This window comes from Ciconia boyciana, chromosome 6 (genome assembly GCF_034638445.1).
Source record: "Ciconia boyciana chromosome 6, ASM3463844v1, whole genome shotgun sequence".
Classification (NCBI taxonomy): domain Eukaryota; kingdom Metazoa; phylum Chordata; class Aves; order Ciconiiformes; family Ciconiidae; genus Ciconia; species Ciconia boyciana.
Window position 1 is genome coordinate 29,116,749 of NC_132939.1, and position 125,450 is coordinate 29,242,198.

The following is a 125,450-nucleotide window of genomic DNA, read 5'->3' on the forward strand; positions in this document are numbered from 1 at the left end:
TCTGTTCCCTCTGCTTGCAAAGGAAAACCCTGGAGCTTTGTCACAGGCAATGAAGAGGCATTCAGGGTGTGTCCGGTGGCATGCCATTGCATTTACTGGGCAGCATCACGCTCTGCTGATCAGCACGTAGCTAGTTGCAGTCACGTGCCAAAAGCTAAATGTAGTTTAAAAAAATAATAGAAAGCAACATTCAGCCAACTACGTGTGAAATTTGCTGACTATTCCATTCTTAAAAACCCCAGCAACCTTCTGTAGGTTGAGTGAAATATGGGCAAGCGCTCTGTGCGCTGCCATTTAAGACTGACTGTGGGGAGGATAAGGGCTACCCAAGGTGACTGCTTCGAAGACGTCAGATCATTACGGACCAATGCATCCATGCTTCTGTGAGGAAGTTAGATGGGTTTTAGTGCTACTTTGATACAAGCTTAGGCTTGTCTATGGAGAAAAGTTATTTGTATTAGAGAATGATGTGAATTAGAGAACAGTTTTTCCCAATTAACCCTCAACGCAAATGCTCTTTTTCCACAAAGAGCCTACCTAGGAGGGGATTTATTCGGGAACATCGTTGTAGAGTAAGCATCATAAAACCGTTTGTCCAGTAGCTGTAAAATTCTGAAATGTACTCACTAGCCTGAATACAAACTCTACCATGATATCAGGGGAAAATTGTAACACCAGAATTAAAAGAAACCTGAAAGACAGACACCTTAAAGACAGATGACATCTTCTCATGGTACAGAGAGTGGGCTCCTGCCTGTGATTCCCAGAGGAGAGCCCAGATGGGAAGTTAAGATGTAGGGAGACATCAGAGGAACTATAAGAATAGATGAGAGGTGAGATAAACAGGAATGGCTTCTCCTAGTAGGATAACATTTGTTAAATACATCTTGAGAAGAAAGCCACTAGTTTCCTGTTATTAGTAAGAAAATTTGAATAAATTTAACAAATAGTCCGATCTACACATCAGTTTTGTGTGACAGTCCAAACCAGTAGTAAATTTCCAGATAGGTTCTTCTAATTTCTGAGCAACAATAACAGTCATTCTTGATTTTGAAAAAGTTGGTGAAGTATTCAGGGTAGCAGTGGCCACAAAATACAGATAACATTTAGCTTTATCTCAATTCACAGTTCTCATAACGCTGAGATGCAAGGCTACGAGGGTCATGCATTCAAAAATTAACACCTTTAAACAGAAACATCTCTCCTGCCAGCCAAAAGCCCTGAAGACAACGCATGGGCCTTGAGAAGAATTGGGTAAGGCTAAGGAGCAGGGAGGCAAAACCAGGTGCTTGCAAACAAATGTCACAGAGACAACAAGGGACCCTGTAATCCCTGGATGCTTGGAAGCTCACATCACACTTGGTTCCTATTAAGTACGGTGGACTTAACACAACCAGCAATGCTGTCGAAGAAGGAAGAGACAGAGAAACTCAAAAAGACACAAAAGTGGTGTTTCAATGTTTTCCTCCCCTGCCTCATTCTATCAGTGATGCTCATCAGCTAAGGAAGGAAGGAGTCATCGTTTCATACCTGAGCACCGAAACACTTCCTTGTGCCTGGGATGCAAACGAATTCCCTCATATGCCCCTAGAAGAACATTATGTAAATAGAGTTCGGTACAAAATGCTTGGAAGACCCATTAGCTTTGGAGTAACTTCACTTTTCTGAGGGAAGAGGCAGGAGCTAAGAGAAGGGTGAAGCTGCAGGAAACCCAACTCATCTTATCATGCATTTCTCCATTTCATAAGGCATTTGTTGCAGGCTTTTCAGAGGAGCAAATGCTAATCTAAGTGCTACAATAAAGACTTGTTTACAATACAGACCTGCTGGCTGAATCTGAGAGCTGGGCCATCTGTATCGTCCTAGTAACGATGCTCCTGAGAGGATGAATCGCCCCTTCCCCTCTCCCATTCACTGCTACGCACCTGGTGCAGGCTGCGATCAAAAAAATCCTTCACAATTCAGTGAGTGCTTACACCTAGGAGTGTAAGATGTGATTGCCTTTATTTTACTATATATGTCTCAGTTATACTTCACATGCAAGCAGCATCCCTTTGGGTAGTGAGCTACAAATTGTTTTTTCCAGCCACTCAAGCAGAAATTTCCAAAAGACAGCATGGAGCACATCACCACCCCTTCTGCAGGAAGGGGAGCACAAGACATGCCTGTGAGGCTCCTTCAGAATTAGAATGTGCATTTCAGACTGAATAGTCAACAAAAAGGAAAGACGGAGGCTGAAGTGAGAAGCTGAGGAGCCTGTAAGTATATCTGAGAGCAGAAGCAGGCCAGCTCGCTCCACAGAGAGTAGGAGATCAGGACTGACAGTGCAGTGGTCATAGGGCAGCATTTCCCAAATTACATTGATCCACATCCTGCCCCCAAGTGATTTTATCAGTTGTGCTCTTCCTCCTCCCAACTGCAACTGAGCTGTTCCTGAGCTACGACCAAAGTAGTGCAGATCCCTGTTCCTTCTGCACGGAGCTTTTCCCACTGAGCGTTGTGTGCCTCCCCCACTGGGGAATGCTGCTAAAGGAAATACCTTGGGAATATGGGAATAAAGCAAGATATAGCCCCTAGGCAGACAGAAGGCTTCCACAAACGGAACACGAGACAGCAAGGAGCAGATACACTGTGGTGGGGAAAACACGCAACAGAAAGGGGAGAAGGCATGGAAATAACACTACATTTGGACAGCGCAGTATTAATATCCTGAAGTTAAGAATTAAAGCAGTTCTAGGTGAAAACCCTCCTGCAGTAACCTGTTTAACCCTTTGCAAAAGAGGAAGAGGAGATCTAGTGGCGGATGACGACAGCAGACTTGACCCATGATAGAAAGAGAAAATGGCTTGCAGGCTAATCTAAATCAAGGGTAGATTAATTAAGTGGACTTTGATCACAAAATAACTAAAAACAGAAGTTAGAAGAATTCTGAAGACACCATGCAGTCAAGGAACCAAACAATTTTTAAGAAGCAGGAAGAGGTTGTTTGGAAGGGGCTGCACAATGACTGTACAGCTAAACAGGAGAATTCCTGAGGACAGTATGATGCAAGTCCCTGGCTAGCTGATATACATGATTTTGAAGAAGAATTGAAAGGATACTGGATTGCTCTATTTTTATAACTTAGTAATCCTACATGTTGGCTTTCACAACCTGTCTGTAGCGAGCAAGGAGTTCTCTCACTCCTTTGATACATCCTTTGGCTTCTGGTCTTTTTGTTTGTATTTTTTCCCCAGCTTTTTTGCTTGGTTTTGCCATCCTCTAGGGTGCTCACGATTAACCACATCCAGAGGGAAGATGTAAGGCAAATGCATCAGTGCTCATAATGTTGCATTTTATCAGTGGCCTGGCTGGTATGTCCTGGCCACACGCTTAAGGGTTAAATTCAGCATTAGAGGTCAGAATGAAATCCCTTTCTCCTGTCTCCAACTACCCTGCAATATTTTTTGAGAGAAGGTAATGTCAATCACTCCTGCTTTCTTCCAAAGGAATATTGCAGTTTTTGGACTTTAACTATAAGACTTAATTGTGTCACTGCTTGGGAAGACTTTGTTGACCACGTGTGGCAGTGGGAAGAACGGGTGTTCTGGGGACCCTTCTGAACTAGACATCCCTTGTAGGCTAAACTACAAAAATGTGTGTGAGGGTGGGACACAACAGCACCTTTTAGTCCTAACTTCCCAGAGGACCTAAGAAAATGACCACCTTTAAATGTCTTCAACAGTAGTATTAATCAGTGAACTGTATCTAACAGTTTTGTAGTAACTGGTGAGTAAAATGCTATAATCAAATTGCATGAGGAATACACAGCATTCCCTACAGCCCCCAAAACATACTGATGTCTATTTCACCATTCCAGCTTAAAACACAAACAGTTCATTCAATATTCTGTTTCTGCCACTAGCAAATACCTTGATCCCTCAAAGGAAAGTGACTTTCTCTGCCATTAACCCATAAGACAAGTGCACAACACACAGTCGGAGTGAAAAGATGCTCAGACAGAAATTTCAAGGAACAAAGCTTCAGTGTGCATGTCCATTTTACTCACTTCAATAGAAGCATTCCCCATAGCGTTGATCACAAAACTACCTCCACCTCCTTCAAAAAATTCCCAGTCTTTGTCTTTCTAGCACTACTTCCTTCCCCAAACCAAGAAATTAGAATAGAACAGCCATCACATTAATTCTTCCTAATGCCTTGATTAATGTCACAGAATTTCAGTTCTTCTATGATGCATAATACAAAGAATGCATCTGTTTAAATTTAACTTTTTATAGAAATTGAACTGGATATGATCTAGCAGTTCCTTTACTGCTACATTAGATCTTCCTGTTAGCCTGACCCAAGTTTTGCAAGCAGCTGGCCTACCACTACTTTTGCCACAACTTGTGATGTCATTTGGTATGTCTTTTGAAGATTAAATGACTTTAAATATAATTTTTATATTATCAGTTTTTAAAATATCAATAATTTCATCTTCCAAAAGTATAGCATTCTACTGGTTTTGGCTGGAATACAGTTAATTTTCCTTATAGCAGCTAGTATGGGGTGATGTTTTGGATTTGTGCTGGAAACAGTGTTGATAACACAGGGATGTTTTAGTTACTGCTGAGCAGCGCTTACACAGAGTCAAGGCCTCTTCTGCCTCTCACCCCACCCCACCAGCGAGGAGGCTGGGGGTGCACAAGGAGCTGGGAGGGGACACAGCTGGGACAGCTGACCCCAACTGACCAAAGGGATATCCCATACCATATGATGTCATGCTCAGCATATAAAGCTGGGGGAAGAAGGAGGAAGAGGGGGATGTCTGGAGTGATGGCGTTTGTCTTCCCAAGCAACCGTTATGCGTGACGGAGCCCTGCTTTCCTGGAGATGGCCGAACACCTGCCTGCCCATGGGAAGTAGTGAATGAATTCCTTGTTTCGCTTTGCTTGTGTGCGTGGCTTTTGCTTTCCCTATTAAACTGTCTTTATCTCAACCCACGAGTTTTCTCCCTTTTACTCTTCTGATTCTCTCCCCCATCCCCCCGGCAGGGAGTGAGTGAGCAGCTGTGTGGGGCTTAGTTGCTGGCTGGGGTTAAACCACCACAAGCATGCAACAGTACACATTACATTTTTGCAATCTTTTCAAGTTACAATTTTTTTTTTTCTCTCCACTTTGGATTACAAATTGATGCAACTGTCTAGCAGTTTGAAAATCAAGACTGCACACAAAAAAAGTCCTTTCAACTCCCACTGAAAATAAAAAAAATGAAAAGAAAGAAAAAACTGTAGAGAATGATGTCCCAAAATGATCAACTGTATTGAATTCAACCATCATAGTTCAGGTACTATGTAATTAAGCATATTATACTTGCTTCTGTTTTCTTGTGATCTGCTGCATACCTACTCCAAGACAGATTACGAGATAATCAGTGAATATAGACATGTGATAAGTGTACAGCTGTAACTGAAAAAGGTTACAAACGTGATACTCAGAAGAGTGCAGACACTCTAGAGCATTACATTGAGCAGCATGTGTCTCTAGATGCATTTCCAGGTGCACACCCTCCATGTTCTCTTCCCTAATCCTCTCATTCATACAGCTATATGCATAAAAAACACAGACACTGATTTACATAAAATTATCTCACTCCATTTTATTTAAGATTTTCTTCTCCAGTTAGTAAAAGAAAGATGTGTCTCTCTTTATACATATGTACAAGTTCAGTTATAAAAATAGACAGCACATTCAAAGAGAAAAAAAGGCTTGGCATTTGTCTGATTCCCTCTAAATATCATATATACATGTGAATAGGAGGGGAAGGGGGAAGTCTTCATGAGTTAATTAAACACCACCTCCCCCTCAATTATCCCCTGCTAATCTGTTTAAAAATCAATCTAACTAAGCTCAGTTCTGCTATTTTCAGGTGTGCAAATTAGAGGCAGAGCCAACAGGAAGCACTCGCTCCACACTGTAGGACGCCAGGCAAAGGATTTGGGGTTGGAAAAAAATTATAACAATAAAAAAAGTCATCTTCCACTGTCACAGCCCAGGCCTGCAACTCAACTTGCTTCTCTCTCAAGGGATGAAAGTGCCCCGGCAGAACAGCCTTTTAATTCAATGTGTCAGACAGAAGAACTGCCCCACACCTAAATTTCAGTGCAATGCAGACAACGCTTACAGCAAAGCAAGGGGCTATGGGGGGGGGTTGTGCATTGAGAACGGGGAAGGAGCAACCAGAGAATGAGAACACAGATGGGCACTGGCAGCACTGCCTTCTATCAGCCTTACGGGACACGGCTACTGGTACCTGCACACCGCAGTGAACTCAACCAAGCTAGTATGTGTGATGATCACAAAGATGAAGGGAAAACACACTGGAAGAACAGTCAATGGATGGCTGGGATACAAGACAGGTTTTTTCCCAGGATTTGGCTGGAAGGGGGAATGGCACAGTTCTCTCTCTCTCAGGACTGTTTTCCGTTGCTCCCCTCACAGCACCGCAAGCTGCAGAACCACGCTCTGCTATGGCACAGTGAGAGGAGCAGCAGCAGCAAAGCTTCCTCAGCACTTCAGCTTTGTACCTCTTCTTGAGATTTGTACAAATAGAGCCTTACTTTGTTTCTAAGCTTTTAAGAGATCTGCACACCTCAAAAGTGAGAGAAATCATTCTGAACACAGCAAGTGTTTGTGCTGATGAGAACTCTGAAATGCAAACCAAACCACTGGCTTGTGGTTTCTTCCACTGTACGAAGCAGAGGCAGTGCTGCTGCTCTCACTAGGCCTGTCAGTGCTCTCTGTATCCTGCAGCTCTGAACCTGTTCCTGACAGATGGTGCTGAAAAGAGTCCATTCTCTGGAAACCACCTGAGACACCTTCCTTTGCATTTCAAACCTTTAGAGAACCCAGAGGCCCACACTAGAAGAATGCAAGATTTTTTTTGATCACACAACATCTTTAGCTTAGCCCCCAATTACCCCTGCATGTACACTGACCGGCTGCCAGTACGGAAATGTCTTCTGACTCTACAGGATACTCCTGGGGTTCAGATACTCATTTCATAGGATAAAACTAACACTGGGTTCCACCTCAAGCTACAAGAGAGAAAGTATATTGGTGTGACTTCAAGCACACACAGCTGCAGGATATTGCATGGAGTAGCTGGATGCTTTCTTGGGAATCTTTGTCAGATATGTCAATAAAACACAGGCTGACACTCTCCCAGTTACCCCAGACTACCTTCCCTCCTTCTCGCAGTGTCTGCAAAGACAGTTTTTTTGGAATACACATAATCAAAGTGCTCACATAAACCACCCACTCCCATTGTGCTTTGATTTTCTTTTCACACACATGCTGGACAGCAACAAGGCATTCATTTGCATGCCTTCAACTGGCAGGGTGGTCTACTCTGAAAGCCAACACAGTTCAGACAAGCTTTGGGGGTTCAAAATTACTACCGACCACCTGAGGTGTGGGCACCTTTGCTTTGCTTCCGAATTGGAGTTTCTGATATGAGACTGCTGGTCAGGTTTAAGCTTTTGGGGGTCCCACAAACACTGTTTCCTTTGCTCAAAGGGGAGCTCAAGGGAGAAGAGGCGCTTGAAGGTCCAAAATCTGCAAGTCCGGAAGGCCGAATAATTGCTGTTTGTAGAGGGCTACTTGCAGACATGCCTAGCAATGGAAAAGAGAATCAAATGCCATGTGAGCATATTATTCCACTTGTGGCTCTCCAACAACAAACAATATACTAACAATGTCCTAAGACCACCCTGTATTCATGATTTATGAGAGTTTAATGAAGAGAGATGTCCTTAAGATACAAATCATCTTGTAGTTACACCCTGGGCCACCTTCAGCTGAAGCTCCATCACCATCAGTTTAGCAGATTTTGGAACCTGATGCTGTAACTTCAATGTGACAGCAATACAGGAAGGCCACAGCCATACCCATGAGATAAACAATGCTATCCAATTTGTCTGGACACCAAAATAAAAAACAAGAAAGAGGAAAAATATTTGGTATGAGATAATTCAAAGGGCAGACAAAACTTCTGCAGGACTAGCTTCTCAAGGTCACCTGCAGTGAAACTGGCTATCCTCTCACACCATTACCATGTCATATCGTGTATTGCTTGGGATCTCAGAACATAATGGACAAGCGATACCAACAATACAATGCTTTTTATCTATTTTTTGACAGGCTGTGAACAACAATCACCCAAACTCATGTGGTTGGTTCTACTCTGGGTAGTCTGCTGCCTCCCCTTCCCCACATACCTTTAGAGACATTGTACCCGTACGCTGCATATGCCGCTGCAGAGGCTGCCGCTGCCCCTGCTTTGGCACCTGCCATTGCAGCTGCGCTTCCCGCTATCGATTTCCGGCTTCTGCCTTTCCCAGTGCCGCCTTTTGACCCACTGCCCGAACCTTTAGGACGACCCCGGCTTCGACCTGACTGGCCTCTCCCAGTGAGAGGTGTATCTTGCATTGAAACACCTTAACAAAAAAAGAATGTTAAAACAATAACTGCTATAGCATTTCTGGTGACTCACACATTAATACATCATAGCTACCCACCATTTACATTAATACTGTTCCTATTAACTGATACTGTTCATTTACATTAATATGGACAGTTAGCAAGCAGTGATCCCATGAAAAGAAATTATGTATATAAACTTCACTCTTCATTAACCACATCTTACTAACTCCAACTACTTATTATTATTATGAACCCAATCCACAAATAGGTGGAGGATTCTGGTTTCTACTTCAGGATGAAGTATTTTCTTACCTGAAGACAGATATGAAGTTTCTTCCATTTGCTATCTCTAAAGAAACTCACCAAGAACTATGGCTCTACTTATTTCAGTGTAGAAAACTATGGTAGTTAAAAACATTCGCCATTATTTAAAATTACAGATGTTCCAATCACCCATTGGAAATAGAGAATTGATTATTAGCCCCACAGCAAATTCAGGGAAGAGCTTAGTGATTAATAGTTCTGTGGTTGTCTGTAATTTGGCAATATGCACATAATGGAAGGAGAGCCCTCTATAACACAGGAACAAAGGACAAAACTTTTAAGAGTAACTAACACAGAAAAGAGGAAAAGTGTGGTGAATGAAAGACTGTAAACAGATTTCCTACCAAATCAGAAGTAATTTCTCAATGAAAAGGCATTTTTTTTCCCCAAATCTTGCCAACCATACATATACTCTGGTTAAAATGCAGAAAATTTATCACTTAGCCATACAAAGTCAAAGCTTAATAAATGTTAGTAGTAAGTCAAGGCAAAAGTACTGACCATTCATGGTATCTGAAACTGAGCCAGTAATGGAAGCAGGAGAGTTTGTTGCCCTTGACTGAGGTGCGGAAGAAGCTGGATCATCCACAATCACAAGCATATCACTACTGCTCTCATCGGGAGGGATAGAGCCCATATGTAATTCACTGCTGATGGATATCTAAACATGACAGAACAAAGCTGTTAGCTTCTCAGGTTAGGAAAGGGAAGGGTACAAACATAATAAGATCTTTAAAAGACACACAATCACAAGTAATTAATTGGTACTTGTTCGGTTCTCTCTCATTTTCTCTATGTGAGACTAGCAGCATGATACATAATCTGCCTAATCACACCACACCCTCTATTTACATGCTGAGCAGCAGGAAAGACCTCCAGCGCTACTTAATTTCATTTCATGAAAATAGATGTTAAGTTAAGAAGCAGGAGACTAATGGGCTCAGCAGAGATTTAAGAAAACTGCTGTTCAACTGTGCATCTTCAACTGCAAGAGAGAAAACAATAGGATTCTTAACCTACTACTAATGCTAATAAAAATCTTTGTCAATAAGGGAACAATACAACATAGAAATCTATAGAACAGAATATATTTGTTGCCAAAACCAGTTTGCAATTCTTTACAAAAAGATGAAGGAAAATAAGATGTGTGCCACTGAGAATTTACAATTTAAATTCCAGAGGAGAAAAACACAGTAATTCAGAATCAGAAGCAAGGAAGGAAGCAGAGAAGGAAATGTAGATGAGACTAGTAAGGAGTACGTACAAAGAAACTGAATGTCAAGGAGCTATTTGAGGGATACTGTTTGGTTCAGGAGCAGAAAGAGACTGTTCTTGCTATGGAAGGTATTGGTATGGAAGAAGGCACACAGTTATAAATGTGAGAATGACAAAGGCAGGAAAAAGGGAGAAAAAGGTAGGAAGAAAGTAAGTGGGACTGCAGGCAGGAATAGAAAAATTTCAGGGGCTGAAAGGGAGGAGAGTCAGGGCATGAACTCGCCATAAGAAAACGGAGGCAGACAGCAAATGAAGAGGGGAATAATGGAATGTCAAATAACACGAGGAGCTGTAAGGCAGCTTATTAACAGCTGTTATATTTTCAATAAATTATTTTCATTTCCATGGTTCACCTTTAAGACATCTCACTTCCTCACATACTCAAAAGTTCTACACTAGCTAAAATAACAGAAAGCAAGAATCTTACAGGATGTAAAGCCACAACTGAAACAGTATACAGTTCAAAGCAACAGTGAGTCTTACCTCACTGAAAGGGCTGGGCATGGCAGAGTCTACACTAATGAAGGAGTCATCCCCATCAGCAGACAGGTTGGAGTTATCAGCTGAGGGAACAAATGGGATCACAAGGTTCATGCCCTCTTTCTTTCTCTTCCCATCCAATTCATCTTCCTTCTTCTTCTGAAATAAATAAAACAATACCACAAATGAAAAAGGCAATAAAACAGAAGAAAGGGAATAAGCAACCCAAAAATCTCAACATCTAATGCAGTATTATAACTCAAGGAATGCCATGTCCAGAATTTCCCAAAACAAGTTTCTGAAGGACACAGTAACAGATCCCTTAAAGGCTCCTTGTTTAGATTTAAGTAGGGTTGTTTTTTTTTTTCTTCCTAAAATGGCTGGAGTGATGGAGAATTACTCTTACAGAAATTACTTTGATTTCCACTACCTTTTGGAGTAAGCTTGAAATTCTTTACCATTACACAAAATTCCAATTAATTAATGCAAAGCCTCCCTGTCTCAAAAAATTCAGAATTTTCATAAACTAGTTTTAATTATCTTTTTTAAACAAACTGATCTTCCCTTGTTCCACAAAAGCCACATAGCTATATGGGTTTTATCTACGTTTGGTGTTTCATTCACATTCCCTTTTTGTCCGTGCAGGAAAAAATCTTGATTAAGTCACCATTTTATATGCCATACAATGATCAGTTGATCATTTTGTTTTTTCAAGCATGAGTCCTCAAATTGTTGTCTGTAAACTACTGGTGATCTACAGTGTTGTTTGGGTATGCAGTACTTCCTTATTTTTCAAGTTGCTAATGACATTAAAATACAGATAACTATGCATTACATATTTTGTAATATCCCTCTCCTGTATAAGGAAGTGCCACAGATTGATGTTTAATGGTGAAGGGAAGAAGGCTTTACTCATTAGACTGCCTTTGCATAAAATGTTTCCACACCACCTAATAGCGAGCCTGAAGCTCTTCCGGCTCTATCACTGACAGAGGCAACCTCTTTGCATCAAAGTACCTTTTCAGCGTATTTTTCCCTTTTACGTTTACGTTCCTTCACACGATTTGTTTCTTCTTGCTGTCGCTTCTCTTCTTGACGTTGACGCACTGTTGGAAAAGAAATACAGAGTTGTCACCACTGGAAAGATATTTCATATCCTTTTGTGAATCTTACAAGAAATTCTAGTTCTAATAGAACTGTGAAGAAAATTCAGCTGTATTAAAACTAAAACCCATTGAAAACACTACTGTATTAAAACTACTTGTATCCAAATTACTAAAAAGTCTTACACTGAAATTCTTCTTTCAAGCAAAATAAAAGCATATACCTCTAATACAGCTTCAAAAGTATAAGAAAATACAACATTTTTACTAATACTTTTCTTGTCATGACCTACATAATTCTTGTCAAAGCTCTGTCATTCAGGAACAATGTAATGATCCTGAGTGCCAATAAAAACTTTATCACATCATCATGACTCTCTTGCACAACTTCATCTTTCAGATCAGCAGTGATATGAAACCAGCTTGTACTAACAAGAGCTGGCAATACAAAAAGAGCCAGGAAACAGAAGTTGTTATCAGCAATACATGTGTTCGTAGAGATAAAAACACAGCTTTCATAAGGTAATGAAGTAGAAGATGGGGGAAATGCTGCAACATGGATTTCACATACATTTCTTTTCTAGTTCCTCATCATCCAGCAGAAGGCTGACCACCTCTTTTGGCTTCAAGGTGTCAGGTTTGAAATTGCCACCTGAAATCACCATTCGTTGGATCTAGAAGGAAAAAACAAGAGAGGAAAAAAAAAGGAAAAATTACTCAAAGCAGCCATGAGCCATTCTCACTACCTTTCACTGAAAGCCAGTCAAAAAACGATGCCAGCGCATCTAAGTCAGAATTGGCTCAACTTCTCTATCATACCAAAGATAGCATCAAAATTTCAAGGAAGATTTATTAAGAGTATAATTCAGAGTATAAAATATGAAAAGCAACCAAGCTAGAAAGCAGAAAATTGCCATCCCTTGTGCAAAGCTGTACTTCTTCTAAAGCACCATGTAATAAACAACAAATGGTAACAGTATTAATACACTGCTGAACAAAAAGAAAAAAATACAGCGGTACTCCTGTCAGGTATAAATTTCCAGTCCAATTTTTCAAGTAATCTGCACAGAGAATCATGCAGATCACATTCTTAAAGGGTACAATATTTTTAGTCTCCTTGACTGAAAACTAAATCTCCATATTAAGTCCGTGTCTCAGTTTAAGCAACCTGTATTACTGCAACTATATTTAAAAAAAACCAACCAAAACCAAATAACAAAGAAGAGTTGTAACTTAGCAAAAGAGAACAAGCTTTTGCATAAGCCAATTTTGCTAATTTGGATCACCAGCAAAAAGACTACACTTTATTTGCAGGTTGGTATCAGGTGACTCTAGAGCAATATCCTAGAGAAAATGGGTAAGTTTCAACAAGGGAAATGTGAATGCATTCAGCTGGAGATGCTTCAGTTGCTGCAGCACCACGATCAGCATCTAATTAAGACAAAAGCTAAAAGAAACCCTGAGTACACAAAACATCTGAATGTTGTGTATAGTATACCTACTGCTACCAAAGAAAGTGAATCCGCTTAATTTTTTCCTGCCAATAAAGTGTCATTAGGTCTAAAGTTTCTAATACACTTAGTGCTTGATGCTGCAGGACACTGAGCTCTTCTGGCAACCCTCACACCTCAAATAATTTTCACTTGATTACCTTCCAAATTTCTTTAGAAAAAAAATTCAGCTGTGGTATAACAGTATAATATGAGAGGAATCAGTAGCCCTGACACAGCAAAGACAGAAGCTCTAGTCTTAAAGCAGCCTGAGTAGTTTCATTGCATCATAAGAAATAGTTTTCATGAAGTCATAGTGTAAATAATTAGCTTCTTTCTAGTTCATATAATGCAGCTGTAATGCTGCTGTGTTAGGAACACAGATTTGTTTATTTGAACAAAGACATTCCCTTTTGGCTTCTCTTCTGCCTCCCTGCAGACACTTTTTCTGTTTCTTTACTTGTTTTGATACATGTTTTCTGACACCATTTCTGTAACTTCTTGTTCCAGATATTTCTTTATTCTTACCTCGCTCTTTTCCTTAGCCCTTTGTAAGATGCGCTCCTCAATGGTGCCTTTACATATCAACCGGTACACAGTGACTTGTTTTGTTTGACCCAGCCTGTGTGCCCGGTCCATGGCTTGCTGGTCTACTGTTGGGTTCCAATCACTGTCATAGAAAATTACCTGCAAAGGAACACCAGAGCAGAAAGGAGTAAATAAGACCACACATTTAGAGCACCTGGTGATTAAACAAACAAAAATCCAATATACTGATAAAAATAAAAGTTCTGCTACACACCCCACAGAATTACCGCCCCACTGCAGGCTGTATTAGCCTAGCCTTGCCCAGTCCTATGAAGTCTTTTCCACTGCATTTCAGATGAGTTCAAACTAATTGACACTGTGAATGTTTCAACTTCCACAGAATGTCTTTAATATCTTCTTCAACAAAGCTGCTTCAGAGGCACAGAATTCCTGAGTCTGTCACCACATTAAATCACAGTCATGTAATTAATTATAGGCTAACCACATCATGAACCCATTTTATTGTTACTTACCTTAAGAAGAAAAAGCCCAACAAATTAGAATTTCACATAAAAAGTAATACTCCAATTTTTTTTTTCTTTCAAACCTGGATAAAGTCTAGTCTAGTCTAACACTTCTAGTGCTTTTACTACAAAAAACTGAAATGCCACATTACATTCATACTGCCCTATCATTCCAAAAGTACATTCATACTGCCCTATCATTCCAAAAGTACTTTATGCACAGTAAGCATACAAAACAAAAACATTGAAAAAAATTTTAGACAGCAAAGTAAAGTATTCAGAAAGTTACAAAAACACAGAACTAAAAATGCTCGTGCAAGGAGCCTGCAGGAGCATGCCTGTGCTTCCATCTGTTTATTTCCTCTGTTGAAGCAACTTCAATCGAGAGAACTTTTCAACCCTGAAAATCCTACAGATACTTGCTTTCTTCCAATTTATTTTAAGTGACAGCAAGATATGATGGGGTACTTTTAAAAAATTATGTAATATTTTTGATTCAGAGATCTTTAGTTCTGTGTGGCTGAGGATTACAGTCTGTCTTGGGGTCAAATCTGCATGCACACAAGGTATTGGGTTAGAAGCACAAGAACAGCTGTTATTGAAGAGATAAATGGTTCATGTAGGTCAGTATTCCTTCCCTAGTGATTAGTGGCAGCTGTTCCAGAGTGCAAATCTTTGCAATTCACCTAAATCAGTATGCCTTTACACCTTGGGTGAGTAGAGGGGAAGCAATTTATCCTTCCTTACTAGCCGATATTCAACTACAAATGACTTTGTACTTTTAGAGGCATTGCTTCATTCTTCTGTGCACAGAAAAAAGGGTAACCGATACCTGTTCTACTGATTCCTTTGCAGCTGAACCTTAAGAGCAAACAGTCATACAAGAAACAGCATTCACTGTATGAAAGTGTCATTTGCATCTGTAGGCCCCTTCAGTTATCCAACTCCTTTCTAGACTCTGGTACTAAAGTATGTGGAGAGAAGGAAGGTATTTCGAACTGCAACCAAAAACTGTGTACCAAGTGTCCAATACTCTACAACTTTATCATCAAGATAATACTATATTGTAAATATGAGCAAAGTAAACAAGGTTGTGCAATTTCATTATGTGAACGGCAGTACTAAAAAATATTGATAAGCATGGCTAAGAGAGTGCCAACTTTCACACAGAAAGACCAATTTTCCTACATAAATTGTGAGGCTGGGAGGCAGGAGATGAGCAGCTTGGGGAAAATGGTGGTTGGAGGTATACAAGGCAGGAAAAGCAAATAAATATTTGTATGGAAAACTAAACACAGTAAGCCGATTTTTTATTCAGTATTACTTTACGAAACTTCACCTACCGTATCTGCAGCTGTAAGGTTAATGCCCAAGCCTCCAGCTCTCGTGCTTAACAGGAACACAAAAATATCATTCCTGTAGAGGAAAGATTAAAAAAACCCCTTATTTTGTGCATGATGAACAAGAAATAACACAGAAGTAAATTTTTTGACCCATATAAAGTGATCAGGGCTATTTCTATTACTCGAACACTTCAGAACATTTTGTGCTGTTCATTAATAGTCAAAAAAACCCCCACATGAATGAGTGAAAGAAGTTAATCTACAAATCAAGACTGTTGGAACATGCAAACATTCAGTTTGCAATAGCAGCTTATTAATCTCTATCAAAACAAACCAGGGCTTGTTTATCTTGCCCACATTGGAAATTAAGATTTCATATGGACAAAGAACAATTTATTGTTTCACAGAACTGACCGATGTTAAAAAAATCTTGCCTTAACAATGCTCAATTGATAAAGAAAGAAAAATAAATGTTGAAACTGTGTAGACGCAAGTTTAGTTCTAAATTTGGTGCTTTGAACAGAACAAACAAGGAGACAAGTCTATATGTAGGATGACCAAGTACTGATGAAAACTCAAGTGCTAACAGAGAAATCAGGATTTCTGCTAAGGTTGTGAACCTCACTAGTGCCACTGGGGGGTCAGCCATATTTAAAAGTGTTTAATACCATATGGATCTGTGAACAGGTTGACACAAACAAAGCAAGCAGTACTAGTAAGGACTCCAAAGAGGTTGACATGTTGTACTTCGACAGTTACAGAGCAAGGCCCTCTGCTTAAGAGAAGACATTGTGCAATGCCATGTTCTTTTGGTATCGCACTGTCCGTACACTAGCGCATGCAAAATTAGTAAAGCACCAGAAACTCTTGCTGAATGAGCAGCATGGGACGTTTCCTTCTTGACTAACTATGTGTAGGCAGTCTGTCCTTGAAAGCCCACTCATCAAATCTAAAGGGTCTTTCTTGCCGTTCCTGGAGGAAGTGTGGGTGTATTGCAGGCTATTACACATATGCTAGCACAACTCAACAAATGGAAAAAACTAAGGGTTTTGGAATCAATACTCTTGAAGGTCAAGTAGAACTGACTATTTTCTCAGGACTCAAACTTCAAGACATTCACAAGTAACTGGCAAGGCTGCATCATAAAAACCAAACTCTCAAAGAACCCATTCTGGTCCAAGGTAAGATTTCCCCTCTAAAGAAATTGACAACAGACAACAGAAATTATTATGAAAAGTATGAATTAACACACACAAAAAAAGCGCCAAGAACTCTAAAATTAGAAATAGAAGGTTTCCGGCAGTCCAAAATCTAAGAGCACAAAAATCCACCCTGAGCTATGCACAGCTGGGAGGAACTGAAGCCGAGCTGTCAATCTCTAGATTTTATCTTGCAGGTACAAAGCCAAAGAAGTCAGCAAGTGCCTGTTCGCAATGTAGGTAATCCTTGGCCAGGAAATCTTTTCACTCTTGTAACAATAGTGGAACGTGCATATAGACAGTCACCTGAACAGCCAGCTGTGAAATGCTTCTGGAAATGCCATATGGGAAGGAAAGAAAGTGGACAGTGCCACAGACTACAGGAACAAATTATCATTCCATAGCTATATATTTTCAGCACCCTGCTAGGATATCCTGCAGGATAGTTTAGTCTCAGTCAGGCTTTTTTTCCTGGAAATATTTCTCATAAGTAAATCATGTATAAGAGGAACTCAACTAACATTTTAATAGGAATTCTTGTTTAGACTGGCTGACCTACATTGCAAAGGGATTTCCTGCCGAAATGATTATTTTTCTTCAGTTGTTCTATTCATTAATAAAAACAAATTCTGTTCACGAATAAAAACAAATTTATTCACTTCTTTTGGTTAAAGGACCAGGAAGAAGGACAAGAAGAAGAGTCAGGATTCCAGGAGGACATCATAACCTGCAAGGAACCTGTTTCTGACACCTGGAAACAGGCAGAAAGGTACTGCATGGTCCTCTCACTTCCTTCAGGTATTTGGCACACATTCTTTTCAAGTTTTATTGCTCTGAGGAGTTCACTAGAAGACTCATCATTGCAACACAGTCCTTCAGGTCTTTAAGCCTCATGAACCAGTGGCCTGAAAGGCTGTATATGGCTTCTCCTCCTATCTTCAGCTATGATACCTTGGGACCACTAACGGAAGGACTATTCTCTAGTCTAGAATGTTGCTTTCACCCCGCAATAAACAACTATCTATGAACCTAACACCTCTGAAAAAGAAAAGTGACCTTCTTACAAACTCAGATCAACATCCAGGAAGGATAACCTTACTGTGAACTACCGTAACAAAGTGACAACATATCAAGCCATATCCCATGATTAAAATGAAACCTAAAAACCATAAACTCAATCATTATAAATAACGTGCCCTAGTGGAGACAAAGTTATACTAAAATATATTAACTTATAAGATGATGATTACATACTCTTCTTTCCTGATGTGCTTGTAAAAATTGCAAGAAACCATTTTTGGTTTACTAAATGAAAAGGGTTAGCATATCTTACTATCTAATAAAATCCCCATTTTATCACTTGTATATTTAAGGTTTCTTAAAACATGCTTAAATGGTTTGTTTTGCAGAAAACTAGGTCACTTTCAAAGCTCTAGCATATGCAAAATTTTCAATCTCATCTTCAGACTGTCAATTGTCAGAGCATATAATAACCAACAAACATTTGTTATCTTTCTACTGAGCTTCTTTATAAGCAATAGCATATTTGGAATGGCAAAAAGCCCAATAGGTGGGTACACTAAAATTGTTTCCAATACTGTTTCACAGATGACAAATTCCTAAATACAGCTAGGTTCAATATCAACACCAGTGACTCCTCATCAGCAAACCACCTAGAAACTGCTTCAGATAAATGAGGTCCATTTGATATCAGGGAAGATAATTGAAGTACAAATTTCATTTATTTCCATTACATCTTACACCAACTCTCTATGTACACAAGATTTAACACAGAAATACCTTGTAAAATACATTACCTGTTCTGAAAATCTGCTACCATGTCCCTTCGTTCAGAAATCTTTGAAGAACCATCCAATCTCATGTAGGTATGTTTCCTATAAACCATGTATTCCTGCAAAGAACACACACCAGAAAAATATAGTTGCTCTTGAAACTGTTCAGTCTTGATTCTTCCAGAAAAAACAATAAAAGCAGAATTGCTACTTACAAAAAAACCCCAAACAAACAAACCCCCTAAACTTCATCAACAAATATGCTATAAGCAATCTTATGTAAGCAATACTTTATAATAATAGAAATTCAGAAATTAAAGCTACTCAATCACATGTCAGTTTTTGCATTTCATGTAAGAGATAAATGATGATGTCAGTTCAGAGTTGGGGATGTATTTGCTGCACTGCAGACAATGTATGGTACATGCCTTTTTCTATAAATAAATAGGTAAATAAACCCACTAAAATAGGATGTTTGTTTTCACAGAGTCTAAATTTTTACTAAATCCTGAGCTTTCACTGTGTAAGCAAACCTTTCCGAACAAACCAACTGTATCTGCTCCCTGTTGATTTTAAACCATTTCACTAGTGGTTTTAAAGTTCACTAGTACTGTACACTAACATCTGTCCAAGCTTTATCTCGCTAGTAAAGAGCCTGTGAATCTCACTGCATACAAGAACACTTTGAACATTACATTAGTGTGATAGCCCAGAGCTCAAGCCAAGCAGCAGAACTGAAACCATTGCCTGGGACACAAATCAAATGGCATCAACTAGGAATGCTGTAGGCAAAGGCTTTTTCCAATGAGAGACATTTTTGATGCTCTAAGGTACTCAGCATCTTCTGATACCTGTGCAACTATCAATAAAATCTGAATTACATAGAAAACTCTTCAGGCTATACAAATATCCACAGAGTTTCTCTGGAAAGATACCCTCTGATATTTTAACAATGTGATCCTTGGCTGATGAGATGCAACTCCTACTGGTTACATTCATTAGATTTAACCCTACTGGTGCATGTGTCTTTTTGAGACGCTGTGACTGCAAATGAAGACAGAAAGAAAACAGGTGGCGCTTTAGCAGCAAGAACTATTGGATTCATCTTGCTCCAAACTGCAGTGTTCAGCAGCTACAGAACTGATTGCTGTGAGAAGACACAGCAGTGCTTGCACTCCAATGAACCTTCTGACGGTACCATGCTCAGTTCTCCTTTCCACCTATCCTTCAGGGCTCCTGGTCCTTTTTTGTTCTTCACTAGTGCAGAAGAGGTGAAAGAGCTGCCATACTATAAGGAACCTGGGAAAAAGACTGCTGTAGTGGAAAGAAGCTTCAATGTATGTCAGATGAATGAAAACAATAGGTAAATAAAATTAATGTGGAAATGGCCAAAGTCACACTTGGTCTACCTCTACAAAACAGAGCTCATAGTATGATTTCTGGAGTACAACAATAGAAGTTTAAAGCAGAGAACAGCTACTTCACCACACAGACAGTCAAGCCCTAATTTACTATTGATTTATTCCATTTCTATGACAGGTTCCTGTCACCAACTAAAACCAAAGAGATACAGTTGTCAATTAGGCACTATGTGACCTTTTCTCCAGATTTGATCAATCTTTTTTCTATAATTACAGGAGCTTTTTCCTTCCATTTCTTTGTTACTGTCTTTATCTGCCTTTATGATGATTCAACCTTTCATCATCTTGATTTAGTCTTCCCTCATCTCACTATTAACCATCTCTTCATTAGTGTCTTCTAAAAAAACTTCAGCACAAATAGAAAACAACTTCTTTCATTCCATCAAGTGCATTTATCCTTATCCCAGACCTTAGACATTTCCACTAAGGCACAAATTACAAAAGAATAAGCTATTCTACACCTGTAATACTGGCATGCATGGGTTGTTCCCCCACGCCCCGCAAACTAGCTTAGTACATTAGCCTTTACCTAAGCATCTATTCAATACTCTGCTTAACAGGTTCTGGTCTGCCTCCATTCACCTTCCTTTGATCAAGAAGGATACTTCACAGTAGTGTAACAGTGCTCACATGAAACAACCTTTTTTGTGAACTGTTTTTATCCAGTATTTTTCCAAATATTAACAGTACACTCTTTCAACAGCTTAGTGCTTTGATCACTTGCAGAAATGGCACGCTTTTAGCTAAAAAAAGAAAAAAAAGAAAAAAAGAAAAAAAGAAAAAAGAGCACTCTGATGGCAAAGAAACTATTTAAAACTATTTAAGTAGTAATATACCTGGTCTCTACTGTAATTGTGGAAGACACTTGATTGCTCATTTTTCTAGTTCACACGAGGAATGATGGGGTGGAGTAAGCCTCATGGAGAGGCTTTAATCTCATATAGAGATACTTATACTAGACCTGCTTGAAAAATCTACTTGCTGATCTTGTTTAGTGTAAGGGGTCACCAAGCCACCAGAAGTATCAATCTAGGAAAAAAAAATGAAAGTGGCCCTGGCAACACAGTACCTATACAGGAAATGAACAACACAGAATGACTTGAGTATGGTAAGAATGCAGTGCCATTAAAGCCAGTGCTCTTCTGGGCTTTGACGCTGATACTTTCTCAAAACCTATAAAATGTTTTCCTTTCATGTTATTTCATAGTCCAAATTGAGTAGTCTTATGTTTTAACACAACTAATAAACGTGGTAGTATATAACTAAGACATTTTACTTCATGCAGAATATAATCTGACCCCTCATCACATAAATGCAATGTGATTCCCACTGAAATCATGGACAATTACTCTTCCATATAGAAGAAAGCAATCACTTTGAGAAAAACAAACATGACAATCTTAAAAAGCATGAAATACACATCTGCATGAAATAACAGGACTGAAATTATATTTTATTCCCTCCTGTTGAAAGAAAATAATTTTCCTCTTTGTATTTATATCTGCCATTTTATAATGGCTGAATTAAGCAGCAGTACTTCAGCTGAAGCCAAATCAAACAAACATGGTTTTATAACTTTGTAAACAATGTGTTTTGTGCTCTCTGCCCTGCGTAGATTAGGTTAGTATGATATCATAGCAGTTACACTGACACAGTCAAAATACTGTTAAAAAAATAGGACATCTTATGTTCCTTCATATTCAAGTAGGCAGAGGGGATGTATTTTGATATCTCAGGTCAGGAAAAAAAAATATCTACTGCTACACAACTTTTGCAAGGATTTTCTTATAAACTGAGTCCTTACTTGACTTTAAGCTTGCTTAATTCCAGCTTCTGCTACATGGGTGGGGAGAAGGAAAAACAGAGGAATTGGTAGGTGGCTTATTTGGGTAATAAAACCCACGAGCAAAGTTGAACATTTAGGAGGTGGAATAGCAAAATGGTGTGCTCCCAAGCCTTTCAAATGGAATGCTAACAGAAAAGACAGAAGCACTGAACACTCAGCTTTATGAGGTTCATGGTGTAATGCAAGGTGTCAACAAACCTGCACCATGTCCAATGTTTGCCAAAAAAAGAGGCTTAGGAAGCGATGCTGGGCAAAGAGCCAAAATACAGAATTGCAACCATGCAAGTTCTGTTTTCCCTCACAGCAGCAAAACGAAAATTCAGCTTGTGATTTGTTATTGAACTATTAACTGCTGACCTTAAAACGCACTCGTGCTCATACAGGACTCATGATTTAGGCAGCTATTGATTCAGGCTTCTCACTTTTTCTCTTCACTTTATTGTGGAGAAGACAGTATCACATGTGAAACACTGCTGAGGGAGCCCATGTACACCTAGGACTAATGGCTGAAGGGTCACAGGATCTTGATGTTTTAGCAGTACTGAAATTATACTGCCAAATGCAAATATTTTCCCACGTACTATGTATTCACAGTCAGAAAACTTTATAAGGATTGCCTCTCTGAAACTAACATACATCAATTCTCCTATTTTCTTACTCAGAATTAGATAGTCATAAAAGTTATTACTATTAATCCTTCACTGATAAAGGACAGAGGCATTGTGACACAAGATATTCCTTTTTTCAGATCCATCTGAAAACTCAAACTTTGCTGTCTTCAACAGAGGCCCAGAGAAATAAAAGTATTTCTTTCTAAGCATTGTAAGTATTACCAATATGAAACCAAATTAATAGTTCTCCTACTAATGTCTCTTCAGTGGCACGGTTGCTAATCAAATACTGATTATTTTTTTTCTTCTGAGGCAGACTGACTGTATTTAAATAACAAGTAATGACTTAATTCCTAATTTCTTTCCCATCATATATGCCAGAGAACCTCTTATCATTAATGTCTACCAAACTTTTATACAGGAATAAGATGATAGAGGGAAACAGTAAAAGTCTGTGAAATTACAAGCAACATAAGCAACGTAAAATTAATCACTGTTCTCCCTCTTCCTTCCAATAGAAGGACATATGGGCATCAAATGAAAATAGAAGGAAGCAGTTCAAAACCAGCAAAAGAGGATATTTAAGCCATGCAACCCCTCACCACAGGGCAGCGCAAATGACAAAAATTTACAAAGATTCAAGATGCAACTGAACAATTTCACGGAAGAAGAATCCATTTAGGATTACTGAATATACAAAAGGCATATCTGGCTCAGGAAGCCCTTAAGCTGCAAACTGCTGGACACTGAGAGACTAATTGTGAAGTATCACTATTCTTGTACATTTTCCCTATACCATCTGCTGTTGTACACTGGTGGAAGCATGACACTAGGCTGGACCTTAGGTCTAACTTTGTAGGGCAGCTCTTACATTCTCATATTAATGCATTTACTGGGTATCCTTCAGTATAATAATTTTACATCAGGTTTGCTGCATCCAAATTATAGTATTTTCTCCAAAACATTGTGGCTAAATCTGTATCTTCAGAATTTGTCTCCTGAAGGCTATAGCTCTCCTACCTCCAGTAAGTCAATCATCCGCGTCATCTGGGAGTAGATGAGAACTCTGTGTCCTTGAGATTTTAGCCGTGTCAATAGAAGATCAAGAGCATGAAGTTTTCCACTGTCAGTGATCAGACTCTCTTTGTCTAAAAAGAAATGGAAGAAAAACAGGTAACTAATAAAGCCAGAACAGCTACATACAACAAGTTAACTTCTAAGTGTTCCTAGCACTTCACTGCATTATAATCCCTAAAGTAACAAGTTGAGATGGCAGAAACTGCAACATCCCTTCTGCCTGACACTTAGAATCACACTGCTAACAACTTTTTATTGTTGGGCTGGGTATGTATGAATATACCCCCCCGGCAAAATCTCACCACAGATTGATCTCCTTATGAGTATGGACTCAATCCTTTTTTGCACAGCCATTTCCCTCATCTAAGGATTCATTCTGACCAGATCAACAATCACAACATACCTTGACAGTTGAAGAAATTTTTCTCCACTTCACACATTAAAATGCTGTCCTTTGGAAATTTGCTGCTACCTGCTGCTGAGATTTAGACTTATCCTTCACAGATCTAGTTTCAAGATCAAACCCCTCACCAACATAGAAAGTGAAGAACAGTTCTTTAGGTCACTGTAAAATAACAGTCCCTTCACAGCACTGCCTGAACTTTGCTTTTTCTTCCCTGCCCTCCACTTTTTTTGGGTTGGGTTTTTTTTTCTTTAAGAAACTTTTCCAGATGGCAATCTTTTAAGTCACTTCAGATTTTATACTTCATGTCCTCTCTATTTCAGCACTGCTCATGAAGTATTTTTCAGGAAGGAGATCTTCCTGTTTGTACATTCTGTACATAAACTTCAGTAAACAATACATTACTGTTGAAAGAGGATGAAGAGAAATTTTCTTCCAAAAAAATTATCTGTTGGAAAGGCCACTGGTCATTCTTTATTCTTTGGGATGTCTGAATCTAGGTTTACAGCCAAAACGGAAAGTTGACAACTGCAGATGGTGCACACTAGTACAGAACCCAAATATTTTCGACATGTCTAGCAGGTACCATTTTCTAACATCTAGCAGGTAACACTTCTGCACACTTCTTGTTGCATAGAATGAATTAACTGATGGGCTGAAGAAAATCCAGCTTTCTGTAAGGCAGTTAACTGTCTTGCACAGTATTACGATTTAAAAAAAAGGTATACACAAAAATTAATTCATTCATCTGAGCACCATGCATTTTAATATAGATAAACACAAGTTCATACTAATGGAACAGAGGAGCACAGATCACACAACAGCGCTCTTAAACAGATCTTATGAGCACAGCAGGCAACACAGTCCATGAGTGTCCAAGTGCATGGATGTGGCACAGAGGGCTAAGTTTGATTCTTGCACGTGCAACCAGGAGTTTGCAGAGAAAAGCAGGAATGTAGTTGTTCTTCTATACTTAATTCAAAAGATCATTTTGAAATAACACGCCTAGGTTTAGTATGCCTTTCAGAAACGTTGTAAAAACCATAAAGTGTTCAGGAAAAATCTCCAATCTTCAGTGTGTTAAAAAACATTTCCTGCAGTGAGGGAGTTCAGAAACTTGATCCATTTCAATTTTTCAAAGAGCAATTGGCACTACTACTCAAGGTTCTTCTTTTGGACAAGGGTTTTTAACAACAGAAGAGAACTTTATACTAGCAAAGAAAGGCACAGTATCCAGTGACTTGTTAAAATAGTAAAACAAGGCATGCTTCCCTCTTTTCCTTCCAATAGTGAGGAAAAGCTAGTCAGCAACACTTTTAGCCAGAAACATTGTAGATTCCTCATCACTTTAGTATTTCAATCAAGATCTCTTTCAAAAATATCCTTTAGCTTAAGTATAAATAATGGACTTGATGCTGGAATTAGTGGGATCTACATTAGGACATAAGAAGATGCAGCCAACAGTCCTGCTTTCTGCAATTCAAAAAATTGTGAGTTGTCAATATCGCTTAAAATTATTAGCTATTATATTTGCACTATAAGCCAATGCTGTGAATGCTCTCTCCTTTGTTAAGTTTAGAGCCATGCTCCTGCAACTCCCTAGGTAAGAATCCTAGGCAAGAGAGCTCGGCTCTTTCTTGCTTGTCTGCCTATCTAGATAGTCACTGTTTTTCTCCAATTTGCTCTCCCTTTTGATGGTGATCTTGTTGCTTTGCCAGGAGCAAGTGCCACATCATTGCTTCAATAGTTCGCAACTACGTCAACTAGAATCCGTCAAAACCAGGAATCCGTCAACTAGAGAACCAAGCCAAGGAGATGCTGTAAGGAAAACGCAAGATCGCAGCTCAGGCTGGCATTTGTTCTAAGTGTATAATGACACACTCATCCCTAGAACAGAACTCGGTCTCAATTACATACGAATAGTTAATAGTTTCATGCATTCTGCTAAGGAAAACCAAACTTTGAACTTAGGCAATTAAGTAAAAATGGCAATGACTTATGGTTATTTGGTTGTAAAATACATCTATGTTAAGTCAAAAACTCTGCACAGTAGCAATGTTTAAGCTATACAAAATGTTATTTTTTCCTTAAATCCATACAGCCATGACATTTGCTTTTACTCTAATTGGTCAGCTTGCTATTTCAGATGAATGGAGTGAAGCAACATGAAAAGTCTAGATATACATGACGAACTAACATGATTGTTAACCAAAAGCCATCTGACTGGAAGGAAGCTGAGAGAACAAGCAGGGTATGTTCAAAAGTCAAATCTCGACTGACTCAGATTAACACATTAGCAAGTTTCCAAAAGCAAAATGCTACTGTTTTTCTCACACAGGCATGAATAGGTAGAATTAAGTTTTGGTAACTGGAAATGATGTGTGTCCTTTGCTGCTGGCTCCTTAGGTCTCCATTGTGTAAGTTACTATTTTTAAATAGCAATAAAATGCAAATTACAAGTAAAGAACTTATTTGGAGATGGTCTTACAGTCTGAAAAGTTAGCAACTTGTTAACAGTTCATAATTTATCCAATATCTCAGCATCAGAGCAGACCGCACTGCTGAGAAAGTTGGGTTTTATTAGGAAAGAAAAACAGAACTAACAAAAAAAGATTTATCATCTCTGGAAGAGAAAACCATTTTACTTTATCCTGGCATCTTTAAGCATGCTATCTTGATACCATTGTGTTTTCCAAGATCAAGTATTTTTGCATGCTTAAAGTCTGCCACCTAGTGCTTCAAAGGACAAATTCTGGAAAGCGATAACAGAAAACATACTTCTTGATTCATGCCATCTTCAAAAAACATCACAATTATACAAAAGAGGGGGGGAAAAAAAAGCGTCTTCCACCTCTAGTTTCTCTCACTTCTATTTCTCATTCACTTTTACCTTGGAGGAAGAAAAAGGCGGTTTGCTTCTTTTTTAAATAGGATTTCCAAAATTTGCAATTCTACATTTTCCATTTTCGGTGAAAACTTCCAATGACAACATAATGGGATTTTTATTTTTTTTTAAATTTTTTTTTAAATAGCATTAAAGGAACTTTTTTTAAGCCAGTCAGGAGATAGAAGTCCTGGACTGCACATCAAATAACTCTCCCTAGGACGAATTTTTGGGTTCTTCAGCACTGTATGAAATAAACAAGAAAAGAGAACCAGACCAAAAAGAAAGTAACTGTAAAATCATATTGTATGGCTTTCGGTCTGAAAAAAAAAAGTCCCTGCCTCCAGCCACGCAGGGATATGGACATAAATTATCTACAAGGGCATACAGTGGGATCCTATGGCCTGGGAAAAATAGTTACAAATGATTATGACTCAAAATAACCCCAGTCAGGAGCTCCGGCTGATGACTGTAGCTGGGCTCACCGCTCTCTGGAGAATGAGAAAAAGTGCCTCTGGACATGCAAAAGCAGAGGAAAGAGAGATAAAGTCTGGGTTCCAGTTGACACCCCTGGTTCCCCTCCCGACAGTCTGCACGGCACAATAGGGTCAGTGAGGAGCTAGCTGGCTCTCACAGTAAACAGCCAGTGAGGCCGGTGCTTTTTATCGATGCTGAAAGGACTCAGACACTTCCTGCCATTTAATCCAGGACCATTTTTCTTTCAAAGAACAGGAAAAGCCTCAAGAGATTCCCACAGTGATCGCAGCTGAGCCTGCTGCCAGGGTACTGGGAACGCCGAGTCTGGGAGAGGATAGATCAGGGTTAGGAGAGAGAGGTATCCCCTTTTCTTCTTGTCACCTATTTACCGCAGACCTTCACACTTCCATTCAATGCTTGCTAGACTTCAGCCTTGTAAATGGCTCCTTCAGTACATCAGTCACTTTCTGCAATGCACTGTGCCTGCTCCTGCACGTATAAACACAGCTGTCCTGTTGTGGTATGTGCCCTCTCCTCTTCGAATAACTTTAGGTTTGAATACTACTTTCCACCTAATTAAAACACAGCTGTATGAAACTACTTTTTTTCAAAATCCACTTTTAGCTCCAACACCTCCTAAATTAAGACAGCTTTATGTAACACGCTCATCCCAACCACCTTCTCAACCAAATTCTTTGTTGTGCTTTGACAATAATTTGCCTAACCTTGCACCTATTCACTCACTCTTGTAAGCTTCTTGTACCCCATCTTTACTGCTCTACAAATTTTTGCTGATGACAAAGTCATCAGCTTAAAATGGAAGTCTTTTCAAGAGAATGCAGCCCTCTCTCTATTCTACATTGGCTACTTTTCTTCATTTCACTATCCATGCCTTCTACCTTAATTTATTCCTTCACTATTTCCCTCCTTTCTGCTACAGCAATTCATTTTCTGTTTCCAAATAATTTATAAACAATTCAATGAATTCCCAAAGAAACTATAAAAATCATCAACTATCACTGAACATTAATCTAGTGCAAGCTGCTCATGAAAAATGGTTTCTCCATTACATAGGTACAAACGTGCATGTGCTTCAAATGACTCCAAGTACTTATGAGGTACCTTCTTAAACCGGACTGTAGCAAGCAAAAGGCCATTTTCCTTTTACTGTACTAACTTCCCCTGCCAAACATCCTTGACCCAAGAGGGTCTGGGAATAACTTAGCATCTGGCAGTGTAAGCTGTTTTTCCTCTTGGCTATCTCTCAGATCTCTAGTACTTTCTGCAGAACTCTGTTCACTGATCAGGACCATCTTCCGACAGCTAGAGTGTGTTTGGCCCATGAAAGTCACTGCAGTATTGGCAATCAAATTCTAGCAAATCTTTGATTACTTTAGTCTAATTCTAGGAAAAAATTAAGTGCATTTACTTTACTAGTACACTGGTACCTTTTTCCCACTTTACCAGGAAATACGAGTAAGTCTTCTTTATTCCAGTTGAAACTCAGTAAATCCCTCATGCCTTGTTTTCCAGGCCAATTTCCTCTGAACTTGGTCCCCAAACCCATCCTTCTCATGGTAGACTGCTACAAGTAATGTTTAACCTTTCACTAGGAAGACCAACAAAAGATCTCTTAGGTCAATACAAAGGTCTTCCAACACACTAGGAGGCAAGGTATGACTGTTACTTTTCCTGCACTCTTCCTATCTCCAACCTCAAAACAGTATTTGGTTGTGAGAGTAGACTGTGCTTTAGAGTAAGCAAATCTATCTCTTTACAGTCATTTGGAGGGCTGACATGTTAAGAGAGGTTTGTAAGCATTAGAAATGTCTGTATTAGACTTGTTCAGTATCCATCAACAGCTTTACTCCAGACAGAGGATGTGAAATCACAGTGTATTTTAAGATTCCAGGGTTAACTTTCACTCAGGAGGAAAAACACACACACAACCACCCCCAACCCCTCAAAAAGCCCATAACCAAGCATAATTATCACTGAAGAGCAGATATCCTTATTTATCTCATCTCTGTTCTATGACAACCTCCAAACCTACCTGGTATCCTGATAAAAGACCAGCCGTTCTGAGGCCTGATCCCTAACAGCCCTCCTGGATACTCTGGGAAGAACTGGGAGCATTGCTTCAGCCAGTCAGCTGCTAGCTCAGGGGCTCCATTGAGTACACACTGCTTTGCTTCAAGACTTCCTCCTTCCTTTAGTGCCCTGCGCTCATATTCTGCACTTCGGTCATTGCAGTAGAACTCCAGTGGCACAGCTGTTACCTACAAGTAAAATAATAATCAATATTCTTGTTCAGATTTCCCCTCATCCCCAAATCCCCAGTTTAGGTACCTTCCCACAGGACCAAATTTTAAAAGTCAAATCATTACTGGCATGTACAAATGGAAAACAATCTTAGGCTGAGCTTAAAATAAGCAAAGATGCAACATCTCCCCACACCACAAAAACAATCCTATGAACAACCAGGCACGGACTTTTGATAAACAATGCCTTGTGCCAATTGCTACGCAAATGATAGCAAAGCTGAGGGTAAAAGAATAATATCCTTGGCTGCACCTCTCATTTTGCCTAGATTTCTTTTTTTTTTATTTTTATTTTTGCCCTTCACAATCAAGTATTTACCTAGCAGAGGTGAGATTTACATATTGTCCTTAACAGAAATTAATGTGATAATTTAAAATTAGGAATACATAAACTAGATAAGGAAAAATACATAAAATACATAAATTACATAGATTAGATACATAAATTAGAAAGGAAAAAAATGAACAGGAAAACAGCCCCATTTTGGAACGGCACATTTCTTGGGCTTGACAGCTGATTTGAACAGAAGTGGGGCACAGAAACAGTGCAAGTGAGCACAGGATGATCATCTTTTTTTCCTGGCCATTCTATGAATCCCTTGCCCTATTACCTGCTTCAGTACATACAACACAGCTGGACAGACCAGTGTTGCAAACACAGGAACTCTGATTTCATGCCATGTGAGCTATTCTGGAATAGCTCCATCACTTCAATCCCCCCTGCTCTGCCCCGTCCACCCAAATCTGGACAGAGAGTGGAAGGTCCATGTTAGCCAAACAGCTGTATGCCCAGTGGCTGTAAGGTCCTCGAGTAAAGAGTTCATTCCAGCAGACAAGGCTGTTCTTGTATGAACAATCTATAGCTTTCTCTTATCTCTCCCTTACCAGGGTAAGGGACAACTTCAAGATACTGAAGTAATAAAACCCAAAAGCATGAACTGACCCGTGGTGCATACCAGGACAGCCTACTCTGCTGGGTTTTTCTTTAGATACTTCACCAAAAGTTAAACCACATGATCCAAAGCAAATAAAACAATTGCAACACTTTCACGCAAATATAAACACACAACAATTCACTATCTAGCACAAGAACCTTTCCAATCAAATGCATATTGCCAACTTCTTCCTATCTTTTCTGAATATAAGTCTGTTTTGGGCCAACATTCTGGGGTGTTTCCAAAAGCTATTTATAACCGAGTTTACAAAAGAAAGCTAGTAGAAACTTTCACATACTATCTAGAGACTTAATAACATGTTGTAAACTCACTTAAAAATGAAACTAAGATTTAGTATCAGACAACTAACCTTACAGTATGGGCTTATAACACAGAAAAGTTACAAATTTGCAATGCTTTGTAGGTTTCTTCACCAATATAGGAAGCAAATATATAATTACTCTAGAAGTCATTGTTGCTTTTATTTCAGAAGTACAATTAAAAAAAAGTCATCCGTGTAAATTCATGTAAAACATTAAAAACATTGTCATTAATCCTAACACTGTGCAAGATGTCATTACCTATGGGACTATTAAAAGCAATGTAACAAAGAAAAATGAACACAGAGGAAATCAAACTTGTGAAAGTTTTCACATTTAAAAAAAGAAGGCAGAACTGTGTAGGAAGAAACAGTATGGGAGTCTGTAGGGTTTGATGGTGAACAGTAAGCAGCGGAGTTTCTGGAGAATTGAGTAGGGGTGGGAATTAGTGTGATAACGGGACAATCGAAACATTACACACAGTAAAAGAACTATCTTTGTATTGCAGATGAAGAGCTTTTATGTATTTGAAGGGGTTTTAATTTTTTGTTCCAGCTTACTCTAGCATGACATAATTAACTGCTAGATATCGAGAATAATATATATAACATTATATCATGCAAATGAAAATATTTTAATGGCTTAACTAAATGATAAGCAATAAAATAGTTTAAATATCAACAGTTTTAAATATTGTACTTTAGAATTGTAAGGTGAAGGGCGCAATCCATACCTCAGGACAGACTGCCTGATATCTTAGATGCTGGCTGCTCCTCTCTGAACATTTACCAGCTAACTCAAAGTAAAAGGTATTAAGCAAGATCTTCTGGGTGGAAGCCTGTGGTCCACTCCTGTTTTACAGGAGCTCTTCTTATAGGAATAAATTCATCTCACAAACAGAGACTTCTCTTTGCAAGGGCCAAACAATTGCTTAAACAGATTCATGAGCACAATTATAGTACATATCTAAATAAAACCAAAAAAGCATACAAAATCTCAGCAATAATGGTAAAGCCATTGTTTTGCAGGATGCCAAGAGCTATTTTTAAACCAGACTGGCTTACAGGTCTATACACATAGCCACATGAAACACTGCAAAGTGAAAGGGACTGCGTTAAGACTTTGTACACATTTCCAGTACTGAAAAGATACTGTTAAGAGTTGATGCTATATTGTACTGCCATCTGCAGTCAAAGCATAGGACTGACTTCTGTGGGAGAGGGCAAAACCTCTCAATTCAAAATGCAAGCAAGTCTTGTTGCCTGAACACTGATGCACACTGCAAATGATGGTACAGACTGAGGTTGTTTAAGGGACACTATTAACCATCACATTTCAGTTCCTATTTCTACACACTGGATAGACTGGAACAAATACTCTTTCAAGCACAGACAACTTGTCATATTTATTTCCAGGACACCTAGGACAGGCAGCCACTACACACAAAACAGAGCAGACTAATTTCTGGACACAGAAACATGGCTTATCTACTGAAATTAATATGGAGATTCATACACTAGGATTTTTAAAAGAAAAACAAAGTCACATCATAAAATTCCACAAGCTACATTTCAGTAATACCTCACCTAAAGGAAGAGCTAGTAGGAGACAATCTTGAGATGAAGTCTGTGTGCGCCTCAGTGCAATTCCTACATTAACAAGAACTAATCTTCCCATGTAGCCTGTGTAACACTGACTGACATCTGAGGACATAAGACTTTCTTTACTGTCAGCTCTGCACTTTTTAAAATGCATATACACACTTCTAGGGTAGAGCTCTACATCTTTTACATGGCCTTACAAGAAAAACCAACACATTTCTGAGACAGATCAAAAGAATCTTCCATTCAAGCTTGTTCATGCTCCTCCTCTCTTTTTGTCATAGTGTAGTTTTTTAAGGTTTTTTTTTTTTCCAGGTTTGTTTTTGTGGTTTTACTTGTAACAAAAGGTAGGATACTCCTTAGCATTAAATCCTCCTATGTCAACACATTATTGTCAAACTGATTGAATGTAACAGTCATAGTTCAGAAATACATAAAAAAAAAAATAGTGATAGGGATATATGAATGCATTGCCACATTAAATTCAATAACTTAGTTTAGGTAGGGTAATTGTTAAATTTCTTCCTGCATTTATCTCCATGCAAAGTTAACCTTTCAGGCATTGTGAGATGCCCAAAACCACTTCTCACCACAATCCCTCTGACACACTGGGATCTATTGAAACTAAACCGAACAATATTACTCTAAACTGAATTAATCAGCTTCTTAATGAGAGCACAAGATTCGTCCTCCAAGCTACTTTTTTTGTGATTGAGACCTATCTATACTCAGGAAAATTGCCTGCGTAGAAAGAAAACTACGACACTAACCCCCACTCATCAACCCATAGCTGCTACATAAACTGCATAGCTGCTCCTATTTCTATCATTCACTCCATTAACTTCCCAAAATTCATCACAGGTCAAACAACAACAGAAGGCTATCGTTTCTGAGAACATATGTGCTCTTTCTGCTGTTTCAGGTCTTCTACACTCCTGCCAAAAGTTTCTAACAAGCGTAAAATTAAGTCTTTGTATTCCTAGAAACAAAAAGCTATGCCTCCACTTAATCATTTTTATACACCAGCCAAGTCAAAACAAGTAACTTTTATTCACTAGAATAAATGTCAGATACGATCTCTCCTTGCCTTTCCCTTCCCCTTCATATGTAGCCTTCTAAGCTCCTCTCCTCCCTTCCTGATGTAGGGGAAGTATTCAACATATTCTTCATCCGTAATGCAAATTTAGGTACAAAGAGTGACAAATCACAGGAATCTGAAGGAGAAGTGGTTTTCACAATTTACTCTCAGAATAAGTGCTTGTTCTTGAACCAGGTAATATGTTGTGACTGGGAGGGGATATGTGACTTTGAGAAGTTCAGTTGGATTCCTGGCCCCTAGAGCTGCAGGCACAGATGAATTCAGCTCAAGCAGCAGCATGTAGGTAATAAGCACAGAGTCCTACTTGCCATCCACCCTTCTCCAGATGCAAATCTATAATTGCACATGCGGCCCCATTTGATTAAGCCTACAGCAATAACATTAACAGTGACTAAAGAATATAACATCTGGATAGTCTGGTAATAAAAGTACATTTTGTCCAGCTTTGACAAGATCCAACAACACGGAATACAACAGCCACAGACTTATGAAGGTCTCTTGTGTCAGCCCAGGAAACTTCAGCTAAAGTAATTTCAAACTTCAGTTAATAGATAATGGACAATCCCAAGCAGTACGACTTAATATCCAAAAGATTTAGAAAATGCCAACTCGAGTAATCCTTATAGATTGCAATTTGGTGTTTCCTTTTTGAAGCATAAGCTGAGGCAATGAGAGAAAATGAACATCCTTTTCAAAAAAGCATTGCTCCTCAGCCCTCTTTTGTCAGAGAGTTGACCAAACAATCACCCCATTCTGTTCATATCATACCTACATCTCCCCCTTAGATTACTGGGGAATAATCTACTTGACAACCTCCTCTATAATTTCACTGCTTTTGGTATTAGGAGAGAAAGTGAAATCTACATATCTGAGAACAACTCCTGTTGGGTGCATCTTACCACTGCCCTTTTCCTTTCAGTACACATTACAGTCACTTCCCCTATGAAAAAACCCACTAATGAATACAGTAGCAAAAGGATATCCTCATAACAGTTTTACCCAACCAAAAGAAAGTAATAAATCATCCTGTTCCTAAAACACAATTCTAACAAGATTTAGAACACAATAGAAAATAAATAATTTACAACTTAACTTGGACTTACCCGTGGACTGGCTATGCACAGGAAGGACGGCAGCTCAGTCACCTGGCAGCACCGTACACATGAGGTAGCTGATCTCCTTCGGTGTATGACATGATCTGAATAGCCAGTAACTGCTTTACAGTGGCTACTGAACACAAGGTTCTGAAAACACAATTAAAATTAAAAAGTTACTATGTCTATAAAGAAAAACTCCTCTTAAATCTTGTCACCACCCATGAGAAAGACAAAGGACATTCACCAAATATTTCTCTTTGAAAAAGGAAACTCTACACATCTGCTGCAGTGACAATGTACAGGATCTCTGTGTAATTATCAGAACATTCAAATCCTGAAATGGTTGAAATCAGAATAGCTCATATCAATACCTGCCTTTATGCCTAGTTGGAACCAGAAACAAATTTTTCCTTCTTTGAACCTTTTGGCCTTAGCTTTTATAATGAAGGAAGTACGGGAATATTCTAATAGGTCAGACCCTCAAGCTGTTTTGTAGCTACTCCTTTATGTATTCTGAAGCATAGGTAAAATGAAATTTGGCAGAGAAAAAACTTAAGACTCTAAATGAGACCGAACTTGTATCTTTGGACTTTCATCTTTTCCAGCCTTTTCTTCCTTTCCTGTGCAAAATGGCTCTAAATTTTATCCTGAAGACTTTCAAGGTGCTAGCATGGTTACTCACACACTTACACCCATGTCTAAAACCTGGAATTTGCCACAAGTGTATCAATGTCCTTTTGATACAGAAAAATATACTGACTCAAAAGTGGGGGCACTGAGATGACACTGCAGTTTAAAGAAAGGAGAGCTCTTTGAAGATGGTCAACTCTATGCAGAAAAATAACAGAAAACTAACTTTTCTTTGCTTGCATCAGTTGTTATATTTCCTTTTTTATTGTAAATATCTGCATCAAACCATGAAATAAACTGCTTATAGACTAAGCCATTTTTGCTACTTAGTTTTTATTCTGACTCTTCTATATTCATAGCAACCAACTGTTATATATTGTCATGTATAATTGTTTCCTATAGTATGCAGAGCATTATTCTGTATACTACAGGAAACAAGAAACAAAAAAAGAAACATTAAGAGGTATACCTCTCACTGCCATAGGATCACAGGATGTGCCCTCCTGACAATTCTAGCAGTTCACTTAAGTAAAACGTAAACAGCATCTAAAGCTTTGGCATTGTTCTGCCCCAGTTTCTAATGCACCAAAATTAATTGCATGCTACTTTTATTTTACATAGCCTCCCAATTTTCTAAAATCTCAGTGTTTAAAGTTCTAAACATCAGGGTACATGATTGAAGCAGACACCTTGTATATCATGGCATACACTGGATATACACATTCCTATATATGTCAAAAAATGCTAGAAAACATCCACAGCAGTAGTCTATTATGGATCACGCATCCTGGGCCCTTTCTGTTTCCAGATGTAGATGCACTGGGCAAGATGCAGATGGCTAGCACGTATTATTTGGAACCTGCTGACAAGGGGGAAAAATAGTCTTACTGTACATACGTGCTAGCACCACCTAAGAAATACAATCAGTCAATGCTAGCATGCAAGTGGGTCTTTCAGCTGCTACCAGTGTGACTTGTGGTCTGGAGCTAGCATAAAGAAAGTTCATACTCTCTGACTGAACATCTGCTCCTCTACATAAAAGGTGAGAGCAGAAAGAGCTGACAAAAGCCTTTCATTGACACTCAGCAGGGCTAGAAAGCACAGGTCAAAGCTTGGGCCACAGTGGATAATGTGAAGTGATCCCAAAAACAGGCTCTTACTCAGCTGGCAATTCTTGATCAGTAATGCTAGCTTAAGCAACAACCGCTTCACATGTTCACTCCTGTCCCCGCAGAGCCCCTTCTTGTTGGCCTAGCTGTCTGTACTCATTAAAATGCTGATCAAGATGAAAACAAACCCTCCACTCCAACTTGGTTTTGTGATCTGTTTCACCACCTGGTAAAACAGGCCGTGTGCTGAAACAGCAGTGTGGGCAGTGCAAGGCTGGGAGTACATACGTGTCTGTGGACAACAGATGTGAACGCTGGCTTACTCATCTGAGGACCAGAAACGGTGGCAACAAAGCACCAGCACTGCTGCTGAAAAGGGGGAGTCCCTTCCCACGACACAGTTGTGGCTCTTCTTGTGCTAGTTTTATCACCCATCACACCCCTCCACAAGCATGTTTAGCTACACATCTCATCAGAGAGCAAATTCAACAGATATGAAAATAGAAAGTTTTCTGCAGTCAGCTCATGCAGGGATGAGACAGTGCAAGCCCACATCAGTGGAGGCAGGATTCAGCAGCTGGGAGTAATGAAAGGACAGCAAGGGTCAGAGAGGAAGAGTGACTTCTCTCAGCAACAGCAGGCTACTAGACGGACTCAAAACAACTGCTTTAGCTCAAAGCCCCTGTCTTCCCCGCCCCTGGCCCAGACACTGGGGGTACAGATGATTTTACAATGAGGAATGAGCATTGCATGCAGTCACAAGAGGTTTCCAGTAAGTCTTATGACAGCAAGCATTGGCATACTGATTGCAGCCTGGTCGTCAGAGGGGTTCATTAACTTTATTTCCTGGAAAGTGAGAGTACAAGAAGTGGACAGCAAGGAAGCTAACAAACTGTAATTCCAAACCTATGCAAGTTTGTTACTTAATTCTCTTTTGGAAGCCAATATCGAAGAGCTATCGAAGATGGCTTTAGCCCAATTAGAAGCAGCCAGGAAGAAACATAAAGGAAAACTTCCAAGAAGGTATCCAAAATAAGAGAAAAATATTATTTTTGTATACACACAGTATTGGAAGTAGGTCTTGTACACGGACATTAATCTGGTTATCAGCACCATGCTTCCTGTATGCAAGTTTTGAGCAGGTCACATAAGAAACATCCCCCTCTGAATTCCCTGACATACGCAGACATTAAGTATTCATGAACAGAGCAGACACCAGATATAACAAGGACAGTGGAAACCAGCTTCCCCAGTCACATACGTGGAAAAGACTGGGTAAGGTTACAGAACCGAACACAGCCACAGCTCTGAAATGGACCATATACCCTAGTACAACAAAGCCAAGAGCCGAAGAGGAGGACTGGTAAAAAATAAGAATGTACACATCTACTGCAACCATGCAATCCAAAGTAAGTGTTGAAAGAGGCTTTCCTATATTGCAAACAGAGCTGCACATAAATATGGGTGATTGCTACCAGCATCTTAAGCTCATTAACACTCCTAATTTTTTTATAGAAAGAAAATTAGGAAAGCAAAGGACAGAAGGGTTCATCTCAACAGAGCAGATTTTATATTAATTCAAATCAATGTATACAAATTAATACATATGTTGTGGAGGTGCGGAGTAAGGGGAATGAACAGACCTCACGCTGCAAGGGATTTCTGTGTTTACATGAAGAAACTAATACTATCTTTAGACAGATGTTACCTCAATTTCAGAAAGATCCGCTAAAAATAAATGTGTTTTTTTGTCTACTGACTTATTTTCATAGTTTGTGTCTTATATCGGAAATGCTGATCTGAGCAGTTAAGAAAAGCCTTTCCAGATTTATACCATTTCCTTTTTCCTCTGTTTCTCCCCCTCCTCACTCCCTACGTGTTACTATCTTATGAAGCCCTAGAGGAAGCCTCGGGGAATTTTACATTGAAAGTTTCTCGAATTTGGGCTAAGACAAAAAAAGTGAGTTCATTTTCCCTAATGATGATGTGTGTTGCTAAAAGACAGGCCTATAAAGGGCAGTTTGTTTTTCATCTCTCCCTGTGGTTTTGAGCTTTTTTTTTTTTAAGACGTTCTATATGTAAGCTGTGCAAACAAAATTCTGCAAACATAGCTTATTTTAAAGTGACTTTAGGTGGTAATTCATCTAACATGCAGGTTAGAATGAAACAGTTCTAAAGAATCTGTCATAACCGTAGGGCTAAACTTCCTTGAGATTTACTGGGGTTATCACAAATGTGCTGTATTGCAAACACTGATGAACTTTGCTTCTCAGCTTGCTGTTTTCTATGTAAAAGGTACTAGTTACACCAGTCACTGGTTACACACAATCACAGCACTTGGACCCCCGGAGACACAAGTAATGACTTCCTCAAAGAACAAAAATTATTTGGAGAAAGCAAATTATATGTTTAAGTCTTGCCAGGTTGTGGTACAGGTGGGTCTGTAGCCTATCCAAATGCTTTACATTTCATTGTTAATATTAAAACCTACATGTGCATAATCCACATCTCATTTAATATCTATAATGATAACTCACCTTCTGTTCTTTAAGAAAATATAATGACTTTCATTTTAATATTTATACACACTAACCCAAAGGCTATGTAAAAATCTAGATTGTCTTTCTACATATGTAAAAATGAATGCTACCTTCTGTCAGCGCATACAACTTCTGATACCATCCTTCTACTCCTTTACTGTTAGGCTGCATCATTTATGACACCACCCGTTTTTCTTAACCATACCAAGGAGAGTACAGAGCTACAGTATAGTTTCAGAGATAAGCATTACACACAGTATACAAATAGATGAATGTAATCTTAAAAAAAACTAACTGAAAGAAAATCCATACAGCGTAGACATTTTAGCAAGCTAGGCATGGGGAACACAGAATATTTAAACACCAGCACAGCTAGAGTTAACTGGCATACACACTCAGTTGGCTTGCTCTTTGTTTGATAACTAGGAGGACTCATTTTGTTGGCTTTGCTGTTAACGCTGCAAAACATGACACCAAGCCCAAGGTTGGTTTCCTACTGCTTATGCGTCTTCAATTTCAACTTCCTCTACATGCTATTCAATTGAATTCTGGCTATCTCCTTTCCCCTTCCACACTCTTGAAGAGAAGCAATATTCCCTAGGGAAATTTGGCACGATCTCACTGTTTCAGAAAAGATTTTTGTACTGCATATCTGCTAACTGCCCTAAGATGCTTTCCTGACTCCGTGCTAGCACTTTTGTAAACTTATTTCCCAGTGAAACAAATCAATGGAGCTATAACCTAACTCAGGAAATCAGCAGCAATTTAGTCGTAAAAAGACAAAACCTTCACACACATCCCAGGCAAAAGATTAGAGAAAATGACCTTGCATTACACAGTAAGATGAACACATTAAGAGTCTACTAGACAGCAGCAGAAGCAAATTTCAGAGTAGAAAGACACCATTGATAACGCTTGTCCACCAACTCTGAAACACTGCTAGGCTGAAGTCTCTGCTTTCCCCAGTTGCTGCAACATTGTATTGAATTTGAGAAGAAAAGAGTTGGTTTCAGTCAGAAAACAAGCATCTTACATGTAGAAAAAATTACAAAACTCTTAAGCTTACATGTAGAATCTATCCCTGACAAATCATGAGTCTAGTTCTGTTGCTCCAGTAAAATTTTTAAGACTCCTAATGCAACTGATTTATTCTTTATAGCAAGTTTTGAAATGTATCACCACATGGGAGGAAGATAGCAGTCAAACTATTTTTCTATTCAGCGCTCTGAACTTCATTAACTATATCAAATAAAGCAGATAATAAAAGACATCCTGTTTCCAAGTTCGTTTTCCTCTGTTTTATAAGGATAGAAAGCTTTTCATAACTTCTCACTCATAAGGATTTGCTACCGTCTCTACATGACAGAAATTTTGCTTACCTGCAGCAAAGTGCAGCTGTGCAAGTTAGGGAAAGACAGCGGGAAATTTACATCAAGCAAGAAATCCCTGCTCCTCAGACAACGTGACCCCTGCTGTTTCTCCCCTTCCGTCTCCATCCAGGATCGCATGTGATGGAGCCTGTAGGATGCTTTCAGAGACAGGAAAAGAGCTAACCATCTGAAACAAAACACAGTAGATACATTTATTCACTGCTTTGTGAAAGAAAGGCTTGAGTATATTTACAACATAACTCTATTTGACACAAATGTTTTTTCAGGATTTCAGGCTTACAGTGTCCTAACTTAAAGGAAATAATTTTTGCTAGACATCTTCCAATTATATTACTCTTATTTTCATTCTTTTCTAAGGTGGCTTAACTGAATCTAAATTATTAAATCAGAATACATTTTGAAGCACTCCATTTAAAAGGGTCAAGTCCAAGTTAGCCACTACTACTTAAAATTGCACTCTGACTTCCCTGTAAATTGCTCCATATATAAATTATTCATAACAACCTTCATAACGAATGCAGAATTTATCATAAAGATCATTCAGATAGATCAAGAGAAATTTCTATTATGTTACTGAAACACAGACAAGAAACAGTAGTCCAAAATAACCACAACAACAAAAGAATATTACACTTACAAAGCCCTGAGCAAAGCACCTTTATTTATTAATAAAGACTTGCTTTTATCTCCAATTTCCTACAGTCACTATCTAACTTCAGTCAGAGTACTGTCCATTGCAGAGTACACTATAACTTAAACAGACCACCTCCCTTTCCAAGATAATATAGTTCATGGTGCTAAAAAATCCATTATCCTAAGCCTGTGCCTTGGAATTCCATTCCATATTAAAAACAGGACACGTGGAAACTAGACGATATGACTCGGAGCTGAAGAACAACTATGACAGCACAAGCTTATTCCACCTGTGTTAAAACATACGCTCAAGCGCAATTGGTAAGGATTGCGATAAACTGGCCTTCAAAAGTCTGGATTTTGTGCTTGATAATGCCAGCAACCTACAGTGTGATCTTAAGCAAACTCTTCTGTTGCCCTTTGACCGTCTTGTGTATTTACAATGTCAAATCTTCGTAACAGAGGCATAAAAATTGCCTTGCATAATGGTGTCCTATACCTGAAGGAACACTCTACAAGTTGCTATAATATTAGATAATGATAGACAAATTATAATATTAGGAGGCATAGAAAATGCAGGTTTACAGAGAGATGCCTCTAGCATCACCTGTACTTTTCCTATAATTACTAAAAGAGGAAAGAAAAAAGTTATCCTCACCTGGCTAAATGTCCCTGATTCATGAGGTTTGCCATTTCTGCTGGAGAGACATCAATAAACCGGAGGAAAGAAAAACAGCTTTCTTCATTGATGCCTATGTCACAGAAATACTGAAGTTAGGCCAACACATTTCACAGACACTCATAGCTCAAAACAATAAGTTTACTTCATCAATTCAAGATACATTCTCTGACATATGACAAATCTAGGTGAATAAATAGGAGATCCTAATTTAACCTAGATCTTCTAGAAATACTGAAAATTTAATCTGAATTGCTGTTGTCTGACTCCAAGTTCTAGTTAATTTTCCAGTCTGGCAAGAGAAGGGCATTTACCAAGAAAGACAAATATGTTCTAGGCCAGAAAACCATGCAGCCAGTCAGGACATCGATTTCGGTTACTAAGAATCAATAGGCAGCATGCACGTTTGAAAATCCAAACACGTATCTGCCAGACGGCTGACCAGAACACGCATACCTCAGGATGCCTGCTAAACATGCTCCCTCTCACCCAGCCAGTCAGTCAAATGGGTTGGAAAGAGATGTAGGAATTGGTAGGGGAATGTGAGTATGGGCATAAGGATGCAACAGATATGGTGAGGATGATGGATACACTGCAGTGAAGGGTGGGGAGCAGAAGAGATATGTTCCACTGTTAATGAAGAAAGCCTTTCAGGCCCACTCATGTGCACTCCATATCCCAAATACCATTGATATGTTTTTATTTTTTAACTTCTACACAAAAATTATATTCCCAGAATTTTTTTCTTTTTATGGTATACCAAAAAGGGTCCCCAAGAAAAAGCCTATTATGAATACCAAAACAAACAGAAACCAGAATAATCAGCAAGACATACGGAAGTTAGAGAGTTACAGACAAGTGCAGACTCCTGTAGCTGCATCTGGCTCTTCCTACTTGAAAAGGGTTTTGCATAGCCGAACAGGTCCATGCTAACAGATTTCAGCATAGTAATGCAGCCAGTATCTCTTGTTGCCTTTTTCTCCCAAAGTTTTTCCCACCCCAGCAGCTGAGCAATCTAGTTAGCTCTTTTTAGCAAAAAAAAATTAAATCATCTACAATAGTAAATTGTGTTTGTCAATATAAGCCGCTTATGTGGGTTTTTTGCTCATTGATTAGATCCTGGGTCACTTGCATCTCATCTACTTTTTACTTGACAGAGAAGCGGGCAGTTTAACATACAGTACAGAATGTACTGAAATGAATCCAAGATTTCTCTGAATTGAATCGGTGAAAAATTTACATTAAGACTAAAAAGGCAGTATTAATCCCTTGAAGCAAGTTAAAACAAGACAGGAGGAATGGAACAAGAGACTGCAGTAGGATTAAGCAGTGACTAAATAACAAGATGTCTACAGATTGTTCTTCCAGCTGCTTCCATCCTTTCCTCATTGAGCAAATGAAATATATGTACAAGTACAAATGCTAAGAGAATTCTTACAAGTTCTAATCAGATTATCTCAGAGGACTAACTGATCTGGCCTCTCAGTCCTTACCCCTGAATAAGGCATATTACAACACCACATGCAAGCATGCAGTGCAACTTGCTTCCCAGGACTGTAAACCTACCCTTCCTATGGAAGAGAGACTGCTGGATGTGATCTGGTGCAAATGGCGAAAGTAAAACCCGTAACCACCTGAAAATGGAAGCAACAAAACCAAACAAAATCACTAAGAAGGTGTTAACACATACAATGTTCAATCACACAATCAGCAGAAAATGCAGAGTAACCATTCAGTTCTTCGTTGTAAGTATTTCAGCACTCTGGATATCTGGAATTGCATGGCAGTAAGAGAAGAGCATCATCAGTCCACATGCACTACTGTTAATTTGACACTGACACACACCATTGTTCTGGAATTGCATTTCACGCTGTAGAACAGCTAGTCTCATCTTCAAATGTGGCTTTCTCATCTCTGCCCTGAGCATTTCTCATAACTGAATGCAAACAAAATTAATCAAGAATTGCCACAGTCGGCGCAAACAGCAAACTGCACTCTGGCAGCTTCTCTTCATCCAAGGTGAGCATTAAAAGCTGTCAAGGCACTAGTAGATGCTCACGATATACCATGTCACAACAGACAGATAGTGATAGCTTCCTTAGACATGAAAACTCACTGAAGGGAAAACAGTTTTGTTTTGGTTTTTTTAAGGATTCTTTTAAAGCTTAATTCTATTACACATCATCAGCAACAACTCTAAATTCCTTTTCGTGACTTTCTTATTCCATCAAAGGGATATCTGATGATCGCGATTCCACCAAGAGAGAGCATCAGATATCAGATGCTTAACAGCTGAATGAATGAAAGAAAACTAGGAATGCATTGCTTGGCCAATGTCATTTAAGTACATCAGGTAAGGGAGTTAATTAGCACTTACAACGTTAAAGTAAGTCTAAGTAATAATACTAAATATGCTAAGCTGGAGAGAAAATGGAGTAGGCTTGCCTGTCCCGTGAGTGGTTAAAGACCCTGATCTGTCCATGACGGTAGATGAACTTTGAAATCTGGTATGGCTTTAAGGAGATGTGAAATGGAGACCAAGTTTCTTGTCGCTCAAACAGCTCTGGGTGATTACACACCTATAAGAAAGAGAGCGTGTCAAACACTGGGAGGAATTAATTTAGTCCAATGCAGCACTTACATCCCAAATCAACTACGACTATTGATCACTAAAACTTTAATAGTGATTAGTATGTCACAGCTATTTTAGTATATCTACTCAAAGTTGAATATTGCATCATATCTTTTCCTATTCCCATAACAGCTATTCCTTCTTCTTCCCAAGTAAATTATTTCCTTCAATAACCAATTTGGAACCAAATCAGTTAGCAGATGCATGCACCATTTGGCTAAAGCTCTTCTACCCCAACATCATGCTACACTGCATCAGAAACGCAACTGCACTGCATGTAAACTTGCTTGCCTATGCCAGAATGTTTTTTATATGGTGTTTTCTAGAAGCCATATTTTAGTTCTGTGCTTATGAATGATTATATTTTTTTAAATTATTATTTAAAATAGCCTTACCTTCCTGAACTGCATGACTAGATTCATGAGACTACTAGTGGTGGTCTGTGCTTGCTGAGTAGTGCCCATTGAGGACTGCAGGAGGTCATCAATAGAGATTTTGTTCTTCAGAGCTTGGTATAACAGCTTCTGTCGACTTGTCTGCTGGCAGTACATAAGAATTTCAATCTGCAAAATAGCAATGAAGATTTAGCCTTTTCTATCTCTGAAATGGAGGATGACCACATCAGCAGACACAAAGCAAAGAGAAACATATCTTAAGGAAAACATAACTTTCTCAAAAAATACATATATAGGCAGTCGCATTTGTATCTATATTTCAGGATCCAACCTGGGAAGGACTTAACCGATACGTGTGTTTTGGAAGGCTTAAGTAATGATGCAGGAGACAGACCTTTAAAAGTATGTGAGTACAACTAAGTAAACAGATAGATTCTTAAGAAGCTCTGAAAACATCACATCTGCAGCTTATTAGCTTAAAATCTGACCTCAGTTCTACTATCCTACTTTTACAATGCTAGCCATTTAGAGCTGTCTTTTTAAGTGTCAGGAGCCCATGATAACAACAGGTCCATCACATAACAACAGTGTCTGTGGGAAGTTCTAGTTTTGAAATTAATAAGCACATCAGAACAAAGTAGATTTATTTTAGCCCGTGGTCCCAAAACCTGGGGACATGTTGACCACAAGATCATCCAGTACTGTTAACATCCACATGAAATTAAGAGACTAACAAGAGAGAAGAGTATGATGTTGCCACTATGCATTTCTTGCTCTTTAGGAGCAAGCAAAAAAAAATCCTAAGTCCATGCCAAATCCTTCACAAAGGCAATTGGAGATGTTTATCACCCAATCGTATCAATCTATATCAATTAGTGGTATTTCTGTCAATATCACTAATCACTAATATCTTAATCAGGCTTAAAGATTTTTTTATTTGTAACTGTTAACAAAATGTTTTCCCTAGAAGAAAAGTTTATTAATTAGGGGTTCTTCAGTTACATTCACAGCTAGTGAGATTGCTGGGACACTGTGCCAGAAACTGAAGGTCTGTGAAAGGTCTACAATCAAATTTCAGGTATGCAGATTGACAAACGAGTTTGCAAAAATCAGATTAGAGAACAGAGCTATGACAATAAATTTGAAATACTCATTTTTCTCACCTTATCTGACAGCTCATTTTCCACATCCTTCTTGATTCTTCTCAACATGAAAGGCTTCAGGATCATGTGCAAGCGGGATAGCTGATCTGAAATACAGGGAATGGGAAGAAGGAACAATTACTTCACGAAAGAAGAAAACTATATGGTGTTCTACTACCAGTTAAGTCCCTTACTGCTCAGCCATTTTCCCCCACATGAGTTCTTACAGCACAGAGTTGGTGTTTCTCTGTTGATTTTTCTTTTTTTAAATGAGTGCTGAGCTACACTGTTTAACTTATGAATCTAAAGATCTGCTTCAAAGAATGAACTTCTAAAGCATTTTATGTGTTCTATATTCCTCTGGGCTGAACAGTATGGCCTTAAATTTATCACTCACTATTAGTGAAGAAGAAAGTTTCAGATGAGACATTGCTAATTCATGAAAAGAGATCATTACAGTTTTAAGTCTTGCCTCCCAAAATTATAGCATCACAAAAACAGGGCATACTGCACTGACAGACAACTGCAGTCTTTACGATAACCTATAAAAACAAAGTTCTGAGTATTTGAGAGCTCTTAAAGCCTTCACTTTTGTGACAAGTTCCAACTGTGCTGTGCTCTACTCCAATTACAAATCAGCTATTTTACCTAGCTAGACTTTTTTTACATAATTATCCCCCAAAATTTACTGTGAAGATTTTTTTTTTTAAAAAGAATTTTTATGCTTTTCTTCTGGAGCTTGAAAGGTGTTTAGTGCTTTGCGTTGTAATTTTTATGTCTAGAGCTTGTAATACACTCAGGAGATCTCCAAGATTATGTGCTCTATAGAAACTTATAAATATTTAAAATATTTGTTCTCCTGTGTTTGGGAAGGAGGAGGGCTGGAGACAAGTAGCAAACCAATGTTTTCACTACATGTTTTTCTATTCACTACACATGCTACATTACAGTCAGAAACACAAACTTTGACATAAACTATGGACAACAATCCATAACATTCCAATCCCATTATGCACCCTCTGCTTTAGATGACATTTCTCATACAAAAAATGAGAGACAGAGTTTATCCATTAGTAGTTGGAAAAGGCAACAGATTTTTAGTACAAAAACTACTGCAGTTACACACTGCACTCACTCTCATCAATGGCAGATTTGTTCTCTGCATGGCTCTCTATATCCTTAGAAAACCACTCATTGAACTCTTCATGGGAATCAAACAGTGTTGGCATGATAAAATGCAGCAGGGCCCACAGCTAAAAGGAGAGGAGAAAACAGTAGATCAGCAAAAGTCACCCTACTGTGGACAAGGTAACTGGGGATCCCAAACCCTTGCAGCTCTTTATGAGTAAAATCACTTTACCAGATCATGAGACACGGCAAAATTAAACAAAAACCCAGCCACATCCCCTTCCCCCCACCCCCCACCAAATGTCAGATATATCCACTTAACAAAACACCATTAGAATGCAGTGAGAAACACAGCATAATGATTTCAGCCAACAGAAGGAAAAGCCACAAGAATTAGTTTTAATGATGTAATCTAGGTATTGCTAACCATCAGGTATCTTCAGTTTTATTTTTATTTGAATGCGTGGCACATTTCCAAATTTTCCCCTCCCAGAGCTGATTCCGTGTTTGTTTGCCAGTGGTTTACTACAAGCATGATGCCACAACCACACAAATACAACAGGTTTCTCAACTGTTCACATATATTTAGTATATATTCTTGTTATAAAGAAAAGTCCACTCTTATGAGCTCCTGAATACCTCAGCCATCGTGTTCTGGATCGGGGTCCCAGTCAACAACAATCTATTTCGACACTGGAACTGTAGTAGGATCTTCCAACGAACACTGATGAATAAAATTAAGAAAAATAATTAAACCTGTTTTTTGTAGAAGGATATGAAACATAAGGTGTTTTAAGACCAACTGCTTCCAGTGACCTTCCCAAATTATTTTTGGAGGTCACTGGGTAAAACTGTCACTGCTACTCCCCAGTCTTTCGAAAGACAATTACAGGAAGAAGTAGCCTTTTACAAATTACAAAGAAACGTGCATAATTTATTTTATTTTTCTAAGTATCTTTTTACTCATTTTAATACAAATGCTTGGATACTAGTAAAATCTCACCATCAGAATAATTAACTTCCCAAAAGAAACAGTTATTATGAATCAGAATGTCATGTATTTTTCAGACTTTACAACACTAAGTGTATGGGCCACTGTGGCAGGAGTGCTGAGCTATACATTACAATACTCTTAGAGGGGCAGTTCCCAAAGAATGCTGAAGAGAGACTTCGGTCAGAATGAGTCTGCATCTAAAGCAGTCTTCAACTTACTCTGTACAGTGGCAACTTGGGCAAAGGTTATGGGAAAGCAATTATAGATGTAGAGACGGACAAATCTATTACTTGAAAACAACCAGAAAACTTTCTGGCACAAAGTCTTATAACAAAGATTGTGCTTTACTGCAGCCAACAGTATTCACAGGGTTCTGACCTTCATTTGTGTCTGGAAGTGCCACTGAAGAAGGAATGAAAATAATGCATTTAATGGAGCCAATATAAGCAATACACACTAAAGACTACAGACTGTTCACTAGGCAGAATTCTGTGAGTAGTCAGGAAAGAAGCTGAACAGCATTTCACACTGTTCTGTTTAACTGTCCTGTACTCCAAGTTTCTACTCCACAATTACTTTTTAATTACATTTTACATATTTGGAGAAGGAAAATCTAATGCAAAAAACTAGTGGATCAATCCAGCATCACAGTTATACAGATACTTAACTAGGTTAGACACTTAAAAGGTCTTATGTGTGTCAATTTTAACTTCTATCAATTTGTGTAATCTTGATGTTTTCTCGATACTCCTTCAAGAGGCTGATAGAGAGGGAAGATTTTGTTTCCAGTTAATGTATTACCTGGAGCTACTCTTGAGTGCTTGTGCTTCATCCAGCACCATATATTGCCACTTCACTCGCTGGAAATACTTCACATCCTGTACTACTAGCTGATAACTGGTAATCACCACGTGGAAAGGAGCATCCTGAGTATACAATGTCTTCTATAACCACAAAATAAGAAACAAATGTCCATATAATGTAAATACATTGTGAAGAGTTCACTTGTGTATACTGTAATTTCAGACTTCTGTTTCATAATCTTTTCTCATTATTACTGCATTTTTCCCCAGCTGACTTTTTAAATTAATTACGGCACGGTTATTCAACTGGTGGATCTGGACTTCAGCCTGTTAGCCCCTGAACAATTTCAGATGCTTCTTAATGTACCAGACAAGACCCAGGCACTGAACCCTACAAAACGCTGTTGTTAAATCAGGAACAATCTGACACGCCTGCAGGGATGCTAGACTTGGGCATCCTGAGTTAGGTTACTCAAATAGAATAAACAGTCCTTGACACTGAAACTTCCTGCTTTATTTACAGAGCTCTAGTTTCTTCAACCAAACTGCCCTGAATTGCCCTGTACTGTATTGCTCTCCAGCACAAGAGAAGCCTTCTACCTTATTATCTTAATGAAAATGCTACTATATGAATGAAGAAACAGAACTCTATATTTACACATCATTTAGCTTGGTGGGGTATAGCAACAGTTTCTGGTTTACTCTTCACAAATAACAAAAATGGTTGAAGCATATGGACATGTCAGTATTACCTGACTCCAGAACTTCCTGATCACCTTTCTATCATGGGGATTTCCCCAATAAGGTAGCACCTGGAACAGTACAAAAGGAGAAAGACATTATTTTCAAATAAAGATATACCTGCTCTAGAATTTTATACTGTGTATTCTACAAAATGAGAAAGACAGACCTCTTTCTCCAAAACAACGAAAAGGGAAATTATCTTTCTTAGCACGGAGAAAAATCAGAAAGCACTTAAAAATACTTAGAAACATAGCATTCCAGGCAAAGGTATCAGGCAACTTATGCCTAGCACAAAGACTAGATCAAGCTATGGTGAGAATCTCAAAACGCCCAGTGGCATGTTATGCCTTGTAGTCAGGTTTTTCTAAAAATAAAAAATGATACTTTGCTTATGGCAGAAAGAGGGCTGCCCTCAACTACAGTTAACCCTACAGGACTAGTGGCTCATTCTCCTCTTAAACATTCCTGGTTGTCCCGTTGGTTTTATAATTCAGAACTGTCCCCAAAAATCGGAGATAAAGTTAAAACATCTGGCTTGGACATATTTAATATAAGAATTTTAAACAGTAAGCACTACTGCCAGAGAAATCTCTTAATCCATTTATAGCTCAGCATTTCATGGGTCCTATTACTCAGAACAGATCTTTGCAGTGCACTGAACCCAGAATTACTTGTTAATAATATTGTACTGCCATCTTCTGTCTGATGAAAGGACTACATTCAACTAAGACAAAGTGAGGAATGCTGGTTTCTGAGGTTGCGAAAGGTCTTAAACATCTCCATCCTTCAACTCACAAGCTCCAAATTTCAAAGTGGCTTTAGCTGAATATTCTTCCAACTGTTCTGAAATAAGGATGCTAATAAAAAAAAGCATCAGACTAACTAAAAAAGTGATTTGCCTTTTAGTTTACATATTCTGCCATCGACCTGAAGAAATTAATTCACTGATTTACTACAAGCATAATTGACTACACACTTCTGTATGATTAGAAGCAGGAACAAAACTGGTTGAAAAAGATTGATCAAAGTTGTAAACATGTAACAATAGTAAGTTTAGAAAACTTATTTTTAAAAATATTCTGTTCCATGGATGAGGTAAACATTATTATGCAATAAACCCAAAGAACAGCTATATAATGACAGAAACATAATTTTTTTTAAATCGAAAAAGGGAAAATTATCTTTTCACAAGCATCCTGACTGCATTTTTGAAATGTTTTCTGTATTTCATTCACGAGAAGGAGAAAGCATAAACAGTTGCTCATCTATTCTATACAATGAACTGATTAAAGGAAATGAGAGAGTAAGTAGGTAGAATGGCCAACTGCTCTAATGTTTTCTACTCCAGGGGTTTTTAATCAGGGCCCCTATTGTTATGGGCTATGCAAATACATAAATGGATTATTTTTAGGTTTTTTTTTTTTTAAAGTAACTCCTTTTACAAAAAGGAGGGTTTTTTAATCCTAAATTTTAAATCCTAATGTAAGCATTTCTATTTCTTCATCAGTTTCTTTGAAGTCTCAGTAATCCCAATTTATAAGCCACTCGAATCATCCAGTATTGAACTATGTTCTAGCACAACTTCTCCTCATATAGATACCTCAAACTATACACCACCATAACCAACGTACGGTCTCATCAGGGATCTGCAGAGGAAGCTATTTGGCAAAATGCAAGTCCTTTAATACTGCCCTACCCCAGATCAAGAAATCAAATATTGCTTATAGTAATACTTCCAAGTCTTTTCCTCCACCTTATTAAGTAGCCAAGAGATTCAAACAATTAGCCTGGATGTTACTGGTATACTGGTTACTTATAACTAGGTGTCTTTTACTGCTCTTACAAGTTCTCTGCAAAAAAGAAAATCAGATGTTTTTAAAAAACTGAGCAAGATCTCTTCATATCAAAGGTTACTACGTTAACAACTCAAATATTGAAAATATAATCTATTCTTCTTTGCAGATGTAACTGCAAGCTTCTGACACCATTGTCTATCTTTAATTCTAAAATTTCAGCACTGTTTCAGCAGTACACGTTCTTTTGAAATCTTCCTTTGCAACACCCCAGTGTTTCCCACTGGGGAATAAGTAAGCAGCTGTTTTTCAGTAACTGATCGTTCCTTGCTTTCTGTGTTACTATGTTTTCACATTCACAATATACCTGAAGAACTCCATTTATTTTCTTCTGATCTTTTTGTTCTTACCTATTTGTGCCTCACTTCTCCCCTTTTTCTTGGTCACTGGTTGTATATCTATGGTTCTTCTATTTTTCTGTAATAACAACTGCATTCTCTAATCTGTTTAGAGTTCAGTTTTCTTCACATACAATCTTTACCTTACCCAAATTGATATGAATGACTGAAAACACTGCTCTAATCCTAAAGACAGTACATAAGACTGAAATATTATTCTTGTATCTGCTGCCAGGCCCACACATTAGAACTGAACATCCACTCCCTGCCCCACTTCAATTCCTCACTGAGAAGATGTCTTCAAACTGTTGCAAAAGAAAAATCATATTATTCAAGTAAGAACATTTTTAAACACTAGATAATTGAATGCTCCAGGAAAAACAGGATGACAGAAAAAATTAGCAGAATCAAGCCCATTACAGAGTTTCAAATTCCAATGTAATTAGGCATCCAGATGTGGCAAAGAACTCAGAAGAAAACAGTTTGCTTTTGAGAAAACAGAAATAACTTTCTTGCACATGCTTATTACCTTAAACTTAGGTACAAATCTGGCAAACTCCTGGTGCCAGTTGTTAAGAGTAGAGGCAGGTGAAATTATTAAAAAAGGTCCCCAGATGTTCTCTCTCTGGAATATACACATTAAAAAAAAAGACACCCAGAAATTAATTGGGGGGAAGGGACACAGAGACAGTTTGATACAGCTTTACAACTACTAAATGCCAGTGTCCACGTAAAAGAGGGAACTGTATGCAACATAACAAAACTTCCTCCCAGCACAGCAGGGTGATACAGAATCAAATAGAACAGATCTAATGTTTAACTAAGACTTATTTCGTAACAGCAAACCAGAACAACCACCACTGTTTCAATGTGGCTCGCTCCTTTGTTTCTGAAAGTTGCCACCTTCCCATTACTAACAGCCCCTGTCATTTTGGGGAGGAAAAGAACTTCCGGTGGCACTGGCAAGCTTTGCTCCATCACATCATGTTAGAATGCCTCTGGTGAATAACAAAGTCGGGCCATTAGTGTATTGGCAGTTACAAGCTGGCCTGCGGAAGGGAGAGCCAGAGAAAGTAAAAGCCCTGTGTAGGCTTCCAAAAATCTCAAGTTGCAGTGCAACAGGGAGACAAGCCTATCTGTTACCCCTTCCATGCAGATGAGCTCAAGAGCCTTTGGCTCTGCACACTCTTCCACTATTGTGGCTGATAGTGCCAGTGAACTGGTATCAAAAGGAACATAAACAAATGCACGTAATTGTCATTTGGTCACTACTGAAGCTAGTTCTGCTCTCAGTATCACTTGGTTGATATCTCCTATTTAAGGCAAGCGACTGGATGCCAATCAAGACTTTTTTTTTTTTTAAATAAAGATATCTATTTCTGCATAAAGAAGTAAGCTCCTGTTGCTTTTTCTGTTTTGTTTGTCTGCCCTGGCACAGAAGAATAACTATGCTTCCTGAAAAAAGAAACACAAATATGGAAACGCTGACTGCCATGAAGCTCAGAATTCGGGCTTCATTTCTACAAATCTCTCTGATTTGTAAAAGTCAGTGAATCATGAATTCTATAACTTGTTCTCTTATCAGGCTTTCACATTAAGTGCAAGTGAAAAGATATTACTCTGTGAATAAATGAAAATTCCATTTTTATTTATATATATACTTACATACACATACACACACACATAGGTATCTACATACACACATAGGTATCTACACACACACCCCCTTTCAAAGGCGTAGCTTTAAAACAAAGGGAAATACCATAGCTAAAATGCCTTTTAAGACATTTAAGGTTTACAATCTAGAATTCACTTCAAACATGTGAAAAGTATGCATATTCTATCAAGCATACTGACCAGGAATAAGCTATAATCCACCTACCTCAGCCAGGTGTGCAAGGAGAGCAATACTTTGTACTGTTTTACCCAGACCCATTTCATCTGCCAGGATTCCATTGATGCCCTGCAAAAGATCCATAAATGAACACCTTTCACCTTACCGCTTTTTAATCCACACAGGACTAGCAGAACAGTTGCCACTGAATTTAGGGGGAGCAGCCCCACTGTAACAACTCTGAAACACCTTATTGCCTCTTACATGTTCTACTAAGAGATAATTTATCTCAACTGTACTTTCATTCATTTCTCAGGTTGATTTTTTTCCTCAGCCTGTCTGCACTTTGCAATTGCACTGCCAGCTGGGTACACACACAAGGACAAGGCTGCCTGCAGTTTACCAGCTGACCAAAGCTTGAAACAGTATGCAGCTCCGAGCAGCAGAAGTTTCCTCAGTGTATAATCTAAGTGATAAACAGTTGTATAAACATCCACATAAAGAATCTTGAACTTAATGCCCCATTCAAAGTTATTTCCTAAATAATCAAGAATACTGATAGGTGGCTTACATAATATTTTCCTTTCTTCTAAACAAATTACAGATTTAGTATACGTGGTCTATTTTTAAAACCATTAAATTTTTTTGACCAAATTTACTCTAATGACTTAAATAATCCTAGAAGTTTTAAAAATTTGCAAGATGTACTAAGATACCTGCTCATATAGGTTGGCCAGCCAATTCATGCCTTTCAGTTGGTAACCTTTCAGTTTTCCATTGAAAATAGTAGGCTGTGGAATATCTTCTCCTGCCCGGATAGATGGGTTTGCTAAACTGTAGCTCTCTCCAAAGCCAGTACCAGACTTGTTAGCAGCCCGTAAAGCAGCTGCCCGACTCTCCTTTGCATCTTCATCAAATGATCTGGTCTAAACAGGAAGAGGGAAGTATGCATAAGATGATGAACATATTAGTTTATCAAGAAACTGTGTAGTAAAAGGCTTTACACTTCACATTAAGACATAGGATGTCTGCCAGAAACTAAAAGAAAACAAGGCTGTTCCTATAGCCCAAATCTTTATATCATGTTTTTCTACCTGTTTAGCACAGAAAGTGGCAATGGAATTAAATTAAAATCTGTCACTCAGGATTAAACAAACCTACTTGACTTGACTACTATAAAAGATCCTGGTTCTGTGGCCTTTACCAATTACTCTGCTTTCTCTTCTACTTCATGGATCCAAAAAATACATACCCGGGCCTGATGAATCTGGTAAGCATCCTCAGCATTCTTCAGAGCTTGAGCCTTGTAATAGTTACTATCTGAAAACAACATCTCCATGTTAGAGCTCTGCAGCAGTAACCACCCAAATTAACACACAGGTAAATGCCAGTAATTATAGCAGTGCTTCTTACATAGAGAGATTTTGTGCTTGAAATAGTAAGTTTGCAGGATAACATGAAGAGTACAGTAAATTTCAAAAGAATGCACAGGAAGGGTTGTAGGCAAATCGCTTACCATAATCTTCTTGAGTGATGTTGACCACTACTCCTCCGCCAATATCAATCTGCCTTTGGGTAGAGCTGTCTTCCAGTTTGCGCAGGATTTCCTCCTGTATTCCATCATGTCCAATATCTCGTTTACGACTCATAAAATGGGCATATAATTCAGTTTGTGTGATCAGGAAGTTAAGTTTTCGCTGCTGCCTCTTAGCCTAAGAGAAGAGCATTTACAAAAAACAGACGAAGGGGAAAAAAAAAAAACAGGACAAAGGTTTAATGTTTAAAATAGAATTAAAGAAAAAAATTTAATCTAATAATATAACTAATCTATCTTGATTATATTATGCACATCACTGTGATATCAAAATGCTAGAATACTAGTTACACATAAGAACACTGACCACCACCATAAACACCTGTATTAAAATATAAAATTGTTGTAAATGGAAAGTTCATTTAAATTCAATAATCATGGCAAAGACCACCATCATCTAATAAAAGAAAGTTTAAAAGTTTTGTTTATACTGAAAAATTAAAAGATTGACAAAAATAAAACAGGATTTTAGCGGACTACAGTAAAAGAACTGAACAGTTAAAAAAACCTCTTCATGACAACCTAACTCCAACATTCTGTTATTTACTAGTAAAGAGAATTATGGTAGGATACATGAAATGCATGACTAGGTAATACAGTTGAGATATTATCATGGTTTGGGGTTCAGCAAGACATTGTAAAAACTCTGTTCATTCTTAGGTTCTGGTTAAAAAATGCTATAGTTAGAAGTTGTCTATTAATCTAAGTCAGCTGAAACCTTCACAAAATGCTTATGAACTTGCAAGAATGAGAGGAACGCAATAAATTAAAGTGTAATTTGAGCATATAACTAAACATAAGGTATTCTAAAGATTCAACCTGAGCTCATCACCACACATGTAAGGTAACAACCATAAATCCACTAGGGAGCTTTGGCAAGAAAGCTTTTTCTTAAATTCAACCCCTATTACTCTGTAAGGGAATCCACGAAGTTGTCACTTGGCCAACAAAAAAGCAATCACAGACGATTCTGTGCCCCATATACAAATTGTGTTATCAGTTTACAGCGGGGGGGGGAAAAAGAGAGAGAAAAAAAAAAATAAATGTGAATGAAAAGGTGGCTTGTCTTCTGGACCCAAAATAATGTGCAAATGATCACAAAAGCATGGCCCTTACTAACACTGAGTTATGTATGCCTGTGAGACACGCTGCTCGTCTAATCCCTTCCTCCATTTCATTCACTTGCAAAGAATTTACGCAGTTTGAAGGCTTTTTTTAACCAGCTCTAGCTAACATTAGAAGAATTATGTAAAGAATTTTAAGATAGCAGTAGAAATAAGTGATATACCACTGAAACAGAACAAATAACCGAGTTTCATGGCCTGGATTTAAAAACTCAAATTATCCAGTCACTTCTGTGTCTCCTCGACAGATTAATTATCAGCAATCTGTGTTTTTGCTGTACCTCTCTCATCTCCTCATCCAGCTTGCGTTGCTCCAGAGCCTCTTTCTCAGCTCGTTTGCGATGTTCTTTTTCCACCTTTTCATACTTTTTCCAATAGAGAAGCATCTCCTTGGTAAGACGACGCGCTCGTGGTAGAGTTTCCTTACAGTTTTTCTGGGCCTGGATAGCAGCTCGACGTACCTCCCTCATGCACTGATGGGCAAGCTAGAGCGAAATAACATTTTGGAAACAGTAGTAAAATGGGCATATTTTAAAGAAAGCCAGCAATAAGCAACATCAAAGTTAATTACAACCAAGTCTGATCCTTCAGAAGAGAAAAACCATGATACTTTACTCAGCAGTAACGTTTTTGAAATGGCATGAGAGAACATGAACTTCCAAAAACCTCCTGAGATGGTGGAGAAGACAAAACCTGAAGACAGTTTCAGTGTGGCATGGTACTTAAAGGATTGATCTGGTGGGTAGGTCCTTGAAAGGGACTCAGGAGACCAGAGTTCAAGGCCTGCCTGCAACTCTGACTCATCTATTCTAGACACTTTTCTGTGGTACCCACGCTTCCTCACAGTTTTAATAAGGCTGCTACAATAGCAGCATTGGTGGAATACAATCCCATTCACATGTTAATACACTGAAAAGTGGGGGAGTATCCTACAATTTTCCTACCGCCTCATAAAGAAGCATAATACAATGTAATTTTTCGTTCTAGTATAAATACATTAACGCCATTGTCATAACGGTCAAAATTGCTGGGTCTGATGTTTGTGACAGGTTTTTTTTCCTCCACTAAAATTTGCACATCAACAATTCTAACACACAGATTTCAAATGATCAAACAAAATGAAAACAAAGAAAAAGAAGTGGAATTTCAAAACCTCTAAGTCTGCTGCATAACTCACTTGCTAAAACACAGTTTGTAATACCTACAAATACAATAATTGCAGGCTCTTTGCCCAGACATCACAAAGAAATACACTCTCTGCTAGCTAAGGAGGACCACAGGAGAGAACCTACCGACAGCAAAGTTTCTTAAATATATACCTGCAGGTCCTGTTTTCTGCATCCCTTACACAGAAAACGCTCCCTTTCTTGATAACATATATACAGAATGGAAAATTTCCTACACCATCTTGCCTCTGATGATTCTCAGCCATATACTTGATTACCTTTTCATTAGCCATATAAATGAATCAGACACTTGAGCATTATCACTTGAAAAATGCTCAGAAAGCCATTACCAAGTGTTCCTGAAGTAAAGCCTTCTAGGTAGAAACAATGACACTGCTCAGAGAAGACTCTGATGAGGAGATAAATTCCTTTTGCATCCACTTAAGCAGAAAATTGTTCTATTTTTAATCTCAGCTCCTATATATATTTATGTAAATTAACACATTTAATATTCCAAGAGCCCCTTTGATTTAAATAAGAATGCTTAAACCAGCAAATTCTAGCTAGTGGATAGATGGGCAGTTCAGAAGCCAACAAAGTGTACCAAAGTCATTAATTTATTGTATCAAAGACGAGTAAACTAAAAATGTACAAACTAAACCTTATGAAAGCCAAAATATCTCATGAAAGAAATTCATGTTGCTTGTTGCATCTGTTGCTTATGAAACACACCAAAATGACACATATAAAAATTGCAAAGCCTTGCACTAAATGACAAATTACTTGTATATAGTGCTTTCTCCTATACTGCCCTGCTAGTACAGTCAGTATTATAAGAAACAGAAGAAACATAAAGAAGTTACAGTTTGCTTATTACATCCAGTACAAGTAACCGTATAAAGCTAAACAACACTTACCTTTTTGCTGTTGGTTAGGAAAAGGTTGCGGGCTGAGGCTTTTTGTTTGTATGCCTGTAAAAGAATACCATCTTAAAATTAGTTAAAGGGTAATGGCTTCACAGTGTTTTAAAATATCACTATCCAGTCTTCAGCAGACATATGTGCCAACCTCAGCCATGCACACTATTGTATAAGTGGGTACAGGTACCATAAGTATTTTTTACTTTGACTGAAACAGCTTTTCATCCTTAATTATCGAAGGCATACATAAACGTGTTCCAACTCCTGAAGGAAGCATGTAAAACACCTCCTTTTCCAGGATCATTTCTTTAATTACTACTATTGCAAAGCAGAGTTCCCCTATTCCACTGTTATCACTGAAGTAAACAACAAAAATTTCCACTGTTTCACAAAGATGTTAAGAATTAATGTATAACCTATGTTCTTCACATGATCAAAATCAGTCTTTTGAAAAAATAAGGTCTATGACACTGCACATATCCTTTGCCTGGCTTATAAGTTCATTAAGGATGTTAAAGCCGTCACTCATATTCAACTTCGTAGAATTCAAGTCTGTTAACTGTGAACTCCAAAAAGCAGGTTGTAAGGTCCACTCTGATCACGTCTCAGAAAACTAGTGACAGTGAACCCAGCTTTCTATTTCAAATGTGCCTGAAGCTTGTCCTGTAAATAATACAAACACTTTTCCCTAGACTGTTTCTGAAATAAGTTTCAAAAAACACACATGCTACAATGATTGAAACACTCCTTTCCTGAACTTTATGTAAAACCTACATATTGGTTTGCTCTACATTGCTATCCTGTAGATTAGTAGGAGTACCTGCTAGAGTTTACTGTACTATTCATAGAAAAGGGTTGGATAGCCAAATGAAAGCAGTGGCAAAGCACTGCATGATCCACTTAGATATCATCGGTGATAAGAAATTCGAACTACACTTTGCTTACAGATTACAGAATATCAGTTTGGTCATTAACGATCACCAGAAAAACTAGATCTTACTTCACTCTGGTTTTCCAATTGTCACCTCCCCACTAAGTTAATTTTCTATTTCACTTTCTTGCCATCATCATTGACCTAGTGCCACTAGCCAAGCTCACCTTTGGCAACTCCTTTTTAACAATGCTAAGCCACACTTTGCGCCGACGTGCATTAAGTTGCTCAATAGTCAAATGCTTTTTCTTGGACCCAGGTGGTGGTGTATCATGAGAGAACTTGGCAAAAACTTTGGTCTGGTGATGGTGGCGTCGTGGTGACTCCTCTGAAGAGAGTTCTTCATCCCGTCTCCTCTTTTTCTTTACTTTCTTCAACTTGCCTGCATGGCAACAATGATCATAAAAATTAATTTCTTTTTCTATTTTTGGGACACATTTAGTCAGGCATCTTTCCTGAGTAAGCTGTCCTAGTCAATTTATGTGTGGAACCAACAAAAAAGCCAAACTTATCCATGTTTGCCAATTCTAGTACCATCCATTTATTATATTAGGTATTTCTTCATCAGTTTATAATAAAAAGATTTTCCTGTTTAATAAATAGAGTTCTGAAATGCAATTTTTCCAGGCAAGGAAACATTCCTTAGGCATTAAAATGTCTGGGACCTGGTGCAGTGTTTCTTGCTTTGTGGTAAAATTCTACTTAAAGACATGTAAAGGTAAGACATTTAAAGGTAACAACATTAGCATTTGGTAAGGTAAGTCTCAAACCAAACTTCTCAGCAGTTGAAAGAGAATGGCATGTTATCATGTATTACAAATAACCAGCTTTCAGAGGAAACTGATACTGGTATCAGATATTAAAAATATTCTTTGCAAGTGTGCAAAATCATGGATGCTGCAAGATTAGCGGAGAAAAAAAAAATGCACAGTTAAAGGAACTTGCAGAAAGATAGGAAGGAAGGAAGCCCAAAATAGCCCCCTTAAAACACAGCTCAAACTTAAGTACTTGCACTAGAGAGAATTCACCTTATGCTGACAGTTCATAGCCTTCTCTTCCTGCTTCCTTACAGATTTATAGCTGCTGCCAGCTCAATCAAGAAAGGAAACTGTACTTCCTGGCAAACACGCATCTGAGAAACTCCAGCTGAGAGGTTACAGAAGTAATTCTATTTTAACTCACACTGACATAAATTCTGAGCTCTCGCTAATTTCCAGAAAACACTCTAACTCCCTGTCATTTCTTGTTCACTCGAATTACATATTCGGGAATAACTGCATCAGGTACTGGATAAGTTGTTACATTTTTCAAGGAACTATCGTGTTTTCAAAAAACTGAGTAAATGGACCATGATACACAAAGGTATTTATGGATTGCGAAGCAATGAATAAAGCTATAAGGTACTTACTGCATAACTCTTTCATTCTAGATTCAGAGGTCCACAAAGAAAATCTAAAGTCATTAACTTTCAATTCATGTTCCTTTTTTTCACCCTAGCTTTCTAGAAGCCAGAAGATAAAGCACAGTATTTTCTGAAGATTTTTTCTTTGACAGAACTGGGTATTTCCATGCAAAACCCAAAAGTTTTGAATATTTATCTTTATTCAAAGGAAATAACATAGGCAAGAAGTTTAATCACAGCAGCCATTTAAAAACACATGGTTACTGACTTTACCTTTTAATTTTTTCTCTTCTTTAAACTTCTTCTTCTTGGGCCCTAGCAGGTGGCGCTGCTGCTCATAGTAAGGATCATGTGTAGACAGCAGTCCTGCACTGTAGTACTGATATTGCTGCAACTGAAGTGGATGTAAATGAGCACAGTAATGGAAAACAGATATAGCAGATAACAGAGATAGCAGGTAAACAAGTTCAGATCTTGATCATAAATAAGAGATCAGAAAACATGCAATTCTCCATATTTAGCATTGTTACCAAGGATCATACAGTGTCCAAAGTGAAACCACTGCTCCCAGAGGTGGCCTCCAGGTTTTACACAGGGAGCCAAGCCCACCCAGTTAAGTAAGACGGGAAAAGCAGGCAGTGAAGCTTACACTTTCAAAACATACTGCTCTATCTTTTCCATACAGGTGCTGCCCAGCAAGACAGCACATTACATGAAGTGGTCCAGTCATGGACCTCCTATTTGTTTTGCTTGCATTCCCAAATTACATATGTGTTCTACTTTATCATTCCAAAGGATGTAAAAGGATGGGTTTAGATAAAAGGCATTTAGAAGATTTCCACAAGGACAAACAGCTTGAACATTCAGATTGTCAAGTAAAAATATAGCTGCCTCAGCATTTTTTTCCAAATTATCAAAAAAGTCCGTATATTCCAAGCATTATTAAACTAAAATATTAAAGAACTATACACATGTTACATATAAACAGGCAAATTAAAGACAGTACAGGTCACAAATTAACTATTTAAAACCTAAGCATACTATTAAGTTAATAAAAGATTTTTGAAAGGTGAGAACATCAGCATAAACAAACTTTTTTGGACAGATGTGTTTCCCCCCCTCATAACTATGTACTGCTGATCTGACAATACCCTGGTTACTTCCACTGGATATTATTTCTTACTAGTCTGGAAATATTTATTTGTGTAAAATCTAACAAAAGTTATGACCTGTGTAAAAATTGGGTATATGAATATTTGTGTAGTTATGTACATATTTCAAGAAGCTAATACAATCTTGGTTTAGAACTTAACACGTAAACAAAGGAAAGAAGGGGACAGAAGCAAAGACCTGAATGGGAAAATATTTCTTCACTCTTCTGAAGATATTTCAAAAGAATATGAAACAAGAAGTCAAATTTTAATTTCAGACACATCCTCTGATAGCAGAACAGGATGACTTCCTTCATCTGAGACTACTTTCTGGTGCAATTCGAAACAGCAATGAAAATAATTTCTGCAAAAGCCCTTATAATTTGAAGAAATATATTATTAGAATCAAACAGTCATAGAATTTGGCCTAATATTAAGAAAAATGCAGAAATGCAGCAGACTATTTTCTTGTAATAAGGGAAAAAAGAGAATATGAGAAGAAAATCCAAAATAAAAAAGAAAGGTAAGAAAGAAAAAAAGAAAGCCAAGTAAAACCCCAAAGAATGACAGAAAACAGTAAGGAAGAAAACAAGGAACTACCTTTCAAGAAGGTAAACATCGCCTTACTACTCATCACCTCAATGCTGACGCAAGTATACTGCTTTAGGTTTAAATATACAATTTTAGTCTTGAACAGCAGCAACTACCTGTATTAGAATTTAGCCCACAGCACCTCAGTTTTCATATATATTTATCCAAATCTTGCATTCTAGCACCCTATATTTGCTCTAGTGACTGGGACAGAGTGTTGTGGAAGCTATATATAACATGTCAGTACTAGCGACGTAAGTTATTGACAGATTCTCAACATAAGGCATCAACAGCTTTTAAGTCTGTATGTAATTAACTAAATAACCCTTGTCTGAAATTGCTGTTAGATTGTTCTAGTCTACCAAACAACAGGATATTTCCAGTCCACAAAATATTATGTTTTTTGATAAAAATTAAGAGCAGTTAAAATAACACAGCTAAAGGAAAGAATAAAAATCAGGGAAATGTAAAAATTCTGGATTTTTACCTCTTTGTCTTTGCTATATTTACTTTGATGCAGTTTCTTATATTTGTGTAATCGCAGCATATTGTGAAGTTCCTCCCTTGAAAGAGAAAATTCTTCTTCCTCCTCTCCGTCCTCATCACTTGGTGAATCTGTGTCACTGGAGTCATCACTCAGAAGGATACTCTAACAAGAATAAACGGAAACTAATTTAACAATCCCAAGTCCCTATACTGAATTGTTTATTTATGTTTATTGTTTATAGTTTCCTGAGGTACAGTACTGTGTAGCAGTGAATCCAATACAAATTTTCTGATTTGGGGGAAGGTAGTTTTCTGTTAGTTTGGTGATAGTTAAGTCATTTTAGAATGCACTTTGTCTGTTTGCGATCTCAGAAAAGCAGCAGAGAGAAAATCCAGGATACCAGGAGGGGCATTTTGTGATGTATGGTTGCAGGTACTTTCCTGACCTGTTTGTAGTTTGCCCTGCTAATCTACCACTTCCACCTGCATCAGTTGCAGCACGTTTGGCTCGTCTGACCTCTTGGCAGCCTGTTTTTGCTAACTAGAGAAGGCTACAGTACAATGAAAATGCAAAGATGGCATAAAGCCACCTTCCATCCTCATCTGGACCTTGTATTGAGTTCCTCTTCGAAACAAATTTTCATCTGAGTCCCAAATGTCCATTTAATATATTTCATAACAGCTCATTTTAATTTGGACAGTGTACTAAAATTACTTCAAGTTTCTGAACTTATACTCACTGCGAAATTTAACTAAAATGCTGCTGCTCACCAAAATTGAAATGTCTACTGTCCATTTTGCTACATAACGAAAATGAAAGCCTCAAATCTACAGAGACTATAATTCTATTTTGTTCTACCCAAAGTCTAATACAATATTCATTATCAACTGTCACATACTCTTCTCTCTTTCCATTTCCAAGATGAGAAGCCTCTGCAGAATGTACTTTTTGCTTTGGTAAGTGTTCTTTCTTAATGTAAGAAAACAAAAAAAACCCCATTCCTTTCTTCTTAGCAAGGGACACTAGCTCCAGTTACCTCAAAAAAAATTAGTGCGGCAAACAACAAGCCAATATAGAACAAGACTAAAGAATTCATTTGAAGCCCTCTTTTCAGCAACACAAAATATTACCACATCTCTTTATCACCTTATGCCTCCCTTTCAGTGTGAGATTTTGCATTGATTAAATTGCATCACATGATTTAGGGCAGCTCTTAAATAAAACACACTAGCCTAGCTTTCTAAGCTCTCAGTAGTACACGTAAAGTAAAATTAAATGTACTACTGAGATGAGAACAAACAAACTTACTGTGAACTTACTGTATTTGGAAATTGTATTTGTGATAATGCTCTGACCAGTGCTTAACTTATTTTCTTGTTGCTGTCTGTTTGCTTAAATGTTTCTACACCATGATCTATGTCAGGTGACAAGATGGAATCATTCACCACTGTCTACAGGGTGTTGACTGGAACTTTACTCACAGATTTCATAACAGCTGCATTTCTTTCCAATATTCTTACCTTCAGCCACTTTCTGCTTTTCTTCAGTTTGGAAAAGTTATACAAGCTCCCTTTTTCAGACTTTGGTTCTGTTTAGCGAAAAAATAAGAATAAAGTTCTTCAAAAATAATGCTTTTCCCAGCATATCCCAAAGAAAGCAGAGATTCAACGTAGTGCTTGCCTACCTGGCTGCAGTACTCCATTCAGGGAATGTGTGTTCAGCATCCCAGAATTCCCTGCTCCAGAAGACTCCCCAAGCAAAGAGTTTGGAGGCTCTTCCTTAACTTGCATCAGGGGATCCCCAGACTGAGGCAGCAAAGGATTGTCATCCAATCCATCTTCACTTTCATCGCTGCAAGAAGATACGTAATACGGTCACAATGAAAGGAAAATATTCAAAAGAGGAGATACCCATGCAACTTTCTTACATGAGGCCATTTGTCTACAGGTTTGAGAACTGAGACAGTTTCAGATGTAATTTTACATATTAGAAATATTGCTGTTAATAATTTCCCTTTGACCCCTCAGCAGTAGTTAATTATCAGACCAGCCTGGCTATGCTATCAACCTGCACCTTCAGTCTTTAACTAGGTATCTAATTTGAGAAGCATGAACTAAGCAAGAAATTAATATCAAGTCAAACCAAAGCACAATATTGTCATCCTCAGCACTACTGTACATGTGAGAAATATAAAGCTATACTTTTTCTACTCTTTGTGTGGATCTTACTACATGCTTGTAAATATATCTGTTATCTATTACCCACACAGTTATCAGTTCTGTAACTCTACAATTCCAAAACACTGATGAAATTAAACGTAAATTGTTTTGGGACGGAAACGTACCCTGATGACTCGCTCCTCATTGCTACAACTTACTTACAGATAAATTCTGCATCTGGCAACAGTCTTTGCATTTCACTTATGGCTGCAGGACATCCCTGAAAAATCAACTTAGTGCTTGTACATCCTACTTTTTGCAGACAAAGAAAGTTTTGGCCACTCAGCTACGAAAAAGAGCTTTAAAACATCATGCTAATTTGTACGTGGACTGGCAACACACTGAATTATCAGTGTGAGCTAAGAGAAGCACAGTGCAAAAACTTTAAAGGAGAAGAGTTTATAAGGATTTAGTGGTGACTTGTTCATTAATATGGTGTTGCCTGGGAACAATATAATAAAAATGCTTGTCTTTCCTTGGTATTCCCAACGGAAAAATGGATAAGGTTTTGGTACCTGGATATGCTCCTGTTAAAGATGGCAGACGTCTGTCGTAAAAACTGATCCAGTTGCAGAGCTTTCTCCAGATATTGCAGATAAAGGGGTTTTGCCAGCTCTGAGCAGCTGCCATCCTCCCTGGCACCCAGCTCTGAGGCCATAGAACAAACTTCTCCTCATGCACAGGTGCCTCTGAACACACAGCTGTTAAGAAGAAACAACGGTCATCACCACCACCACCTCCGAAAGGAACAAACTCAGCGAGCAGGCAAATCTACTGCACACTACACCAAATGCTAATATTTCGCAGAACACATAACCGAGGTAGTTCTGGGCAAAAAACTTAGGTTGCAGTTAATAGGTATATTAAACAAACAAACAGAAAATGACACTAAACTTTCCACTACAATTTTACCATAGCCAAAAACTACATTCTTAGTTTTCTGTTTTATGACTTCATGGATGCCGTTTGATAGGAATGAGCACTGCACTGACCTAGTATGATAATCCAAGTGGTGACTTAGAAATGCAAAGTACAATGAAGCTAGTCCTTGAACATCTAAAGTAAACTTTAATCACTATTAAAGATAACATGTTTAACTCTGAACAGAGGGCATGAAAGTTGAATGAAAGCAATTAAATTATTATTCTTAGAGTTGAATCATGTATATAAACTTACTCCAAAAAGGAAGAACTACTGCAAATATTGTTCTTCTGTTGTTTTTACCATTTAGTTCACAGCTGTAGTCTACAGAATACTTAAGACTTTTCCTTTACTTTAAAGCAATGCTACTCTTACAGCACTCAGAACATAGCTGTTACCTGTTGACAACAAGCTACAAATACTTGACCAAAAAAACTTTCATTCTAAAATTCAACTGTTATCTTTAAAGTAACATGTAATTAGCAACTTATTACACTTTTATATTTACAAATTTAGAACGTACTCTAGCTTTATGTTCTTTCAACTAGTAAAAATAGCCTGCCTGATTTTCATTTTTTTATTTGTTCTCAGGATTTTAGATTCTTAAAAAAACAAACACATCCGTTCTGCAATATTTGCATAATACATACTTTAAAAACAAAACTATCAAAACATTTTATTGCTCTGTCAACTGCGGTTTTATTTTCCTTCAACTACAAAAGATGTCATAACAACTGTTACAGTAATAGCTCTGTCAAGTGGAATTTTATTCTTATTTGATTATAAAAGATGCCATCATTGTTATAATAATAGTGAGAAAGATAATCTTAAATTATTTCCAAAGTCACAGTTGTTACTGTATAAATGAAAGTGCTGTCAATACTCTAAATGTGATAATATTTACTAATAAGTACATGCCTTAAGCTTTTGCTTCTGGTGGAGGACAAAAATAAAACCAGTCAGCTTTTGAAAGACTTAGATTAATTGTTGTTCTGAAGGATTCTTCTGGTTTCTATCACTTCTTAAAAATACTACAAAAACTGAAGCAAACTTCACGTTAATTTACTGCAAAACATTTTATATTTGTTCAATTATTAAATTGTTAATGACTAAATTGTTTTAAGCTTATGTAAGTGAAAACACAGATTGAGTATCTGGTCTTCAAATTGTTCTCTCTTCACGTATACAGTCTGAAAACCAGCATCTAACTTTTTCCAAGTCTTTTATCCTCAAAAATTACAGTACAGATTCAGAATTTCTAAAGTTACAAAAAACTATAAGTGATTGCCACCTTGAGACTAATGGCAGTGGTTGAACAAGAGCACATCTTATTACTTCTTAATAAACACCTAGCCTTGAGTTAACATCTTTACCCATGCAGAATAAACAAGAGCATGCCAGCAATTGTTAGACAGGATAACAGCCCTCATTTAAAAATTATTTTTAGACTGAAGCTATCTAGATTCAGCTTTCTATATGCTAGATCTTTGTACACCTGACAGCAAAGGAATGATTGACCTCTGTTAGCAAATACCCATTTTCCAGCAGAGGTTAACAGACACAATAAAGTACCTGAAAGCTTTCCCTATGATAAGGGTATTAAGATTCATATTTTCCAAGAAACTTTCATCTACATATGTCATATTGCTTAACAGCCATCTGAAAAAAACCACCCTAAAATCAAAAACTGCCTTCCAAGAGACAGGGCCATGAAGAAAGTAAAGAGGTTAGAAAACAAGAAGAAACATGAAACTTGTGTCTGATGGAAGAAATCATTCAGGAGGAGATAGAAAAGGACACCAAGAAGGTGAAAGTGGTTTTCTTTCAGATCACCAATAAAATTGATGTATATTATAGGAGCAAGATTCAATCCCTAGTATCATACCAGAAAAAGTACGGTGATCCATTTTATCACTCCATTTCAAAACATATCCGTCAACAACAGCATGTGTTATGCGAACATGGTATTATTTTACTTTCCCAGACAAAATGTCATGTGCGACCATTGTTTAATGATTTTGCTCAGAACCACAAGGCATCTTTCACCTGTCTGCTCTTTGCAGAAAACCTCCTTCCCCAAACTCAACGTTTGGTAGCATTGCCTGTCCTCGAGGCACTGCGGGAAAGAAACGTGCCCCAGGGGGCACAAAGCACACAGGACTTCACTTGGATTAACTGCCTCCAAGGAAGCTAACAAACCAAATGTGCTCTTTTGCACCCCAGTGAGCCTTGCCCTCACAAAACTATACAAGCTTAACAGCAAAATAAAAGGAAAGAATTAAGATAGATTTGAGGTCAAGTTTTTAATTGCAGGACAGCAAACAGGCCAGATGCAAAACAAACACAACCATATTCCTGATCTAAAATGAGTAACTGGATGCTCTTCTAGCTGCCCAGACGCACTTGCCTAAGTGCTGGTCTAAGTGGATCCACCAGACCAGATCAGTGCCTCTCCTCCGCACAGGCAGTGGTGCTCATCTGGCTCCACGCTCATACAGCTTAGGAGATAACCCAGCAGAAGACTATTTCTTTACCTGTAAGATATAAATGACCCTATGAAAAGAAGATGCTGTCAGATGTGTTTAGTAATTAGAAAACTAAGATATTTTCTCCGGAGTGGCTCATTCCTACTGCACAAAGTTCCCAGGCAAATATGAAAGCAAGTGGTAATACCCTCTGTCTGCAATGACTGCAGCAACTGCAAAGAGTAGGTTTCATTCCATACTTTAACACATTAAATCCCCTTGTTGTGTACACTATGCTAAGCATATACACGTAGCATGTGTACATACTAAGTACCTGTCTCATCTGTACTTTTTTCAGATACCTATGTTCTTAAATATTACGTCTCAGATCAGGAAACCTTACATTTCCACATTTAATAAAGTCCTCCTTGTGCTGACACAGTATAAGTACTCTGCATTTCACCCGTAGAAAAAGACAAGCTTTTGCTTGTCTTCCTATTTTAACTGTCCCAAGAGGCTCCTGTACATACAAAGTTAATTACTCTTGTCCTCAAAACAGTTACTCATCTGTATCCTGCCTACCAAATAAACAAATAAACAGAGGAGAGCTGAAAAATATTCTTAAATGTATTAACAATGCCCAAAACAAATTTAATAAGTGTTACACAGGCATATTGAATAGAGACTAGCTCAGCCATTGAATTCAGCCTTTCATTTATTTATATGCTAACGGTCCCATAGTGCTTCTCTGCCGACCAAAGTAATAATACGGGAAGCTAATTGATGGATTCTGCTTTATTCTCTGTTCTTTTGTTCCCACTCTAGGTTTTAAGAAACAAAGATTTCCAATAGCAAAATCTGCTTGAATACTGAAACGAGAGAAGATGGGAACAAACAAGTGAGAGGTACGCAACAGCCTGATCCACTACAGTAACAGTGCGCAGGACATCACCAAGACATTGCTTCAGCGGATTTACATGGTGATGACATTCATTCTGCTTTTCTTTGCCATTTTTGAAACAAATCTATCCTTTTGCCTATTCAGTTTAAGGAAGATTGCAGAAATACAGATTTTCAAAATGTTTTCATTACTGATGGTAACATTTAGGTAATTACTCGTGTTACAGGTGGTAAAATGACTGGATGCTGCAGAATAATGCTTCTGCCATCACAACTTTCTTATTGATACATGCCAATTTTATGTTAAGTTTCAGTATCAAATTCAGTAGTTACTTGCTTTCTCCCTTCATCTCCCCTACAGTTATAATAGCCTAGAAAACTGGCATTTGGAAATAAATAGCTGCTGCACTGCCTGGCTGGCACTTTGAATCCTCTAACATTCTTACTTAATCAGAAGCTCACACTGAAACCATTTAATTGTATCATCTGGCCCCTTGAATTATTAAAGGCACAAGTAAAACACCACCAGCAGAATCTGAGTTTAGTTATATATACATATATACCAACTTCATACCAATAACTTTCATAATCATATATATTTTTTAAGGTCTAAGTTCAGTTCTGAAGAAGCCTTCCTTATCCTGTTTTAAATCACATTGCTTATTTCAATGTTAATGTAGGTGTGAGGTTTCTTCACTCTGTTTTTCAAGTCTGCCCATTACAATGTCTAGTCAGTAAGTAAACACCCAGCATTGGAGAAGAATCCTCCAAGGACGTCCTCTGAGAGCAGAGTTACGTTTTATAACAAGGTTTCTAAGTTTTATACCCACCAACCTGCACCAACCAAATAGCAAAAACACCACTCTCATGAAGGAGCTTAGCTTTAAAAGTAGATTCTCTCAGTTTGAACAGATATCCACTGGCTATTTCTGAATGAAGTCCAACAAGTTTTTGCTACCGATATCAATTCAAAGCAGGAGCCCCATAGATGGCAAGCGCACAGTTCAGCACTTGTGCCTAGCTGCAAGCTAGAAAGGATTTGCTTAATACAGCTGTTTGAAATAGTACTTCTTCCTCCAGGAGTCTCTTGTTTTTCTTTTTTTTCCTTCAGTTGCTGGCATCTCTACACCTCAGGTAAGGCCCAGAGGATAACTTTTTCTTCTCTTTATGCCTAACAACATTCACATCAAACATTATAGTAAATTATGATAACAACTACACTTCCAGCTGAGGGCACATACACAAACACAAGCTGCCATGGAGGTATAGGGTACAACATAGCAGCTAACCCACAGTACCCCTTCTTAGCCTATGACAAATGCAAGGCAAATCAGGGAGGTAAAACTAATTCAAACGGTCTCGCCTGCCGCACACTAAGTGCATGTATATGAAGTGTTACCAGCCAGCAGGTGAGCACACTTATTTCTTCAAATATTTCAGCCCACAATAGCAGAGTTTCTTACCTCTCCTCCGTCCAACAAAACATTCAAGTGGACAAAAACCTGAAATCCCAGTTTACACACTGAAAGTATGTATCACTCATATCCCTATTTACAGCACTGAAAGTTTCATCCATAAAGCAGGATTAAAACCTGGGAGCAAGGATACAACCTTCTATGCTATTTTAGTTCCCTCACAATTTTAGCAGTTTCCTGTTTTTTTCCATACATGGTCTTTTCATGCTTTGCATTTTGACACCAACTTACTAAGACAGATTTTCCAAACAGATACGAACACCTAAGATACTTTTCTTTCTTGAAGAAATTTACAACTGGGATATATAACTCTCATCAGAATAGCAGAATACTGTAAGGATTTCCTGTAGTAACATCTCCAGAATAATGCCTGACACAAACATACATATCCACACAGAAGATGAAGTCAAGATCTATATGGAAAACTTACATTAGTACAGTAATATCAGTTAGGTATATTTTTGTCAGATTTCTTTATAAGCATATAATCTCTAATACAGGAATTGTGGTGGCATAAAAAAGCTTGAAGAGGTATTTTGCTTGGAGGAGAATTACACTCTTCTTTCCCCTCTCACATTTTAGCTTGTTTTGATAAATGTATAGTTACACTGACAACCGTTTTCCAGAGCACACTATATGCCAGGTCTTAAAGCAAAACATAATCCCCATATAGTCCTTTTTATGGCAGTATCTTAAATATAACTTTGATACATAAGAGATTATTGCTTTAAAAAAAGCAGATAGGAGGATATTTCATATGAACCTAAAGCCCTCAGTCTCCACTAAACTCAAGCTGAATGAATAAAAGACACGTACATACAATGTAAGTGTGAGTTCACACCATTTCAGTTTGAAATTAAAAAGAAGCCATTTTAATTGCTTTTCTGAGTAAGGAAATCTAGTTAAAACTAGATACCATCCTATATACAGTGCTTTACTTTGCTGTTTTGCTTTTGTGGTAAGGTTTTATACTGTTTGCCAAGGAATAAGACAGCATTTCATTGATCTCTGTTCCACTTTTTAATTGCTTTTAAATACAGAGAAGATGAGCCAGTGGGACACAGGCTCTGAATTTTCTAATTGCTGAAATAACAGTCACAGATAGGGCCTAATTTATTATTTTTTTTAAAAAAAAAGCTATACAGCTCTACAAAAAATTTATCAGAAGCATATACATAAGTGAATGACAGAATACCTAAAACATACTGAACACAAAAGCTGGCACGTCACAGCTCTACTTCCATGTTTAAACTAGCAGAAAAAAAAAAAACTATTTAATTTTTCAATTAGAGTAAGTCTTGTCCCCAAAGGGCATTTAACGGTATTTATAGAGACCTCTGACAATGCATCCATACCCTCTACACTACATAACAGCACCAACTGTTACCCTTACACATTGCCATTGCTTCACTCCTCCTCTCTCTGTGTCCACAAAATACAAACTGCGTGGATGTTTTCAGTTTTGGTTTTTACTCCCTCCACCCCAGACCACGAAAAGGGAACTATGTCCAAGAAAGCTCTAAGAAGACCATTTTCTTCTTGCCATCTAAATCAATCCCTAGCATGTAATTTAGCTTGTCAAATAGCATGCTTACTACAGAATTTACAGCTTATTATGTTACACCCAAATGGAACAAAAGTTGCTCATTTAAACAGCCAAGAAATGCACAGCAGTATTTTATGCAACTTTAACAACATACGTGCAAAAGATGGACTAGAAGTGAATTACAGGGAGTATCCTTAAACACTGGGAAAAGGTTCAAGCTACAGTCCTATTCCTTGTACTTTTCCCTCACTACCTTACCAACCTCTGGATGTCATGACGTACCCTTATACATACACATTAAAGGAATGACAACACAAATACATCATTTATGATTCTTGTAAATTAAAAAAAGATTAGTGTTGGTCACACACAGGTGTATCAGATGTGCTGTACAAATCCATACAGTAGATTTGTTCACGTGAGAGAAAACTAATATTCTAATAACGCACATAAAGGCATTTCACTATAAAAAAGGAACTTGCACCGTTTTCTCCATACAAAGAAGAAAATAATCTAAAGGAATTGATTACTATCATCTACAACACTACTGAGAGGGAAATTTACCACACAAGATCAGCAAGGGGGAACAAAAAGAATGTATAATGCTAAATAATACTAATCACAGCAGAAATTGTATCAGGCCCCGTGTTTGCAGTGGAACTCGATTAGACTTCATACCACAGCTGTAAAGGGGTATTTTCTAGTGTACGTATTCACCAGTGCAAACACAACGTTAACGTACATTCCTGTACACCTAGCAGGCACTCTTCAGCAAGAACGACACCGATGTGGCACACGACGCCTTCCTGCCGACGCCGGCCGCAGCTGGGACAGAGCTCGCTGCCAGCCCGGACCCTCGCAAAGCCAGGCATCGCCAGGAAGAAGCTCGCACTGAGGAGAAGTCTCCGAGCTCTAACAGCAGCGTTGCATCATGCGGACGGTACGCGCACAGGGCTGCCCGGCCGGGCCGGCGGCGCCCAGAGACCGCCCTCCCCTGGGCGGCGGGGGGCCGTGACGGGCCGAAGTCCCCGCTCCGACACCTCCGCACCCGGCCCCCGAGGGGAGGGGGCGAACGGTGCCTACAAGCCCAGGCGGCGCCGCCCCCGCTCCCGCCAGGAGGGCGGAGGGTCCCAGCGCCGCGCTGCGCCGCCGGGCGGACCCGCAGGAAGCGGGGCGCTCCCGCCGGCGGCTGCGCTCCCCGTGACGCGGCGCTGGCGGCGGCTCCGGCCCGGCCCGGCCGCGCCGCCGCCCTTGCCGCGCGCGCCCCCCCCCCCCCCCCGCGCACGCGCCGCCGCCCCCCGCGCGCACGTGCGCCCGCAGGTGCACGGCGGCGCCCCCGCCGCGCCCCCGCCCGGGCCCGCTGCCGCCGCGCGCCGCCGCCACGCGCGCCCCTCCCCCCCCCCCGCCCCCCCGGCGTGTGGCGGGGGGCCCGGCGGCCGCTCCGCTCCGCGCCGGGGGGGGAGGGGCGGCTCCTGCGCCGGTATATCGGGGCGCATCCGGCGGGCAGGGCGGGGAAGGGGCCTGTCCCTTTAAGAAGAGGCCCGGCTGCTGCGGCCGCCGCTTAGCGGGGGGGTGAAGCCGCGGCCTGCCCAGGCAGGGCCCCGCTACCGCCTCTCGTAGCCCCGGCCCGGCGTGTCCTTGCTCGGTCGCCGCGGTGGCTCACCTGGGTAGCGGGCCCGGCTTCGGCGCGGCGGCCGCGGCGGCGGGGGGCTGGGGGTGTCTCCTGGGCTCGCTCCCCCGCTCGCTCCACCCGGCCTCTCGCCCCGCGTTGCCGGGGCTGGCGCTGCCTGTCTCCTGCCGCGGGGCGCTCTCGACTCCTGCCTCGCCAAGATGGCGCCCGCGCTGCTGCTGAGGAGGAGGCGGCGGCTGCGGGCGCTGGGACGGCGGCGGCGGCCACTTTCGCTCACTGAGAGGAGAGGAGCAGGGACACGGGGAGCCATGGCGGGGGGGAGGAGAGGCGCCATGGCCAGGCCTGAACAATCGAGCCCTGCATACCTCCCCGCCGCCCCGGTCCCGCGCCCCGGTCCCGCCGCCCTGCTCGCGTCGCCGCAGCCGCCGCACGGACCCCGCGCCCACGCCGCGGGCGCCGTCCCCGCAGGCAGCCCGCGGGGGGCCCGCTCCCATCGATGCGCTCCCGCGGCCGATTGGTAGAGTCTGGCGGTGACGGAAATTGCCGAAGGGACTCGGCCGAAGCGGCCGGGTGAGCTAGCGAGTCTCGCGTGAGGCGGGGCGGGCTCTCGCGATGCTGGCGCGGGGGGAGGTGGATGTGTACCGGAAGTGACGCGCTCTCGCCCTTGAGCCGCCGGAAGGGCGGCGGGGCGAGGAGGGGGGGCACGGCCGCGCTCCCAGTCCCCCGGGGCCGCGCCCGGCGAGCTGCCCGCCTTCCCCCGGGCGGGCGGCGGCCGGGCCCCTCTCAGCCCCCGCGGGGACTGGCAGGGAGCTGCCCCGCCTTGCCCCCCCCCCTCCCCCCCCGCTGGGAGCGCAGCGAGACTTCCCCTTCAAAACACGCAGAAGGCGGCGGGGGCCCGGCCCGGCCGCCCCCGCTCCTGACGGGAGTGTTGAGGTGCAGACGGCGGTGGAAGCGGGGCACCGTCACGGTTAACAGCAACACGGGCAAAAAAGGAGTACTTGGTGCAGCTACGTGTGCGTTTTACCACGTTCCTTCCGTCATGCATGAAGAATTGCGTCACAGGAGTTCAGGACAAAATGGGCCTGAAAGTGAATTGTGAGGACACTCTGCAATGTAAACACGGTGGAGCCATGAGCTGTTGAGCATAGCTGTCTCCCAAAACCCATTAAGTAGTACATGTACAGTAAATCATTAAGTGAATGATTAATCCAGATCACTTACTGCCTAGAGATAGAAATTTGTACTTCATGACTAAGTTCCGTGTCATCTTAGCACACAGCAGGTACCACAATTACTAGGAAATAAGACCATTGCTACTGCTCCAGTAAAACTTCACTACAGAGTTATCCTTAATGAGTTACTGTACTTATATCCCTAACTACAACCAGCAGTTAACACTGTTTAAGAAATGTACATGATTTTGTCACACATTATGACCAAGTTTAGAAAACGGAGTGCTAGCACTGAGCTGCATGACAAGGTCTTAAGGATCATTAAAAAAAAAAAATTGTCTCCTTTAAAAAAATTGTCATTTTCAATCTTGTGCACCAATGAGCAATGACTCCATTCCGGTCTATTTTTTTTCTTTATGCCATTGCCAAAAGAGAATAGGGGAAAGCTGCTGCCATGTTTACCCAGGAAGGTTTTGCTACTTAAAGGAATACAGTGGCACAGATGTAGTTACACTGTCAAGTCCCTGTCTGGAAATCCTTATTCCGTTATAAAAGTTCCAGCCAGAGATCTACTTCTTGGAAGAGGCTGAGAATGCATCTCAGTCTCTTACTGAGAAGGGTGGCTTTAGCAATTATTTTGTATCCTGCAGAGAGACGCTCTAGACCACTCTTCTACATCCCAGACTTGATGCCTGCACATCCTACCTCCTCTTCCCTCCCTCCTTCCATTATCTGATACGGTGCCATTTTATCTCTCTACTAATAGGACTGGATGGACCCAGATGATTACAGTTGTGGAAACATAATGTAAGCACTCCTGAGCTGTCTCCGGCTCAGAAGAGCCTGCATGTTCCACATTGTACCTCACTGATTTGTGACAACGCATCACTGCTTGGAAGAATCTTGCTCCAGATGAATGACACGAGCTCCAGTGCTGGAGAGAGGCCCAGTCCACTGCCAGCATCTCCTAGCAGACCAGATGAAACACAGACTCAATTTCCAAATAAAAACTTGTAAGACAAACTTGTTTCAAACCTGGTTTATTTTTCTAAAGTGAACTGAGACAAAGGAACTATACAGTTTTAATTACAGAATACTGTTAAGGGGTTAAAAAAAACCAACAAACCAAAACGTAGAAAATGTACTGACAAAGAGCAAACCTTGGAAGTTTTTCTGCCAATTTTTCTGCCACTCCCAGAAGTGAGCAAGTCCTATCTATAGTTTCAAAGAAGAGATCTATTTAAATACTGCTGGTCTAGTACTCTTTGTGGAGAGAAAAAAAAAACCAAACAGAAACCCTCCCCCCAAACCAACACACATTTCCCCTAACAATATTTAAAAGAAACACACAGATACACCATAAGCATCTGGTCACAGCAATTTACATTCAAAGAAAAACAGCTCCAACAGGTATTGGTACATACTCACATGCAGACGTCATGTCCCTTGCAACCTGGCTTCATTACTATTAGCGCATTTGCAGCCTGATGCCTAGATTGTTCTTGGATTGCAATCTGGTTGGGACAGTGACCATTGTTACCTCTTCCATTCTTCCCTATTTCATGTTGTTCATCAGTGTTCACCAATACTCATAGCCACAACCCTGAGAACAAAACCTTCCTTATGCTTGAATAAGGTGTTCCCCACCCTGCCTGAAGCGTTTGAATGGCAAAACATGCAGTATTTTTAATGTATTTAAATACATAAATGTGTATAAATTCAGAATTTCAAGAGCAAAGGATTTTCAACAGTCCTGTGCTTGCAAGTCAAATATAGTGATATGCCAAAAAAAATGTTCCAAGACTCAGGCATGGCCTGCATTAATTTTGTCATGTGGTGGAATAGTACTATCAATTGGAGGAGCTTTACTTTTAGTGAATACCAGCCAAAGCAATTATACTGGAAATAAACTGGTTTTGCCTTTATATCTTATTTTGCTTGGGGGGGGAATCCTGTACATCTTTTAAACTAATCTAACTGCTCCCCCCCCCTCCTTTATACACACTTGTCTATATATGCACCACATTAGTGTTACACAGCCTTATCTACACAAGTTTGATACAGTAGATCCGACAAACAACGGTGGCAAGCAACTTTCAGCAGGAAGCTTCTTTTCTCAGTTAGCCTAAAATAACTCTGACTTGGCAGAAAAGTCCTTTTTATTAGTACACCTCTTTGCTGTTTTTGCCAGCATAGGGGTTCATTAGGGTGTGATCTTTTTCGCTCTCCTATGAAGACTGTTGCACAGCTCTGCCAAGAGACTTATCTGTATATAAACCAAGCCCACATGGGTTGGCCAGAAGGTTTTTTAATTTTTCTAAGCAAAGCCTTTCTAATCTCAATGAACAGGCATCTTATAAACTCCCCTGTTTACATATCTGGATTGAATGAGAGTTTTACATACCTGCAACAGGTAACAAAAGAACCAATACAATTTAAGATATTGGTCTGATAACAATGCAAGAAAAACAAAAGTCACTGTTTTAAAATCAAAATAGCTCTTGAAAAAAAATGGCTCTCAAAAATAGACCTCTGAGAAGAACAGTCAGACACAGAAGGAATTTTCTTCGAAAGAACGACCATCATTATTTACATTCAACAATGGTTTTACCTGTCATTGTAAAGAAAGGAGCTTTTGTTTGACACTTCTGCATGGGGAATAGCCCCTTTTTTCATTTGGATGTCTTCAAATACCCAGTCTAAGCTCATCAAGTCACCTGTATCAGAAGTCAGACTCATACAGCCAGCTTGAACTTGGTTTAAGGTTCCTCCACAGATTTATCACTTGATTTTGATTTTCAAGCTTTTCTTGACAAAGTACATCCTGATTGTAGAAGGATGTAATTTGAGACACTGCTTTATTTGTGGGAAAGCAATCCTCGTCATCTCTGTAGTTTCCATCCTTCTGTGGATGGTTTCTCTCTTCTAATTCCATGGCTGGTCTGATCAAAAGACCATCCTCATTCATTCTGTAGTCTTTTATTGCTTTCTCCCTTCGCAGCCTCTGGATGTCTGCCAGCTGACGCAGCTCCTCTGGCAGCTCCGTGCAAGTGGGCTGATAAGGAAAAAAGAAAAGAAACAGAAAAGAAATCGAAAGAATACATATGCATACACATGCTCTACTTTTGTTAGTACCAGATAACAGCTCCCTCTGTAATTAGCCAATGGAACAGAACAATCGTCTCATTAGATCTGTGGAATGTATCAACTACCTGCTTACACAAACAATACCTCAGGGGAAAAAAGTCCCCCTACACTCTTTCTTTTAAAGGCAACCCAAAGGGAAAAATACTAGACTTGCGTTTATTGTTTACTCCTTTATTATGAGGATCTTCAAGATTTAAGTAATACTTCACATATGGGATTTAGGTGTGTCCTGAAAAACCTTTTGCACTATTTTACAACTGAACTAAGTTGTTGTAAACCCCCAAAAGAGGCATAAACAGTTCATGTTTGCTTGTAGGAGGCCCTGCAAAGGCAGCTTTCCTGGCTTTTAATTTAAAACCATGGTATTCTAGCCTGTAGGTTAAAAAAAAAACCCTTATGTGGAAAAAGTTAACATAGTTAACAAATCAATGAAACAGGAAGTATGTGAAAGGAGATACACTCCTTGATTTGGTCCTGAGCAGTACATGGGACACTGTTCAAAATATTACATTCAAGGATCTGTTCCTTAACAAGGACTGCAATGCTCACCATCTTTGCAGGTACAACAACAAAAAAAATCCACAGTTGCATTCAGCTGTAGAAAGGGGAATTACACAAATAAGGAAGTTTGATTAAAAAGTAGTAAGAGGCAGCCAAGCAAGTTCAATCCTAGCAGGTAGCATGGAGACAACTTCAAGACAACATACAAGCAGCATAGAGTAAACATTACCTAACAGCAAAAGATCACCGAAAGAGTGAAAGGAAACTGGCAGGACTACAGGTTAGGGGAATGGGACTATGAAGTAAGCATCCTTCAGGAAAGCAAAGCCACGTCCAAGTGAAGAAAATGGTAAGGATGAAGTTACAGAAAAAAAGGGCAGGCCAGAATAATTTTATTAATATTTAACAAAAATATAACAGAACTAATACAAAATTTCTTTAAACATGAGAGGAGCACAAAATGTCAACCATGCTGCAGGGCCAAGTAATGATCAGAATACAAAACCAGCATGGTAAAAACCACAACATTTTTTCTCTTCTACATTCAGCATAAAAAAGGTGGAGATTCCCATACCAAAACCATTCATTATGTACCCCAAATCTGTTTCAGATTGTCCCATAAATACTTAATACCGATACTTGAAATACAAACAGCAAGGTGGATTTCACCCAAAATTCCTCAACAGTGGACGATGAAAAAGCTGAACTAGTAGCTATAGTATCTTGCTTAAAACCTGCCTTGATACCCAGGGACTGGAAGACAGTGAATGTTTAAAGAAGGTCCCAGGAAAAATACAGGAAGCAATGTGCTGGTAAGTCAGATGTCTGTATGAGCATACTGGTAGAAACACTAAGAACAGAATGAGTGGATGTACAGATGTGATGCACTGGAAAAGACTTACCATGGCTTTTGTAAAAGGAAGCCATGCCTCACAAAACCTATGTCTAGAAGTTTGGACAGATCCAGAGGAAGGCTAAATAATTCAGACAGGATTACAGAAAAAAGCAGAGCAAGCACTTGAAAACACCCCACCTTCAATTCTGTTTAACCAGAAGAATTTACATACAGCTTTCTAACTCCTACAGTGAGAGGTAATCCATGCCCTAAACCACTTAAAGCCAAGTTGCACGAAAACTCAGGCTGTATGTTCGTAATGATTAATACGCATTGTGTGCAGTCCCAACTCACCTGCCAATTAGGAAAACTTCTGGCTCAGGCATGTAATTATATTTAGACAGAGAACAGTTTATACCATCATGTGTCATAAATATGTTATCTGGTATTACATACTGCACTGTACCTTATCTACTGCAGCTTTACCTTAAGTGCATTGGGAAATCAACTCTGCTGCACAGGGGTGTGTAACTCCCCTAAGGTACCAGAGCTCTGCTTGTGAACTATCACCACTTAAACAAGAAAGCACTGCACTTCTAGGAGAACATTTGCTTCTTTACACTGATGGGTTCCCAGGCTGTGTTTGCTTCTTTGAATCTAAGTCCTAAACGTCAGAATGCAGCTGCATTTTCAAGTACCTAACAACACACAATATTAATCTACAAGGAGAGTTACAAATGTAGCAAATATAGCTCCTTTACTAGCTCTTTTCTAGTGACAGAGCTGCAGAGGCACAGAAACCCATTTTACTTGATGTCTGCATCCACAAGAAGAACAATTACTCCTGGCAGACAGTTATGCTGAAAATGCAGGAAACTGCAGAGACCTTCAGGGTGGGAAGTTTGTGTTGAGTTCTCCTCCTCAGCGGTAAGGAAGATTATCAGTTTGAGAAAGATGCTGAAGAGGGAAGCTGAGGGTTTTGATAATGAAGCGCTGGGGATCAGAAGTTACTGTTTTGCATCTGGTTTGTGGGTAAAAAGTCAGTTGCTTAGGAGGGAGTGTCCACTATTCAGAAGACTCAACTACTACTTGCAGGTGATGACACAAGAAACCACAGAAAGTGTCAACATACATTTTCAAAACTGTCAGGATCAATGAGATGCCTTTCTTTTTATGTCCTTTTTTTTCCCCTCTATATTCCTCTTCATTCTTGTCTCCCAGTACTACATCAACAAGGGTGTTGCATTATCATTTTTGGCTGCTGTGGACCACTGGCAATACTTTACTGTTGCTAGCAACTCCTAGGATGCATTACACCCATCTCTTCTGCAACCTCTTCCTGAAGGAAGCTCTACTTCATGGAGTTGCATCCTGCCACCTTGACAGCATGTCTCCCACCTGGCATACCAGCTCACGGGCCAGCTCCTCAGTACATCTTCTGTCACTGCTGAAACAACTATCAAATGACAAAAGAATGTGTTTGGCTGTCCAGAAGCAAGGTGGAAGTCTCACTGGAAGGGCTGCCCACTGGCTGACCATAAGGACTCTGTTTCTTTGCCATTTCCAGCAAAACATCTGAAAGATCAAGGGGAAGAAAAGATGGCCAAAACATCAGGTCAAAACAGGACTACCACCAGTGACTGCTGCAATTGCTCACGAGAATTAGGACAACCAAGTCAGAGACTCAAACATACTATTTGCACAGAATACGTAACTGCTGCTTGCCCTGCTCTTACCAGTTTACTGCTGTGAAAGCAATAAACTGTCATTAATCTCCATTTCTACCAGCTTACCCATGGCCTCTGACAACCTAGGCTTTTGTTCCTATCAAATTATTTATGAAAACTTGTCTTAAGTAAAGGGAAAGTACAAGCTTCTGTCGAAATAAGCTGGAACAAAACAAAAGCCCCACCAGTCATGCATGTTTAAGAAACAAGGCAAAATTAGACACAGGTACATGCAATTATGCATAAGTCTGAAATCAAGCACTCCTGAGTATGTTGAAGGCCACAAGGATGACCTGAATCTAGTAGGAGCTGTGCATTTAGCCAGAAAGTGATTCTTGTATTCTGCCACTAATGGGGGTCTGTTAGAGCATACAGAAACTTCTCACTGAGGAACAAGAGATGCATGTGGAAAACTGACTGCAGAGTCTGAGCATACAGAGCCCAAGGAAGGGTGGTAACAACTACATTCATCAGCCTTATTCATACCTGTCTTTCCTCAATTCCCAGTGGATGCAGTGATCCACAAGGACAAGTGAACAGGCTTGGCTTGTACTCCACGATTACGCATATTCACTTTTCCTTGCTGCTATTTCCAAGAGGAGAAAAAACAGGGTCTGGTCCAGATCTACTCCCAGAGGCTGAACCCCCTGATTTGACAAGAGAAGGAGAGAGTAGGTAACTGCCCCAGTAGTCATTATTCAACATTATTGGTCATTACTCAGCATTGTTCAATTCACAGGCAACCTCAGACTGGAAAGCCAAAGCATCTTTTTCACCAAGTATATCCTGATACTGTTATTACACACAAAAGACATCGGCATTATGAACTTCTGGATGTGGCAGTGACCCAGGAAGGATTAGGAGGATGTTACCGTGCCAGTCCAAGCTGAAGTTTAATGTTGTATACCCTGATCCAGGAGCTGAGATTCAACATGTGACAGCTGGAAATGGGAAGGAATGTGGCTATGTATTCCATCCAGCTTCAGTACTTCATTTTTAATGAAGTCTCATGATTGAAACTGTATCTTTATCTGTGTACTTGTTTTGCAAGTATAGTTTCCATGGGAGTGTCATAAGTTTGGGGGAATGTGAGAAGGAAAAGAAACATTATTCTGTGTGACATGGTGTCACTCAATAAGATCAGAGGAAACAAGAGCAGGCCAGGGAAGCGTGGCTCTGTTCATTGCTCTAGTTGGGTACGACATACTCACACACCTTTGTAGCCCAGAGGCACAACAGAAGGGACGTCTACATAACTAACTTTCCTTTTGTCAAAAGGCTGGAGACCTGGTGGTTCTGTTCAGAGAGCACAATCCAAGAACTAAAACAGAACAGAGAAGGGCCAGAAAAGGATTCCTTACTTGGAGCGATGGAAGTCAGTTTCCAGATCTGGTCATCTTCTCCAAGTGCCTGTAAATCAAAAAGGCCATGGTAACTTGGAGACTCTCTTGCCTAGTGGCTTTCACTCCTGCAACTTTCAAGTAAAGGCTTGATGTACCACAGATGGTTCCTGTTCACTCAGGAATTATGTCCACTTTCCAATTTAGAAGCTGAAGTAGTGCAAGATATCTTTATGGCCCTGAAGCATTTATTGTCTTGGGCTTTGCTGCAGTCCTGCTTCAGCAACACAGGCCTCTCTTCCAGTTCTCCAGCATGGAGGGAGCATAGTAGATAACATATTTCAGGTTTCCAAAATGTTTCCCTGGCATGGGTTTTTACTTCAGAATCCAAGGAGATCCATTGCTTCTGCTGAAGTAGTGTTGGAACTGCACAAGATCATGTCTGAAGAACGCAGTTATCAAGCACAGGGACTCCAGTGTTGCTGTTGTTGGAGACTGGCTCCAAGATGAAGTCAAGCTCATTGTACCAGACTGCTGTTCACCAAGGGTCCAAGGTGGAGCACAAGTGCAAATTGTAACATGTCAGTGTAAAAAGTAAAATAGTCCAGTAAAAGCATTTTCTAGGTAACTTTCAACTGTAGCTCCACAAAGTGCACAGAAGGCATAATACAGACCTTAGTGATAGATAAACTTTACTTCTAAATATCCATGAAAAAGCACTAGAATAAATACTGGGGGGGAGGGGGTAAGTATCTTGACTATTACTTAATTCTGAGAATCAGATCTGAATAAAGGCTTTTTGATTCAGGGAATTAATACAGACTTAGCCAGAAAACGTAGAAATTGCACAAACAAAGCTTTTTTCCTTTTTTTTTTTTCCTTAAAAGATTTAGCTGAACTCATCAACTTGCAAAGGATTCCCTTAAAGTTAACTTTGTTTACTTACTCAGTGAAGAAACTGAAGTAACAGACCAGATTTAACTAAACCAACCTCCGTATTTGGAGTTTAAATATCTATTGCAAGCAGATTTTAAATAAAGTAGAAGAAACTTCCATTTGTGTGATCTTCTCGCAAGATACAGAAACAACAGAAAATTATTAACAGTGAAATGATGGTGAAAATGGCTACTTTTACTATCCATACTACAAGATTTCTAAAGCAACTGCAAGAAGTATCACATGTGATATTAAATAGATATTCAAAATGCCATTTGAAATGCTCAGGATCAGATTAATTCCTTGGCTAATCTTATGGAATAAATGGATTTACAAAAAGATTGGCTTCAGCAACCTGAGTACCACTTTAAACAAATTCTACAAACAAATAGCCCAATGAAAAACAGAATTTTTACTCTTTTCACTTTAACAGACTGTTCTTTTCTCTTGTGTCATGCCTACTTTTACATGCATTTCACATTGGAAATTCAGATGTCAAGCTCATTTTTTTCCATGAACTATGAACAACCTTTTTTTTTGGCAGCTCTCCTCTAAAAAGAAAAGGTTTTCAGATATGACCTCTTCTCTTCCATCTGTGAAGCAAGTATGACCTCTTGTGGTTATCTAAACTAATCTCCTCCTAAATCCTCAATAATGGGATTTACTGCTCTGAGCCCTTAAGTAATTCCCAAAGGATTCAAGTCTGTGCTCATGTGCTTTGTTAAACCAGGGCAAAGGAAAAGACAATTTCTTCCATGAAGACAGACCTGCATTCTCTTTTCCTAATAAATATTTCAAGACATTTACAACTGCAAAAATGAGGTGGTAACAGGATTTAATCATGTTAGTTCAGTCTCTTTGTGATGAATTAGGATGTTTGACCATTCACTTTTCACCCGAATTTAATACCAGCAATATCTTATGTAGTTATGGCAAGCCCTCCTAAGATTACTTCATTAAGAAGACAGAAAAAGACCACACCAATACCACTGCTTGTTTGGTTTGCATGGACCTGTTCTTTCCATTAGTGCAGGCAGTCAAGCTCTTTAACCAAAAATCTCATTTTCCCCCCACTTTAAAAATTAACAAGCAATTACAGAAGTGTCCACCATACAAGAGCTACTCCAAGGTATCTGGGCATGCAATAGTACTGGTTCTATGCAACCAAAGATGAAAAGTGTTACTTGACTTGATTTTTTTTTTTTTTTTTAAGATAACACAGGTGATAATATATTAGGAAGACAAGATAACTCAGAAATGCTTTTACAGAAATAAAAATCTTTGGCCAACAAGAGACAACACTTCTCAGAAACAACCAGTATATGCAAAGCAGCCTAGCAGTAAAGATGACAGAATAGGAGAAAAATAGAACAAGATTTGGGGACTAAATACTCTTACCAAAGCAAAGCAACCCTGGCAGCTCCAGGTACCAACACTTCACAACTGCCTGTCCCTCTTCACGCCCTCACACATACACAGCCCCCATTGAGCCCAGAGGGTCTCAGTCTCAGATTAGAGTGAACAGAAGGCACATGTGCCTGTGCCCATGCCTTAACAGCTGCAGCTCATCATCCACAATATTAACTTGAGGTGGATTTGTGCTAATGGACTAACATGAAATGCAGCTACGTAGATACAGACACCATCACTTCTGCTGCTGCTGCACAGGAAACAAGGTATGTGGCATAAAGTAGGGTGTACAGCTGCAGAAAAGGAAGCTGCTGTAGCTAGGTCCTCCAGAGTTTATCCATCAGAACCTTATATCAAATCACTAACCAGAGAAACAAGCAAAGACATACTTACGTTTGTGCTCCCAAGGTGATCTCCAGACCCAGTCCGATAAGCATCTAAATAATCATGTACTACAGCTGTTAGGTCAGACATCAAATTATCCATTAGAGATGAGTGGAGCAGCAGAAGGTACATAGCCTTCAGAGCAAGTGCTTTAAGCAGAGAAGCTGGAAAGGGTCTCAAGAACCATATGTCAGGATTCTCCTGTGTATCCCAATGCAAATGAAAACAGTTATTTAAGTAGCAAAAATTATAACAAAGCTTTACATCACATTCTTCTGCAGTTTACAACATATCTCCTGATGCTGATCTCTATTTTCAGTGCTACTGAATGCTTGCAGTTTCTAAAGCCATCTGTGTACAAGCCTGTGGATGTTAGAGAAGAGGGAGTTTGGGAGGAGGGATTGCTTCTTTAAAAAAAAACCAAACAACAAAACCAAACAACAAAAACAACCAAAACCCAACACAAACCTACTCCAGCATTTAATATTAGGTTCTCTCTCACCCATCTCTGAAACTAGGTTGGATTCCTAAGAGCTGAGAAGAAAGATCTGAAGGGAAAAAAACGCCGCCCATCAAGGGAGACGGGGAAGCAGCTGAGGATAGTAACATCTTCAGCCGTCACAACTAGAACCACAAGAACACGAAAATAAGCCCCAGTTAAGCAGCATGACCATGATAACCTGAGCAAAACTGTCACTACAGAGTGTCTTACGCTGGAATACTTACTACATACATATTACACAGTCATTTTCCACTTTTAGTCTTCAGACCAATAGGAGGATTTGGTTTGGTAAACTAATGAAGGCATGTTGTCATTGGGCTTAGATTTGCCGTATAGAATTCTCTAAATTGAAATTTTGAGACACGCTATTAGAATTCCAAAACTTATATAAAAATAAAGCTGTGTTCAAATTAGAGGTTCACTGAGTAGCTGTTATAGCAATATAAAATAACATTTAATCCAGACTTTCGAGACAGATTTTAAGTCTATGAACAGGCAGTGCAAAACCACTGAGATTTACTCAGGAACTTACAAGACCAGATTGAAGGGAGAAAAAATGCTCTGGTAGTAAAGAGATTGTTCCTATTCAGTAAAGAAATCCTGCCTATATAGTGAGGTCTCATTAAGTATCTAGTTCACATATTTAATAGCTTCTTTGGAAGTCCCCCCCAAAAAAGGCAAGGTCAGGTGATTAAAAACCCAGCAAAAAGACGCCAGAACTGGCACTAGCATATTTATATACTATTTGTTTAACTAATTTGATATCCTTCTATGATAAGGTCACCCACCTAGTGGATGAAGGGAAGGCAGTGGATGTAGTTTTTCTGGATTTTAGTAAGGCTTTTGATACTGTCCCTCACAGCATCCTTATAGACAAGTTGTCCAACTGTGGGATGAGTGGGTTCGCAGTGCGCTGGGCGAAGAACTGGCTGAAGGGCAGGGCTCAAAGGGTTGTAGTGAATGGGGCTACATCTGGCTGGTGACTGGTCACCAGCCGTGTTCCTCAGGGTTCAATTCTAGAGCCAGTTCTGTTCAATATATTTATCAATGATCTGGATGCAGGAGTTGAATGCACCATTAGCAAGTTTGCTGATGATACCAAACTGGGAGGTGCTGTTGACTCTCTTGAGGGACAAGATGCCTTGCAGAGTGATCTAGATAGATTGGAGCACTGGGCTATGATTAATGGGATGAAATTTAACAAGTCCAGATGCTGGATTCTGCACCTAGGATGGAGTAACGCCGGGCGCAAGTATAAATTGGCAGAGGACTGGCTGGAGAGCAGCCCTGCAGAAAGGGATCTGGGGTGCTGGTCGACAGCAGGCTCGGTATGAGTCACCAGCGTGCCCTGGCAGCCAAGAGGGCAAACCACATCCTGGGCTGCATCAAACACAGCATAACCAGCTGGTGAAGAGGTGATTGTCCCACTGTATTCAGTGTTGCTGCAGCCCCACCTTGAGTACTGTGTGCAGTTCCGGGCCCCACAATTTAAGAAGGATGTGAAGGTCCTTGAATGCATCCAGAGGAGGGCAACAAAGCCGGTGACAGGGCTGGAAGGCATGTCCTATGAGGAGCAGCTAAGGACTTTGGGTTTGTCTAGTTGGAGAAAAGGAGGCTGAGGGGCGACCTCATTGCTCTCTGCAGCTTCCTGAGGAGGGGAAGTGGAGAGGGAGGTGCTGATCTCTTCTCCCTGGTATCCAGTGATAGGACGCGTGGGAATGGTTCAAAGCTGTGCCAGGGGAGGTTTAGACTGGACATCAGGAAGCATTTCTTTACCAAGAGGGTGGTCAAACACTGCAATAGGCTTCCTAGAGAGGTGGTCGATGCCCCAAGCCTGTCAGTGTTTAAGAGGCATTTGGACAATGCCTTTAATTACATGCTTTAACTTGGTCAGCCCTGAAGTGGTCAAGCAGTTGGACTAGATGATCGTTATAGGTCCCTTCCAACTGAAATAGTCTATTCTGTTCTATTCTATTTATCAAGCTTATGTTCCCCAAATCTTAGGAGCTCCTGGCCCATTAAATTTCCCCTTGCTTGTCCTCATCTGAAAGATTAACAAAAACAAGGCCAACAGAGAATAATGATTTGGCAAATGCTGCCGAACTGCACAAGCAAGAAAAAAATCGCTACTCTCAATTTTTAATTCTAATAGTGCTGGCAATAAAAGTTTCCTCTTTCCCTACTTGACTCGGGATTCATTTTAACCAACTTGTGCTGTTGGAACAAGGTTTCAGAATTAGTCAAATATATTAAGACATCCAGAACATTTTTTACCCAAGTTATATATATCCTCTGTTGTACAAGCTTTGTGGTTCTTCAAAACCCCGATTTCAAATGAGCTATTAGGAAATACCAGCATAAGCACTGATGCCAACTAAAGCTTGCATATGTCTCCCAAGTCAATGTTACAAAATGTCCTTAAATACTGCAATTTGACCACTGCATAGTGCCATGCTCTTAAAAAAACTGACAGAAACATCTCAAGATGGGCAAAGCACAGCTCACAATTGAGTCTTCAGAAAGTGCCTCACTGAATCACTCACTGAAGGCATCTGCTGCCTGCACTTCATGATGGCATCCCATTTGGAAGATATCTTCAAGTGCTGCATCAAACACTCCTGTAACGTGCAGACACGGTGTGGAAGGAAGCCGCCTGTTGCCATTGAGAACTGCAGAACATCAGCAACCTGTGATGGAAGGGATCAATATGCCATGACCAGCATCCATTAACCCAAGGCAAAGAACATGGAGGTTTGACAGTGGGGATGCATATTAGAAGTAAAGTACGCTGCAAACAAATTAATCCTCGTTTTGACTGTTTTCAGTTTCTGTTTGACTGTTTTCAGTTTTCAGTTTTTTGACTGTTTTCAGTTGCAGAGCTACTAATCCGACTCCTTAAACCTCTTAAGTTACACAAAAGGGTAAATGAAGTTTTAAGAATTACGTATGTAAATTATATGTTGTATTAGTCTAAGGCTCCTTCTAGCCCCGTGCTCTTGTCTCCAGACAGCAGGTGGTTAGGAGCAGTATCAAAATAGAGTAAACATACAGTGATATTTCCTCAGCATACTTATGGTTTTGCTTTTTATCTAAAACCTGAAATAGTGATGCAATGCAAGGAAAACATGATGAAAGAATGTAAGTTGTCAAAAACCTTTTGCCTAAGACTTGATTTTGCCAGTAAGACTCATCTTTGACAGCATACAGAGCCAGAAGGGAAGCAGACAACAGCCTCCAGCAGCAACTGCATGGCATGGTGTTTGCTTGTTTCTCATCATGGTTTCATCCCTTTTACCCTTTTGCAGTAAGAGCAGGAACAGCCCTGACTCTTGTCCCTAATCAGGGAATACAAAGGTGAGTGGGACTATTGCAACAGGTGCAGAGAGAAGACAAGGGAAAAGGGAAGCCTGGAAGAGAGTCCACTCACCAGGGGAATGGAGAGGAAAAAATAAAAAGCTTGCATCCACACTCAGAACCTGAGACTGAGCTATCTGTCATTAGAACAACCTACCCTTCAGACTTCCTCTGCTACTCAGAAGCCCAGATTCCCACTCTGCTCCCCTGAAATCCCCACTGACCTCTCATAGCCCTTTTCTCCATACTATTCTCTCCTGAGAAATCTTGAGCCAACACACAACACAAGCATCCACAATCTCACCAACAAAACCATGAGCTTACAGGGCAGCCCAGTTTCACTGCAAGGGTTACAGCTGAAGCCACTGTTTGAGCTGTTCTACCACACACTGCCCATGTGCTACCTAGACCAGACCACACAGTGCTTGGCAGCACCAGCTCAGCCCCTGCAATAGTGACCACAGAATTGTAACTGACCTCTTCTGGCCTCTTATACTGACGGTAAATTCCAAGACCAAACCCCCGTTCCTAATTTATCTATAAAGTCTTTTCTGGGGAAAAAAAACCCAACCTCTTTCTGTCCAATAGCAAAGGCAAACAAGCTGGTATGATTTATTAATGACTAAAGCTGCCTCTAGGGCATCACCTAAATAGCTAACTGCTGGCTTCTCTGGGAGAGAAGCCATGTATTTGCTAAGCTTACCAGAAGAAAGTGCTAAGCCAATCCATTTACTGAATTTCCAAGGAATAAAAGATCGTATGAAGGTATTATGAAGAAAATGCAAAATGTTACAGCACAAGTAGAACAAGTAATCTTGGACTAAAGAAAGAAATGTGAGACCTCCTATGCTCTGTGGTAGGACAGAGAATCTAGGATTGGCTATATTTCTGTGAGGCTGACTACATTGCTGCAGTCTAAAGAAGTCTACAACCACCAGCTGAAAAGTGGCAGGAAACATACCTGGAGAAAGGAACTGCAATAATTAAAACTGATGAGTTCACTGAAGAGAAGAAAATGGAGAAGACCCAGGTGAAGCTGACCTTCACTGGATTGTAAGCACAAATCACCAGGTAAAGAGAAAGTTTCCATCACTCATTACTGAACAGTCCCTTTGTATTGTACTTCTGACCTCTAAAACCTTCTCTGGCTTTTCACTCTCAGTGGCCAAATGCAGATGAAGAGGAAGCTCAGGAAAGACCTTCTCAAGCAATCAGCTACTTTTACTCCAAGTCAAAACAAAGATGTTGTTCAAATCTATGGAAACATATTCCATTCTTCTAGATGGTTAGAGAGAGAGTTTCTAGTAAAAAATTTCAATGTTTTCCAAACAAGGAGAGAAAAGACTTAAATATTTAAACAAAAATGAAAGCATCTTTGCGATCAATATTCATAAAAGTCTAATCTGAATGAACAAGGTTATAGAACAAACTTGCCCACCATGAAAACAATGTTTCAGCTTTCACTGAAAAATCTTTGTCCAAAGTCATTGCATGCTAATGGCTTGGATTCAAGGGCAGGGGAACTATGACACACTAAAGAGTAGTGTATGTGTATTGATCTGTGGAACCAGACAGCAACAGTGACTTCTTCAGTTGTACATTTTATGATTAAACCTTGCATGGACCTCTGTCTTACGGAAAGTCTCAAGCTGTCAAATTTTCTTTACTCTTTCAGCACACACCTCCCGGAAGAATTGTATTATTTCTTTTGGTAGTACACAGATATGCAAGCAACAACATTTTACAATAGGCAGGGATTTCAGAGTGTGAGAATGCTCTAGCCTCATGATGCAGAGCAGAAGTGTCCCAGAAGGCAACGTTAGGGATGTAAGCACTGACAACAGCCAGTTGCCTGATGACTATGCAGCTTTTTAGGCTGCTATAGCCCAACGGGGACAAACACACATGCACACCAAGGCAGTCAAATGTGAAGTAGCAGTATCAGACTTCCACAAACATTATCATTAAAAGTTACTTCAACAGGTGATGCTTAAGTACTATAAGAACATCAGTGGGGAAGACAGTGAACATCAGAAACATTTCACTGCCACCCTCTACATGTTGCGTTAATTATATTAGGTTACTTATTGCAAGGAATAAGCATTTGCAGCAACTGGCCAAAACCAGGGATAAATAACACTTTTCAAATTATGCAGGCAGGATCCCATCTAACCCAGAGTTCATCATTCCATTGCTGTGTTTTTTAAGCACAGTGTCACTTGTGCACACAGCCTGTTCCAATTTTAACAACACTGAGAAGCTGTCTCTAAGAAGTGCATCACAAAAAGCATCTACGAGAGTTTGCTCAGAGGTATCTCCCAGTTATTTGCTCCAGTAGTACAGAGTAGAAGACCAGACAGCTTAATTCCGCAAAGCAGGTACACTGCAGGGTAGCCAAAACCAGGCTACTTCACTAGCTTACTTACATTAGAAGCAGGATTCAGGCCAATGAATCAAAGTAATTGAATCTAAGCCTAGAGATCAGTGCAAGTAAAGCATGCATGTCAGCTCATGCCAAGACCACAGAACAATGAGTGCAATTCTGCGTACTTCAGACCCTAGGGTGGATAGGTCTGGTTAGTTATTTCCACTGTATCAGTTACATGTTCTAGCCAGTACAGTTGGGAGCACTGGTGGGAATTTTCACCCCTACCTTTTTCATGCAGTCAAGACTTAACACTGACTGATATTTGACCCGTAATGGAATAACGTAATTTTTAGGAGCAAAAGGCCAACCTAAGATCAGAAAGGGACTGAGAGAAACCTCTGCTGTATAAAGCTTACTACGTAGCCCAGATTAGGGCTTTGAAGAGTTACTATAGGCAGTCATATCTATGACATGAAAAGTCAGTATATAGGCAAGGACAAGTCATACATAACTTATCCATGCCCATTATGAAAGATCATAGCCATTATGTTATTGTCTTCTCTCTCAAAAGGCTCTAATTCTCCTCTTAGTCATGCAACATTAACTACCACGACTAGGGCCAGCACCAGCAAAAACAGATTTTTGTGGTAACCTGGCCTGTTCTCTCACTTCCACCGCTCCTTTTATTAGCAGGTGCTTCACAGTGCTGGATACCTGTAGCCTGAATCTGTTTCTACACTTGTGAAAGGGGCAGAAAGAGTAACAAAGAATATAAAGCACAAGCCAACCTGGCTCCTTTTTAAGTCACAGTAGCCTCAGGTTGTGCCAAGTATGATCAAGACCAGTTAATACATCTTAAAAAACCCCACCACATTAAACTTGCTGCTAATATTAGATATTAGCTACATTTTAAAATGGGTCTGCACAAGACACTATCAGCCTTGCCTGCTGGTTCTTTTTAGCTAGAACAAAACCGCTACATTTACATGGTTCAACAACTGCCACATTCTAGTAATGTTAAACCTTCTCTGAGAGAATGCCCTGAACAAGGCTGAAGTTTCTCTTGTTGAAACTTTTGTTCTCAACCAGAATATTTGAAGGGTACCTGTGTATCAAAGACATTGAAGAGAAGGACACCGTACTGGTGAAAGAGACAGTCTGAGATCCAACGGCAGTCATGCGTGACCTGAAGCAAGAAAGAGCTGTCAGACAAACTTGTGTCCAACTGCAACTTTTTTGGTGCAGCTAGATCATTATATGTGTATATGACCTCTGCCACCACAAACATCCTCACACACCCTGTACCCTTACCTTCAAGATGTTTTTATCTTCCAGCACCATTTGTAATCCATTTTTGAAAGCCTGAGGTCCCAGAAGGAAGATATCAAATAGAAAAATACGGCTCTTTGTTGCTATCTACAACAAATTCAGTTGCAGACAAAATGAGTGAGGGACAGAAGAACAAAGGATTTGAAAGTAGGAGAGAGTGCCCTGTTGCCCACAAGCCATAATCTCCTATGTACAGGCTTACACTGGGGAGAGCAGGTTTAGTTTCCTTAATGCTAATTCATAACCAAGTCTTGTTTTTTCCAGAGATGCCCAGAGACTGTCACAATAATTAGAAAGAATGACCCAGTGGTCTACTAAACACAGTTAAATACAGCATTTTGGGACATACCAACAGCAAATCCTATGCACAGTACTTAAAATAAATTCCTACACCTATTATGGTGTCATTTTTAAAGAACCACTTCCAACAAAATTCTTGTGCCCATGACATTCCTTTCATTGTCAAAGACCACTACCAAATAAATAAAGGACATCGTTTTCCATCCTAGCATTTCAAACAGGATATAAAATTTAGGTTTTGCCTTTGTTCAAATTCATAATGGTTTAACAAAAGCCGTTATTTGAAAGCAATTTAGCCATACCAAAGCAAACATTTTGTGCCACTTACTTCTGCATAAATGAGTTAAGTCTGAAGTATGAACTCCCACACAAGTTTTTGCTTTGGATAAACACACTCACCTTTAAACTGATTTAAAAATAAACTAAGACAATTTTGAGCTAACATATTAAGCTATTCTCCTTTCTGTCCCTTCCTTTTCAGATGTTGATAATATTGCAGCTAATTAAGATACTGTATCATCTTTAGATAGATTTTACTCCTTCAATTATATTGGCATTGTGATTAGGTCTTGCAGTTTTTCAATAGGTAACAGCTGTACTAGTGTAATACCTCTACCTGTATACAGGTATATAAGGATGGCAAACCAAATATGTTACATTGTTATATACAAATGTATATATTACATACAAGTTAAGTAATTATTATATTGCCTTATAATGGCATAATGCTTTCCATAACAGGTCTTTTATGAAATACCTGATCTGTCTTGAACATCATATCCCTTACCAAAACAGTTACGTGAGTAAGTCTTAAACATGGGCTAATCCTCAAATGTTTCTCAGTTATTTCTCTGTTTAGTGGCACATTTTGGGAAATATTTGCCTCTTACCTCAAGCCATGCAAGTTTTCCATGACGACACAAATTAACACCTTCTCCTGCTATACTGACAACACACTGCTGTTTTAGGTGCAGCACCTAATGAAGATAACAGGAGTAAAATAAATAGTGCCAGGGAATGATAGGCAGAGGGACAAATAGTAAACTGCGATTTTTCTAGTCGTGATCCATATTTAAAAATGTAAATACAGATCAAAACCACAATGAATCTCAGATATATAGTGATCCAAGAGAAACAGACACAGTACCAGTCCAGTTACTGATAGCTGGAAATTCTGCAACTAGAAACATCAATGATGGATTTAGCAGAGATTATGGATAACTAAAGAATATAGATTCCCCTGATCTCCTCCCAAGAAATTCTCCTAAGTAGGTTTTACGAACTTCCTTGAAATCACATAAAGAAGATGTTCCTTTCAGTTAAAAAAGAGAACTCATTTTCTATGGCAGAAAAGAAAAACCTGTTACTCTCACAGACATGAAAAGTTTTCAGTTAAGATACAGCAATCTGTAGTGCGCACGTAACACAAGCGTAGAAGGCATAAACAGAAATAAAAAAGCCAGCTTCTTTTTCAAGCAACAGTTATATTCTTCTGTAAGCAGGGAAATCTATTCCTGTGGGGAAGAGCTTTTTCCTTTGTATGTGCACAGATTTACCATAATAAGAGCCCAAATTGCAACTGATGTTACTGCAAGACAAAATGGCATGGAGGACCTATAGTATTGCTGGTCTAATTCAGGATGTAAAAAATGCTATTAAATTTAATAATAAATCTATCATTGGCTCAGAGTTCTGAAACAAGGCCTTTCTACCAAGTCCGCTTACGTTGTTATACGTGATTTAAGAGAAAATGGTCCAGGCATGTCTGGAGTTCCAAACACCTACAAAAGCAACACAATCAATTCCCTCTGCAAACACCAACAAATCCTCATGTTGTTCCCTTCCTAAACAAAATAATTGCTCACTAAACAGTAATACTGACCCTTCACCTCAGTCACTGGTGATACAGAGTCTGAAAACAGCAACCAACACACACTGATGCAGATTCACATCCACCCACTGCAAACTCACGTGCACTGCACTCTTTCCCGGCATGTATGCACACTTTAAATATACTTTCATGCCACCAGAGATACCATTTCTACTTGACTTAAAGAAGCCAGTTACTACCTATTACTCAAATTTCACTACAGTCTGCAGAAGTGATTTCCAGTATAAGACATCCTGAAGCAGTGCTCACAATCCTGCCACCTAATGGATCTACTGACAATTAAAATGGAACAGACTTAGAAGTCATATACGCTGCATAAGAGCTTTCGTTAGTACTTACTGCTGGGCCAAATTTCTTCTGGAAACAATCAACAACTGTGTACTCCGCATTCTCTTCTTCTTTCTTCGCTAAAAGGAAGAAAAATAAAAATCATTAGACGCTCCCTCTACTTGAATAAACTTTGCACAAGGTATGTATTTTAGTTGTATAATCACTCTACTTTTCTGGTTTAGCTGTTCAGTTCTTCCCTCTCTACTTCCTGAACACACCCAAACAGATTACTGAACTGTCTGATTCAGATGTGTACAGTCTAACGCATGAGCCAAAATTCTGTTTTTTGACAGAAAAACTGGCTGTTTAAAAGTAAGTTGCAGCATTACTTTTTGTCATTATGATGCATAAAGGAAACAAAAAGGTTTCAGTTTAAAAAATTACATCCATTTAAAAAAAAAAAGCACCCTAATTCCCAGGCTTGTCCAGGGAAGGAAAAAGATTGTAACAAAGACAAAACTAATGGACAGTGACACCACAGAACATGGACAACTAAATGATCAAGGGGGCAAAGAGAATTTAAGCCAGATTTTAGTATTTTTAACACCTGCTTAACAATGTCTGATGAACAGGGAAAAAAGGGTTCTCTTAAAGATTCTCCCTTCTCTTTAGGTAAGATGCAAATGTTAATAATATGCATCCACAACACCACAAGGACAATCTTCTAAACTGTAAAATAATAGTCAATTGAAAGATCATAAGAACAAATTGTTAAAGGCTCTCCCAGATCACATCAACCCTTGCTCATTTTCTCCCCCACCACCCAGGTAAATGCAGCTAACCTTCCTTTAGCCTATACAAGTCTTGCACTCTTGTCACAGCTCTACGAGAACAGAACATGCTGATCACATTTTGGGTCTGTACCTGTATATGTGTATACAGCAGGAACCACACAACCAAATCTATGCAAGCATGTGACAGCCAGCACAGAACCAAAGATCAATAGTCTTACTGAGCTTTGAGTTATCTATCATGCCACATACATTTCAGGAACAAGTATAAGATTGAAACAATCACCAGAGAGGAATGCTCACTGGCTGAACCAGTGAGCTTTGATTTCTCCAAAAGATCAGTTGTGCTGCTCGGTCACTTTTACAGTTGATGAGAACTGCAGGATAAACATTCTGGAAAGCAGATGAGTTTCCTTCTGATGTTGTGAATGTATCTGCAGCCAAAGAGCATGCTTGCAGATAACGAGCTCTGTACCTATCTTTCTGTGACCATTGTTCTTTCAGAATACATCCTGTTCTGATACAGGCAAACCAAGAGATCACAGCCTCTGGGAAAGATATTGTCTGACAAAGACAAACTAACTACATTGCTTGACTAATATCCACATTACCTGAGAGGGAGTATTTCAAGCTATTTGAGGCTCTGAGCTGGCTCTCTAGGGAAACACAAGGAGAACTCCATGGGCCACAATCTGCTTGTCCTGTGTCTGCTTGTTTGTTCCCTTCAACAGCTGAAGTGCACCTGCACGAGCAAGGCAACCATACATAGCACAGAAGTCAAAACATTACACATTCCACCAGCATGGACATTTTAATAAAGAAAATTATTTCATCCAATGCCATCTACCTGCATCCAGACAATGAACTGCTGCATGTGAAGCAACTTCCCAATCCAATGTGCAAGGTTGTTAAAGAAGATCTTGAAGCTACCCAACAATAAGATTATTTTGCACAAAAGGGCCTTTAAAAAATTTCACATTTATTCTGAAAGTAAAAGGTGAAAGCAGAACCTGAACAGATGTTCACTGTAAAGGTCAGTAACAGTTTCAAGGGAAGAAAGAGTTCAAAGTACAAAGAATGAAGTACCTGACTTGAGCCCAAGAACCATGCAATTTAAATATCTGTAAGTCTTTACAATGAATCAATAATATTTGATCCATTAGTTAGTTACTGTAATTGGAGGGTGATTTTACAAGTTGACCAATACGTAATAAAGTTATATCCACTGAAACTTTACTGTAATCAAATGGAAGTTATTAAATCACATAAAACGGTAGCATCTCAGGACCAAAAAAAAAAGAGAGTTAGTAAACATTCACCTGACTGAAAGATGTCACATATAAGATGCTTAATTTCTATGACAGGACAGTCTGAGGTCAAGAATACTTCACTGGGAAATATGACTTAGTATAAATTTCCTTATAATGATATAAAACCATCCCATTATTATTATAGAGCTCCAATCATGTACCTCTCTATCTCAATAGAATAAAACATTAGAAAAACCCCTTTCTGATCAGCCTTTAGATGTAGCTGAAGAATCTTGTATCTAAAATTGTATATTTAAAGGATTAACACAGGAATCTGCTACCAAGGTCAGCATATTCAAGTATGTGTGAACGTAGGCTTACTTAACAGGGAGAAAGAAGACAAGACAGCAGCAAGCAAGAAGACTGCTGCTAATCACAATTCTATGTGTTTTTTAACTATATTTTAAAGACTATTCAGTAGACATCATTTCATTCCTTCTTCTCTTAAGAGGAAGAATAAACTATTCAAATGTGGTCTTGTGAGAAGACTCAAAGCAAAGCCATCTAGGAGCATGGGTCTGCAGGAGTTTGAAACATATTTTTACCAGCTTCCCAAAGTCACATTTATGTATGTTTTGAGAGCATCTGTATAAACCTAACCTTCCCTATGCAATTGTCCTGGACCTGTTCCACCACAGAAGAAATGCTCATGGGAAATCCTCCCTGAAACCACAAGCTGACGAGGAAAAAAACCAAGCAAATTATTCTACCTAGGAACACTAGTGGGAAGAAAAAAAAAAAAGAAAAAGGAAAAAAGTGAGAGAGAGAAATTGTAAGCAATAGCTCAAAAGAACCTTTTACACAGTGGAGGTCTTCCACTTACCACCTTGTTCACCTCTTTACAGCAGAGAAATACAAACTTGGCGCAGCTGAGTCTGAACATCGGTATTATACTAAATGTAAGTGGTGGCTCCCCTAGCAAGCACATCCCACCCCTTCTCCTGCCGTGAAAGGAAGGAAATGTTTCAACGTACTCAGAGAGCATTGCTGTTCCCTTCCCTGAATCTGGTTCATCCAGCAATTCCACTGCAACAGAAACAAACAATTTATACTCTAACTAGTGCTGACAAGCAACTTTTTGACACTTATCTCCCAAAAAAAGGAGAATCATAACCATACGACATGGCCATACATGCAAAAAAAGAAATTGAATTCAAAGTATAGTTTCAATAATTTTAAATTCACTCTGATGTACAAATCTATATAAAATAACTTACATTGGTAGCCTAGATAAGGTGTATTTCAGAACTCTAGCATTTAAACAAGACTAATGGCTTAGCATCCACCAAAAACAAAGTCAGTATTGAACTACAACTAATTACTTTACAGACTATTACATATAGAATGAAGCAGGTACAAGGAAAAAGGCAGAATGGAGTCAGTTAATCACTTGATAAGTCCAATAGCTGCCTTCTAGCTATCTCCCCCTCAGCACTTTGCTCCTTGTCCCCAAAGCAAAGCAGATGCCAATAGAAAAGCACAGGACCTTTATACACTAGAAACGTTTTTCTTAAATAATCCTGTATTCTTATCAGTAGTGAATCACAAAAAGAGGCTCAGATAAACAGACCATTTAATATGCTTTGCCTGTGCAACTAAAAGCAAAACCAAGTTAACTAGAACTTTAAGCAATTTAACTTCCCAGCAGAGTCCATTAGTGAGTCTTGCACATACAAGAACATACACAATGAATGTAGCTTGCCTTCAGGACGTAAACAGGGGGCACGCTTATCTCAACTGATTACCTTCAGAGTGGCTGCTTTCATTAGTGGTCTTATTGGACTTCATTCATTATTTAACTAATAAGCTTTAATGTAGTACAGTCACAAGACCTTCACAAATTAGTTATTTGAATTATTATTATTCACTGATATTATTCACTGGAATTATTATTATTTCACTGATAGATAATTAGGGAACAAAAGTAGTGTGATTTATACAACATTCTAATTCCTACTGATTTTAGAAGAAAGATGTGCAACTGAAGAGTGACCAAAACATGGACTTAAAATGCTGAACTAAGAGTGGGCGCGATCCCTGTGCCCCAAAATGTGGTAAGAAAAGCCTCACCATTGACTATTTCATGGCCAAAAAACATCTTTACTCCTGGAGTGCTTCTGCCAGTTTCCAAGTTCTTCACTGAAATGAGAGAGAGGAAAAATAAAGACATATATCAAGTTCCGCTGCTTGGGGTAAAAGCTTATCATTTGCAGAACAAAGCAAGACCATAGGAGCAGGTAGTACTATTAACTAGGGGGAAAAAAAAATAATCAACAAACGGGTTAAGTGGCAGCTCTTTCACTCTACAGAAGAGGGTTTCCATAAGATGACTGTGCACTGAGTACGACACAACTCAGAGCTGCTACACTGACACAGTCTCACAGCTGAGAGCACAGGCAGGTGCTGCTAACTTCTACTTTAAGTGTATGTTTTATTCATCCCAGTGCCCGTTTTGGCTCCCGGGAAGCACCCACGGGCACTCCGTCGGGCGCAGCGGGCACGCTCAGCGTGGTAGACGGGCACTCCGTCGGGCGCAGCGGGCACGCTCAGCGTGGTAGACCACCTGACACGGCGCCCACCGCGGAGCCAGGCGCCCTGCACAAGCGCCTCTCCCTCAGCGACCAGGCTCACAGCGCTGGGCTCGCTGCACCCCTTCCTCTCCCCTCACACACGCCGAGGCGGCGCAGGGCGTTCCGAGGGCCGGCGGGGCGGGGCGCGGCCCTGCCCACCGCCGCGGCGGGCCCCGACCTGTCCGCAGGAGGAGGCTCCGGTCGGGGTTCACGTGCTGCAGCACCCCCTGGAAGACGCCGCATTTTAAGGTGACTTGAACGGTTCTCCCCAGAAGCGCACTGAAGTGCGCGCTACTGAGGGCCATGCAGCAGCCCGGGGCGGCGGCGGGGACGAAGCTCCCTCGGCGGGACACCTGCGGCACAGGGCAACGGAGGGGCTACGGCGGGACACCGAGGCCCCGCCCACACCCCGGGGGCGGGACCACCAGCGCCCACACCCAATCATGGCGGGGAAACTTACTGCGGGGACGCTACAGGCAGAGGGCAGCAACGGCCGCCCTGCGCGCCGACCGCTGGGAGCAGCAGGCTGCCTCTGCCTCAGCGGCAGTAGCCGCCAGGGATGACGCCTGCGCCTTGGCAGAGTGTGCTGCGCGCATGCGCGCCGGTATCGGTCGGCGGCTGGGGGGCGGGGGGAGGCGGGCGGCGAGGGCCGGACCGGGCCGGACGCGGCGGGCGGGGCGATAAGAGTTGGTGCGGGCTCGCCTTCCGCCTCAGTGCCCTGGGCGGCTGTGGTCGAGCCCGTGCTGGGGGTGGCTGTGGCACCGCCGTCGCTGTTCGGCTGCGTAACTCTTCCCGGCGCGGAGCACGGCCCTTCCCTTCCTCTCAGGCCCAGCGGCGGCGATGGGTTCCCGGGCGTCCACGCTGCTGCGGGACGAGGAGATCGAGGAGATCAAGAAGGAGACGGGCTGTGAGTGCGGGGGCGTGAGGCGAGGCGGGCCGGGAAGTGCTGTGGGGGGCTAGGCGCCCAGAGCGGGGCAGCGCCCCGTCCCTCAAGCCGGGACGCGCCTCGGCCAGCCGTGCTGCTGTCCGTCCCCTCGCGGCTGCACGCCCAGCCGTGCCCGGGGCGGCCGGCCCTGCCCGGTAGGGGGAGGCGAGTGCGGCCGCTGCGTTTCTGGCTGGGCAGTGCCTGGCCCCGCTGGCTCTGGGCCGGGACCCCGCTGTCCCCAGCGACCGGCGGCGGACGTGTCTCGTAGGCCTGCGGAAACCTGCGAAACGCCTCTTTGTTCCCCCCCCCCATGCCGGTCGCCGCGCAGGAGCGGGCCTGGGGCTGGCTGAAACCCGCGGGCAACGCGTCTCCTTTGGTACTCTGCCGGTCTCCTGCTCGCTTGGGGCTGGCAGCGGCCGTCGGCTGTAAATACAGCTGCTGGTAGCTGAGGTGCTCCTTGGGCTGGCCCGAACGCGACAGGGGCAGCTGCGGGGGCTGGTGTTTGCTTGGCGCACTAGAAAGCGAAAGCTGTCATCCATCCAGCCGGGGATCTGCGAGTCCCTTCGGCTCCTGGCTGTGCTAGGGCTGGGGGGGAGACCTCGCGTGGGAGCCATTACTGTGGCTTAAGGAGGCGAAGATTGGCTGTATAACGGCAGCGAGATCTGAGTGGGAAGGGAGAGAAGCAGTGCTTTTGGTATCTGTAGTATTGCATTCGGTCAGAGATAACTCGTTAGATTTTGAAGAGTTGTCCATCTCTTTCTGGTGGTGGAGTTTCTCTCCAGCAGCTGTTTTTAGCCCGAAAAAACTCTCATTGTGTAGTAATTTTTTTCCAAATGTTATTCGATTCATAGGCTATCGCTAAAGTTGCCTTAAGGGTATTCAGAATGAATGCTGAGTGGCATTTAAAACATAAAGGAGGTAATGTAACTTGTGAAAGTTGTGTATGCTCAATTAAAAAGTGAAAATTCCTGTGCTAGTCAGCAATTGGGAGAGCATTATGCAAGGTGGACTGTAGTATATAGCTACTTTATCCTATAGTATTTGATTGAGTTCTTCTCCATAAACATAAAGTACCTTAGAAAAGGTAAGACACAGTGTTTTCAATTTGGCTGATAGAATGGTTGCCTATCTGAGAATTCTAGCAAATACTGAATGATAGTAAATGGAGGGTGCCCTCCTAACTAGTTGGAGAGGGGAGGCCATATCATGGGTATCACTTTGCTGTTTGCTTCTCTCCCCCCCCTTCAGGTAAACAAGGTCTTCCCAGATCATGTTTTTTTCCTGCTTATGCTTGCTGATCTGTTCTTGCTACATGAAGATACTTTCCTCGGTTTTCTTTCCAATAGAAATGGTATCATATATTCATTTTAGGTGATAGTTTATTTGTGTTAGGAGAATGAGTGGCTACAGAAAAGGAGTGGAAGAAAATTAAGACGGTACTGGCTAGCATAATGGACGGATGAGTGAGTTAACATAGTTTCCATGATCCTTTTTCCATCTGTTGAGGGAACCTTCTACAGGAAGGCTATGATAAACAAGTAGGAATGTCAAAGTCTGCTTATCCAGCAAGAACTTATTGTTTGGTTTTTGATCTTTGTGATTTAAAAAAAAAAATATAGAGTAAAGGTAGCCTCACTTAATTTATAAAGATGCTTTAAAAACCAAACCCCAAATCTGGAATGTTCTTCCAGAAGATTTTACTTTTATTCCTTGTGCCAATATTTGATTTGTCAGCAGTTTTTTATTCATAGAATTTTATTTACATTATAGTTAAATAAATACCATTAACATGGCTATATAGGCATTCTAAGCAATAAAACCACTCGGCTCTAGTTAGCCTCTAAATACTTTTCTTATATCTTCACAGTGGGGAGCTTAAAGTTGTGATCAGTAGGTTTAAGCTTTGTGGCCTAAGTTTTGTTAATTTTCCTGTGTTTTTACTATTCAATTTTATAAGTAATACCACTTTGTTAATCAAGCATTGCTAATCTCCGACTCATGCTAGCTTGTAAGTCATTATAGTGTGTCTTGTTGACTTTATCAAACCTTTTTGTTCCCACCCCCCAGCCTGTAACCACAGTCTAGGAATGTGATTTTCCTCTGCCTTTTATACTTCTCTAGGTAGATGGAAAATTCCACCAAGCTCTTAGCACTGTTACACACTTCATATAGGTGCAAATATTTATACAAGGTACAAGATGGGGGAAAAAAACCCCAGGACACCGGTTTATCTGGAACAAAGTTCACAGGGAGAATGCTAAGTTAGTGTTACTGAATAGAGTATCCTGTGGTTTGTTAGAAACTTGATGCTGATGATACTTTACCTACTAAAGAGTTTGAGAAAGGGACTTCGTAGATGTGAAACAATTTGGCAGTATTACATGTCCATCTTGAACTGATGTTCTGGTAAGTGCTCCTAAGGATTCTTTTTTTGGCCTCCTTACTGTGAGAAACAACTTCTTCAGTTCATCTGGGATAAGTATGAAGCACTGAACAGAACACTTAACCAATTCGATTGAGTTCAACTATAGAATTATACAACTTTTCTCTTGTTCAATTTTATGTAGCACAAAACTGAACAGCTAATGATACTAACATGAGTTATAAACCATATGTTAGTGTTCTTTAGCTGAACAGATTAAAAAGATATCTTTTAGGGGACTTGAAGCATAGTCTTTCAAAAGCCGTACAATGACACTTAATCTCTTGAATGAAATCTGAGTTTGGATTAAAGTTCCATATTAATTTTTTTATGTTGTGGTGAAAAACACTTCTTGGCATAATGAGTTTAGAAACATCTGCAAAGGTAATGTTTCCAAGAACTGGGGAATAACATGTCTATTAAAACCTCTACTTAGTGACAGAAAACTTCCATCAGGTTCTCAGTAACAAGTGGTAAGCCTGAAGTTGACAGTCCTAAATCTTGTATGATGTTGTAAGGAAATTGTTTGCTTTGCATATAAACATTTTGAAATTTGAGTTTGAAAAAACCTGTAAGTAGTCCTGATTGCTTTTGTATTTCAGTAACAACTATAAGAAACAGATGAGAGGTCCAAGATGTTGCTTGTCTGCATTCTGTTGCAAGCTTTTGGAAAGCCATTGGAATGTAACAGTATTCAGACTATTTGGTTCACACCCTTTGTTCCCATGCTTTGAAGCAGTCTACCTAAGGATTAATAATAAACTAATGCTCATATCAGAGCTTAGGAGAAAAAATATTTTAGTGGTAACAGGTGATGGATATTCCACTGGATATTTATATATTTTTTAAAGTATATAAATATCATATATGAGTTTCTGCTAATGTTTTAGACAGGCGTTTCAGAATATCTAATTGCAAAAAACTTTCTAATTATTTAACAGAAGTAAAATAGAGGGCACAGCTCCAATTCTAGAGGTCTTGACTTAAATTTTTAGAAGGACCTTAGTGGGATAGCAGTATAGATAAAATAATGTTTCAGCTAGCTTTAAGCCTTACCCTTTGATTTTAAGAAGCAGTCATAAATTGCAGATCTTGTTTCTGGTTCTCCTATGCTCAGCAGGGAATGTCAAAATCTTTATTTTGCATGAGAAGGCTCTGAAAAGTGTCTAGTGATGCAGCTTTCGTGAGGGATGAGAGCCAAAAAGGAAATTATGAAAGAATACAGTGGTGGACCTGAATCATTTTCCTTTTTCATATCACTGTGATACGGCTTTTGTCTAGTATGATGTTAACAAAAACACCTCTTCTCCTGTCAATAGCTACATACTATTTATCACATACTAGCTGTTATGGAGGTGTTCCAAAAAGTTGAGTTGCTGACATTAGTTTGGAAATGGTAGCTGAGTAGAATTCTCATCACCCTCTTTCTTTCCAGGGAGGAGTAGGAGTACAGGGCTTATCAGAGATGTAACTCTAGGCTATTCTTTTTCATCATCAGTTGTGGTTATTGCATATCATAGCTACAACACTAAATCAGAAATGCAGAAGCTCAAAGTCTTTAAAATACTGGTGCCTGCTTTCTATGTGTGTGTTGCTTAACTTGAAATTGCGCAAGCTGCCCAGTCTGATTGCAGAGAAGTTGCCTTAGGTGGAACTGAGCAAACTGCCCAACCCTATGCAAAGAATGAAAGTTGCCGAGGAGACACGGGGAAAAAAAAGAAAAACCCCTGTTGCTGGCAGGTCATCCTAAAGGAGGGAACAGCTGAACCTAAACAAATACCCTGGAGAAAGAACAAACCTGAAAAAAAAAATTGTCTCAGTTGTCACCGATCAGAGAACTGCTGTGCAACCTGTTCCCAAATAAGTTTTAGCAAGTAACAAAAGCATTGTATGTGTGCTGGTGAAGGCTTTTAAAACAATTGAATCTGAAAATGACATTAAGTCCTAGTTTAACATTGTAGAAAATCACAGCTTTACTGAGTAAACATTAAAATTCAATTCAGTCTTATTTCATTTATTTATTAACTTCATCTGAAGAGGCTCTGAAAAAGCCAAGATCTTCTGTAGGGCATTCTTTCAGTGTTAAAGGAATTGCTATTCTAGATAGGTTTAATCCGCTCCCACCATGGACTGTTCTAAAGATCTAGATGTCTAGTATCTTGGGTTGTCTAATATCTTGGTAATGTTGACACCATGATGCTAAACTTAATACTGGCTTTGGAATTTCTGTTTAAAATTGCAGATCTAAAAGTCAGCACTAACTTTCTGCTTGCTTTGTGTGCCAGCTCCCTCCCGAACTTATTTAGAAATAGGCTTTTTAATTTTTAACTCCATGTCCTAGAAGCCTGGAAATGACTATAGTGAACCCCAAAATGAACAAACTGTTTAGATTCAGGCAATCCTGTAAAGTAAGAAGAGTGATCAGGTGTAAAGGCTGCCTGACTACTTTCCAGATGCAGAGAAACTGAGTACGCTTTCCATCTTTAGATGGAAAAAGACAACAGGAGTAGAGATAAGCAAAAGAGAAGGAAAGATACTACAGCAGAGGTCTGTGGTGTCATGAATGATGTGGAGGTCATTAGTGGAGGCTGTGTCCAGATTATTTCTAGCCATAAAGGAATTAAGGGAAATACAGTGGAACTGTGAATTTGTATTTTTTTCCTCTTTAATTGCCATTTACTGAATCAGATAACCCAAGAATGTTTGAGACCAAAAATATAAACTGGTAGAAGGCAGAGTTAGACAAATTATTGAAGAATGGGCTTAATTGTTGGTTCTTGCATATTGAGGTGCTCATGAAGTCCCTAAACTGCTGATTGCTATGTGCTTCCAATGTTACTTGTTTTGTGTAATCTTTTTTTTTTTTTTTGAACACAGCTTCTGGCAACAGAGTAGTTCAGTGTAATGAGGTCTGTTCCTGTGAGGAATCATTGACATGCTAATTTGTGTTTCTTCTTCCTTTTTTTTTCTTCAGTCTCCCACAGTCAAATCACCCGCTTGTACAGTCGCTTCACCAGCCTAGACAAAGGAGAAAATGGCACTCTTAGGTGGGTATCATCACTAATTCAGCTGTCCTTGCATTGACACATATCTGTAATGGTGGCTTGCTGTGTTGCAGGATGCCTGCATGTTTTCCTCATGGTGAATCAGTGAGGCTACTACAACAGGTTCTTTCATACCTACTGTCTATGCAGACATTCAAGTTTGTTCTCTTTTATGAAAGGTCAGGAGAAATCTGATTGTTGAACGGAGGTGCTCTAAATACCAATTGTCTTTACTGTAGTGCTGAAGGTTTGTAGCAGTTAATACAAGAACCATCAGATTTGGTATTCAGGGTCCTACAATAAATGTTCAGAAATGTTAAACCACGTTTTTAGATTGTTAATTTTTACCTTTTCTTTATATGTTGCTTCTAATAATCACAAGAATGGTTCCACTATGTTTTCATCCTGGCTTTCATAACAAAAAGATCATTTATATTTTTGGGAGCATGGACTCTTAACTGTTTCCAATACCCAGTGTCTTTAACACTACTTTGATTTGCAAGCCCTTTACTATTAACTTTGCACATCTTGTGGAACACCCATGTCTATTAGTATGCTCAGAAATAAAAAGAAAGAGCTGGAACTGAGTCACTGTGACTAAACAAATACACATTTTATTCTTTAAAGTAGTAGTGCAGGTTATTCCAAGACCTTTAAAGTATTTGTCCTCTGTCTGCAATTTGAAAACTACAGAATTGAACCAGTTTCTTACAACTTAATCAATTAAATAAAGATGAGGCTTAAACTTTATCTACAAAACATTTTTCACTTTGATGGACTGAGTCTGCTGGAAAGAGTATTCTCAACTGAAAGGTAAACTGTAGTGGGATGATTGCCTGTTAAAATATGTCTGCCTGCTGTCTTTGTTCTGTAGCCTTCCTCGCTCTGGTTATTGTATTGCATGTTGGTATTGGTTTGCTCTTTATTTACTGAACTAATTATGAATTCTGATTGTATTAAATTGCTTATTATTCTTCTCTTTTGATGTTGCCTACAGATTACATTAATATTATGGAAACATATGACAAATAAGAGCTGTCCATTATTGCACCAGGGGTGCAATTTTGCGACCAACATAGTTGGTCTAAGACCATACTGCCACTGAAAGTATGTTGCTTTTCTGTGTTGATGCTGGTACTCAAGGCTCATCTTTGGAAATTAACCTACAGCTTTGAAAACTTGCCAAGCAAAACAACAAAAAAGAATCTGATCAGTTTTCAGGTGCATTTTGTTCCCATTCACTGTATAGCTGCATATGCCAGAACCAGTGCACAGGGAAGCTAGAGAGAATGCAGGAGAGAGTAGGAAGGGGAAAAGGACCTTGTTGTAGCATAGTATATGGGGTCTGGCTGGGATGGAGTTAATTTTTTTTTCATAGCAACTCTCTCCCAGTCAAACCCAGTAAACATAGGTTCAGGGGTCACCTGGGGTTTTGTATATGATCTTGCAAAATGTGATCGTAGGATGCCCTATAAACCTATAAAAGCTAGACCTGCTTATAAACCAACCTAACTATAAAGCTAGAATCACTGCTTTGAAGATGAAGGTGACAAGTTGTAAGATACACTGTCTTTGGCAGTACTGCCAGCTTACTGCAGTTTCCTTTCCTGAAGGAAATATGCAGTTCCTTCTGGTGCCACAAATTGCTGACTTCTCAGTTAACATTTAAGTAACTGGTTGTGGAGTTGTACTGTAAACAGGACTACTGAGTGGTTATTTTTGGTTAAAAATACTCTCCCTCCCCTTTTGGTTCATGTAGATATTTTTAAGCTGACTGACTCCAGTGATTTGGACTGTGGCTATACTGTAAATATCTGGACTTGCATAGCTGAAGGGATGACAAAATGGATTGTGGGTGTGGAAACACTTGGCTTGGGATGGGAAGGGCAGGAACTTCTTAAGCCCACTCTGTCACTGAAGCTAATGTATCATATCAATTATAGCATTGGCTAATTGGACATTGTGACATACAGATCAGCTGATGATTTTGTAGGTAAGGTTAATACTACTTATGTCTCAAAATTAAATTGCTTGAAAGAAAAAGACTAACAGCCCCTTCAAACTTTGCATGTGAGTTTAGTCTTCACTGATGAATAAAGGCGATGGCTGCCAGACTAGCACAATTTGAACCTAGCACACGCTCCTCTCTCCAACTTTAAATTCACCTGTTGAGTCCATAAACTTCAAAGTGATTGTATTCAGTTTACGTAAGAGTAGTAATTCTATGAATGTCTGTTGCACAGTGCTTAGTTTCATAGTGTTATGTATCAGGAGGAGTTTGACTTTCATTGTCGATAGTCACGTGGTACTTGGGAAAGGAAGTGAAGTTCATTTGGAAAATCCCAGCAACTGTGCAAACTGTCATCCATTGACTTGCAGTCTTGGCCTCTAAGCATAGCCTGCTCCCAAACATGGCTGACTTAGAGTGGCATTCAGATTTTGAAACCTGTCCTGGCACCCACAGTATCTGCAAACTATTAAGTTTAAGTAATGGAAAGCTGCTTCCTGGGGGGGGGGGAACCACCAAAAAAATGAGGGGAGAGTAAGAAGTACAGCTCGGAAAGTCATAAATGTTGGTTTCTGAAATACTGATCAAAGAGAACTTGCTACTTTGAGACAAGTGAGGTGAAGTTATCACTTGCTTACTACCACGAAACAGTTTAGAAGGCATGTCTTCTGTTTGTTTCCTGTGAGCAAGAATGATTTGTTTCCATTAAGGATGAGTTATACCTTTGACTTACAAATCAGACATGACAGAAATCACTCATGTGACTATGATCAGGAAAAGAAGTGTTAGACAGTTCTTTATGGCAGGAAATAAATCTTTAAATGTGTACCACCCTTCTGAAGAAGAGGAAAAGCTGTGTTGTCCTTATCTATGTATTAAAAATGGGCGAGGTAAAGAGCATTTTGTACAGAAGATCTGGTAGGTGGTGATTAATCCTGGTGGTTAGAGAAGACAGGTAGTTCATTCTGGAACTATAATCAAAAGCTGAAATCTTTCCTAGCCAGATGTTTCTATCCAGCGTACCTATGTGCAGTTTCAAGGCAGTTTCTTTTTACAGAGTTACATAAATTAGATGTAAGAGAAGGGTATTGTAAAAGCCAGGACAAAACTGTTCCTTTTAAAATTCTTCTGTCACCTTTGATTTCAATATTGTGACATGTCGATTTGGCAAAATAAATGGTTGATACCCTTGAATGTCCATAGCTACATCTAAATTGTGAAATCTGAAACATACTTGTTCTGCCTACATCCTAACTATAAGTCAGGAGGAAACCAGTGTGCATGTTTTCTTTCTGATTTCCAAGATTATATTGTAGCTTATGACCAGGATAAGTATGTTCTTGCTTCAGTGAGTCTCCTTGTTGGGCTGGTACTGAAGTGTACCCACACAAGAATACATCTGCTCCAGAATTTATCTACTAGTAAGTAGCTCTAGACAGACACATATAGAGCTATAAAAAGGAGATACTTGTCTAAACTGCTACTTCTGCATGTAAGTTTTGCATGGAACCTCCCACTTACAGTAGTTTCTTCTGCACTGGGGAAATGACAGGTTAAGCACTTCAGCAGTATTTTTTACCGTAGAGCAATTGGTATAGCCTGGTGAGTGTGGAAGAAGGAAGGGAGGGCAACTATTCTGAAAGCTGATACATGAGGAGAACAGACTGAGAATAGTGAAGACACTGAGCTGTTTATGCATATCTCATGCTTATGAAAGCTGTTCACAAGGTGGGGTCTCCTGGAGAACTTCAGAAAGCCTCTGATCCTGAGAGAAGGGTGATGAGAGCTAGCCGGGTCATCTATTAATCTTTGTCAGTGAATTGAATCCTCTCAGTCTGGAAAGATTTCAAAGTAAAACAAAAGCTAGCTCTCTGAATGCGGAATTCTTTACCTTTGCTTAAGAAAATGCAAAGGGTTTTTGCTTTATCTAAAACAGGCAAGACAGGCAGGATATGGGTTTGGATTGGAGAATGATAGGGTACTAGAATAGTCTATACTTCCATCCTCGACCATGCTTTATTCACACTGCTTCCTGCCCCCCGCCCCTCTGCTCATCTAATTATCACCTTTACTTTTAGAGTACTTCTTGGCCTAATGTTTATAAACCAATTACTCCTCTGATAGCTAAGTGACTTTTTAGATTTGTGTAGAACATGTAAGGATGAAGTTAGATGAGATGGCTTTCACAGCTGTGAAAGAGGAAGATATCCATCCTCTTTCCCTATCATTTCTCCAGGCTCCCAGCACCTCTTTGTCAGCCATGGTGCTGTTAGATTTTTGAAGTTTTTTGAACTGCTTCAAGTTGCTAATTCAACAGAAAGATAATTGGGAGGATGGAGAGGAGGAAGGTGGGGAGCTTTTTTGGGGGTTAGTGGGATACATTAGACCACCAAAAGGTGTGATGAATGACAAAGCTAACCTTAGCAAGGGAAGGGAGTAATGAAACCTCTTCAGTAGTAACCTGTTAAATCTGTTTGACCATCTTGCATGATACACCTTACTTTTAATTATTTGCCTTTTTCAAGTAATTTCATGTTGACTATGTCCTCTGGACATTTTTCCTTTCCTCTACCACTTCTGTTTTGCATATGATTTGTTTTCTCCCCATTGTTTTACTTTCTCTCAGCTCTAGATAGCCCTACCCTGATTCCTGTTGAGAGAACAGTACTCTGCTACTATCTAGAAGTAAAAGAAGGATGAACAACCAGAACTAATGGAAGCAAAAAAGGGTCTAGTAGGCTTCTTGCAGCCTTTAGGGTAAGGCAGAGCCACCTTTACGGTAGGGATCTGCTATGTGCCTTGGAGCATATACTCCTGCTTAGAAATACTTGTTTTAATTAAAATCTACAAATTCCTTACTGAAAACTATGTCTAAGTGTTAATGCATTGGCATATATATTAAATGGTTGGCCTGCATAATGATAATATGCAGTTAAATGTTGCTTTGCATGTTAGATTTAAGCAAGGATTTAATAGAAGCCAGGTTCCTGGAAAGATGTGTTAGAAGAACCTTGTTGCTATGGCACATGAGCACAGAAGAAGTAGAGGGCATCCCGTTTCCTGTAAGCTCCAGCCTCAGCCAGATGAAGGTGGTCCCTAGTGACTGCAGGAAACCTTAGTTTATAAAGTGGAGAATAACTTACATCATGCATTCATTTACTTTTATGGCTGTTACAGCTATTTCAATTATAACACTCACTCAGTAATGTGCTCTTAATAAGCAAAAATGGTCTACTGCAATCCTGATAATGACAGGACAAATAGATTAGAAACCTGGGGACTTATTTGTGGTTAATTGTTAATCTCCTGTTAGAAAGCAGAACAACTGGAGGCTGAAATGCTGAGTGTAAATTGAGGTTCAATAGTAAGAAATAGTGATATGCAAGTAAAAAATTCTGAAGCACTGGGATTTTGCTCTAAATGGAAGAGAGGGCAGTTGCTGCTTTTAGCTTGTAAATGGTAGCATTGGCACTGAAGTCCTATTGTTAAAATTTTGTTACTAGGACATAGGTTTTCCACATCACTGCATCTCCTGCCTAAATTGCTAATGCATATTTTGCCCTTCAGCTATAGTCTAAAATGCAGCAGTCCTGAAGGGTCTGGTAACAAGTTGATCGTATTATACAGATGTTAACTTTGCCTATTAAAAATAATTCAGACCTGGTCAGAGCAGAAGTTTGCTGGGATAGCTTAAAAATATGGTCAGGTCACTCTATTAGAAGGCCAAACAGTTTAACCATGTTGTAACAGATATATTATAATTGGGACTCTTAACAGTGCTGTGGTGTGACTGGGTGCAAGGAGTGCTTTAGAATGCATTTAAAACTAGAACATTTTTCTTCTGTGCCTCTTCCAGGCTAGACTAGTAAGAAGGTTAGCCGATTCCTTTTTTCCCCTGTCTTTAAGATCACAGTATTATAAAAGGCCAGTATACTTAAATAATCTCAAAATCTGTTCATGTTTACTTTACTCTACTAGGTTTTTTTATGTAATGACATTGTGAATCAAACCTTGTTGCTGATTCATTTAGTGAGCATAGGTTTCAAAAGTAGCAAACGTTTAGTAACCAAGTATGAGACTTTGACCAAAATTTCAAAAACAGCAGGACTGCATTTGACTTGAAGGGAATTGCCAATATTTCTGGAGACTGGGGAGGAAATGTCAAGCTATGCATCCAGGCAGAATAGATTTTGTTTGTTTTTTTGTTTTGGGTTTGTTTTTGGTTTTGTTTTTTTTTTTTACAGCCTTACCCCATTGCTGTTATCTTTGCAATTTAAAACCTAAATGAGTATGGAGTACACCTTGTACTAACTGATAAATTGCTGTACTCTGTTGTAGTGTGTGTGGGGGGGAAACAACCCCCAAAACCAAACCTGTTGACCAAAGTATTCACTAAGATACACTTGGTGTGTCTGCCTTGGTCACACCAAGATTATCCCACTTTCCCTGTCAGTGACATTCTATTAGGTTGAAAGAAAAGAAAAAGTATTAGAGCAACTCTAATAATAGAATGAACCCTATGTTCATGTGATACTGATCTAAAATGTGTCTTTTAAAATGTGATTTAAACATCAGTACAGCTCATGATGTCTTCCAGATGAGAAAAAGCTATAACAATGTAAGCATACCTATGCTTGTACTATACTGTGTACATACAATCATGAGCAGAACAGAGAATGTCTGGCAAGAGCAGTGAGTATTTGCAATGTAATTGTGAAGTTACATCTAATGTACAGGCCCCTGTCAAAGTCTAAATTTACTGCTTTAAAATAGGGGTGCTGCTTGGCTGAAGTGAAAATAATCTGAAATTTGGCACTTATTATAAGATAGAAAGTTGTTGCATTAAACTAAAAGAATTCTATTAAGAGTATGCTGATCACCTGTGGTATGTTTGGAGGAATATGGTATTGTCCCAGAATCTGGAATAGGGTAGTCTGGAAAAATCATGCCAACTCAAATGATTCAGTACCAAAATAATTATTAAAAAAATAAAAGTTCATTTTCATTTTGAAGCCATATTTTCTTCAAAGCCATTTCAGAAGCTTTCCCTTCCTTAAATTGCAAACTAGTTGGCATCATTACAGCGAAGGTTTCTAGCGCAATGTTAGCATCTGAGAAGTGCTGTTAACATGATAAATGAACACTGCTAGTCTGTAATGTAATACAGGCTTGGCATTGTCTTTTGCTTTGTTTTGTGCCATTAGTCATAGAGAAAACATGATTTAAAGAGTTACATTTTAAAAACCACCAAGTGTCTTGCTGCAGAAATAGAACCCAACGGATGTTTTATGGTGAATTCTTTTTAAGCAGCTTTTTCTCCTCTGACTTCAACGTTATGCAGACTTCTTGTGTTCTTGCTTTACTTAGCCGTGAAGACTTCCAGCGGATTCCAGAGCTTGCCATCAATCCACTGGGAGACAGAATTATCAATGCCTTCTTTCCAGAAGGGTGAGTTCCAATGGACTGAATTTGTGACCAGGCACAAAATTTGTAGTTCATCAGAAGTTTTGATAGAAGTGAAATGCTGATAATTAAAGCACATGAATTTACTAATAATTGAACACCTCAAACTTGTCATGAAATGTGTGTGGGTACATTGTTTCCTCAGCATGTTTTCGTTCTGTAATGAGAAATACTTCACAACCTTAGAGTTTTGTGTGCTTTTATTCATTAACAAACTCAGACATGTCAGAGTGCTCCACTCTTCTTGCTATGCTGCTGAACACTTCTAAAGAAAGTCAAGGCCATGTATGGACTTTGGTTCTTAAAGCAAACTTGTAGCAATACTATTTTATGCTAAGTAGTATTGCAATTAACTAATTCAGTCTTGGTTTTCACCTTTTAGCCTCTAAGTGTACCTTTCTTATTACATCTGCTTTTTTTGTTTGTTTTTTTAGTTTTTGATCACATTTAAGACATAGCTTATGGCACTTCTAACAGAAATCCAAAGAGATGATCAGATTTGCAGTACTGTCTCTTCATTATACCTCTCTAGATGGTTCTATGGAATCTGCTGCTGTTCTTGAACACATTTGTCATTACCGATTGATGAAGATAGGATTGTCTAATCAAGTCATAATACCAGCTAATACCAGGCAGGATTTCCTGAATAGAAAGCAGGAGTCCTGGAAAGTACTTACATAGCTGGTTCCCACAGAAACTCTAGAGAAGAGAGCTATTTGGGAGCCGTGAGTGATGGCTGCCCCACAAGCAGGAGGCAAGGGTGACAACAGCAAAGCTGGCAGGGGCGATGTACTCACTGGCAAAGGGCACAGCACCTGAACAAGAAAAGCAGAGCAGGTCCAGTGACTGTTGTCACATCAGCCAACAGTCCAGTGGTTGCCAGACAAGTTGACAGCGGTGAAGCAAGTCTCTGGTCAATCCAGGGAATCAGGGTCCAGATCAGCAAGATACATTGCCAGACTCGGGCATAGCTGCAGGATAGCTCAGGCAAGGGCCAAGGGTGAGGGCTTGAGCTTAAATGGAGCTTGCAGGCAAGGGGAGGGGAGCCCTCAACAAGACTTCTCACAGCCTTTTTTTTTTTCTATTTTTACACATCATACTTCACAACAGTGTGATCCCAGGTTGCAACTGCACTGTGTCAGAGCTGGGTTTGAGCATAGGCAGCCAAACCCTGGGGAGGTGGGAATGGAAGAGTCTGCATGGTATTAATGCTTTAGACATTCATACTCTTCTTTACTGAACTAAAAAACATGTATAAGCTATGCTAAAACTGACCTGCTGAAATGCTTACGCAGAGAAGACCAGGTGAATTTCCGTGGATTCATGAGGACACTAGCCCACTTCCGACCCATAGAAGATAATGAAAAGAGCAAAGACCAGAATGGACCAGAACCACTGAACAGCCGAAGTAACAAGCTCCACTGTAAGAAATGTGAACCTTCCTACAGAAGCAAATATTTTTCTTTTTTTGTTTTTCTGGCAAGGGAGTGAAGGGGCTTGGGGTCTTCTGTACAGTTGTTCCCTGTGGAATGATATCGACTAATACCTGATTTTTTTTTTAAATTAACTTGCAAGCTTACCTGTTCAGAATGTCACCAATTGACCCATTCTTGTATTGGAATTTGGTGGAATTCGTTGAATCTTGAGTAATGCATATGCTTTTCCAAACATCTCATAACAGAAGTGTTTCAAAATGGTTTGCATCCAAAGTTATTTCAGATTTAGAAGCCACATCCCATATGTGAATGGGCTTTTCTGCTTCTTTATCCAGTCTTCCATATAGTGCTTTTTCCTCACCTTCAGCTGAGTACTTTCTTGAGTATTTGGATGTCTGCCTACAGTATGAGCAGAATGCTCTTGCTTACTAATCAAAGTTGGCAACAGTCCTCAGAGCACTTAAAATTTCTGTCATATCTCATCCAGAATATAGTCAAAGAGAATGAATGGTAATGTAAAAATGGTTGGCTCTGAAGTTAAAGGATTGAATGCATCTTGGTGGTAATTATACTTCCATGACTTGGGGCTTTGAAGAAACACCTCTGCAAGCAGAGTGCTTCTGAAAGTACTCATACTGAGTACTTAAAGATTTTTCACTTCTTGGCAATAATGTTATTCCTGTATGCGGTAATAACACTTCATGGAACTGAACATGAATTTTATGGTGAATTAAAATTTTAAGCTAATAGTCTTAAAATGACTTATGAATGCCTACTGTTGTTTCTTTTTAGATAAATGTATTGTTATGAAGAAAAATAATGGCAATTGAATTAAGCTGCTCGTTCTTTTCTTCCCCATAGTTGCTTTTCGGTTATATGATCTAGATAAAGATGACAAGATTTCCAGGGATGAGCTTCTTCAGGTAAATAGCACAGGGCTGCTTTGAATGACTCCATTGTGACCTTCTCTGACTTCACACTCATTTAGAATGAAGAGGGGAGTTGCAACAGTCTTCTCAAGAGAACTCCTGAAGGAATTTGGTGGCTAATTGATTATCTCTGGTTTAAAGCTTTAGATATGGTGTGAGACTTTAAGGTTGGTAGCCCAGGCTGTTCTGTCAGACTGGGTATGCTAGATTCAGGTTTAAACCAGAGCATTAGACTAAGCAGATCCTATTGGAAATCATGCCTAAATATCCAACAAATACAGTAAGCCCTTTAAGAACTACCTTCTATAACTTTCAAAGGTGCTTCTAACAGGACTTCACAGGGACAGTGCTTGAGGTGGATTAGGCTGTTTGCCTGATCCTCTGTGCATCCTCTCAATAGAATAAAACTTCTTGAAATTGCAGCAAAGGTAATCAAAGTTCTTCAGTGCTGTATATATATGAAACTAGGCTTGAGCTAGGAGTAATTACACACTACTAATCCTGGGAAGTAGACATGGCAATTTGTGGTTCCTGATGTAGGACAAGGATTTGCTTTTGACTGAAACTGCCCTCTTCTATCTGCACAAAAAATGCTTTACTAACTGTAGAGAGTAATGGCAGTTATCATTTGACCATATACTTAAAAGATTCCTGTAGGCAACTATCTCAAACAACAGATATTCAATCAAGTGTTGGTATGTTTTGTGGGAAAAAAATAGACAAAAGCAATGATGTACTCATTCCTAGTTCCCAAAGCTTTCTTGTACTTCTACCTCTTCCTGCTGCCTAGTGAAAAAGCAGGATTCTTTGTCAAAGGTGGCTACAAAAGGAAGCTGTCTTTCCTGAAAGCCTTGATGTCCAAAGGACAAATAGAAGTCTGTCTAGAAACGACTTCCATGGAAATCCTCCAGGATTGTTCTTGAATGGTGTTATTTTGACAGTATACACGAGAAAACCAGCACTAATACTACTTCTGTTCCTATGACAATAATGGTTGGTTTTTTTTCTTATTTAAAAAAAAAATCTGGGGACTTCTATATGTTACAGGTATTACGGATGATGGTTGGTGTAAACATTTCAGACGAGCAACTGGGCAGCATTGCTGACCGGACAATCCAGGAAGCTGATCAAGATGGGGATAGTGCCATCTCCTTTGCAGAGTTTGTAAAGGTTGGTAAACTACATTTTTAACAAGTAAATGAAACTGCTCAGTAATGGGCAAGTCATTCAGACTTAAATGCAAAGGGAAATGGAGAGGAAGTAATTTAAATAGGCCGGCCTGCCTGCATTTGGGCAAAGCAAGCCTTCTGCTAGCTCTTTCTTCCCTTCTTTATCAGTACTTTTTTTTAATACTGTCAGTGTACTAATAATTAGTCCATATGTTTCTTCATACTCTTACATAAGCTACAGCACTGAATATACTGCAGAATTTTCACTTTTTTCTTTTGTAACCACTTCTTTCTACACAAGTAGCCTGACTAGCACAGTTATAACAGAATAATTCTTCCGCTGTAATTGTGCTGATCAGTTTTCCCTTGTAAATTTTATCTATTAGCAACACAACTAATATCAGTATTCACGTTCCTAGCTCTAGTCCTTTGAATTACATCTTTTGTTAGAAATAGGTAATAGCAAGGAGCCATTATATAGTCAGTGGAGAAAGTTATGCTATAGCAGAATAATTTAAACTACCTAATGGGATGGTATTGACAAGACTCATCTTGGAGGTGGACAAAGATAGGACAAGAGGCAACAGAAACCAGATGGGAAATTCTGGTTAGCTGCAAGGAAAACTTTTTACCAAGAGGATGATCATAGGTGCTGAAGATGTAGAACGTCCTTCCTTGGAGATATTTAAAACTTAACTGGACAAGGTCCTGATCTAGCTGGCCCTGCTTTAAGCAGGAGTTCAGGGAGTTGGACTAAAGGCCTCCAGAGGTCTCTTCAAACTTAAATTACTCTGATCTTGGAACACTGAAGTCTACTGCCTGAAACAGCCTGGAGCAGACTAATGTCTTTGTACCTCAGTGTTAATAGCAATTCAGTGAATGAAGTTGCCACCCCGGTTTTAAAATGATCTGCGTTAGTGCTGCTGTGGTCTTGATTTTTTAGCTCTTCAATGACTGCTCATGCCCCTTCCTCTACTCCATTCTTCCTTCTGTTTCCTGGACATGCATTCCCACACAATCTAATTTTGGGAGTCCAAGCCTTTCTGGGCTGTTGGCAGACTGAAACTGCATTAGTTACATTTTGGTTGACTGCCTTCTTCCAGCTTTAATGGCTGAAGCTTCTTTCCTTGGAAGGACCTTAGTCCAGAATGAAAAATAGCAGTCTCTAGATGAAAGACTGGCATGCCAAATTGAAGACATCCCGTGTTCCTGCCCATTTCCTCTGTACTAGAGTAAGAAACCTTGTAGGAGAGAAGTATGTACAGTAACTTAAGTAGCTGTTTCTGAATTTTATTGCAGGTTTTGGAGAAGGTGGATGTAGAGCAGAAAATGAGCATTCGATTTCTTCACTGATGGATGGAGAACCTATTCCTTTCTACCCCTACTATGTAATGAATAGAACTTCATTTTCTCCTTAGCACCTTCCCCCAGAGCATTGCTACTGGTGCATATACAGTACATCTCCAACCCCTCCCTGGTTTGTTCTACCAATGTGAACATTCCCTCTGCATCAGGAACAAAGGGAAATGGCTGCCATGCAACTTGGAAAGGAGCATTTTATTATTTTTTTTAATCTTTTCCTTCAATTTTTTTTTTACCCTTTGTCCCTTGTCTCCTTCTGCACTACTCTTTCAGCAAAAATGTCTTTCCTTATGTACTGCTGTTTAATCTACAAACTGATTCTTCTGAGTTCTGAATCTGAGAATGGAAAAACGGGAACACGCCACAGAAGCACCCTCTGAAACACTCTGGAGACAAGCATCTACTCAAATACTAGGTCCAGTGATAATGATTCACTTTTGCTTCCAGTAGCAACACCACATTACAGCTGCCTTTTTTTTCCTCCCCTTTCCCATTTGGCTCTTTACATGCAGATTTGTTTCTTCCCTGCTTCCAAATCTGCCTTTTTCTTGAGGACTTCTCAATTTCTATGGCTTCATTGTACAACTAGCACTGAATGCATGATGATAGCCTAGAGTACTTTAAAGTACTGTGAATAGATTTTATTCTTTGTGGGATGAATTTGTAGGGACAATAGGAGAAACTGTGGTGGAGACAGGCTGCGGTGTCCTCAAAAGGAATAGGAATTCTGCACTCAGTCACTTAAATTGTTCCAGTAGCAGATGCAGAAATTTTGTTTCTTTCCTTTGAGTAGCTTGCAGGCTTGACAGTTAGTGGACCATGAAGTGCCCTCTCCAGGTTGCTTTGCTCTAAGATCCCTCCACTCATCAAGGTTGTTTTGCCTCAAAGTGTAAACTTGTTTACCAGTGTACATAATGCAAGAAAACTAGTCATACCAAAATCTGGATTTGTAGTTCTGTCACTGCCCCCTGGTAATAGTGTCATGAAACATAGTACTGATTTTTTTTTTCTTTTAAATCATAGTGTCCTGGATAATCAGTAATTATTTACATTTTCCAGTATGGAAGGTCCTGGTCTGTTAGATTTGTGTTGAGGGTGGTAGCTCTATTTATGAAAGCTCTGGCAGAATATAATTTGGGGAAGTACGTATTGTCCCAAATATTTCAGAATGTATTTCTACACAAATCTCTTTGCAAGTGTAAGAAAGATGATTAATACCATTAATATAATGCTGATAAATTCAAGAGATCAAAATTATTGAAGGTTCAATAGTAACATAATTTTCTGTGGCTAGATTGCCAAATGATCTCATCTATTTCAGCTGGAGCACCCTATAGTCTGGGAGGTCTTTCCAATAAAACAAAAAAAGCCCTGGGAGCTTCTTTATTGAAGAATCAGTGTTATAACTGCTTCTCTATGTCATGTGTTAACATTTCTATAAATACTTACCAGTCTCAAACTACCCTCAAATGTGCATTTCCTTTTTTCTCAGTTCCTTTAATCATCATTTGTGTTAAAGAATAATATGCAAGTCTCTGAAGGATTTTTTATTTGTTTTAAATTAAGGAATTGCAAAGTGAAATGTTGCACTTCATTGTTTTGTGGAGTGCAGCACAATTCCAGAAAGAAATGTAAATTAAAAACCTCTACTCTGTATGAGCAAGAAACACTATAGTTTTATGACCGTGTCATGTAAAATAGGAATGTAACAATGTTAACAGATTGAAAAGTAAAGTGTTTGTAAGCTTTGTGATCTGCTTAAAAGTAGGTGTTGCTCTCTTCTGGCTATATAGTTGTAACCTACAGTTGTGCCTTATTGTCCCAGTGAGACTGGATATTGTATTTATCAATCCATTAATAAACCTGCCACTGTATTAAAAAACCCCAAAACTATTCCTGTCTGGTAATTGACTATCCTTTAATGACTGGAAAAGTTAAACACCAGTAGAATGGTGCTAGCAGGCCTTATAGATCAATTTTTTTAATAACAGCTTGTTTTCAGAGTATTAATAATCCTTCATTCTGCTGGTAGAGTGGAGGAAACTAGTGTAAAACATGAGCTCCAGCAGAGAACATGCACTCATAATACTGCACTATGGATCCCATAACAACATGACCTTTATACCTCTCCATGGTTCCAAACTAGGCTTCCCCCCCCCAGTGTTGTTCTAATTAAAGGATATATAATACCAGTGCTGGTTTGATATCTGTCCTTACAAGCCCCCACCTTAGAAATTGGGTATTTATGCTAATGTGCTTTAAGGTGAACACAAATACTCTAATAGGTGCACAGCAAAAAAACCCCCACAACCAAAACAAAACCCAACTCACCCTCCTGCAATAAACAAAAAAACCCTCAACTATCAGAATCTAACTTTGTTAATCTATAAATCATGTATAAATCACATGGAAGTCACAGAGTATCTTATTCGGTGTTCTGAAATCTACATATTTAACATGTAACTTAAAAGGTGGTAGACAGTTAAGAGAAGGAATTTTACAGAGCCAAGATGTTAAACTTAAAATCATTCAAAACTAAGCTGTACAGATATAAGCAGATCTCCACAAAAGTAATATTTTTAGCATACCTGATTGCTTGTAGAAATTAAATCTTAAGTTGTCTTAAGAGAACAAAGGTTATTTGTGAAGGTTAAAGTCTGGAAGAGGGATAAGATTATCAGCTCAAAGGCAGAACTACTTAATATTTCATCTTTGCCTTTTGAAAAAGCAGTGTATGGGATAGGTATTTAAGTACAGATGAACCATTTTCCAGTCTACTGAAAGACAGGAACTAAAGTCTTTTCAAATCCGCAGACTCAAGAGGATCTCTGGATGGTTGGCTGCATGGGGCCAATTAGTTTTCATTAACTGTTAGAGTATTTTGAAGACTACGGAGAGCAGAAATAGGTTTGATAGCTAATCAATACTGAAAGGTAGCAAATGATTTAAATAGCTGTAGGCCCATTAGCTTGGCATCAAGTCTGGGCAAAACAGAGAATCCGAATACAGGATTTGACTCAGGAGCAGAAGTAAAAATAATGTTAGTTTCTAGAACTTTAATGGAAAATTACTTGAAAGGTCTGCTTTCAGTTCTTTGCAACTACAACTTTGGTTGTAAACAGTGTGTGGATATAATATTTAGGTTGGCAGAAGTGTTTCGTTTAAGCTGACAATGTGCATTAAAACACTACATAGTAGACAAGTGTGCATTAAATGGATTAAGATTTCAACTGAAATGGCTTGTAGTAGTTGTCTGTGATGAATCACGGTTAAATGGGGGTGTTTCTCGAGAGTTTTCTGAATGGGTAAGTACTCCTCTTCACACTATTCAATACACTCACCCATCAGCTTGAAGTGTAAAATTACCGCTGCTAAAAAAAATAATTTTTGCAGATGAGACAAAAACTGGCAGAGTGAAGAAAGGCAGTTATTCAGAGCAATCAAGATCACTTGATAACCGCGGCCCATGCAGGCGGCTGTGCTGGTTCGGCCGGGATTTCACACTCACGGCCCGGGCGCACGAAGGCGGCGGTTGGGGCGGGGCGGGGGGAAGAGGGGGCCGCCGCTGCGCGTGAAATGGAGGCCAGGGGAGCGGCAGCAGCACCCCGACCGGTCAGCAACGGTCACTAACGGTCGCGCCCTGGGGCTTCAGAGGAATCCCCGGCCGAGCGGGCCGTGCCTGTGAGGCACGAGCCAGGCACGAGTGAGGGGGATGACCTGGAGCCCCCGTGACGGCCACACGGCCCTGGGCCCGCTCCCTACGCCTCGGGTGCCGGCCTGCACGGCAGGGTCGGGGCGGGCTGCGGCCAGCCCCGTAGCTGGAGGCGGGTGCTGGCAGGGCTGCCGGAACGGCTTCCCCCGCGGCCCCTCTGCCCCCTTCCCTCCTGGGACGGGCGGATCGCCAGGGCTGCCGGGCCGGGGCACCTCACCCCGCGGGCACCCGCCCCCCGACGGTGTGGGGCAGGCGTTCCCGCCGCCGCCGCCGCCCCCCCCCTTCGCGAGCGGCTCCTTTAAATTCTTGTGGAGGTCACCGGAGGATTCGTCCCAGGCCAGCCCTGCTCGCGCGGCTTGAGCCAATCCTTTTCCAGGCGTGTGCCTTCCCCGGCGCCAATCAGAAAGGAAAGCCTTGGAGGCGGGAGGCCAGCCCCCGTGATGGACGGCTTGGTGCCCAATCACCGCCGAAACTGGATGGCTGATGCATATAAGCGGCACCCAATAGGCTCACGGCCGAGTGGGCGGGCCCGGCGTCGCCGGGCGCTGCGAGCCCCCCGCCGGGTGGCCGAGGTAAGGAGGGGAAGATGGCGGAGTAAGAGGAAGAGGCGGAGAGGCCGGGGCCGGCCGCGGCCCCGCGGCCTCGGCCGCGCTCAGGTGAGTGTGGCGGGGAACAACGGCCCCCGGCGCGGAACCGCACCCAGCCTGGTGCCTGGTGACCCGCTCCCTGATTGGGCTGGGCCCGGGCGCCCGCGCACCCGCCTCCCCGTCCTGCTCCGTGATTGGGCTGGGCCCGGGCATGTTCGCTCCCGCCGCTTCCTGAGGCGCGCTCCTCCCGCCGCCCAGTGCCGCCGTCCCGGGCTGGATCGGGCCGGACCGGCGAGCGCGCTCGGGCGGCTCCCCGCCAGCCTCACCCGGCAGCGCGGTCCACGCTGGGGCGGCCCCAAGAGTGTGTGTGTGTGGGGGGGTGTCTGTGTGGTGACGGCCGGCGTCCCCCGGGGACACCTGCCGGGGCGCGGGTGAGGGGGTGGGAATCGGGCCGGTTCGACCCGCCCGGCGCCCTGAAAAGTCTGAGTAACTTGGGAGCTGGGGGCGAGGGTGTGCCGCAGCTCCAGCGGGAGCGGGCGGGCAGCGGTACCGGGCTGCAGCAGATGGCTGGGAGGGAGAGCCTGTTTCCTGCACAGCAATACCCTACAGCCGAGTTAGGAACAGCCGAGAACACGCTTTCGGTGAACAGCTGCAGCTGACAGCGTACGTGGAGAAGAGAAACCAAAATGTATCATCCGAATTTAGTCTTTTCATCTCCGGCTACAAAAATAGCACTGATTATAGTTACTCTTCGCTTATCGTTGTTATTCACGGATTCTGTGTGCCAGATGGATTTTGCTAATCTGCTGATCTGAATAGTTATATCCTTTTCTGATGTCTTTATGTCATACTGACACAGGAATGCACAAAGGGGATGGCTTCCAAGTCATTCAACAAAACCAGAACGTACGAGTAATCTACAGTCCAAAATAAGTTTTATGGAGAGTGGAGAGATTATATTGATAGTTGAATTGATTGTAGCCTTATAAATTCATGTGATTGTTGATAATAAGGTAAAAAGGACTTTACACATGATGAAACGTGAAACTGTTACTAAAAACAGTATCTCTCCTTCCCATGTTAGTAACACCCAGGTCAGGTATGTCCTAAATTTTTCAAAATTATTGGAGGTATTTTGTACTATTTTGTACTATTGGAGGTACTTTGTTTTAAAAAAAAAAAAAGGAGGGGGGGACTTCTTACTGAAAGCAAAAGGATTACAGTCACTAGCATGAGATTCCTTATGTTCTATATTTGATAACAATTCTTTAAATCTCGAGTTTGTCATAGGATTCTAAGTGACTGCATTTTCAACGTGCACATCAGGTAAAAGTAAAAAATTGAAGTGGTTAAATGAGAAGCACAGCTTTAGATCTTGTGGAGACGTGGTGTATTATCTTCCATGGTCTAATAATGAAGTAGTTTTTTGTTACTGGTGAAATAACTCAAAAGAAATATGATAAGTGTGCTTATCACAACTAGTTCTTAAAGCAGTAGCTGCTTATGAGAAAAATTTCCTAAGGAACATTTTACTCATTTCGTGTGCTATATTATTCACATAGTAACAGTAATAGCAGCTTATAAGCAACATAACATTAAGGCACAGTATGCTGCTACTGATAAATATTCCTACTTATACATGTCTATGTATGAATTGTTAAAATATGCCAGGGGATTTGCCTTTGGCATATTACATATAAAGATAATTCTGCTTTATATTATAATTAAAAGAATAATAAACAATCAGCTTTCTTTCACATGAAGTTATACCCTATTTTAGCAGTAAGTAAATTCATTTGGATTAATATTTATTCTTAATTGCTTTGAATGCACAAGTGCTGTAAGTAGTAGTATCTTAAAAAAAAAAAAATCAGAGTCTTCTGTTACCCTGGTATATGTCAAATCAACTGTATGCACTGCTTTACAATCTTGCCCACAGTGCTGTGAGTCTGTAGTGTGAAGATTTGCATGAACAGGCTATACATCTTACGACTGTGACCTGTCATTCAGGGGTTTCAAAAATCATAGGCCAACTAAGGCTAAAAATTCTGACCGAGTCTGTGAAGAGTCTGGAGTATCTCTTGAATGCCTCCCACGTTCATTCTTAAAAACTAGAAAAGGAACAGTGTTTGAAACCAGTCCTGACATGCCGGAGGTTATGTGAATGCAAGATGTGAGGGCCCACACAGTCTTTGGAGGATTAAAAAAAAGAAAAGAGGAGGATTTCTCTAAAATAGGATGTGGAGGAAGGGATGATTCTTTGCCTAAACAGTAT

At 39.9% G+C, this 125,450-nt stretch overlaps 3 protein-coding genes across 11 annotated transcripts; 1 reads left to right on the forward strand and 2 right to left on the reverse strand.

The window, feature by feature from the left end:
• Window positions 1-5,604: 5,604 nt before the first annotated feature.
• Window positions 5,605-74,154, reverse strand: INO80 (INO80 complex ATPase subunit). 2 transcript variants are annotated; one of them, XM_072864140.1, is made up of 36 exons: window positions 74,015-74,154; window positions 65,560-65,745; window positions 64,510-64,676; window positions 64,346-64,413; window positions 62,826-62,987; window positions 60,870-60,990; window positions 59,362-59,576; window positions 58,261-58,314; window positions 56,459-56,662; window positions 54,976-55,171; window positions 54,712-54,779; window positions 54,176-54,385; window positions 53,508-53,588; window positions 52,155-52,250; window positions 49,443-49,502; window positions 48,689-48,831; window positions 47,533-47,617; window positions 46,901-47,018; window positions 45,787-45,872; window positions 44,624-44,791; window positions 44,042-44,175; window positions 43,163-43,230; window positions 41,576-41,669; window positions 40,273-40,450; window positions 34,621-34,761; window positions 29,295-29,520; window positions 23,421-23,548; window positions 18,547-18,641; window positions 15,531-15,603; window positions 13,664-13,822; window positions 12,217-12,319; window positions 11,560-11,648; window positions 10,546-10,701; window positions 9,289-9,448; window positions 8,259-8,477; window positions 5,605-7,653 (listed from the first exon to the last, which is right to left on the reverse strand). In XM_072864140.1, the coding sequence occupies exons 2-36, from the start codon at window positions 65,700-65,702 to the stop codon at window positions 7,436-7,438; spliced, it is 4,686 nt and encodes a 1,561-aa protein (XP_072720241.1). In that variant the 5' UTR covers window positions 65,703-65,745; window positions 74,015-74,154; the 3' UTR covers window positions 5,605-7,435. The 2 variants fall into 2 exon arrangements, with proteins under 2 accessions (XP_072720241.1, XP_072720242.1); XM_072864141.1 differs by lacking the exon at window positions 74,015-74,154 and adding an exon at window positions 73,094-73,559.
• Window positions 74,155-76,194: 2,040 nt separating this feature from the next.
• On the reverse strand, window positions 76,195-100,703 carry EXD1 (exonuclease 3'-5' domain containing 1). 8 transcript variants are annotated; one of them, XR_012042959.1, is made up of 13 exons: window positions 100,297-100,477; window positions 99,619-99,687; window positions 98,523-98,574; window positions 96,850-96,980; window positions 95,517-95,584; window positions 94,177-94,263; window positions 92,969-93,073; window positions 92,763-92,843; window positions 88,479-88,622; window positions 85,443-85,634; window positions 82,725-83,234; window positions 81,850-82,010; window positions 79,082-81,211 (listed from the first exon to the last, which is right to left on the reverse strand). XR_012042959.1 is itself a non-coding variant. In XM_072864143.1 (11 exons), coding segments are annotated over exons 1-11 (1,263 nt in total). In that variant the 5' UTR covers window positions 100,580-100,703; the 3' UTR covers window positions 76,195-77,875. The 8 variants fall into 8 exon arrangements, 5 of the variants coding, with proteins under 5 accessions (XP_072720244.1, XP_072720243.1, XP_072720245.1 ...); XR_012042956.1 differs by having other exon boundaries at window positions 82,725-83,237; XR_012042957.1 differs by lacking the exon at window positions 79,082-81,211 and having other exon boundaries at window positions 81,610-82,010; window positions 82,725-83,237.
• Window positions 100,704-100,773: 70 nt separating this feature from the next.
• Window positions 100,774-120,506, forward strand: CHP1 (calcineurin like EF-hand protein 1). The gene is made up of 7 exons (XM_072864847.1): window positions 100,774-101,025; window positions 106,440-106,512; window positions 113,885-113,965; window positions 115,276-115,403; window positions 116,278-116,339; window positions 117,393-117,515; window positions 118,814-120,506. Exons 1-7 carry the CDS (start codon window positions 100,959-100,961, stop codon window positions 118,865-118,867), a joined length of 588 nt encoding a protein of 195 aa, XP_072720948.1. The 5' UTR covers window positions 100,774-100,958; the 3' UTR covers window positions 118,868-120,506.
• The last annotated feature ends 4,944 nt before the right edge of the window (window positions 120,507-125,450 follow it).

Bases quoted from the DNA above. Each gene is read 5' to 3' on its own strand.
- INO80 (XM_072864140.1), bottom strand. From the start codon at position 65,702: ATGGCCTCAGAGCTGGGTGCCAGGGAGGATGGCAGCTGCTCAGAGCTG. The intron at 58,315-59,361 runs GTGAGCTTGGCT...ATTCTTTTACAG, and splicing joins TTAAAAAGGAGTTGCCAAAG to GCATACAAACAAAAAGCCTC. The intron at 52,251-53,507 runs GTAGGTGGATTA...TGTATATTCCAG, and splicing joins TCCTTGCACACCTGGCTGAG to AGAGAGAACATCTGGGGACC.
- EXD1 (XM_072864142.1), bottom strand. From the start codon at position 100,423: ATGGCCCTCAGTAGCGCGCACTTCAGTGCGCTTCTGGGGAGAACCGTT. The intron at 92,844-92,968 runs GTAAGGGTACAG...TTCTTGCTTCAG, and splicing joins AAGATAAAAACATCTTGAAG to GTCACGCATGACTGCCGTTG. The intron at 88,623-92,762 runs GTACCCTTCAAA...CTTCCATCACAG, and splicing joins TCAATGTCTTTGATACACAG to GTTGCTGATGTTCTGCAGTT.
- CHP1 (XM_072864847.1), top strand. From the start codon at position 100,959: ATGGGTTCCCGGGCGTCCACGCTGCTGCGGGACGAGGAGATCGAGGAG. The intron at 101,026-106,439 runs GTGAGTGCGGGG...TTTTTTCTTCAG, and splicing joins GATCAAGAAGGAGACGGGCT to TCTCCCACAGTCAAATCACC. The intron at 113,966-115,275 runs GTGAGTTCCAAT...ATGCTTACGCAG, and splicing joins AATGCCTTCTTTCCAGAAGG to AGAAGACCAGGTGAATTTCC.